The sequence below is a fragment of the Callorhinus ursinus genome, unplaced genomic scaffold (assembly GCF_003265705.2).
Source record: "Callorhinus ursinus isolate GAN/ISIS: 27379988/994484 unplaced genomic scaffold, GSC_fseal_2.0 scaffold14, whole genome shotgun sequence".
Lineage (NCBI taxonomy): Eukaryota > Metazoa > Chordata > Mammalia > Carnivora > Otariidae > Callorhinus > Callorhinus ursinus.
In genome coordinates, this window is record NW_027397076.1 from 35,196,585 (window position 1) to 35,340,763 (window position 144,179).

Below are 144,179 nucleotides of genomic sequence, written 5' to 3' on the forward strand. Positions count from 1 at the left end.
TGACCTGAGCCAAAGTCAAAAGTTGGACGCTTAGCCAACTGAGCCACTCAGGCCCCCAAATTATATAGATTTTAGGACTATGGGCTTAAGATTTTACTTATTTATGAGGGAGGGAGTGGGGGAGAGAGAGAGAGAGAGAGAGAAGCAGACTCCCTTGCTGAGCAGGGAGCCCGCGACTTGGGGCTCGATCCCGGACCCAGAGATTACGACCTGAGCCGAAGGCAGACACTTAACTGACTGAGTCACCCAGGTGCCCCAGACTATGGGTTTAGAAGTCGTTTTTATTTAGGAAGAAAAAAAAACTTTGATTAAAACACCAGTCAGAAAAGTAACTCTGTTATTGTTTATCATTCTATATGTGAAACTATCCACCCCAACTCCCCCTTTCCCAATAAAACAATCTTTTTTTTTTTTGAAAGATTTTATTTATTTAGTTCAGGGGTGGGCAGAGGGAGAGGGAGAGAGTCTTAAGCAGGGGCTCGATCTCACAACCCTGAGACTACCACCTGAGCCGAAACCAAGAGTCAGATGCTTAACTGCACCATGTAGGCACCCCAACAAATACTTTTATAATGTGAAACTTTATATTTATATATCACATTATAAATACATTATAAGCATAATCAGGTGTGTGTGTGTTCAACTCAAGGTTTTTTATACAAGGTACTATCTATAGCAGTACTGATGGGCATAATAAATCACATCTGTGTTCTTACCTTTATTTAGTGCTGTCTTTAGTATTTAAAAATAATTCTGTATGCAAATCAAGTCCTACTTCACCGGCCAATTAACGTCAGCTCATTTATTGCTGCTTGCTGAGGACCCACTGGGTGCCAGGCACTGAGGTGGAGACAGACAGATGCAACAGGAAGCCAATCCCAGCAGATCTGCCCTCATGGAGATTATAGTCCCCTCCTGGAGCTGGGCAATCAGTAGCTTTTTACAGGGAAGTACTGTCACACAGTGTAAAATCACTAGACGGCGTGAAACCCAGTCTGAGAGGTCAGGACATGACATGCTCAGTACAATGGTACGAATGAGAAGAGTGGAGAGGGCTGGGGGTTGTGGAGGGCATCCCAGGCGGAGGGGGCTGCACGGGGAACGTCCCTCCTGATGCGGGGAACAGGTGGCACATTCGATGAGCCACAGGAGGCAGCAAGGGAGGAAGGTAGCTCCCAACGGGCTGGAGAGATGGGCAGAGGCGGATCTGGTAGGGTCCTATAAGCCTCGCTGAGGAGTCTGGGCTTCGTTCTGTGGGAATCAGAAGCCTCTGCCCAGACTTAAGGGGAGGCTTTGATGCCACAAGGAGGCATTGTGGCCAACAGGTGGGAAATGGGTAGCTGAGGGCTGGTCAGGGCACAGTGGATAGCAAAGCAGATGAAGAGCAGAGATGAAGTGGTCAGTGCCCTTCTGAAGCCTAAAGATCACAACCCTATGTGCCTTGAGCAATGGGGGGCTGTGAGCACGGAGCCCTTGGGAAACCTCCCAGGAACCAGTCACTGTCAGCAGCAGGCCTGCCTCCCCCCATCTCTTGCTTTAAACCGCTGCCTTCTTACACTGTTCTGACTCCTTTTCCGAGACTTCTCACCATCTTCAGTTCTTGGCTGAGCTGAGCCTTGCACATTTCCTACCTGTCCCTTAGATAGACCAGTACAGAGCCCTCCAGAGTCACAGGGATCATGTGATGGATTTTATATATTCACAGACATCTGTGGTCTGATGAGGATGTGGTCTTTCCAGCGGCTTTGTGAAGAGGGTCACATGGACCTAGGAAATGCCATCGAATCTGCAGGCTGTCCCTTTGCCAGGGACAATCACCAGGGTGGGTCAATACACTAATCATGGTAATGGTTAATCCATAACCCTCCGTGCTTCCCAAGGGACGTTTTATTCACTTTAAACCCAATAAAAGGCATGAAAAGTGAGGGCAGGACAAACTCTGAAAATACTGTAGTTATAATCCTCTTCTGTTCTCTCCATTATTTTTATTTTTTTAATTTCTTGTATTCGCTTATTTCCATCTCCATCCTTCATACAGAAGGCCCTTCTCAACTGTATGGTTATCCTCAGCTACCTGCTCATATTTAGGGGCTGGTATTTAAGTGCCGAGTGAAGGGGCGCCTGGGTGACTCAGTCAGTTAAGCATCTGCCTTCGGCTTAGGTCATGATCCCAGCCAGGGTTCTGGGATCAAGACCCGCATCAGGCTCCCTGCTCAGCGGGGAGTCTGCCTCTCCCTCTCCCTCTGCCTTATCTTAAAAAATAAAAAGTGCCAAGTGGAAGTTCCGTGAGGGCAGAGTTTGTCAGCTGATGGGACCTTCACTCCAGGAAGAGAACCCACCATCCTCGCTCTGGTGGAATTGTACACTTCATGAGAGAGTCCTAGCTATCTTGTTAGCCACAAAATTCCCTGCATCTGGAACATAGTGGGTGCTCGATAAATATTTGATGTTATTACGAAACCTCTTGGAGCCTTGGTTTTCTCAATTTCTGAAAATTCCCAATTTCTGAAAATTGGGGATAGAAAGTATTTATCTGAAGAGCACCTGGGTGGCTCAGTCAGTTGAGCATCCAATTCTTGATTTCAGCTCAGAGTCCTGGGAACAAAGCCCTTGTGTTGGGCTCCACACTCAGTGGCGAGTCTGTTTCTCTCTCTCCCTCTGCCCCTCCCCGCTGGTCATTCTCTCTCTCTAATAAATAAATCTTGAAAAAAATGTATTTCTGGCAGGTGTTCTGAGAAGAGATGGTAGATGGAAAGCACCTGGCACAGTGCTTAGTATTCAGCAGATTGGTTACAAATAATAACAGGTAGCAATCATTATTCTCGTCAATTCTAGGGGCAACAGGGCAGCGGCTTCATGACCATCTGTGGTCACCAGTAGCCAGGCTAAATATAGAGGCAAAGTACAGTACTTGTTGAGAGGAATGTGGTTATTCAGTTATTACAGTACAAATCAACAAAGCAAAGAGAAGGCTCAAGATAATAGCCTCTGACAGTCAAAGCGTAGAAAGTCCAAGGACGTTCAGTCTTCAGTTGTGACTGAGAAGAAAGGTGGGTAGTGGCCCTGCATCATCAGAGAGCTCTGAAATAGCCATTCTCGTGGAATGCTCTTCTCCTGCTCTGCTTAGGCTGTTAGGAGCAATTGAACAGTAAAGGCACTGGAGGAAGGTGAAGAGTATGCCAAGCCTCCCCTCAAACCCCGGCACTCTATCCATATAGCAGGCAGGCTGATAGATTGTCTCTTTTGGAATAGGTTTAAAATGTAGGTCTATAGTTTAAAAAAGAAAAAACAGTCAGACAGCACAAGAGGGTACTTGCAGAAAGATGGAAAGGTCAGGATTCCTATCACCCCCAAACCTTCAGGCAGATTCCCCAGAGATAATCACTGTTAGGTCTCAGCTATCTTTTTATGCATACACAAGAATATATGCATATTTTTTCACAGATGGGCTCATAAAAAACTTCTGAAACGTGCCTCCCCCCCCTTCATTTATCTTATCTTTGCGTATCAGTATACATAGACTTACCTCCTTATTTTTATCAAATGCTCTATTCACTAAGATAATGTAATAGATACACTCCCTGATCTGGATGGCTTAACAAAAGTGAGGTTTATTTCTCATTTATCTAAATCCAACTGGTGGTGGGGAATGTGTGTGTAGGGAGGCAGGGAAGTGTTCTGATCCTAGCACTTATTCAGGGATCCAGGATAACCAAGGCCCTGCCAACTTCAACATGTGACTTCTACACGGTGGCTTCTAAGGTCACCCTTGGTGTTGATATCCAGCAAGCAGATGGGGAAAAAGAGTGCGCAGGAAGGCAAGGTTTTATATGAGCCAGGCCTAGAAGAGACACGTATCACTTCTGCCCACATTCCACTAGCCAGAATTAGACTCTCTGCCCGAGCCCAGTAGTAGGCCCTGTCCTGGCTGGATAGCTGCTTCCTATGACTGGACACTGTGGAGGAAAAGCACAAACCTTAGGTTGGCAATTAACTGTTCGCTGCCACAGATGCATCCTCATTTATTTAAGCTTCAGGAGGCCGGCTTTTCTCCTCTTTCCTGCTTTTCTACTTGTCTTTTGTCAAAGGCAAATTGTAAACTATGGAAAACTATTAGAAGGATAGGTACACTGGTTCAGATGCAGTGGGGGTAGGGAGGAACACTATCAAGGAAAAGCCTTTAAAAAGATGCATATCTTTGACCCAAGAACACATCTAAAGGACCTGTCCTAGGGAAATTAGTGGATGACTGCTCACACTGCAAGTATGAGGATGATTGTAAGCCAGGTAGGTGCCCGACATTACAGACCTGTATGCACTTACGATGCCTCCATGTAATGGAATACAGGTGGTTATGCAAACACAAAACTATGTGCATAGGTTATGCCAAAAGACTCCTAAACAGTGTTAAGGAAATTTTTAAAAATAAATTGGTTACTTGTGGCAAAAAGGCTAGAGGACATACATTAAAATGTTTACAGTATTTATCCCTGGTAAGAGGACTATTTTCTTCTGTTACACATTTATATAAGGTCTGAATGTTTTATCATTAGAAAAAACAGTGAAGCTATTTTCAGCTTGAAACAAACAAACAAAAAATGTAGATAAAGGCAACCGGAGCTTAGGTGACTGAAAGCAAGTCTGTGAATCAGACCTGGCCTCCCAGACCCTGTCACCCGACACTCAAGTGGCTATCGTGAGCACTTTTCTCTGTCGAAGTGACTGGCTTTTGTCAGGCCGATCCCAGGTTATGACGGGAGAGGAGAATGGGCCTCCGGGCAGTCCGCAGCAGCCCCCGCCCCGGGGCGCTCCATTGGCGAGTCAGTGGGCCGGGACTCACTGTGCCTCCGGCCTCGGCATGGGGAACGCCATCAGGGCCCTGGTGGCCTTCGTCCCCACCGACTGCTGCCAGAGCTACGTAGTCAGAGACCTCCGGGAGATGCCAACGGACAAGATGGTGGACCTGAGTGGGAAGCGGCTCCACCGCTTCCCCGCGCACGTGTGCTCCTTCCAGGAGCTGGTCAAGCTCTACCTGAGTGACAACCACCTCAACAGCCTGCCTCCTGAGCTGGAGCAGCTCCAGAATCTGCAGATCTTGGCCCTGGATTTCAACAACTTCAAGGCTCTGCCTCAGGTGGTGTGTACTTTGAAACAGCTCTGCATCCTCTACCTGGGTAACAACAAACTTTGCGACCTCCCCAGTGAGCTGAGCCTGCTCCAGAATCTCCGGACCCTGTGGGTGGAGGCCAACTGCCTCACCCAGCTGCCAGATGTGGTCTGTGAGCTGAGGCTCCTTAAGACGCTGCACGCCGGCTCCAACGCCCTGCGTCTCCTGCCAGGCCAGCTCCAGCGCCTCCGGGAGCTGCGGACCATCTGGCTCTCAGGCAACCTGCTGACTGACTTCCCTGCTGTGCTGCTGCACATGCCCTTCCTGGAGGTGATCGATGTGGACAGGAACAGCATCCGTTACTTCCCCAGCCTGGCCCACCTGTCAAGTCTGAAGCTGGTCATCTATGACCATAATCCTTGCAGGAATGCACCCAAGGTGGCCAAAGGTGTGCGCCGTGTGGGAAGATGGGCAGAGGAGACGCCAGAGCCCGACCCCAGGAAAGCCAGACGCTATGCCTTGACCCAGGAGGAAAGCCAGGATGGAGAGGCACCTGCTCTGCCTTCTCTACTTCTTCCTCCCAACTCCTGAAAAGCTTCAGCTGTCAGTCAAGGCCAAGGACACAACCCCAGTGTCTTCTGGACACCTCTCCTTTAGAGTGCAAAGGATTGCTCTGGGATATGTGGGGTGCCTCTGCCAGTGGGGGCTGATCAAGTGAGAAGAAATGCCTCAACCACACCAAGAAGAAAAAATTTCTGGCCAACATCTCTCCCAAAGCGAAGCTGTGTGCTCTGGGTAGCATGAGGACTTCTTTGCAAGAAAATCAGCTTCTCCAAACAGCTATTTTGAAACACTGAAGAGTAAGAAGGGCCAGGACATTTTGTCCTTCTCCACTCTCCAGAAGTGGCTGGTCAAGATGCTCATGAACTCCTCAATTAGGGTATTTACTAAAGAATTCGCCTGGCTCCAGCCCTTTGCAGGATATATTGTGTTACTATGAATGACCATAAGTGATATGAAAATACTATTAATTCGGGCCGCTTATAAAAGACATTTTTACCTCCTCAGTCAGACTCACAATTCTGTGCTGTTGCAAAGGCTCAAGATGAAGCTTCTTCCCTCCAGCTCAGTGCATGCTGTGAGAAGACCCGATGGAAAATGCCTCCTGGTGGAGTCCGGCTGCCACTTTACACTTGACAGAGGTTCATGCTGACTTAGCTGGTTTTCCCTAGAGGGTATGACCCAAGATCTGCTCTCAACTGCTTCCTGTTACCACAATGCTAGAAGTCATCTAGAAAGTAGAACCCCTTGTTGGCAATGTGGTCTTATTAAAATCAAGCCCAGTTGTAATCCTGTCTGCCTCTGCAGAGTCCCTGTTTATTCACATTAACGAAGCAGAGCTGAACTGAATCCCTTTCTATTGAGGGAAACATTTCCAGAGCCGTTATTAGGATAAAGGCAGTAGGTGAAAAATGTTTATTTGAACCAAGCATCTGGAAATCTGAGTTGCAGGTTGTGGTATACATAGGACGCTTCTGCCTCTAGCAGCAGCTTCTCAGCCTTTGCTCTGATTTCTGTTGATTTTTGTAGACAGGGTCTTTTGATGGTCAGTGTATAGCTTAGATATTTTGGCCGTTTTTTAAAATGTAAATTGTGACCTTTTCTTCTACACATAAATACATCAACCTCAAAGATACTGCTGTCAGTGGGTGATTTAATATAATATAGTCCTTTATGTTTTTGAACCCTTCCAGCATGGACACAAAGTGTCCTCTTTACTAAAACTTTGTGTTTAGCTTTTGAAAAGTTACTTTTGCCATAAAAGCAACTTTACCCAGCAATGTTTGGTTCTAAAATGACATTGCACAGACTATTTTCAAGTGTTTTCCTACTATAAATATTTCTTGCTAAACCAGAGGAAGAAAATGTTTCATATCACAATCTCTTCCTATTGCTACCTCCCAGTCTGTAGAATATTTGCAACCGATTAGACTGCCAACAGATCCCCTTTAATCATTCAATATAATAGGCTGTCAAATATTTAACTCCTTTAGTAACCAGTCCAGATTTCCACTAGGCAACTAGATCTACAGTTTATTTTCTCATGTCTGACTAAAACGAAACTATATACTCAGTAGATGCTAGAAACGTTATGCCAACAGAACTGCCTTCTGAACTGTCTACAGCCAGCCTTATAGATGGCTCTGATTTCTTTTGACCCTGTCTTCCTCCTCCTAAGATTAATGGGCCCACCTTTTCCACCCCTGTAGGCTACAGCCATAAAACAGAGTGATGCCAACTGACCTGTACAGAGTTCTCGTCTAAAGAGCTAACTGGTCTGAATCAAATGTCAAATTATAAACATTTGGCACTTAGTCCAGTGGTTTTCTTCTAAAATAACATACAACAAACATTTCTCAAACAATATGGTTAAGGGTTCACCACTGCTCCTGCTACCCAAAAATGTTTTCACTACAGGATTTCAATCAATTTTATAAAGCATGTAAATGCATATTAACATTTCTGTAACCCTCCGATGTTTTCTTGAAATTCTGGCATAATTAGAAAGTTAAAAAGGGGAAAATGAAGCACCAAATATAACTTTTTACTCGTAATTTTAAAAGCCCTGAAACCCAAAATGTTATGCATCAGAGAAAAATCTTTTTTAAGAGTACGTGAGTGCACACATGGGGTGGGAGGGGCAGAAGGAGAGCCAATCCTAAGGACCTATTACTAGACAATATTGGGGGTGTGGGGGATCAAGATAGTACTGAGACAGCCAGATAGGAGTGTTAGGAGAAGTCACCACCCATGAGGCTAGATGAACAGTGAACAGCAATGTTACCCTAATCCAGAAAGAGCTAAAAGGCATGAAGAAAGGGGCTACCAGTGAAACTGTAGTTGATAGGTCTCACAGGGATGCAGCTATTTCCAGAGACAAAGAGCAAAAGCCGGAAGAAAATATCAATTCCCTAACCCCATATCTTGCCAGTGCCTCCTGAGTTAAACCACAGGAAGTGGTGAGGCAGTCAGCAAGGAAAGTGGGTGGGCCCATGGCCTCCAAGCAGGCAAAGAATGGATCCTGGCTTGAAGACAGTAAAAGGAGAATAAAGAGTACACATACTACCCTTCAAAGAAAAACCGAAGGCTACTTAGAATAGATTTAAAAATCCTAAGCACTTAAGACAATTTTTCATGTCCTTACTATTAACATACATTCCAAATCTCTATTTCCATGTCACAAAAGTTTTGTGAAAAACTCACTGCTTACGTATTTACTGTTTCTGAGTTATAAGAAACTCCATCCTAAAACTGTTATAGGAATAGCAGGGCCTAGGTTGGTGTTTAAGTTCTGACTGAAAAGACATTAAAATTTGTGAACCTGAGCTAGTCTAGGTCTATGACAACAATGTAAGGTCTTCAAAAATATGAATTCAAAGAGGAAAAGAGGCATGGGTGTATTTTTGGATATAACAATGAAGCTCCCATGTTCCTACCTCTTTTTAGATTAATACTTAACAGGTGTATTCTTTTTAAGACCTCTGGAGAAAACATGCCCAAGTATCCTTTTAAGATCTTACTCCAGGCTATCTAGTACTCTCAGATGTTTAAACCCACTTCTACTGAAACCTCTGTAGGTTTTCTTGGTCATGATATGCTCACCTGTTCCACCCGAGGTATGGAGATGAAAACAGATGTTACGATGTGATAAAGTACTTAAAAAAAAATCAGTACAATTCTCTTTGATAAATCTCAGGAAAAGCTTCTCCTTTATGTGAATGTTGGAGGACATACACTAGGACCACAAAAAAAACACAAGTTTTCCCAATTTTAATAGCTTCTACAAAAGTAAGATTAAAATGTTTAGACAAACTTTTTAGACAAAACCAAAACAGACTGGGGGCGCTTGGCCAGCTCAGTCGGTAGAGCATGTGGCTCGATCTCAGGGTCATGGGTTCAAGCCCCACGTGGAGCCTACTTTAGAAAAACAAACACAATAAAACAGGTTGTTTTATCAGCATTTCTTTGAAAACCCTTTTGCTCCTCTATGGGAATAAAATGTCTCTCCATTAAGGTAGCAGAGATACCCTGTAAAAACTCAACCTACTGCTAGACTTTCACTTCTGCCATACATTGAGGCATTAATAACCTCCACATCTAAATTCACCTTTAAACCATTAACTCAGTACATACCTATCCCTATTCCCACTCTTTCTAGAATCCATTTGCCAAAAACAAAAAATCCTGACTGATCAACAATCAACAATGCCTAAATCTCACCACATCCATCTTTTTTTAAGATATTACCCATTAAAGCATCAAAGGTGCTTGAGAAACAACTTGTAACAAATGACTTTTAAAACAGGACTCTTTCAAACTTGAAGTAACAGAAACCACGATCATTTTGCCCTATGTAAGAGACAGTACTTAGACAACACAAAATTAAACTGAGTACTAAACTTTAAGATACTTTCACTAAATAAAATTAAACAGCTAATAAAGGTTACATATGATTACAAACCAAGAGATTAACCTATGTTTATGTTTATCACATCTGACTTGGACTTGACAAGATTATTTCATAAATGTGTACGGTCAATCATCAGTTAAAGTATAATCATTTGCTCCCATTAGATTAAAAAAAAGTACAAACCACCACTAAGACAGATAAGAACAATTAATTGTTCAAATTTTTATTTTGATGCAGTATGAGAAATGAACTTTTAAATCAACTAAATTTTATGGATAATGAAACAGCAAATAAATTAGACCCATGTTAAAATAGGTCAGTTAAATGTCCAAACTTAAGGATATAAGAGCCACAGATAAACTTCTCGATTCCACAGTCTTCTTTAAAAGGTCAAAGTCTTTCAAACACAACTTTGCTATGAACTAACTGGTCCAGAGCTCAACAGCACATGGGAATGTTTAGCAGGGGTGGTGATCGGGGACACGTTTCCTGCAAGTATTACAAAACAAACACTTAAGAAAACGCAATTGTAAAATTGAAAAGCATGACTATAACCAAGGGTTTATATTAAATACAAACACAGCTGAAATCCTAATTTTATCAAAACCATTATAACCAATTCCTTATAACAAGGATGTTTCTACCTCATTACTAACATCCCTCATTATTATTGTATTAGTAAGAAGACAGTACAAAATCTGTGGAATGTGAAGACCCGTAGGTATTTAGCAATTCTCAACTTCTCATCCAAACAACCTATTTAACAAATAACATATTCTCAAAAAAAAGGTTAATTCAGGTTTTCAACTAATGTGTGAGGGCATTTTACTAACTCAAAGACAAAGACAGTTTACTCGTAACCAGAATTTGTAAAATGATAAGGCTTTGGGGCCTCTAGATGAAAATCTCTGGATCATTATTCTAAATAATGAAAATGAATGCCAGCAGATAGGCTACTGATAGGGTCAGGTAACTCACCAAAGTATGTAAACAGTGCCTTTCAATACATCTTAGATGTTAAACTTTTATTCTCTGGTGAGAAAATAATGAATCTCTCAAGAAGGAGGCAGGGCAGGGCACTAGAGAATTTTTTTACTTAATGCCTATGTAAGCACTGCTTCTAGAGTAGAGCAATCATTCTAGAGAAGCAGAAAAAGTATAAAAACAGAGCCAAAGAGTACAGCATACTGGGGCAATATAAAAAATATAAAGAAAGATCTTCCAACCCTGGAAGCTTATGGGAGTATGATTAAGAATGCTGAAAGATATCAATACAGAAAAATTTCTCCAGCAGGTGTCATGGGGCAACTAATCTGGAAAACGAGTCCCCTGGAGATTAAGTATAAAAAAAATCCCAAGGTTGAGGTAAACACAAATAATTACTCATGTTTCTTTACTACAAATTACTGAGTATGTCTACTAAATTTAATAGACACTTAAACCACTAAAACAGTGGTATCAGATCAAATGAGATATTTTAGTGTATTTCAAATGTGGTTGAGGGTGCCAAGTCACTGCAAAGATTTCTGAGGGTGGGTGTAGTTATGTGACCTTGCCGTCAAGCCAGAAAACTTTACAGACCTGTTTCCTTTTGCTATCATTCTGCTTAAAAAGACAGGAGAAAACAGAACCACACTCAACCATCTTTGCTGGCACAGCTTCCAAGAAACTTTCTCTCAACTCCTCCTTCCCTCACCAAGGCTCCATTCCAAAATAGGACCATTCCTCATTACCCTACCCTAACCAGTACCAGAGAAAGAGAATCTTCAGATTTTTCAGCCCAGTCCCCCTTCCACTACACCACAGATTTAAATACCACTCCCCTTTTCTCTCCACATCCAAATCACTATTTTCTCCTCTTTCCTTCTTCCAATAATAAGAGGATGACAGCTGCCATTTACGGAAGCAAGCCGCTGAAGGGGTGCAACAGGGTTCCACACAAAGAGATTCCTCATAACAGAGTCCACTTGAGGTGCAATCTCCTGACAGTGCTCCTCCTTCCCTCCTGTTCCCAGGGACGAACTCCCTGTGGTCCCCATGCTCCATCTAAAACCAAGCCCTTCTCTCGTTCTCTCATTCCTCCTAACAGCTACTCAGTGGGCTGCTCCCTCTACTGCATCCATCACCCCGCTAGCAGATCACTCCCACGTACAGCACTGACTCTTCACAGCAGAGACCCAGGTCCTCTAGCTCCCATCCCACTTCCCCGCTTCCATTCACAAGAGACTCCCTGAGAAAGCAGTCTATATACACTTCCGTCGAGTCTTCCTTTCCTGGCTCTGTCAAACCTACTTGAGATTTTTGTCCCCTCTACTCCACAAAACTGCTTGTCAAGAATACCAACGGCCTCTGTTGCTAAATCTAATCTTTAAGGTCAATTTTCAGTTTTCATCTTACTGGACCAATGTATTTTATCACTGTGGCAGTTGATCATTCCCCATCCCTAAACACTTTCGTTTAGCTTCTGAGGAAAACCCCATCCCTAGTTTTCCTCCTACCTCAGTGGCACCCAGGCCCCAACCTTCAAAATTTTGTATTATGGAAAATTTCAAATGTACAGAAAAGCAGAGATTAATATAAAGAATCCCCATGTATCCACCACCCAGTTAATAATTACCCTTTACCTATACTTCATGTTCCTTTTTAGTGTCCTCTGCCAGTTGCTCTGAATCTTTCCAAACTTATTACTGGAATTCTCAAGTGACCAGTGCCTAAAACCCCTTCCTTCCTTTAAGCTACATTCCCTCTCTTGGGGACACCACTGGTCTCATGGCTTTAAATACCACATGCAGGCTGACAACTCCTAAACTTACAATTACAGCTCAAGCTTCTCTACTTCAGCTTCAATTACCCAACTGCTTCCTCAATGGAAAGCTCAAATGCCAAAGTTTGACCACCCCACCGTCCTTATCCAAAGTCTTCTGCATCTGAGATAAGAAAAACTCAGTTATCCCAACAGAAACCTCAGCTTATCCTTCATTCCCTTTCCTCTCACACCTTATATCCAAACCATCATCAAATTCTGCTGGCTCTACCTTCAAAACCTTTTACCTACCCCTTCTCACCACCCTTCCCTCTGTCTCCTGGTGCAAGCAATCATCGTCTCCCATCTACCTGAACCACCACCGTAACAGGCAAAATTAACGTTTTAGTAACTACTAATAAGAACAATTAAAATTATTAACTGAATCTTCAAAAGTTAAGATTTTCTGGCTGCTTAACTATTTTTTGTGTGAATGAGTTTCTGTAAGAATTTGACATCTTAGAAAAACTGATGAGGGGCCCCTGGGTGGCACAGCTGGATAAGCATCTGACTCCTGGTTTCAGCTCAGGTCATGATCTCAGGGTTGTGAGATCGAGCCCCACAAAGGACTCCGAGCTCAGCCAGGAGTCTGCTAGAGTTTCTCTTTCCCTCTCCCCTGCCCCTCCCTGCACTCGCGCTCTCTAAAACATATAAATCTTTAAAACAAACAAAACAAAAACTGCTGAAATAGGAACACGTAAGGAACTCTGCACATTATGAGCTTAAGATAATCTATATGAAAAACTGTACAGGACAGAAAATGACTGGAGCAAACTCAGCCTGGTGAAAAGACATTCGTTCTTAACACTACAGCCCTCGCCCCCATATAATCTGGTTCTTCATGGACCCTTCAATCCTGAGAGCTCCCCTGTGTCACCCATACCTCTCTCCCTCTAAGCTTTTCTGATTTAAAGAGTTGTGACTACATATTTTAAATAATGTGCATAATACTTTTTAGCTAAGCAGAAATGCCTTTTTCTATCAACTACAATGACCAAATACACATTTATCTATTTGTTGCTTCCTAAAAAATGTTTAAGTGCTACAATACCTTGGTGCTGCTTTGATAATGTTGTCCACACGTAGAATCACCTCTGCTGCTTCAGCTGCACTCAAAAGAACTTGTCGCTTTACTTGGAAACTTTCTGTTATACCCAGTACTGCCATATCTCCAATGGTACCTTCCTTCATATCTAAAAAGAGAGTATTTACTAAATAAGCAACAATAGTTTTAACTAAATTATCAAAATATCTCTAATGACTTACAAAGTTATAAATCCTGTTATAAAAAATGAGATTACAAGACTCAACTACTCAATTTAGTTAGAGCATTCTCATCAGCCTAATACTCAAGGAAAGCCTTTTAAGAAAATTAAAAGGTCAACTACTGATCATCTGTACTAATGAAGGACAATTAGCTCAGGTAATGGAAAATTTACACAGAACACTCAATCACCTATCTTTATTACATATATAAATGCGTGTCTATATACGTGTACATATATATATATATGTAAAATTACTGCGGAAAATGTGCTTATCACTAATCACCATGGATTCTTAAGAACTGAAAGAATTCAAAAGTCATCTACTTTTCCTCTTGTGAGAATCATACTTCACCTGACAGATCATTATTCATTAGCTCTCTCTTCTCCAGTAACAGGATTATCTACCCTTTATGACTATTCCTGTAATGTCTTGGACAGTTCATTGGGAAATCTTTCAATTTGAATTAAATTTGCCCTTTTGGCTACTTTTATCTATGTAAAGACCTGCACTCAAGAATGCCTCAGAGTAAGTTTCCTGTGAGAGTAGGATTGAATATTTATTATAAGAAATTTAATAAGGTTTATACTTATTTCAGGATATTAGTACTATTTATATATTTAAATCCTACAGTCAACACATAATAAACTAATTACAAGTCTTCTAACTAGTTTTATACCCCTTATGGAAGAACAGTTCTGACAGTGTTGAGAATATGAAGTTAAACATTCTCCTAGGACATATAATGGCTGCAGAGGCAAGCACCACAGAAATCTTCTCTATGGTTATCCTAAGAATTCATCTTAAAAAAAGAGAGAATTTGGTAAAGAGTTACTCTTAATTACTACAGTCATTTTCTTACCCAGTCCAGCAGTTGTAATGCCTTCACTATGGGCAGCTCGGAGCTGTGCCACCAGATCCGCACTGTCATAGCCTGCATTATCAGCTATGATAGTTGGCAACTATAAAGTGAAAAAAACAAATGGTTTAACTATTCTACAATAAGAAGTTGACTTAGTCCTAACTAGGACAGCTTTTTTAAAATTATACATTTAGAAACAATTAAAATTGTTCCTTTTAATTACTGCTCAAAAAAAAGATAAGCTCCAGAATCAAATTTAAGTGGTGTGAACCAGTTCTTTATCTTAAAAGCCAAAAATTAGCAAACGTGTCCAAGAGAGAAAAATGTATTCGTTTAAAAAACCATCAATACTCACAAAATGTGTAAGTTCAGATGTCTTTATCAACTTACCATTCTCAGGGCTTTAGCATAAGACTCCATTGCAACAGCTTCTTTGCCTGGTGTTCTACTGGCAAGCTGTGTCACAGCATGAGCCATCAGCATCTCAGAACAACCTGCAGGTGAAAATGAAATTCCAATAAAATCCAACGTTTAGTTATCTCCAACACACTGACTTACTGATTTCCCTCCAGACACATAAAGCATTTTAAAATTAAGTGCAAACGCATTATATACAAACTTTCTAGAAATCATTAAGGCCAAACCATTACTATACTTTAATAAAACATGTTTAATATTTTTAAAACGCTTACCTCCTCCATAAACTGTTCTAGAATCCTTCACAGTTTGGGCAAGAACACAAAGAGCATCATGCAAAGATCTTTCTGCTTCATCTAAAATTTGTTGAGTGGCACCACGAAGAACAATGGTACAAGCTTCACCTAAAGTTAAAAAATAATATTCTTAGGTCAGTGAATACAAAAAGTAAGAGTTTGCCTTCTATTATTTATGTAGACAGTGGTTATGATTATTATTTGGTTTTAAAAGCTAACATGTCCTCTGCTGTTATACGTTCTTTTTGATAATTATCCATGTTCACAATAGTTCTAAGTTATCGAAGAAACAATCATGTTGAATACATACTGTTCACATCAGCAAGGTTAACGTGAGTTTAACCTCAAAGGAGACTGAAATAAACATGCATCCTATGCTTCTCACTAATTAAGACACATCATACTCTAATAAATAGAGTATTTCTTTTAACTTCAACAGAGCCTATCAAAGATTTAGGAACCTAAATCAGGATCTACATAATCACTCACCAAGGGCCACCCCAGAAAAGTGGATGAGTTTATCTTCTCCAATCATGACTTCCTCAATTAGCTTGCAACTTCCGAGCTTCACTAGTTCTGGGTGGTCAAAGGTAGAAGCAATTTCACCACCTATGAATATAAACATATGTTAATTAAATGCACATGTTTAAAATTTGTTTCCTAACAAGAACTAATGAACAGACATTTTTTAAGTTGACTGCTTACTTATATGCCAAGCCCTCTTTGAAGCACTTCATATAAACTAATCTTTACAATAACCTTCATGAGAGATGCTCTGTTATTATCTGATATAAAACTAATAAAACTGAAGTAAAGAGATACTTAAGAGTTTCTTCCAAGGTTACATAGCTCAAGCAAATAATACGGTGAAGCTGGGATTCAAATCCACGTAGTCTGTCTTTAATGTGCACCCTGTATAATACTATTCCCCAAAGGTTATTTTTTTTTCCCCGAAGGTTAAATTGGGACTTTACCATTTACTTTTAAGTCTGAATTTAAACTCAGATTCTCTTTTGAATCTAGTCTACAAGACCAGTAGCCTTATGATCCAACTTCCCAAAACATGAAAGTATTTGACTAGTTCTGTTATGTTTACAGATGACATTAGAAACTGCTTACAGGACACCTGATACCTGCTAATCATCATGATAACTGAAATCTCAGAATGCCCCTATAAGGCCCAGAAAAAGGGGAAATGTATACTGAGAATTTCCCAGAGCAAACTGAATGAGATATCAAAAAAGTAAATTATTTTGGGGCGCCTGGGTGGCTTAGTTGGTTAAGCATCCAACTCTTGGTTTTGGCTCATATCTCAGGGTCCTGAGACCCAGTGGTGCAGGCTCGCACTCAGCGTGGAGTCGGCTTGTCCCTCTCCCTCCCCCTCTGCTGCTCCCCTCCCATGCACTCTCTCAAATAAATAAAATAGTTTAAAACAAAAAGCAAGTTTATTTTTATATCTTATTCCTATTCCTATTTTCCCTACATCTCCCATGGTGTAAGCTGAAAGATTCAGCCATTTCCTTCCCTGGTTCTTTTTTTTTTTTTTTTTTTTAAAGATTTTATTTATTTATTTGAGAGAGAGAGAATGAGAGATAGAAAGCACAAGAGGAAAGAGGGTCAGAGGGAGAAACAGACTCCCTGCTGAGCAGGAAGCCCGATGTGGGACTCGATCCCGGGACTCCAGGATCATGACCTGAGCCGAAGGCAGTCGCTTAACCAACTGAGCCACCCAGGCGCCCTCCTTCCCTGGTTAATTGTAAAACTTCGGTTTCTATTTTAAAATCCTTTTCTCTAGTTCTTTACTCTCTTTTAATAAAGTAGATTCCCTCCACCATCATCAACCAACCCCTCTTTTCCTACTCCTTACTGTTAAGTCTGAATAATTGATACTTTATTTTACAAAAAAATCTATTAGAACTCTGGTCTTTCCAACTCTACTCATTTATGATTATCTATTTAGCTAACTTTTTGACTTTTGATTGGCCTGAGCCTGAGACTGCTGTGTGTTCTAGGTGTGAGACACAACAGATATTTGGGACACCCCATACCCCCAAAATGAGACTAACTTGGCTTACGAGAATTTCGTTTATCCTAAATTCACTCACTTACCTACATTTGCTGACAAAATATTTCTATAGACATTTACAAGTACCAACTTCACGCATCCTGACACCACATAAGCTAAGGATGGGAGGCACAACAGGGCCAACTTTGCCGTGGGTTGTGCATGGTGCAATCAATATTCTTCTGAGTATATGTGGCAATTTCATGTATCAAGTCCTTAAGATATCAACTTATCCCATGAATGTGCTATCATTCACATTTATTTCTTATGTCATTATCTTTAATTTTATTGCCTTAAAGGAGGAATTACACCATAAATTTTATCACCTTAAGCATCAAGTATGTATGGCTCTTAAAGAACTTTAATTAAAGCAAGTAAACCCACGTCAAAGTAATTAATGAAAGAAAAATCTCTCTTTTTAGGTCAGAAGACCATGCTTCTCAAAATATTAAAAATGGATTAAGAAGTTATTCTGAGATGAAACCAATTATACCCTTACAATAATTAGTACACTTTTATTTTTAATACTCATGGCACTTGAAAACTGAATTCAACATTCCTAGTGGCTTTGTATCTCGAACCCCTCTCTGTAATTCTCATTTCAAGATCTCAAACCAACTTTCCAACCCATTCATTCATTTTCAAGGGCCTGAAAATTAGAGTAAGGGCTGCAAAACTTAGTTTTTCAACAGCTACTTAACAGTTACTTTAAAAACTATTACGGCTACTTAACAGTTACTTTAAAAACTATTACGGGGGGAAAAAAAACTATTGCTACAACAAAGTCAACAAGTTGCAACGCTATGTCATTTTGACGGAGACATTATCTTACTTATAAACATTTCTATTCCACACAACTGGGATTATGAAACTCATACCTCTGTTGAGGGGTATTATAGTATACTAACTTTTCATTATTCATTGCTGGATTGTTTCACATTTATTTCAACATTACTTCCACAATTTTTTTAAAAAGATAAATTTATTTGACAGTGGGGGCGGGGCACAAGCACACAAGAAGGAGTGGCAGGCAAAGGGAGAAGAAGCAGGCTTCCCGCAGAGCAGGGAGCCCGATGCGGGGCTCGATCCCAGGACCCTGGGATCATGACCTGAGCCGAAGGCAGACGCTTAACCAACTGAGCCACCCAGGTGACCCATTACCTCCACAAATTTAAAAAAATTAACAAACACAATGTTTAAAAGCACTTGACCCACTCTCTGACATACAATTAAATGTTCACTAAAGGTTACTATTGTAACCATCACAAAGGACGAAAAGCGAAAGGACGCAAAGCGATCGACTACTAAGCACTAGAAGTAAATGAATAAACTAGATAAAACTCAGTCTTTTTTTTAAATTTTTTTGTTATGTTAATCACCATACATTACATCATTAGTTCTTGATAAAACTCAGTCTTTTTTTAAGCTTTAGTTTCTTTAGAGGAGGAGTAGATTACTGGTTCTGTGGGTTTGTGAGAAAAGATCTAGTATCTTTAAAACAATGTAACAAAGATGGGGCTCCTAGGTGCCTCAGTCCTTGAGCGGCTGCCTTCGGCTGCCTTCGGCTCAGGTCATGATCCCAGGGTCCTGGGATCAAGCCCCGCACTGGGCTCCCTGCTTGGTGGGAAGCCTGCTTCTCCCTCCCCCACCCCCCATGCTTGTGTTCCTGCTCTCACTAGCTATCAAATAAATAAATAAAATCTCTAACAAAACAAAACAAAACATCTATAACCTATGGCAAACATGGCAGATAATTCGGTATATAAGGATGTCAAAAAACTGTAAATCAGATTTCAGAATATTTATATTCTAAGCCCCTTAAGAGTACTTCTTTGCACTCTCAAAAGTTACATTTACTAACATTCAATAAATCCAAGAGTGATTAGTGTTAGAAATTAATGCCTTTTTTCCCATACCTGTGACAAGAGCTAGGCGTTCCACACCTGCAAAATCTGCGTGTTCAATTGCCATAACACCAGCAGCACCAAAGAGCTGTTCAGGATAATTATAAATTAACTGCCTATAAATAAGATAAAAATGTTAAAAACTGCTATTTCACAAGCCTAAAATACATGAGACTAAAAAACATGGAACCATTTTTACCTTACCAATAAAGAAATACAAATTAGAAATACCATATACAAGAATTCATAAATTACACAACTTAGTGCATCCATGCTAGCACTGCAAACAAGTTTTTTATATTGCTATTGATAGGATGAACTGGACCATAACTCTGAAAAGCAATGTAGCAGAAATGCATCAAAAACCATATCAATGTTCAAATGCTTTAATTCCACTCCCGAGGCTCTACAGCAAGAAAATGAATTCAGATATTAGAAATCTTTAATGAAGGTAGGTATAAAAATTTTTAGAGAACAGCAAAACCTGCCAATATCCTCAATGTCCACTACAAGTGTGTTTGTGTACATCACAATTTACCAATTATAAAAACTGTAATGTTAAGTAAAAATTTATATTGTTAGGTTAAAAAAAAGGCAAGATACAAAAGTTTATAGCATGTGTTCACAGCTAAGTGAAAAACAAACTTGAACACCACACACATACACAAGTTGACTTAATGAAAGAATGAATTTCAGGAACGTTAGACCTCAGATTCTGTTCCTTTATACTTTTTTATTTTCCAAAATGAGATGTTATTTTTTTAATAGGAGTAAGAAGGACAGGTTTAAGTTTGGAACTTAAAAAAAGGCCAAAAAATTTTTTTCATTAGGTGTAAGGGACCCCTGCGTGGGCTCAGTCAGTTTAGTTTCCAACTCTGGATTTCGGCTCAGGTTATGATCTCCCGGTCGTAGGATTGAGCCCCACATCAGGCTCTGCCCTGGGCATGCAGCCTGCTTAGGATTCTCTTTGCCCCTCCCCGCAAATATTTGATTTTTCATCAAATATTAACTGTCAAAATTAACCACTGCCATTTCATTGCTAGAAATGTGCTGTTCCTCTTGGTATTTTCACCATTTAAAAAAATCTAAGAGATCTAAGCAGAGGTAAAATTAGACACAAAGGCCCTGAGGTGGGAATGAGCAAACAGTTCAAAGCAGTGGGTTCAAGCCCCCGATCCTGGAGGGGAATAGAGGACTTCTTGCCAGAAACTCTAGCCTGGGCTTCTGGGGCAAAGGGGGACATGGTGAGTATTAAGACTCTTCCACTGCCCACTCTAGACGCTGCTCTGAGCTGGCACACACTACCACTGGATCCTAAATACTTGACCCTATAATATCAGGGTAGAAGCTGGCCAGAGAGCCATGGAAGAAAGCTGTGAGCCCAGAGTGCCTGCCACCTGAACACTGATTCCATGTTATGCTGACTCAGGCCACTGGAGTGGATATAGTCATGACTTTTTATAGAGCCTTTTCTAGCTTTACTGAAAAAAATTTTCCATTGCCTTTGAAAAAAATCCATAAACACCTTAGATACTAAAAATTAAGAAAGAAAATGTGGGAAAAGTTTACACATACTTCTTCATACAGATTAAAGCCCTAAAACTCTATTACTTTTCATTTCTTCATTCTTATTTTATTCCTTTGCTATTAACTTTCTGCTACTTCAAAGTCCCATCATTTAATATAAAACTGAAGCTCTCCACCAAATATATTGATTGCCCAAAATTAAGATGCAACTGCCAGATCAGAAAACTATTATTGTTAATATGAAAAAGTTTATTAGTCAAGTAAATTAACATAAAACATCACCAAAAGGGTGATACATATGCTTTGCTGTAACATTCTATTTGGAAAAAACACCAGTTCCTAAGTAACAAGTCACTAATTCAATATGAAGTATTTGCATACATCTTTGTAGATATAAATCATTAGATTATTACAAATATTGTTAGCAAAACCACATACAGACCTGTTGATAAAGCAATTTATCCCATGCTTAAGAATACGTTCAACTTTCTCCTTCATTTTTTCCTTTTCGGCATGTTCTATTTCGGCAACCTTTGCTGTAGAATCAACTCTTACCCTAGAACCAAATATCTAAGACAAAGGAAAGCATAAAAATAGTAACACTTTCATTGCTCCTGAGTTGCACAGCATAAATATTTTTATGTAAATACACTAAAATTACATATTTGAATACATCTATTATGTATTCTAGGTTTTTTTAGTGCAAGTGATTCCCAGCCTGAATTTATAAAGCAGCTAACAATTAGAATTCTAAGAAATGTAGTTAACATACCTTTATCTTGTCTGTATCCATACCAGTATTTGCAATGAGAATTTTAGCATTTTCAATTCGCTTCGGTTGATTTACTCCAATTTTTTTATCCAACAGAAAGCCTACAACACATTGAGTATTTTAGTAAATACTTAAAAAGCTGTATTGATAAATCTTTATGTCTGCTTTATCAAATTACTTTTTCAAAGAACATGCATTTAAGTCCAACTCACCAAGTTCCTAGAACCTATAAAGCATTTCACTAAAGCAAGTGATCATAAAGTCAATTTAGCAGGTGGAAATCTAAGGACACAGCACAAACCTTAAGAATAAACACAGTATTTTGAAACTTCTGTTTCACATATATACAAAATATGCAGGTGTGGATTGTAATATAAAGCTAGTAAGTCCACTTTCATTAGCTTAAGACCAACGCAAGAGAAAAACTGTGAAGATTCAGGAAAACGAGGTACCGCTAGAGATTACTGAACTTTTTAAAGAACTGAGGCTGGTGATAAAATGAAAAAAACAAAAAAACAAAAAAAACAAAAAACCATGTACAATGGAGTCAAACAAACCTAACCCCAACCATGCTCATGCTGCTTACCGGCTATGTGTGCAACCTTGGACAAATTAACCTTAGCTATTCATCTGTAAAACAAGAGTTAACCACAGTGCTAGTTTCTAGCCTGTGGGCCTGAAATTTGGAACTCTCTCTCCAGGCTTCTTTTAGATGTGTAACTTTTACCTTTTTAAGACATTATCATCTTGGGTTTTCTGCTCTATTCAGATAAACGTAATTCTCAATCACTAGTTCAACATCATGAGGAATAAAAGAGATTTTAAGTAAAATTCCTATTAGAATGCTTGCACAGAACATTCAAGAATGGTAGCTATCCTTGTTTTCATTACCTTTCCCTACCACTAGGCCCTATTAGAAATGCTACACAGCCCTTGCATACCAAATCAACAAAGAATATTTTTAGAATTGTTACTCCTTTGAAATAGAGAGAAATGGGGCGCCTGGGTGGCTGAGTCGGTTAAGCGTCTGCCTCTGGCTCAGATCATAATCCCAGGGTCCTGGGATGGAGCCCTACATTGGGCTCCCTGCTCAGCGGGGGGAGTCTGCTTCTCCTTCTCCCTCTGCCCCTCCCCCCCCGCTTGTGCTCTCTCTTCTCTCTTTTCTCTCAAATAAATAAAATCCTTAAAGAAAAATGGAGAGAAATGACATACAGCAAAACCTGGAATACGAATCACTGGTAAAACACACCCTTGTTCCTGTTTCTCCTCTATAACAGAACGTTTACACATTCCACTCCATAAGCCATTTTGTAAGTACAATATAAAGATGTTTTGAAAATTCATACTCTAAGAACAAAATACATTATTACTAAGGAAAGAGCAGTTGCTAAGACTTATTTACTACTTTTTAAGAACACCAAGAACTATAACCTTAATACCCACCAATTAAATGATACACAAACTCTTCCTGGAAAAAGTGCCATTTGAGAATAGCTGACTTTTACTAAAACTACAATTTCTCTTTATTAGAGACTGCAAGAACTTCAAGGTATAAAGTAAAACCTAGAGATTATCAAAGAAATGCTGGGACGGTGTGAAATGAAGCACACAGTAAGTATAATAAATGGATCAAAAAGACAAAAATGGTTGCAATGATTTCTATTCTTAAATACAAATTTTCTGCCCTTGTAAAGTGTTACCAGTCCTGACTAGCTAAAATCCAGATTCACTATTTAGCCCTCAACGTCTGATCAAAGCTTGTTTTCCCACATTCAACATATTCCTACCTTCGTCTAAATAGGAATCTGCCAGACTTCCTCCTAGCTTCTTGATGACGTGAATTGCCTCCAGATTACCAGAGCCTTTCAGTCTGAGAACAGCTTCTACAGCTAACTGAGTAAAATGGTCTTTGTGATGAGTAAGAAGTTTTGAGGATAATGTTGTTCCCGCAATGTTCATTAAATCTTGACGGAATTTAACTTCGTCAGAACTAAAAAAAACAAAAAACAAAAACACTCATGCCTGTTTTTAAAATGCTTCTTCAAAGGTATCAATCCTATTTTTCTTCTCAAAATTTATCCAAATACTTATCAATAGATAATTTCACCCGTCAGGGCTCTAAGCCATAGCAGAAGAAAGTTCACAGTAACCACGAAATGCAAAATTAAAGGATACTATTTTCCCCACCATTTGGCAAAATACCAAAAGAAACACAACAAAATACCAAATGCTTCAAGAACCTGGATAAACAGGTACTGCTATACAGATATTAAGAGTGAAAATTAATGAAGGTTTTCTAGAGGATTACTTGTAAATAAAAAGGCCTTAAAATACATATGCATTTGGACCCAGCAATTATCCCTCTTCAAACATTTTTTTGGGTTTGTCACAACTACTATTATAAATCTAAAACTTATCAAAACAGATCTCCAACTACAGATAGATAAATTACACTACTATTAAGTTATTGCAGAAAATTGGACGCCTGGGTGGCTCAGTTGTTTGGGCGACTGCCTTCGGCTCAGGTCATGATCCTGGAGTCCCGGGATCGAGTCCCGCATCGGGCTCCCTGCTCAGCAGGGAGTCTGCTTCTCCCTCTCACTCCCCCCCTCTCATGCTCTCTCTCTCTCTCAATAATAAAAATCTTAAAGAAAAAAAAATTATTGCAGAAAATTAAAACTAAAATTATACTATTGCAGAAAATACAGACACCCAAAAATATGCTTTTTAATCAACTAAGTTAGAATGATTACATAATGATTCTATTTGTTTTGTTTTTCTTGATTTTTACATGCAAAAAACTGGAAACCCAAACTACATCTCGAGTGTAATGTGGGGATCTGTTTTGTTATCGGGGCAGGATGAGGCAGTAGGGTCATGTTTGTGTATACTTTTCACTGTTTTCCAGACTTCCTGCATTGAGCCTATTTTGAAAAGAATGTTAAATGTTTCAAACAGTATTATTTTGGTATACCAACCCATGATCAACTGCAGAATTCAACAGAGCCTGTCTTGCCGCCTTTGTGGCTTCTCTCCAACCCGCAATGATGGTCTGTGGGTGAATCTTTTTTGCAATCAAAGATTCTGCTTCCTATTAATAAATAGTGGAAAACATTCTTACATAGAAAACACACAGAAAGGACCTGACTACTTCTGATACAAGAGCAAAAAAAAAATAAATGAGGTTAAAATTGCTCAAATACTTTTACCCTTAGTAATTCTGCTGCTAAGACAGTAACAGAAGTAGTGCCATCGCCAACTTCATCATCTTGAACCCTTGACATATCTAGAAATAAGAAGCTAGTTAGTAACTCATTTGTATTTGATATAAATGCATTCTAAATTACTTCTCCGTTAGCTTACCTAATTCTCCAAACATACCCACAACAAACCTGAATCTCACTTATCTAGGTTTCCTCACCTGACAAACTCTTTGGAACTTCCTTCTCAGTCTGAAACGTTTTATTATTAATAATTGCGTGGCACTCCAGAAGTTTATATTTTAATAATGATAGTAATTGAAAAGGGGACATCAATTAATTGAAAGTAGTCAACAAAGCCTATTTAAAAATGTGTTTCAAAATGTTAATGAAACCTTATCATTTTCAGACTCACCAACTAAAACTTTAGCTGCTGGATTGTCCACACCGATGTTTTTTAGAATAGTTGCACCATCATTGGTTACCATAAGAGAGGCATCTCGTCCACTGCTTAACAGAATTTTATCCTAAAAGGAACATACTTGATTCAAGATATAAATACATCTGAAGAATGCATGGGTCAATCTGTACTCTCATTTACTGCTAATGTGTAAATACTCTGGATGGCAATTTGGCAGTATCCATTCAGTTTTTTTTTTTTTTTTTTAATGCATACACTCCATACGCAAACCCTGGTGTCTGCCCCTAAAAACACTAGAACAGGGAGACATTAACAAAGTTGTTTCAGCACTGTAATAGCGAAAACAATGAATAAATACAAAATATAAATATCTACACTGAAAGAGATTTTAAGACACAACCTACAGAAAAAGTACATACAAATACCTATTATAAAACAAAAAATATATAACACATAATACATAATATGCACATAAATCTACATAAAAACAAGTACCCGGAAAACTTACATCCAAATAGAACTATGGTTGTCACAGAGGACTTTAGCTGTAGGAGTACTGTTTTGATTTTTCAGAAGGAGATCATATCCATGTCTTATGTATACAAGAGTTAACTTTCAAAGTTTAAAAAGCATCCCCCCAAAAGTGAGCTATTAACTAGATTTCCAAAAATGGCTCTAAAGCAGAATCAAAACATAAGGATTCCTTGCTTTTCTTACCATGCCCTTAGGTCCTAACGTGCTCTTTACCAAGTCTCCAATAGCGATGGCACCAATAAAAGAAGACTGGAGTAAAAAACCAAAGATTGAAAGTAAAAATCAATTTTACAGTCTTAAAATTCCTAAAATTACAACTGGATCTTTAAAAGTATGGGAGAACAAGGCTCACCAGCCGAGCAGTCTCTGCTCTCTCTTCATCAGCTCCAGCCTTGAAGATGTTAACAGGTGCGAGGGAAAGGGACGCCTAAAAGGGAAAATCAACAGTTTGGGACACCAATATTAACACGTATACATAGATGCGTTCCACCAGAAATACATGCACATATTTAAGAGAAAATTAATTTACAGCATAGCCTACTTTTTCAAACAAACGACGATCTCCGTCATTGGAGCGGTCATTTACTTAGGGGGAGTGAGGGACTTATACAACCTGTTTAAGCAAGGAGTTTACCTTTGGGGTCTACAAGTGCTCTACGAGTAAAAATTATACACCAAAAAGAATGACTGTTAAATATGGCAAGACTTAAGATGACTTTAAGGATAAAGCAGGCAGGGGCTGCAGGCCACTCGTGGAGGCCGCTCGCGCAACAACCGCCAGGCGGACGAGGCAACGCGGCCGACTCGCCTCCATCTTCACCCTCCAGCCCTTCCAGCCCGGCTGCCCCAGGCTCCGCCCCGAGAGGGAGGGCGGGGCCTGTAGCACCCACCCGCCGGGGCACTAGAAATTTCTTCGCTCGGGTTGACCCCCGGGCCTCGCGTTCCGCGACTATGGAGAGTCAGCACAAAACGCTGGCATGGAGGACCACACCTCCCCGTTAGGTATGGAGGGCTTCGCCGGCGGGCCCGGCGCAAGCCAAACGCCTAGGCCCGCGCCATGTGCTGCGGTCCCCGGGGACAGACATGAGGAGCCCCCGGTCACGGGAGAGCAGAAGAGGTAGCGGGCGGGAGGGCGCGGCGGGACGAGGCAGGGTTTGGGCAGGGCCAGTGGGGCCAGGCTCACCATGGTTCCGAGGAGTTCGGCACACACGCTAATCCCTCAGCTCACACCGGGTACCAGAGGGAAGAGCAGCCGGAAATGACGGCACACGCTCTCCTGCAGGGGGCGGAGCCCCGGCGGGCGCGCAGCTCCGGCCTGGCACCGCCCTCTGGGGAAGGGAGGGTGTGCCGGTTTTGAGTGAAAGACCGCGGTCAGAAAAGCAGCGCGTCACGCTGGGGGGCGGGGCTTTGGCTCGCGCTCCGCCCCCTGCGGCACCACCCGCTCGGGACCGGGGAGGGGAGGATCTGACGTATTGGGTGGAGCCGGGCCGAATGGGAGTAGAACCCCCCACGAACAAAAGGGACGCCGCCACGCGGAGTTGCCATAGCAACGGAGTTCCAGCTCGCGTGTTTAATTTTCCTTAAATTTAATCTTTAAAAAAAATTGCCTTAAAGTATACTAATAACGAAACAACTCACCAACCTCACCACTTCTTTCCCCGGAAGCAAGCACATTCAGCTTTTTCAGTTTGTGGAGCTTTTGGGGATATCATTATCTTACTGAATATTTTTATTGCTATTTTAATTTTAAACGTTATTTATTGAGTTACGAGGAACAGTTACATTCCTTTCATTGAATTTTATTTTTTTTAAAAAGATTTATTTATTTGACAGAGAGACACAGTTGAGAGAGGGAACACAAGCAGGGGGAGTGGGAGAGGGAGAAGCAGGTTCTCCGCGGAGCAGGGAGCCCAAATGCGGGGCTCGATCCCAGGACCCTGGGATCATGACCTGAGCTGAAGGCAGACGCTTAACGACTGAGCCACCCAGGCGTCCCCTTTTCATTGAATTTTAAAAAGCTGTTTTTAATTGGACGTTGACTGTCTAGGACAAAGTCTTGTGAACTCTGATGGAGACATTTACTTTATCTTTGCCCTGCTTGCTCATTTTTCATGTCTCACATTTCACTCGTTCTTTTCCCCTCCACTAGTAGAGATGACTAATACACTTTTACATAATGTGTTAGTAGAGACCAAGATTGATTCCAAATATTTGTTTATAAAAACAAAATTTTCTACTTAACTCTAAGTTGACCGCCTAGGACGGTTACAGTAAAAGGTGCTTTTAAAAAGCCTATTAGTTTTCTGTCATCTACTGATACCCTTTTCTTCCTCTGAGTAATTGATCACTTAGCAAGTGCTTGGACTTACTGGCAATTGTTATTAACATTGGTAGATGTTTTCAATTTTTAACTGTTTTTACCCTTCAGATATTACTTTAAGAGGGTTAGTTTACGTCAGGGGTTTATAAACTATGGGGAGGGAACCAAATCCAACCTCCCACCTATTTTTTTATGGCTAGAGAGTTAAGAATGTGTTTTACATTTTTAAATGATTGAGGCAAAAAAAAAAAGACGACTATTTCGTGATACATTAAAATTATATGGAACTTGCATTTTGGTGTCCATAAAGCTTAGTTGGAACACAAGCATACCCATTTTATTTAATATATATATATATTTTTTTAAGTTTTTTTTGTTTTGTTTTTAGTACTCTCTACACCCAATGTGGGGCTCGAACTCATGATCCTGAGATCAGGAGTCACATGCTCTTCCAACTGAGCCAGCTGGCTGCCGCTACCCATTCATTTTTATACTGTGCAGTGATACAGAATTATACAGTAGCAGAGTGGTTGTGACTGTCTAGCCCATAAAGCTTAAGATAGTTATTATCTGATCCTTTACAGAAAAAATTTGCTGACCCTGGTTTACACTATTCTCAATGTCCATTATGAAAAGGGGTGTTCAGATTAGACAAATTGTTACTTTAAATCTACCAAGATTTTGAAAACTTGCTCTTCTTGCAGGAAATGCACTTTAATGGGCAGATTCCCCAATCACACACTGAGAAGAGTCACAATGAGAAGCTGAGATGCCTGCACGATATTAAAAAGGGCTGTTTCCATTGTGGGCCAAATCACTTACCTGGAAACATTATCTCCTCTGGCAGGCCTGAGACTTACCTAAGCCTGAGACTGGGGGTTCCACTCAACTTCTGGAACCAGGCTGCATGGGTTTGGATTTCAGCTCTTCTATTTACTAGCTTTATAACTTTGGATAGGTTCCATAGGTCTGCCCACCCTGATCTACAGCAATGGGAGAAATAACAGGATTTGGTGCTTTAAGCCACTACGTTTAAGGGTGGTTTGTTGCACAGCAGTAACTAACCTAAATACTCTTTCAACAATGCCTTTGAAGTGGCATTTATCCAGTTTAACTTCCATTTTTATAAGATCCCAAATCAGTCTCCCTGCTTCATTAAAATGTCGCATCCTCCAGCTTTCCTCCATGTTGATGTCAGAGTATCTATTGTTTCTCCAGTGTTTAAAATCCTCCAAATTCTCACCTCATGTAGATTAAAACAAAAATTCCTTTGTGTTCTACACCTCTGTGCTCTCATTTCTTCCTCCTTCTCTATCCCCTACCCTGCCTTTGCAGTCTTTGCTCCAGTCATATGGAACCCCTTGCCATTGAACAATCATGATCTATGTATAGTTATATACAACTGTGCCTTTGTACTTTATTCCTTCTCCCTAAGACAGTCTTTCCTCTCCTCCTCTAAATCTATGAAGACTCTCCTCAAACACCTTAGGGATTACCTCCTCTAGGTTTTTCTCGAAAATCTCCCTTCTTAGACTGAGTTTGATGCCCTTCCTTTGTGTGTGTCTGTATCATACTACTTATATTAAGAATTGGAGTAACATTTTTTTCAGTTCTCCTAAGGTATTACAGCTAGTACCATTCTAGAGGTATCAGAAGAACTTATCATATACAATTTGTCTCAGGGCTTAGTTCCCTGGGAGGGCGGGGCGGGGAAGAAAGGCATTGCCCCCATTAGAAAACTACAAATCCTTTTGAGCACGAGGACTGCTATCTTTATTAGTAGCACAGGACCTAGTTCATGTTCATCCATTAAATAAGAATAACATGTGAATAGCTACTGTCTTCAAAGGACCTCAAAAGTAAGATACAGAAATAATCCAAAGAAGTTTGTAATTTCTGAGAACAAATGCCCAAATTTCCCAAGATGCGGTGTCTGCCACATCTTAACCAATCTATGGGTTCCATGGTGTCTGGCACATAGTAAGCAGCCAATCATATGTGGACTATCCCTTCATTGTTTAAATGATCTCCATCTTGAGCTGTACCCAAATAGGCTTTGCAGTGTCACACTATGACTTAAAAATAGGTTTGGAGTCCCAACGCTGAGAACTACTAGTTGGAATGACCACATAGATAAAACTGTGAGAGAATCTATCAAATATTTATAACTTCATTTCACTTTGATGAAACATGATCTTTAACCCATTCACTATATGATCACTTTGAAAATGGAGGCAATGATATGAGACTAAGAAATAAAACCTCTTATAAAGTTTTAAGAAATGTATGAAATATAAATACAGGAAAACTTTATATAGGTATCCAACCAAACTTTTATTGGGGTTTTATTGCAATCTACTTTCGGCAATAAGGGGAAAGTAACCATAAGAATTCCGATCAGATTTTATTCAACAAAGCAGTTTTTCATGAATGCTTAAGGTCAGTGTATAGTCAGCTCAGCTTCCAGTATCAACTTGAGTACCTCATTATGGAAATTTATGCCAGAATGACAACAGTAAGGCATTGCAAGATCCTAAATCATCTAAGATTAAACCATATTTTACATATAATTTTTAGGACAGTATACTAATACTCTACAATAAATAAGGATTTTAAAAATGTGTTGCTTAGCCCTTGTTGAACTAAATTCAATTATTAGCTTATTCTTTAAGTACTCCAGTTAATAAAGGTTTGATTGTACTCCAAGAACTCTGACTTTTCCAAAGATAAAAAAATTAGTTCTTATTTGCTATGACAGAAATTAAGCTTAAAAGCACATTCACACTTGTCCTTAAAAGCATGTTTACATCATATATGAGATAACTTCTCATGCCTGGAGATACGGTTTATATGGCAAAAAGTCATAAGCAAAGAACGACTAGAGGGCAATCCTCCCAGCTCCACGTCCTCCAAAAAGCCACACTTGGCCTCAGTGTAAAAGTTATATTTTATTGCCATGCTACAAAATGTATGAAGTTGGCACTGATAGGGAGAAACAGAGAACAAAGGGTGGGAAGGGATAGAGGGCAAAAGATGTTGTTACATATACAACAAGGTTTTAATCAACAGTGGTAAATTTTGCCAATATTAAAAATGCAAACCAAAATTTAAAATGCTGATATGAAACAGCATTAATATACAATTTATGCATAGTACAGTATCACTTATGTCTTTTATTAGAGAAATGTGGAATGTTTATAAAAGAAATTAACCATAGGGGATAAAATTCCTATTTCATATACAATTTGGCAATGGTAGTCCCACTGTTAGACAATTTTTTATAAAAGAAAAAATTAAAAATCTAACACGCTACCTTTATACAAAGTTGCTATATTTATGCCTTTATGTAGGAAAAAAACATTTATAATGCAAATTAGGACATACAATAATATTACAGTATTATACAATGTAATGAAAATAAAAACATAACACAAAGTTTTTCCTTTATAAAATGTATATTTTGCATTTACTAATGCAAATGTGGCACACCGGTGACTACTGTACTATTAATACCAGTCCGCTTCCATGCTATTATTGTCCAATTGTCATAGAATTGCAATTGTATTGATGCTACAAAAGAATCGTGTTATACGCCCAAAAAATGAGGAAGTAGGAACGGGGAATAGGGATGTAAAGCACAGGACAGACAGGGTGCTGGTTTGGGCAGAGTATATTGTGGTATGTCATAAAATATCTGTTAGTTTTTCAAGCCAAAAGCATTTTCTATACATTCTATAATTTCGTACCAATGCCTTTATTCAAATTTGGCAAACATCAGGGAAAAGGTAATTAGTACCATAGACCTCACATATCAGAAATATGAATACGATGCCAATATATCAGTTACTTCTGAATGTTGTCTCTGATGGTATGTCTATTTCAAGGGGATATTTTTATATATATATGCATATACACATATACATATATATATTTACACACACACACTACACATTGCACAAAACACTTGGGCATTATGGGTTAGGAACAGCACAGGGGGAAGTGGGAAGTACTTTTTAGCTTGTTAAAACCTTTACCTTGAGGCAAAAATATGGTGGCACATTACTGGGAAATTATGAAAACATAAGGCCCCTGTCCCATTTTTAATAGAACATTATTGAGGTACATTTTTATATGTTGTGCCACAGATTTTTTTGAGGGGGGGGAATAAACAAACACTAGCTTGACCTATAACATTGAACTGTAGGGTCAACATTAATATCTACAAAAACAAAGATTGCTTGGCAAATTTTCATAAGTCCCAAATGTGATCTGTTCTGGATATACTGGGAAGTGAAAAGCTTTTTGCTGAGTCTTCAAGAGTAAAGTGCATATCTCATCACTCCACAGCAGCAGTAAATAAAAGGAACGATTTGCCAATCTTCCTGGAGGGAGGGAAGGCACCATATTTTCATTTTTAAAGGAAGATGAAACTGGGAAAGAAAACACATGAAGAAAAAACACAGGTAATACCCATATCAGTTTCCAACCCCTGATCTGGGATAACAAGCTGCTATCACCTGTATGGATAAAAGAGGACTCTATTGGGGGGGGGGGGAAGCATATGAATGATGATTATATTTCCAAAACCAAAAAGTGGGATCCCATGGTCTATCAACGGAACAGAATATCTAAAATTAGGTCCCTCTCAGAAAATCTGAAACATATGGCCACAATTATATCCCAATAAAATATCTCATTCTAAAATGCACCTAGTGACAGGTACATTCTTCCAGGACAGAGCTTAATGCCCATGACTAGACTACTGCAAAGGACAAGTAGTGTTCTACATTACTTTTTATTAAATAGGAACACAGGTGATTTCCAGAGACATCTAGAAATAAACACCAGTTGTATACATCTTCCTAATACTCAGAGTACCTAAAATCAAATTCGTAGCAGACAAATTGGTCCCATTTTCATTTTTAAAGCACACAGTATTTAAAGCATAAACTGCAATGATTATATTGGAGCTACCTAAAATATATAAAAACTAAGTAGAACCCGGAAGGAAAATGAAAATGATGAGGAAAAGAAAATAAAGTATCCAACCTCCAAAATGAATCAATAGGTCAGCCCTTTCATTTGGAGGTTCTGTCTTGGCTGCTTGTTTTGGAGAAAACCACATGTACTGGTTCCATTATAAGTCTTATTCCACGTTACAAAAACCATCACATAAATTTGGCACGATTAGCAATCTACTCAGAAGAAAGCATAAATGGAACAATATATTAAAAATGGAAACTGCACACCTATATCACTATTCTCTTTTTAGAGAACAGGGAACACTTTAGTAAGCACCAAATTCACAGAAAAAAAAAAAAAAGAAAGAAAATTCTGCTATGCACATAAACCAATGGCACTGAAAATAATAAAGACACCTTTAATAATTTATTTTCTTTATAATGGTCCCACTCTATTATTCTGCTAATCCATCCACTGTCCTATAATTAGGTTATTTACTGATCAGGTTGGGTGCTATATGACTGAAACCTTTTCATGCTAAATTAACCTTAGTTACATCTGGTAGATAGATCCAAATCATGACCTCAAACTTCCTCATATTTAGAGAAAACAGTAACCTAACCTTTCCACTCTACCGTCTCTTGTCTTCTCTAGTGTTTGAGAAACTGGAACATTCTTGATTTTCCAAGAGTTAGACATATGGACTCTCTTCAGTTTATATAAACTTCAATTCATTTTAAATCTTAAATTATGACACAATCTCATTGCTCTAAGACTTCCTCTGTACCTGCTATGCTGGCAACAATCCTAGCATTCGAATTAAATCAAGGGATCATCAAAGCTCCAGCTATGAGTAAAAGGACAGCAGAGCTGAGAAGCACTACTGTGGGCAAAGTACAATTGCAGCTGTGGGACGAGGGAATCACTGCTAAAGTGCTGGGGAGAGTGCCCACAGAGAAAACACAGTACCTTTAGGGAACTTTGCATGTGAAAAGTAGCTTCCTTTTTTCTCGGCTGTTAAAGAGATCACCTATGGACACAAGTGAAGTTTCAAATTGAGCGAATGTTTTTATCAGCTTGAACAGTAAACAGCATATAAATAAATACTGGACAAGGGCAACCCTGTTATAGAATAACAGTAAGTTCCAAATGAACCTTCAAAACCATAATTTGACAAAAAATGCAAACTAAACAACGAACACATAATCCAATTTCAAAACTATATACAGACTCAAACATTTTAAATGGAAAAAAGACATTAAGCAACAAAATAAGCCACCCCAAACGCCAAAGGAAAAAACTGAAGGTAAACGGCAACCCAATGGCACAAACGCCTCCAGAAAACAATGTCACTGTTACTAATCTATAGGAGAGAAACTTCCAAGAGACCGTGGTTCAGATTTCCAAATGTTTTTGGGTAAAGTGACCTGAGACTGATTTCTTGCGTCTAGTGTAATTCTGATGAAGATATGTGGGCATGCCCTTCAAATGACATGAGATGAGTAAACAGAAAATCTTGTCTCCTTCCTGCCTTTCAACACACCAAGAGCAAACCACATTCACGGGCACAGGACTCTTTCTAGTAACGCAGAAGGCAAAGGAACTGACTGGTATATAAGGAGGTGTGGTACTTCTATTTCCTTTACATATGTTTTGGCTCAAGTCAAAAAGCCTACAATTAATGAAATAAAGGATTCCTCATGTTACATGCTGGAGGCCATATACCATGAATAGTGAATCTACAAAGAGTACTTTCAAAGCCTAGAGTTATCTGTTAGCAGTGCACATTATCAAGAGGCTTTATAAAATGTTTTAAATGCCAACCGTGACTTAGACATGAATGATATGCGTCAGTCCAGAATATTGATAAAAATCAACCAGCATGTCACTCACTTCAACTCTCATTTTAAATAGGCACTGTGAAAATGGGAATGCTGCTGTACAGTAATGAGTAGTATATACTGAAATTAGTGTTCTTTAATGAGTACCTGCTCTACTTTAATTCCCTTTAGTTAAAGAAGCACAGGAAATATTCAGAAAAAAATCTTATCTGTCTATAAAAGGAGTTAGTGTTTAGAAATGAAAATGAAGCACTTGCATCTTCATTTTTGAAAACTTCACAAAGGTGCAAACGATGTACCGCTTTCCAGGCTCACATGGGCAGGTCAGTACTATTATGTCTGGTCTTCCTAGAGGTCCCATCATCTCGGGGCAGTGCTTTCTGCAAATTGGACATAGCAGCAGTTCTCTCGATGTCTATCACAGCATACAGCTCTGTGCGCCTCGTAGGGGTTTGCGGAAGGGGAGTGGTAGGCGTTTTCGGAGTCTGAGGGTTGTCAGAGTCACTGCCGCCTTCCAAGTCAACCTGGATGTAATTGAGCTGCCTGTGTTCTAAACTTGGGCGTCTGATATCAAAGTTAAAGACTGTCGGTGTACAGTCCCGACGCCTCGAATAGTCTATCTTGTGAGCACTTGCTGGCACTGTTACATTCTCTGTATTTACATAGTTATGCATTGGATCTAGATTATTATGGTAGCCATTTAGAGATGGGGTCTTTGGTCCTAAATTGTCATCTTCATCCCTACTTAGCTTGCGGGCTTCCCAAACAGGAGGCAAAGCTGGTAAATTTTCATAGTTTAATAATGCAGTTCTTCTCTGAGCTGAGTTGTTGATATTCTGGGTATCTGAGGTACTGCTAGATGTCAGACGACCTCTCCTGACCCCTGAGGCACTAGGGATAGATAGCCCATTTATATTTTCATACACCAGTTTGTTAACAGAGGGTGCATCTCTTCGCTCGTCACTGTCATATCCAGTGTCCCATTCTGTGCTATTGGCACCACTTCCGCTGACTTGGTCTCTTCCAAGTTGCTCCAGTTTCTCTTTTTCCATTAATTGCTTTTGAACAGGGGTTGGTCCTAAGACAAATTTGACTCCTTCGGGCTCAAGAAGAATCTGAGGGTCCCTGTCCTCAATACTACTTGGTTCTTCTTTTGGTGTGTTGCTTTCAGCATTCGAAATCCTCGCCTCCAATGGGACATGCACACTTGTGCGGTTCTTCCGCTCTTCCTGCACTCCTGTAGTGTTGACATAGGTATGTACCTAAAACAAAACAGAGAAGTGGATCAATAACTTGCTTAAAACAAAAGCAAAAAAAGGCTGACCGTATCAGTTAAATTCTGTCGATGAGCCTTCTCCCTATACTCTCCCTTCAAAGCTTCTGTCCTTGTTTTTCACTAATAAAAAGGTGGACAGAGGAGAGGATTGTGGAAATACATTCTTTACTTGATAGAAGAGTAACTACTCTAGAGGGCGCCTGAGTGGCTCAGTCGGTTAAGCGTCTGCCTTCGGCTCAGGTCAGGATCTCAGGGTCCTGGGACCGAGCCCCGTGTCAGGCTCACCGCTCAGCGGGAGTCTGCTTCTCCCTCTCTGTCTCACATAAACAAATAAAAATCTTAAAAAAAAAACAAACAAAAAACAGAATACTACTCTAAAATAGCACATAACATTGTACTTGATAATGAAAAGCATTGTTAAAAAAAAAATCAGGAACAAATTGGGATTACTATTTTGATGTTGTTTTAGAAATTCTCATCAATGCATTAAAACATGATTCAGAAATAAGGAATAACAAGTATTAAAAAAAAGAAATTTATCATGATTTGCAAATAATGTGACCAAATAAAGAGATAAACCCTACTAGATTTAATAAGAGTTCTACAAAATGCATTGATATAAAATAAATACGACCTACTAAGAAATCATCACTATTTAAAGAAAAGGTCAATAGTATTTTCAGGGAACGCTATAAAAATGTTTGGAAGACTAGGAGCACCTGGGTGGCTCAGTCAATTAAGTATCAACTCTTGATTTTGGCTCAGGTCATCATCTCAGTGTGATGGGACTGAGCCCTATATCAGGCTTCGCGCTGGGGGCAGTGGGGGGGCAGAGGGGGGCAGCGTCTGCTTAGGATTCCCTCCCTCTCCCTATGCCCCTCCCCCCCACAAGCGAGCTCGCTCTCTCTCTAAAATAAATCTTAAAAAAAGAGTTTGGAAGACTATACATAAAATTTGAAAAAATTCAAAAATGAAATGTAAAAACTGAGGGAAGTGTAATTATAGTAAATAAGAACTCATTTACTTTGTAAAGAACACAGAGAAACAGATTTTAAAACAGTAAAAATTTCTTAATGATATGTGACCATTTGGTTTACAAAAGATAAGAATAACTAATTAATATATAGACAATGATGAACCAAATACTTCATTCCTCAAATGAAAAACACAATAGTTAGAAACATTAAATAGCTTCATAAAAACATTGACAACAAAATCTACCTTCCTGCTAGTAGTCCACTGATAAAAAAAACAGTATAAATTCCAAATCCATCAGCAGTTATTATAGCAAGAACTGACCATTAGTTATATCTGTTTTTATCTATAGATGTACCTCTCCTGTGAGCCCACTGGCTACTGTAATGCTACGTTTCCCTCCACACGTTTACGTATTTGGCATATGTTAGGAAATATAAGCTGTTTCCTCTGATTCTTCACTACAAAAGTCATAAACAGTGAAAGCTAAAATTCAGACTAAAATTTCCACGTATCAGCGCAGTAATGCTTTAACTCCACACTTTAATCCATTATCCCGTTAGACAGTAGTACATGCTTACTTGCTCCTCAGCCACAAGCAAAGGATGTGTAGATTCTTCACCTACTGAAGGCAGGCGTGCACTTCCCACAGAAGGATGTCTGCTTGAGGGATGGGATGAAGCATCTCCAAATGAGGGATATCGGGGATATCCATTAGGTAAATTCTGAGCAGCAAACCCCGGAGCTGAGTTTTTGTTTATTGGTTTAAGAAGAAAAGCAGAATATCGGGGCAGGACAGAGAGATAAAAGTGAATGAAAATGAAATCTGCACTGAGAAAATTAAGCAAGGTGTTTCTGGCAAGACACAACCGAAACCAGAGCACAAACAACACCCTCCTTCCACTCCAACTTTCCATTCACATTTTAGGTAACATAGAACTCTTAATGTTTTCTTACTTAAAATATTAAAAATGTTTATAATTATAGCTCTAACAGTTTAAACAAAAAAACTGACAACCATTACACTTACGTTAGCCAATGGTGATTTCTAAGGCGTTAGAGACTAAATATCCATAATCCAAAGTTTATAAATGTCTAGTATTCAAAATACAAGAGGGAGCTTTGCACAGTGGCAGTATCACAGCCAATGAGGTTCATCTGAGGCACGATTATGGCTAATTGAAAACTTTTCCCAAAATATAGGAGGGAAAATTGGTACTTACTTGTAGGTGTTCGAGGTGTTCTGGGGACTTCCAATTCTGTCTGATGATTATTCCTTTCTACAACTGGCTCTTCCACCACATTTATACTATTATTTTGCATAATCTCTTGCAACATGTTAAATAATTCTTCTGCACGGGCACACTTAAAGGCAAAGATTCCTACAAATATAAAAGAGAAGGGGAAAATGGTAGCTATAGCTTTAAAAAAGATACAGGAACACCTGTCAAAGAACAAAACTGTAAAGTAAGCATTGTATGACCTGACAGGAAGAAAGGCCCTTTAAATAGATGTCTGATAAATTAATGATATTCTCTGTTTCAAAACATAAACCCAAAAGGAAATTCACAGACTAATTTTCCCATGTCTCAGGGAGAGAGCCCAAAACAAGGCAGACAAAAACAAGATTTGAACACTTGCTTTGGCCTGCTTTTTAACAGCAGGGGGCACCCAAGTCACCATTACCAAGGTGATCCTTTACCATTTGACAGTCCCTTGCTGGATGGTTTACAATCCTTACCTTGTTTGTTTAATTATTACAACAGTTCTATAAAGTAGGGATTAGCATTCCTCTCCGATAGAGAAGAAACCTGATGTTCCACAGAGATCATGTAACTTGCCAAGCAGTAGGTAGCAAAAAAATCAAACCGCGTTCTCTTTGACTAAAGTTTAGGTTCTTTCCCCAAAAAGTTATAACAGTAAAGATACATATAGTAAATTTACTGGAACTAATCATCTACTGAAAATCTTAAATGAGTCAAAACTCTGTACAAAGAGAATGTGCTTAATAAATTCCTGATAAATGAAGACACAGTTTACTGTATCTCTTTTCTTAACAATCCACTTAGTTGGGGAATTTTTTTTCTATCAGGAAAAAAGTAAAGTATTTATTTAAACATTGTAAACAGAATAACTGAAAGAACAATTTTCAAATGTGTTACTGTTTGGGGAACAAAAAAATTAAAGGATCTACCTACCTTGTCCAGTTTGACACCTTCGGCCACTTTCAAAAGAAAAGAGATTTGAATCATAGCCATAGCGCCGCAGGCAGAGGTAGTGCCATTTTACCGAGTCCCGTTTGCGAGTGTATAAAATCAGTTCTGTGTCTGTAAGTTCCATTATGCCAGAACCTAACTCATTCCCATCATCATCCACATTAATGACCTAAAAAAGAACATTTAATTAGTGCCAACCTAATATTGTCACTTGACGGTCATACACGTATTTCACCCGTCTATCACTAAAACGCACTGTTGCTGACTGGTTCACTTATTCGCTCCTTTGTTAGTAGTTCATTCATCAACCAATGTGTGTGCAGGGCATGGACCACGTAGCAGTGAAATATCTGGTTCTATCCACAAGAAGCTCACATGCCCAGTGAGCATAGAAGATGTACAAACATGAAGTCAACACAAAGCTGTATATGAGCAATGGACAAATGGGTGCCAACAGAGGCTGCAAAAGGCAGTAACTGTGGCCTAGGGTGGCTGGGGAAGCCTTCACGTGAGAAGAGGAGGGACTTCGGCTGGGCCTCAGGAGAGAACCAGTGGGTCAGGGGTTGTGAGGCATATCCTAAAGATGCAGTGCTATAGCAGAGACGAAGAAGGTATGTTTCAGGGAGACCAAGACAAGACTGGCACAGAGTTCACGGAATGGGAGGCCTTGCACTGCTCAGTTTCTGGAAATGGCCAGAGACTATGAGGAGTAGGTAACACTGGGAGAAAACTGTCTATATTCCTGGGGCTGGCAGAGCGTTTTCCACATATTTTTTCCATTTAATCCTTATAACAATCCTAAACTGCAGGTAATGCTGTTTTTTCCACTGTACTGTACAAAACTGGAACAAACACACAGTGATAATGTAACCTGCCTAAGGTTACAAAGCAACACGGTTTCGACTCACACCTGGGTCTGTGTGATCCAGAGGCCACGATGTATGACAACCTGAGGTCAGGCTACGGGAGACACTAAATGGCTGTGGAGAGGTAAGAAATGGAGCACCTGTGCTCTAGGTAACAGAACACTAGAAGTTTTAGAATGATGAAAGAGGAAGATTAATATGATGTCAACTGCAGGATGGATCACAAAGGTGACTGACTCAAGGCAGAGTTCTGCTAAGAAATTATCCAGACGTGAAGCAATGACTGGGAGGTGGTGACCAGACTGAAGAGGCACCTATAAAATGGCATTAAAATTGTTTTTTTACTAGAACTGTATGGCTCTAATTGGATATAGAGGACTAAAGGGAAAGTAAAAGAGGATTCCACACTGTCAGTAAGAACATATTGTCATCATCTGTTAAAACAAGAAAAGGCAGAATGGATACAAAGAGAAATAGAAGAGTCCGGAGATAAAAATGAGGAGGTATGATATAGAATGTGAAGAAAAAGAAGAACATCCGAGTAGGCAGAGAGATATAACTCAACCAGTTTTACTAACCTTAAACTTGTTCCGATGGTTATCTGGGACAGTGTCTTTATCTGGACAGCTACAACAGCTACCCATGGCTTCTTCAGAAGACCATGTGAGCACTACATGAAAGATAATTTGGAAAAAAATATTAAATGTAGGATACAAAACTCATAAAACAGAAAAAGACTTTAGAAATCATCTATCACAAGTCCTGCATTATTTTGATGAGGAAATTTAAGCCCAAGAAGGTACAGGGCTGAGCTAGATTTCAAACATTCAGCTGGTAAATTTTGCTCAGTGACAAGGAAAATAATTTTGTGAGGTAGACTTCACAGAAATCTCAAATTGCCAGTTTAATTTGCAAAGGTCTGCCTATTTTAAAATTATCTTTTAAAAAAACAAATAAACCAATTAAGGTCTCATCTCATATGTAACACTTTAAATAAAGTCATTCATGGAATTAGCCCTCAATGGTTTATCAGAAATTTCATGTCCCTCTTTTAATAAAATTCCAAAGGGATGATGGACTTTAAGGTTGGAAGGTATTTTGATTCTTATTACTCACTGTAGTATATCCTTTATGTACCTCACCAGGCAAAAGTTGATTGGTAAATAAGACACAAAAACAAATTTGGAATATTCATTAAGAGAGAAAAATAACCCAACAATCAAGGAGTAACTCAACATAGAGAATTTTGGCAAAACTGACAGAGCATGTCTGTCTAATCCTCCTTTCCCACACAAGGTTAGAGATAATAGGTTATAGGTGACACTAAGTGTTCAAGAAAACTCCAAATGAACAAAGGAAAAATTCAAAACATCACTTAAAAAAAGGGGAAGAATCAGAATGAATGTGACAATATTTGGAAAAGGGGGAGGGAAGAAAGCAGAAGAAGCTATTTAATATTTAAAAACCTAAATTTGATAAAACTGGCTTAAAATTCTTCAGGGGCTCTTCACACTACATTTAGAAAAACATTTGGAGCTTGTCAGCATGACACAAGGTTCTTCACCATCTCGTCCTTGGCTACAGAGCTAGTCTGAACTCCCTTTGTCTCTGCTTCAAGCCCTCCCAAGTCACACTCAGCAGTCGCCCCAGAGCAACTTGTCCTCCCACATCCTTCCATGCTGCTCCTTTCCTTTCTCAAGATCCTACTGTGCAGTTCCTTCAGGGAGCCTTCTCTGATTCCAAGCAACTGGGAGAGTTACACCCCCAAGGCACCCTGGGCTTCCCAGTATCATAGCATTCTTCACATTGCTTACTTAGCAGAAATTGTGATAGATCATCTGTTTACTTAACTATTGCTCCCCCTGCACTGTAAGCTCCTTCCCAAGAACTAATTTGCATTCCCCACGCCTAACACATTACCTAGCCCAGAGTAGTGCTCTAAGTCTCTTGTGAGCTGAATGAACTGCACTGTACTAAACAAAGGTAAAGAATGCTGGCAGGTACAAGTATTAAGCAGATGAAAAAGTGTACCAGTGCACAAACCAAAAGAAGTGATAAGTAAAATAGTAAAGTTAATTAAGACTCATATTTGGTAATTTGCCCTAAGTAATATGCCAGCTAAATAACATGGCATAAAGATGATTAAGTCACAGTATGTACTTCTGAAGAGTCAGGAGTCTAGAGGGAGAGACAGAGATGTAAACAGATAATGCATTATGATTAAATGTTATATGAAAATATGAGAAGAGTTCTGTGGGCACAGAAAAGGGAGCAAGTAACTTTCTGGGTTAGCAGGGCAGGACGCACCATTTGAGCTGGTACTCAAAAGGGTGAACAGAAACAATGCACTGGGCAAAAAACAGAAATAGGTACTTGAGACAGTTAAGAGTACAAAGAATACAAAGACAAAGGTCATGAAAGATCATGAAAGGTGGTACTGCATTCAGAAAAAAGTGAGGTGTCCAAAACGACTGCAGTACAGGGTCGGCCGTAACACAAGCAGGGCCCAAACCGTATAAAGGTCCTGAACAACAGGGTAGGGATCTGGGACTCCAAGTAACTTGAAGCTAGATGGCATTCAGTATCTTCCAAGTCAAATGGATATGACTCTATCATGGCGTTTATCACATTCTATTGTAATGTTTATCTGTCTCAACATTGACTTCACTATGATTTCCCTGAAGATAGGAACCTTCTCTTCTTAATTTTCTAGGGCACTAAACATATCACCTGACATAACCATGTCCTGACGTGGTCCCTAAGTGTTTAATTTAAAAAAATTAGGGGCACCTGGGTGGCTCAGTCTGTTAAGTGCCTGCCTTCAGCTCAGGTCATGATCCCAGGGTCCTGGGATTGAGTCCTGCATCGGGCTCCCTACTCAGTGGGGAGCCTGCTTCTCCCTCTGCCTGCCGCTCCCCCTGCTTGTGCTCTCTCTCTCTGACAAATAAATTAATAAGGTATTTAAAAGAAAAAGATTTGGGACGCCTGGGTGGCTCAGCTGGTTAAGCGTCTGCCTTCAGCTCAGGTCATGATCTCAGGGTCCTGGGATCGAGTCCTGCATCGGGCTCCTTGCTCAGCGGGGAGCCTGCTTCTCCCTCTGCCTGCCACTCTCCCTGCTTGTGCTCTCCACTCTCTCTCTCTGACAAATAAATACATAAAATCTTTAAAAAAAAATTAATACAGGCACACCTTGGAGATACTGCAGGTTTGCTTCCAGACCATGGCAAAAAAGCAATGTCACAATAAAGCGAGTCAAATCAACTTTTGGGTTTCCCAGTGCATATAAAAGTTATGTTTTGCACTATACCACAGTCTATTCATGTGCAATAGCAGTATGTCTAACAAAACAATGTATGTACCTTAATTAAAAAATACTTCATTGCTAAAAATGCTGACCATCATCTAAGCTTTCAGTGAGTCATTATCACTGATCCCAGATCATAACAAATATAATAATGAAAAAGTTTGAGATACTGTGAGAATTACCAAAATATGACACAGAGATACAAAGTGAGCAAATGCTGTTGGAAAAATGGCTTTGATAGACTTGCTCAAAGCAGGGTTGCCACAAACCTTCAATTTGTAAAAATCACAGTATCTGCAAAGCATAATAAAGCAAAGTGTAATAAAACAAGGAATGCCTGAAAACTACTTAATAAATTATGGGATGAGAAAGAGGCAAAAGAATACTAAAAACATTTTTTTTTTCAGTAGAGGGATAAATGACAGAAACAAAGTCTTATCCATCCTCACCACCGACCTGTTCCTGAACATAAAGAGCTAAGAGATTACTACAGTGCGGCTTCTGCCTCAAAAGGTGGTGCCTCAAAGGAATGTTTTTAAACTATTTCTCAAAAGAAGGAGAAAATCATTCTTCTTTTGTTTTTAGTTTTTTTTTATTTAATTTTTTTAAGTAATCTCTATACCCAACGTGGGGTTCAAACTCACAACCCTGAGATCAAGAGCCACATGCTTCACCAACTGAGCCGGCCAGGGACCCCTAGAAAATCATTCTTCTACCTGCCACCTTCACAGGCTACCTGTTAAAGGCAGCACCTCCTGTGTTGTCAAGGATATGTGGGTGGTGGTACAACCTACTTGAAAACTCTATCCACACGAAATGTGTCAATTCAGTACAACAACAATTAATGAAAAGCCTAACATGTGACCCAAAAGCCTTGTATGCCATACTAATAAGGAGAATAGATTTTATCCTACACATGATGGAAAGCCAGTGAAGAATTTGGAGCAGGAAAGTGAGGTTATCCACCTGCAGAATAAATTTAAGTGGCAGTTCAGTTCAGAGAAGAAAAACCAGTTGGAGAATACTGAAAAATGAGATATGCTACAGACCTAACACCAGAGCAGCAATACTAGGAATAAAGACAAAAAAGAGGAATTTTTAAACTATTCAGGGAGACCCGTCAGCAGCATGGAGCAGCTGGCTAGGCAGACAGGAAGGAAGAGACGGTTTCCAGTGTGGCAGATGGTGGGTGCTGGTTCTATTACCTGAGACAGAAAACCACGGTGGTCTTCAAGTGGAAGTGATGGTGGTTAGTTCAGTTTTAGACATGTTAAGTGGAGATTCTAGAGAACAACCAAATGGAGATATGCAACAGAGAGTTAAATACATGAGTATGGATTTGAGGAAGGAGAGAAAATACTGATACACCCATGGTATTTGAAGTCATAAAGCAGAACACACTGCCCAAGGACGGTATAAAGAGGGGTCTACAGTTGGAATTCTGGGGAATTTCAATTCTAATTCTGGGAAATGTTAAAGTATTGAAGGAGAGGGATGAAGTGAAGGAGGAAAAAAAAAAATCAAAACAGTACCAACTGAAAAAAGAAAGTGTCAAGAAGGAGGGTTCCACTCATGGTAGACTGGTAGAGGCAGAAACCAAACTGAAGTGAACAAATGGAAGATAAGGAAGTAGCCCCCCAGGAATGGAAACTGCTCTTTCAAGAACAGGTTCAGAAAGGAAAGGGCAAAGTGCTTCAGTGTAGACAGACATGGTTTCAAAAGAAAATATGTTGCCTGAGTTACTTGTTTTCAGATGACATAGACTGATGCAGGTTTGTGATTAGTAGGTCAAGAAAGGTTAAAATTTTTAGGACAAAAAGCAAAGGAAAAAAATGTGCTACACGATGGATCACGACAAAAGGGGAGACCGGAGAAGAGGAGCTGCAGGACCCAGAATGAGAAGTCTGCCCCTAGAAGTAGGAATGCCTTGCCCTCTGAGGAGAGAGGAAAGTCAATAAGGATGGCTGGAGCATAGGAGAGAAGCTGAAGCAGGTAACATCCATCATCCTGAATGTCCTTTGTGAAACAGAAGGCCAGTCTGCAGGATGAGGGACTTGAGGAGAAGGTAGGATTATTCACAGAGGGGCTGCCCCCCGAAAGGTGGCAGGATGATTAAGCAGGCTGCCCTGAGAGCTCAGCGGAGGCTGGAGAGGAAGATGATGCTGGGTTTGCAGCAGCGCTCAGTAGTTCAGAGGGCAGACCGTTCAGGTAACCCAGGGTCAGAGGGTTAGGAGGACAAGGAAATTAAAGGATATTGGCAATAACAGGGGTTTGAAGTGATGGATCACCAGGTCTGGTCAGGACAGAAGTAAAGAAAGAAGAGGCCTGATGAAATGGGGACAAAATGGAGGCAAACAGGAACAGGAGGCCTTGGTAAGGTTGAATAACAGGCTTAGGAGAAGCGGGAGACTGAAACAGCTCAAACAATGGCAAGTTGTGGTCAATCTTCCAGCACAGAAGGAGACTTTTTAATGTGGAGTCTCATCCACATCTGAGTCCTCCTCCCAAACCACAAACTCCAGGGCGAGGGAAAAGGCATGATCCTAGATATTCTGCATTTATGACCACCAGATTAATATTTGGAGACTACATCTGAGTTGTGTAAGACCTAATAATGTGCATTAATACTGTAAACACTTGATGAGAAGCCATATGATTTCACCATCTTACCCAACCAAATTCATAACTCAGCAAAAACATAACTATGCTCTGAATTATATGTTAAAAAAAAAAAGAAGTTAGCAGGAAGGGAAAAATGAAGGGGGGGAAATCGGAGGGGGAGACGAACCATGACAGACGATGGACTCTGAGAAACAAACTGAGGGTTCTAGAGGGGAGGGGGGTGGGGGGACGGGTTAGCCTGGTGATGGGTATTAAAGAGGGCACGTTCTGCGTGGAGCATTGGGTGTTATGCACAAACAATGAATCGTCGAACACTACATCAAAAACTAATGATGTAACGTATGGTGATTAACATAATAAAATAAAATAAAATAAATAACATTAAAAGAATAAAAAAATAAAAACTGTCCTCAAGGGGGAAAAAAAACATAACTATGCTCTCTCGAGAAAGCAACATGGGAAAGTAACCAAGGGTACATTCAAGAGCAAAAGGTTGCTACCGTTTGGGAAGATCAATACTGCAGCAAGTTGGCTGATTATTTTAAATTCATAAACACTGCCTTAGTTTCATTAAAGCCATTTGTCCCTATTTGTTGGAGGTGACAGCAAGTCAGGAGGCAACATGACTGCATTCAAGAAAACATAACTAAAATCTCTTGTTTAAAAGAATATAATGTGAACTTAACAGTTTTTTCTTTTTTTCCCTACGGTAAACCTCAACTTACCTAGATCTGGCCATTAATATTCTTAGCCTCTTCTGCAGCATCAGGAGTTTAATCATACTTCAAAATACCATGTTTTCTTTGTTTGCTGACTTAATCTAGAAACAGAAAAAAGTCAGGAATTTCTTACTTCTTTTAAAACAATGATTTTCCTTATGAGACTTCTGGTAGCACTGTTAGTTCAATTAATCTATTTCAATAAACTCAAGTATAAAAATATAAGATTTATTTTTAAAATGCAAATGACACGTATAGGTTATCATTCACACAGTCAAGTAAAAACGCTATCGTCTAAGTTCTAGGATGTTTGGATATCAGAAGCTTTAGAAGCCACTGACTCTGATTCTCCACTACAGCTATGACACTGGACAAACCACTTCTCTATAGTCTCCTCGGCCATAAAATGAAAGGTCAGAATAAACCACCTCCGAGGTTCCTTTCCAGTTCTAATTTCACTGAGTGGCAGGCTAATTCTCCACTTCCAGTCACTTTTCTTAAACCTCACCGTCACTCCTCCTAAGAACAGACTCTTTAGAGTCCACCCACTGTACTTTTCTCATCTACAAGAGCTCTCCAGAACCAAATCAGAGGACTCAGTCATCAGGAGACAGTTAATATGAACAAGCATGCCACACAGTCACAGGATCATGATATACCTTATAGCAATAAATTACAATCTAGAGTTTCAAGAGATTGCAATGTGCTTTTGGGAAATTCCTGGTCAATCTAGTCCCTTTTTACAACACAGAAAAAAATCAAACTCAAACATGGGTAACATTTACTGAATAACTACACTGTATCAGGCATTAGGGGTTTTGCAAATAGTCTCATTTTAATCTATATATTAACTAGAGTTAACAATTGATATCCAAAATGAACATTTTCAAATCATGAACCCACATGCAAACAAAATTTTCAATTCTGGACTTCAAACCAATATACAAAATAAGCAGTTTGGTCAGGTGTTTGCTTGTGCCCCTCATAAGCTGCAACACACCATGTTAGAGTGGGCAGCAACCCAGTGCTTCTGCCTTAACACACCCTTCTTTTCTCCAGAAGCTTAATATATATTATGCTTTGTCTTTGGCTTGTAAAATTATCTAGCTAATTCCAACAGAAATCACTTCCCTTATATGAATACATATTGTCTGTTCATCTCTCTCTTCTGGGAGATGTTAGCCAGCCAATTAACTCAGGAAAATCTCTCTTCCTCTTTTTATTCATTGCATTTATAAGCATCTCACAACTCCCATCCTGAAATAAGTTTAATCATAGTAAATATTATTAAAAGAAGTGAGAGTGATCCTTCCATAATCCTAAATCAAGGAAAAGTCTTAAGTTTTGAAATGAAACATATTAAAGAATCAGTGTACCAAACCTACACAGCTCTTGAAAATATTAAAAAGCATCCAACAAAATGTCTGAAAACTGATTCTGTCCCACATTTAGACTTTTTTCTTTCCCTAATTTTCTTTGAGTAAAATACACATAACATAAAATTAACCATCCTACCTATTTTTAAGTGCACAGTTTAGTCATGTTAAATATATTCAATACTGTTGTGTGACCACTATCCAGAACTTCTTCCTCTTACAAAATTGAAACTCTGTACCCATTAAACAGCTCATTTCCCCTCCCAGCTAATCCTGGCAACTACCATTCTACTTTCTGTTTTTATGAGTTTGACTACTCTAGGTACCTCATATAAATGAGATCATACAGTATTTATCTTTTTGTGCCTGCCTTATTTCACTAGGCAAAATGTCCTTAAAGTTCATCCATGTGGTAACAGGTGTCAGAATTTCCTCTTAAAGGTTGAACAATATTCCATTTATACACACACACACCCCAAATTTTGCTTATCCATTCATCTACTGATAGACATTTATCCACCTTTTGGCTACTGTGAATAATGATGCAGCTGTGAACATGAATGTACAAATATCTCTTTGAGACCATGCTTTCAATTCTCTTAATTTAGACCCAGAAGTGATATTGCTGACTACATGGTTATTTTATTTCTTATTTTTTGAGCAACTGCCATACTGTTTTCCACAGCAGCTGCATCATTTACTTTCCCAATGGCAGTAGGCACACGAGTTCCAATTTCTCCACATTCTCACGAACATGTTTTCTGTTTTTGTTTGTTGGTATCAGCCATCATAATGGGTATGAGGTGGTAATCTCAATGTAGTTTTGATTTGTCTTTCCCTAATAATTAATGATCTTGGGCATCTTTTCATGTGCTTAGTAATCATTCATATATCTTCTTTGGAGAAATGTCTATTCAAGTTCTTGGCCTATTTTTGAGTTGGAATGTTCTTTTGTTTTGGACTTTAATAAGTTCTCTATATATTCTGGATATTAAACCCTTATCAAATACATGGTTCGTAAATATTTTCTCCCATTCTATGGGTTGCCATTTTAGTCTGCTGAATAATCGTGAAGTCCAATTTGTCTATTTTTGCTTTTGTTGCCTCTGCTTCTGATGTCATAACCCAAGAAAGCACTGCCAAATCCAATGTCATGAAGCTTTTGTTTAATGTTTTCTTCTAAGAACTGTATTGTTTTATGTGTTATATTTAGGTCTTTGATCCATTTTGAGTTAAACTTTATGTGTGGTGTTAGGTGAAGGTCCAAATTCATTCTTTCACATATGGATATCCAGTTTTCCCAGAATCACTTGTTGAAAAGATTGTCCTTTCACCATTGAATGGTAGTGGCACTTTTGTGAAACTTTAGTTGACCATATATGTGAGGGTTTGTTTCTGGGTTCTCTATGCTATTCCATTGGTCTTGTAAGTCTATTTTTATGCAAGTACCATAGTGTTTTGATTACTGTAGCTCTGTAGTAAGTTTTGAAATCTGGAAGTGTGAGTCATCCAGTTTTGCTATTCCTTTAAAAAAAATGTTTTGGCTATTTGAGGTCCCATGAGATTCTATATAAATTTTAGGATGGGTTTTTCTATGTTGGGGAAAAAAAATCCTTGGAATTCTGATAGGGGTTGCATTGAATCTGCAGATCTCCTTGAATAGCACTGACATTTTAACAATATTACATCCTCTAATCCATGAACATGGGGTGTGTTTAGTTATATATTCTTTAATTTCTTTCAGCAATGTTTTGTAGATTTTATTGTACAAGTCTTTTACCCCTTTGGTTAACTTAATTCCTAAGTATTTTATTCTTTTTAACGGCACTGTTCCAGTAAATGGAACTGTTTTTGTAATTTTCTTTCAGGTTGTTCATTGTTAGTGTAGAAAAGCATAACTAATTTTTGCATATGGACTTTGTATGCTACTACTTTGTCGAATTCGTTTATTAGTCCTAAAATTTTTTTGCGTGAAATCTTTCAATGTTTTGTTATGTCTGTTAGCACTAGTTGGTTATGCCCTCTATTTCCTTACTTATAGTGTATCTATTATTATGAGTAGGGTACTGAAGTCTCCAACTACTATTGTAAAACTGTCTATTTCTGCCTTCAATTCTGTCAGTTTTTACTTTGTGTATTTTGATGGTCTATTAGGTACATAAGTGTTTATAACTGTTATACCTTCTTGCTCTGTTGAATATTTTATTAATATATAATACCCTTTTGTCTCTTATAACTTTGTAATTTCATTATTTTTTAAAGATTTTATTTGACACAGAGAAAGCACATGTAGGGGGAGCGGCAGGCAGAGGAACAGGGAGAAGCAGACTCCCCACTAAGTAGAGAGCCCGATGTGGGGCTCAACCCCAGGACCCTGGGATCATGACCTGAGCAGAAGACAGATGCTTAACCAGACTGAGCCACCCAAGCATCCGTCTTATTACCTTTTTAAATTTAAAGTCTATTTTATCTGATATTAGTATAGCCACTCCTGCCCTCTTTTGGTTACTATTTGCATGTAATATGTTCTTCCACCTTTTTACTTCCAATCTATTTGTCTTTGGATCTCAAGGGAGTCTCTTATAGATAGCATACCGTTGGATCATGTGTTTTTATCCATTCTGCCAATATGTCTTTTGACTGGAGAGCTTAGTGCATTTACAATTAATTACCGATAAGGAGGGACTTCTGTCATTTTGCTATTTGTTTACTATATGCCTTAAGCTTTTTTGTCCCTCATTTCCTATTGCTGTCTTCTTTGGTGTTTAGATGATTGTTTTATAGTGAAATGTTTAAATTCCTTTCTAATTTTCTTCTGTGTGTATATTCTATAGCTATTTTCTTTGTAGTTACCATGGGGATTAGATTTCACATCCTAAGGTTATAATGATCCAATGTGTATTTATCCTAGCTTAACATCAGTAACATATAAAACCTCTGCTCCTTTACAGCTCCATCCCCACTCTCCTTTCAGTTACTGATGTCCCAAACCTATCTTTATATATACATTGTATGCCCAAATACATAAACTAATCATTCTTTTAAAGGTATTAGTCTTTTTTTTTTAAAAAGATTTTATTTATTTATTTGAGAGAAGAGAGAGAGAGAAAGAGCATGAGCTGGGGGGGGGCGGGTAGAGGGAGAGAGAGAGAAGCAGACTCCCAGCTGACCAGGGAGCCTGATGTGGGTCTTGATCCCAGGATCCTGGGATCATGACCTCAGCTGAAGGCAGACACTGTATTAGTCTCTTATATAGAAAACAAAAGAATTATAAGCCAAAATTACAAGACTAGCTTTTTCTCCCCTTTTAAATGTATTAGTTTCGGGTGCCTGGGTGGCTCAGTTGGTTAAGCAACTGCCTTCGGCTCAGGTCATGATCCTGGAGTCCCAGGATCGAGTCCCGCATCGGGCTCCCTCCTCAGCAGGGAGTCTGCTTCTCCCTCTGACCTTCTTCCCTCTCATGCTCTCTCTCTACCATTCTCTCTCTCTCTCGATAAATAAATAAAAATCTTTAAAAAAATGTATTAGTTTCTTAATCATGTAGAAAACAAAAAGTACAGTTATAAATCTTCGTTACAATAGTACTAGCTTTTATAACTCCCCTGTATTTATCTTTAGTGAGATCTTCATTTCTCCATATGGCTTCAAGTTACTGTCTAGTGTCCTTTTTTCACCCTGAAGGACTCCCTTGCACATTTCTTACAGGGCAGATCTAGTGGTAATGAACTCCCTCAGCTTTTGTTTATCTGGGAATGTCTGAATCTCCCCCATCATTTTTGAAGGACAGTTTTGCCAGATACAGAATTCTCAGCTGACAGTTTTTTTCTTTTACCACTTTGAATATATAAGCCCACCGCCACCTGGCCTCCAAAGTTTCCAATGAGCAATTTGCTAATAATCTTATTGACGATCCCTTGTATGTGATGATTTGCTTCTCTCTTGCTGTTTCCAAGATTCTCTGTCTTTGGGGTGTGCCAGGGTGGCTCAGTTGGTTAAGCATCTGCCTTCAGCTCGAGTCATGATCTCAGGGTCCTGAGATCAAGCTCCAGGTTGGGCTCCCTGCTGAGTGGGAGCCTGCTTCTCCCTCTCTCTCTGCCCCTCCCCCCCACTCGTGCTCTGTCTCTCTCTCTCTCAAATAAATAAATGAAATCTTAAAAAAGAAAAGATTCCTTGTCTTTGGTTTTAGGAAGTTTAATTATAATGCATCTTGGATGTGTCTCTTTGAGCTAATCTTATTTAGAGTGCAAAGAGCTCCCTGGATGTTTATATTTGTGTCTTTCATCAAATTTGGGAAGTTTTCAGCCCTTATTTCTTCAAATATTCTCTCCTCCCCTTTCCCTCATCTCCTCTAGTGCTCCCATAATATGTATGTTGCTCCACTTGACTGTGTCCCACAGCTCCGTCAGACTCCATTTATTTTTCTTCGATCCGTTTTCTTTCCATTCCTCAGACTTGATAATTTCCATTGTCCCATCTTCATGTTTGCTGACTTTTTGTTCTGCCTACTCACAGCTGCCTTTGAATCCACTGAATTTTTCATTTTAGTTATTGTAATTTTCAGCTCTAGAATTTCTATTTGATTTCTTTTTGTTTTCTCTTTATTTAAAGGTATTTTTTGTTTTCTACATTTTCCTTTAGTTCTCTGAGCATCTTTAAGACTGTTGTTTTCATCTTCTGTAATATGTCTGTCATCAGGACTTTTTCAGGGACAATTTCTGTTGATTTATTTTTTTCCTTTAGATGGACTATACTTTCTTATTTCTTTGTATGCCTTGTGATTTTTTTGCTGAAAACTGGACATTTTAATCTAAAAATATGGTAATTCTGGAAATCAGATTCTCCCCTTTGCTGTTTTTTGTGATTGTTTTTATTTTATTGATTGTTGTAGGCTGGCCCTGTGCCAACAGTCAGCCTGACATGTGAACTTAAGGTCTTGTCTTCTCAGAATTTTTCTGGGCCTTTATCTGGACACATGAGGTCACCTTCAAATTTTCCCTGTATATGCAGTTGTTTTTGAATGTTGTGGTCTTTAATGTCTGTTTCCCAAAAGGGAAAAAAGAGAAAAATGAATGGGACAAAAGAAGGTACTAGGCCTTTAAAATCCTAGAAGTCACTTTAGCTGGAGGGGAGGGGGTTGCAACAATGGGGGAAGGTGTAACAACAATGGTTGGTTGCCCACTTCTTTGTGTGAACCTCTGTGATCAGAAGCAGCAGTCAGTGACCCAAGCACAGATCTCTGACATTTGGAAAAGAGGATCTTTTCTGCCTATCTTGGCTCTCACAACCTGGGTATAAGCTGCACAGGGCTGGGAGGAAAAGATGGGTAGCTGTGCTAAGAGCTGAAACTGACTGAAATTAATCGCAATTTATGTCCAAGCCTTCTGGCACATGCAAGTCTTCAATAACTTCAGTAACTTGGAAGTACCAAAGCAGCTCTAAAAGATTCTGCCAGTGCAACTGTTGCCTAGGTGGGGAGATAGATTACTGATGCTTCCTGTTCCACCGTACTTTCTATCAATATATATCTAGTTTTATCATTTTATTTCCTTGATTATTAGCACTGCCAAAGTATTGTCAAGTTTTTACTTGCTTTTACTGCTTTTCCAATGCAAATATTCAGCATGTCAGTTGTATCAGGGATTAAAAGACTTTGTGGGCTTCGTTCAAAAGGATACTTTCTATACCAAAACACATTCTGAGTTCCAAATAACTGATATACTACAGCACTCCTGGAATGAACATAACCCAGATGGATCACAGGTGTCCTGCATTGACTCTGAAACATGAATGCTTTGGAGATTATCCATGACTTGTTAACTGTCTTTGGTTTCTTCCCACTAGCAAAAGGCTTAGAACCAAAAGCTGATTTGGAGGTAGTGAGAGGAAAGAGGTAGCTATAGACATTATACGGAGCTATAATCTTGCTGTAACATGGATGTTACTTTGTAAAAAAGGTATATCAGATCAACTATGACTACATACTCAAGAAGAATACAGTGATTTTACACTAAAATTATCAAGAAGCTGAAAATTATACTACATATTATCTATTAACACCTTATTTTTCTATAGCAAACTGATTTTTAAAGCCTTCACTGTATACTAGACATAGATTCACTTGGATTATCTCAGTCTATACAACCACCCTATGAGGTAGGTACTATCATTATATTTGTGTTCCAAATGAGGAAAACCAAGGCTTGAATAAGTTAGGTAGCTTTCCCAAGGTCAACAGTTATTAAGAGAAAGAGCCAAATTAAATCCAAATCTGACTCCAAAGCCCAAGCTCTTATTAATTAATATATATAAAAAGCTTAAACCAGTGCATGGTATATAGCAAGCAATTAGTAAATGCTAACCACTGAAATAATAACAATAACTTATTTTAAAACAATGTTTTAGATGGCAGTCAGTCAACCTTTCTGTGCCTAAATTTCCTCATTTATAAGATTAGGATACCTATTTCACAGAGTTATTGTGAAAACCAAATAACTTCTAGCTATCAAAACATTTAGAAAAATATATAGTGTTTAAAAAGACAAGGAATTATTATATCACCACTACAGGTAAAATCCTGTCTCTTGTATTACAAAGGAGCCTTTTGCACTATAAGCACAGAAGCCTAAAACTTAAGCACTATCCTCATAACAAGAGTTACATTAATAAATTTAGTAAAGCTGTCTTAAATTATTCCAATATGATTCTTGCAGAATGACAAGCAAAGAGAACACTGAACTCTATTCATGAGTGTGATTATAAATTTGGTGCTTAGGAAGGTATATTTGCTCTTTCAGTTCACTAGCACTGAGGGTGAATTTGGCTTATTCTACAGTAGTTCTGTTCAAATGTAGCCAGGACAGAATATCTATAGTTAGAAGCATAGCAATATAACTCTAAATTTGGGGCACAGCTAACCGCCACATTTAATTACATTAAAACAATCAAGAGAATGACATTCAAAAACCGTGTTCTTTATGTCAGTGGTCTGACTGGTTATTGGTATGTATTCATTTCCTGCTTATTCTTAACACTGCTAAGGATTTTTTATTCTTTATATTATTCTTAAGAAGAGTTAAAAAACAAACAAAAAAACAAACAAACAAACAAGCTAAGGGGAGAGATTTCTCAGTATATTCTGCTAGTCACCAAAACCAGAGACATTCTGAGAAAGGTAAGGACACCTGCAAGTTTCCCTGTTAGCTGAAAACTGAAGTACACACAAACACACAAAACCAAAAAAGTACCCAACTGTTTTTTAAGCATCTATCCATGAATATGGTTGTATCTGCATATTCCTAAGTCCATACAAGGAGATTTTTCTTCCTTTAGGTTTTTTATTTTACTAGGGACTATGTTGGTGAACTACTTTGCAATTCATAAACATCTAACCACACCACCCTCCTTTTTAAATTCTTCAAAAAATCAATTACATTACTTACACACTTCAATATCTGGTACTTTATTTTCTGGAAACTCTTTATGTCTAATCTAAATTCCTGGTATTGCAATTTAAACCAGATTCCTCTCATTTCTGTTTTCTCTGTAAGAGATAAGTAAAACCAGCATGATCAAGAAAACTTAAGCACATACTTATGTATATTTAAACTGTTAGCAATTCATTTTCCTGTGGATAAATCTAAAATATTAAAAAAAGTAACATTTCCTTATTTCATATATAGTTGTTTGACTAAAGCTAGCAAAAAATTACTTAGTAGGTTTATAGTAATTTGTAAACAATTATCAATATTAAGGAGAGAATAAAATAAAAAATTGAGCCCATTAATTTTTCCATCTTCACACTGAAGCATTCAACAAGTATTTCCTGAGCACCAATTCTCTTTGCCAGGCACTGAGTTAAATGCTAGAAATAAGATACAGACATATTCCCTGATTTCAAAGAGTTTACTGTTTAGTGAGGGAGACAGACAAGAAAATGAAAACAATGAGTTACAAGCCCATAGGCCAGTGCCATCAGAACATCTCACAGCAGAAGGAAAGACAAGTGACAGGAGGCCTCCTGAGAAAGGTAACCTCTAAGTCAGGTCCTAAAAGATTGGGGGGAGTTTGCTAGGGCAAGGGCAATCCAGACCAAGAAGAGTGCAGGCAAAAGCACAGAAGCATAAAAGGATATGGCCTGCTCCAGACGCAGCAAATAATTCCGTACAGATGGAATGTAGGGTATGCATGGGAAAATATTAAGAGATAGGTAGGAAGACAGGCTCGTGCCATTTCATGAAGGGCCAGCTTGCTCTGCCATAGTTCACATTCTCCCTTATAATCTTAAAGATGCCACTAATGTCTTACCAAAATACTGTCCTATAGAGGCTAAAAATCTAGAGTCTGTACAAGGCGAACTTCTAATTCCTAAGAATTAATTCCTAAGAATACAGTTAATAGTGTTCTACTGTTGTCTATGATGCCCAAAGTCTAACCTACCAATCACAGCATCCATCTATAAACATAAGCATTCTCCCAACAGCATCTAGACCTGCCTACAGTGAATGTTACTGTAGGATGATGACCTAAACCTCGGCTGCTCCTTCAAGACCCTAAAAAAGTTACCCACTTTAACCTCATATTTCACACACTGAATTTGAAAAAGTCATTTTCAATCATACATTCTGACTTTTAAGAATGAAATGGAAGAACCTACAGCTATTATCTTTACCATTTATCTACCTATCAACAATTGTATGTGTACACTTAGCAAATAGTCAGAAAATGGTACTAAAATGGCTTGATAAAAATAAAACGAGAAATATTAAAATGGAAGATGATATAAAACACCACTTTGCCTTTAATTATACTGCTCATAATTCAATCCTGGAGTGATCTATAACCTTGGAATATACTCATCCCTAGAAACACGGCTGATGAAATTTATACAATTAAGTCTGAGCGTCCATAATCTCTGACCTAAGATATAAAAACACAACTACAGATGTGCAAACCCAGCAGATGAGTCACTCTGCCTTAGCTAACTCAATAATGTAATCAGTACCAATGGCAACAATCCCAGCACCTTGAATCATAGGAAAAACTATCATCAACCTTGGGAACTCTCAAAAAACTCTTAGTTTAGTACTTTATGTTGTGACATAAAAATATGTACAAGGAAATCAAATACCATCCTCCAGTAACATCAAAGTGATGAACATTCTATATAACAGATTGCATAGCTCTCTCCACTAAAAATCCACAGATTGCACCACAGAGAGACGACATAATTGTAAGATAGCAGTAAGAAAGTCTAGGCATTCTCCAGAAAAGATTTATCACTAACTCTGAAAATTGGAATAAATATATTTGATCTTACAGAGCTAGTACATTCAATTTTCTCTAAGTACTATATATCAGAATTCCATGTTCATATTCCTCAACTCAGTCATTTCTATATATTAATTCATACAATTGTGTCAAATTAACAAACGATTGCTTAACCCTCATAATAAACCTCTAGTTTATAAATTTCCTAATAGAGAGTAGTCTACTAGCCCGGATTGAACTCTAGCATAATAAATATTTAACCTATGAGGTTTCACTAAACAGAGCAACAGTAAGAGGTAAAACCTAAATATGAATTTTACAGTATTTTCCTTAGCATAGTTCTTAAATAGTTCTTAAAAAGCATCTGGCTTAATTCTGTAAAACAACAAAACACTAAATGCAAGCCACTCTACCTTCAAACTTCATGTTAAATACAAAATTTATTCAGTATCAATCAAGCTGTAAATATCTACAAAATAATAAAAGACATGCAAGAAAATCTCTAAGTATCTTCGCTTTTTCTATTATATGCTTAACCTAGAACTAAATAAACATTAACGAAGGATATCAGAAAAGGAAATAAAGTGATAATTTTCAAAACTGAATATTTAAGTGTATAGGCAGAATATACCATAAATCTGTATTTCCAAACACAGATGGGTATCATGCTAGTACTAGACTCATATTAAAAGGCTAAATATCGGACCATATGACCTAGCAATCCTGCTCTGAAGAACTTATCTAAAAGAAATAAAAATATATTTACAAAAAGACTTGTACAAAAATATTTATAGCAACCTGTAATACTTAATAGCCCCAAACTGAAGCAACCTGAATGCCTCCTAATAGGAGAATGAATAAACAAATTGTGGTATATTAGTACAATGAAGTACTCCTCAAGACAACACGGATGTCAAAAACACTATGTTGAGCAAAATTCAGGTACTAAAGAATACATATTATATGATTCCATTTGTGTGAAATTCAAGAACATGGAAAATTAATCTGTGTACTGGAACTCAGTGGTTGTCTTTGGGGTTGGGTGGGATTGACTGGAACAAGGCATGAAGGAACTGTTTGGGAAAATTTCTGTATTGATTTGGGTGGTGGTTACTTTGTGTATTCAATTATCAAAACCCATCAAACTGTTTACGATCCATTCATTCTATTGTATATAAAATTTAATTCAATTAAAAAAAAAAAGGTCACCAAAAAAAGAAAAAAGGCTAAATATCGGTTTGTGTATATAAAATGTACACATACAATCTGCCTAAAGTAAGGTTAGGCAAATGCCAAGCAACTCTAATAACCTTCAGAACAAACTGCTTCATGAATAGCTCATCATTTTCTGCATTTAACTCAACCTAAAATGCTCTTAAACATATTCTCAAAGGAAAATAAGCTTGATTATTTTCTACTTTTAGAGTAATGTATTCAAAATTACTGTTATAATCTAGCATTAAAATTACCCAATTCAAGTACACCACTAAAAAAAAATGGTTGAGGTGTGTGTGTTTTCTAACACTCCTCAACCTCACAAAATGCCACCCAACACACAAGGTTAACCAGAAATATTTACATCAGAGTACATCTATCCATTTGATCAGCTCTTATGGGGCCATTAACAAGCATTGTTTAAAGAACACTTAAGGACAAAAAAAAAATGTTCATGGTATAAAGTTAAGCAGAAAATAAGAAAAAAACTGTTCTTTTAAAATACAATATGGTATCCCGGATTGGATTCTGGAACAGAAAAAGGACATGAGTGGATAAACTAGGGAAGTCCAAATAAAGTCTGTAGTCCATAGCATTGTGCCAGTGTTAATTTCTTAGTTTTCAAGTATGTACCATAGTTCAGTAAGATTAACATTAGGGAAGGCCAGGTAAAGGGCATATGAGAATTTCTGTACTATCTTTCCAACTTTTCTGTGATTCTAAAATTGTTCTGTAAAAATAAAGTTTATGTTAAAAATTACTTTGTGCCCAGTAGCAAACTTAAGAGGCTTCTCGTTTTAAAAAATAACATTTACACTTATTTTTCTCTCTCCCACCCCTACACACAACACATAAACCCAGAAAAAAAGACTAGACTAAAACACACTAAAATATTAACATTTGTTCACTGGTAGTAGGATGAAAAGCAAATTTTTCTCTTTATATTTTCTACAGTGTATTGCTTTTATAATCAAAAATAAATTATTAACTAAAAAATATACAAATCAATACTTTATTAAAAACTTCTTTTGAAAGAAAAGTTATAAATGTCTAAGCAGAGCCCAAAGGCAGACTGCATACAAAACAGGTTAGGGCAGAGTGTGAAGAATGCAGTGGCCAAGGGAAATTGCCAGGAGTATTTAAGTAGGCATAACCTAATTAGTAAATGCTGGAAACCTGCCAATACACAGAACTTAACATCCACTCTGAGGCTAAAGGTGCTCACAGCCAGCAAAGTTGTGCTCAGAATTCACATGTCTCAGAAGAATGTCCTGAAAGGCTCCCGTAATACTAAGAATCTGTGGAGATACATAGCTTGGGTTTATTTCAAACAAAAATAATGCAATTGGGGATGCCTGGCTAGCTCAGTTGGTGAAGCATGTGACTCTTGATCTCAGGGTTGTGAGTTCCAGCCCCACAATGGGTGCAGAGATTATTTAAACAAATAAAATCTTAAAAAAAATAAATAATAACAGGGCTCCTGGGTGACTCAGTTGGTTAAGTGAATGCCTTATGCTCAGGTCATGATCCTGGAGTCCCACGATCGAGTCCCACATCGGGCTCCCTGTTCAGCAGGGAGTCTGCTTCTCCCTCTGACCCTCCCCCCTTTTCATGCTCTCTCTCTCATTCTCTCTCTCTCAAATAAATAAAATCTTAAAAAAAAAATAACAACAATGCAGTTGGACGTCTGGTGCACAACTGCCCACTGAGAGCTTCTAGAAACATTCTTCAGTACCATTATGTGCTCTTTAGGTATTTCTCCTCTACTTTTTTCCTTCTCTAGTACCTTCCTACAACCTATGTCCAACCCTTAGCCTTAAGGCCTACAAATGTAACTCAAGAATGATCAGGATCTAGAGACCACTGGGATTAAACAATCAAATCCTATTTCAGATGTCTGAAAGGTATCATAAAAGTTATTATTCTGTTACCTTCAAGGCAAAATATGTTCTAGTACTCCATTAAGCAATAAGAGGGGAAACTAAATCAATAACAAATGTTTCCCACTCAAAAATGAAAAAATAAAATACATTTTGTCCCTTAGAGGAAGTGCCAGTAGAATCAAACAGACTGCATTTTGATAGAGTTTCTTCCAAGCTGTAATCAGGCTGATTTACCTGTAGCAGGCTGGCTGTCCCTACTAAACTAGCACTATGTGGCCAGTTCTGGGTTTTTAAAAAGTTTTTTAATTCTTTGTTTATGGTCACCCTCATTCTCAGTTGATAGTACAGCAGGTCCTAGAACTGTCACTTAAACATGCATGTGCATTTTTTTTTTACTCTTGAATCCTTGTGGACTCTATAATCGGATAACTAAGCCTATTAAGAATAGGTGCAAAATACACCCTGTACTCAGAGACAAAGGAATATTTTCTGTTAAAATACATGGTATTTACTTCATGAGCTTTATATAACAATTTTAAGCATTGGAAGCCTTTTTTGCTTACTTTCTAGTCGTAGTTTTGTTTAAGAAAATAGATGTGACCAAAAAAAGATCCTCAGGTATGGAGGCCACAGTAACAAAGTATTACTCCTGTTGTTATTATTTGGAATACCAATGGAGATACATACTGTTTTTCATCAAAGCTGAGACACAACTGAGTTTAAGGCTGATATTTTATACACCACTAAGAAAAAAAGTTGCCAACTGAACTATGACATGCCACTGACTGTAAGAGACACCTAAATTTCTATTAATAAAATTAGAAAAAGTCTCTTAGAATCAATGAATTAGGGGCGCCTGGGTGGCTCAGTCGTTAAGCGTGTGCCCTCGGCTCAGGTCATGATCCCAGGGTCCTGGGATCGAGGCCCGTGTTGGGCTCGCTGCTCCATGGGAAGCCTGCTTCTCCCTCTCCCACTCCCCCTGCTGTGTTCCCTCTCTCTCGCTGTGTCTCTGTCAAATAAATAAATAAAATCTTAAAAAAAAAAAAAGGAATCAATGAAGTATAGGATACAGTCAATGAAAACTATCAACTCATTACAAATGACACTAGGGAAGTACGTTAAAAATCTTTTCTTTGCTCCTTCCCAGATGCTAGAAGATCATTAGAATCAAGTGACAGGATTTCAGAGTGTCCAAAACCCAATGTTCTTTTAAGCCTAGATAAATATTTGTCTAGATTACAATCTTTCAGTGCAGACTGCTAGGTACTCTTTTCTTCATTCTTCAAATGGGGAAATGAAGTGAAAAAAATGAATCCAAATTTTACTAAAAGCCAAATTTAGAATTTTTAGCTTCTCTGTCTACCACTTTGATTAACAAAGACAATATGCACTCTTTCTCTAAAGGTTTCATTGGTTTGTTCTCCTTCAGTTTTACCTTGATCTTAAACTCAGGATATCAATCATCCAAGGTCAAGGTAATTCTGAAGAGCTATCTTCAAAAGTACAGCTAAGATCACTGGGGATATTCCCTTTGAGCACAACTTATGATAAAATATAATTTTAAAGGAATGGTGAGAATATTTCTTTCTTTTTTAAAGGCAAATGTGGAGAAAACAAATGTTTACAGAAAACAGTGAGAATTTCTAAGATGTTTTACTCTGTCTCACTTTCCCAATATTTTTTCACCAGTTCTGGCTGAAAATCTATCACTTTAACTCCTTTTTTAAAAAGAAATCTGTGAACTTAATTAATTCAACGGTTAGCTACAAAGAATATTAGTCTCATATAATTAGGTACATGTAACATTCTTGTCAAAGCCTTAAAAGTTTTCTACATGCAAACTGCAAATGCGAATTTTCTGAAACTATGAACACTGCTAAATAAGGCAGAATGCAGCTAAGGCAAAATTTTAATTCTCATATAATTGATAAATGGCCTAAGACAGCTCTGCTATCTTAATATATTTTAATATACCACATCAGAATCTAAAATAAAAGGCTTTGTTTTTAGCATTCTCAATTCCGCCAGCAGAAGGCAGTATCAATCTCTGATAAGGCCAGCAAGGCAGCATGACAGAAGGAAAATATCCTGGGCTTTAGGGCAACAGAAATCTGAATACTTATCTAACCTCTCTGAATCTATGTTTCCTCATAGGTAAGTTAAAAACACCACCACCACCTACCTCATAAGGTTGTTACAGGTTTGGAGGCTGTTATTACTAATAACAATTGGGGGCAGGGTCTGAATTAGGGTAGTGAACAATGAAAATGGAGAAAGATGGATTAGATCAAAATATAAAAGTTAGCATCAATAACACCTGATGACTGATTAAACTGGGAAGGAAAGCAAGACTCAAGGAATGTACATTCACTGACCTGGGCTGGGGAACACAGGAAAGACAGAAGGTTTGGAGAAGCAGGTAAGTTCAGTTTTGAACACATTGCGATGCCCGTGAGACATCCCAGTGGGAATAGGCAACAGGCAAACAGAAATACAGGTATGGAGGTGGGGAAAAAAGATCTGAGTTGGAGATATAAATCTAGGTCGTCAACTTATGGATGCAAGGCATGGCACAAGATGAGACTGCCCAGTGAGAAGAAAAGACCTACAGAAACTCAGAAATACCAATATTTAAGAGAACTGCAGAGGAAGGGAAGTCCACAAAAGAGATTGGCAGGCACCGTCCAAGAACGCAAGAACGCAAAAGAAAATCCCGAAGAGGGTGCTATCACAAAAGCCTAAGGAACAGAATGATTTGAGGCGAGATGGGATGAGAAGCAGTGTCTCATCGGTAAGACCGCAGAAACCATGGAAAGTTCATGTGAACAAAAGAATATTTAGCAGTAAGGAAAAGCAGAGAAGCAACAGCCAGCTGCCATCAAATTTCTTTCTGCTTCATGGAATAACAGACTTCACTTGCTCCTGAAACAGAAATTGGACCAAAACACAGAAATCTGTGAGAATAAAACAGACTTCATCTTCTAAAAAGAACAGAGTTCCCAGTCACTAGCAAGGTTCAGCAGATTCCACTACTGGTCAAGAAGTTGATGAGATGACTTTGACCTTTTTTTCAACTGAAGTAATTTTCAAGGACTAAAGTAAATCTGAAACACCTGCATTAAAAGGACAAAGGGAAAGATACAACAAAAAAGCTCTTAAGTATTTAGAAATATAAAGTAATGGCTCTATGAAGTTTTAAAAATCATTTTCAATTCTAAGAAAAACACATACAAAAGAGAAAGGCTTTTTTTTTAAGATTTATTTAATTTAGAGAGAGAGAGAGAGAGAGAGTGTGTGTGTGTGTGCACATGAGCACGTAGAAGGGATAGAGGGAGAGGGCGAAAGAGAAACTCAAGCACTCTACTGAGTGCAGAGCCTGACATGGTGCTCCATCTCACAACCCAGAGATCATGACCTAAAGCCGAAATAAAGAGTCAGATGCTTACCCAACTGAGCTGCCCAGGCACCCCAAGAAAGGCATTTTTAACCTTCTGAGTCCAAAATAAAACGTTTAATATGATATATAAACTTGTAGAAAGTCGTCCAAGATGGTGGCATAGGAAGAGCCTGAACTTACTTCCTCCCGTGGACACACCAAATCTACAGTTACATATGAAAAAAATCCCATTAAAAAAGAACTGAAAACTAGCCATCCGAACAGCTCCCTCCAAAACGGATAAAAGGGCCACATCAAGTTAGGTAAGTGCGGCAGAGACATGGTCTCACCAACTATCCTACCTCCTCACCCTCCACCGCAACCACCCACAGTAAGAAGTAATCTCACAGTCTGGAGCCTCTCCCCAAGGAGTGAAAAGTCTGTACACTACTTCAGGCACCCCAACCCTTGGGACCTATACTGGAGAGACAAGTCCCCAAAAACATCTGGCTCTGGAAACCAATAGGGTTTATGTCCAGGGGCCCTGGGGAGCTGTGGGGATCTTGAGATACTCCTTTTGAGGGGCGTGTGTGTGGACTCACTTATCCCTGGATCCCGTGCAAAACCAGCAGTTTGAGAGGTAACTGAATTATATGTGAAGGAGACGTATTTACTAATCTTAAAGTATCTGCTAAAGGAGCAAGAACCAGTTGGGAGTTTTTCTGGGGAGAGAGGTATGAGCAAGTGCCATTTTTGTACTCTCCCTGTACCTTACCATTGCAGGCAGGCACATGCAGACACAGCCTTGCCAAAGCCACGGGCATGCCCCACCCCAAAGTTCTTTCCTTGCCTTGCTAAAACTGCAGGTTTATTCTATCCTTGGCACTCTCTAGCAGTCTCATAAAGCCCATGAGTGAACACAGTCCACACAGGGGATGCCCCTTGACCACCTGGCCCTGGAAGCCAAAGGGCTTGCATTTCTGGACTCCACAGGACTACAAAAATCAGAAAGACAGTTCTAGGCAGGTTATTACACCCAAGGCACTGCACAAACAGCAAACAGAAACATACCCTCAGTACCAGGAGGTACAGGCTTCAGGTGTGCCACACACTTAGAGGTTACAGAGGTGCCATCAGGGAATGTAAGCAGGGAGGCACCATCTGTGTGCCCTCCCTGGGCTGCACCACAGATCACTGGTACTTCCCAGAAACGAGCTTACAGACTCCTCTGAAGCCCAGATTTTTGCAACTATGGCCCAGGGGACACCTCCAGATCTGCTGGTCTGGAAATCAGCAGGGTTTATGAACTGCAGTCCCTCAGTACTGTATACATTTGCATAGTTTAAAAGCCTGAGGATCTGGCTTCCAATTGGCCTGAAACCAGGTACTGATTGAGATCACTCCCTCTGGAACACTGGCAGGTCTTGGCACATCCTCATCAACTAGGACCTGCTGAGAGTAAATCAGGCTACCCAGACAATCACAAAGGTTTGAGAAACAACCAAGAGCTAGAGCAAGGTTGAACAATAGGTTCATCTAGGTTCATCATCTACACAAGGCCACTCCTTCAAGACTGGGAGAGATAGGTGATTTACCTACTACATAGAAACAAATACAGAAAGACAAGCAAAATGAGGAAACAAAGGAATATGTTCCAAATGAAAGAACAAGATAAAACCCCAGGGAAGACCTTAATGAAACAGAGATAAGTTAGATAATTTACCTGATAAAGAGTTCAAAGTAATGGTCATAAAGACTCACCAATCAGGAGAAGAATGAATGAACACAGACAGAACTTCAACAAAGGGATGGAAAATATAAGAAAGTACCACACAGAAGTCACCAACCTGAAGAATACACTATGAACTGAAAAACACACTAGAAGGGTTCACCAGCAGACTAGATGAAGTAGAAGAAAGGATCAGTAACCTGGAAGACAGAGCAGTGGAACTCACCCAAAGAGAGCAGCAATCAATCAATCAATTAAAAGTGAGGAAAGCTTAAGAGACCAATAAGACAAAATCAAGCAAACCAACATTCATATTATAAAGGTCCCAGAAGGAGAGGAGAGAAAGAGAAAGGGGCAGAAAACTTACTTGAGGAAATGATGGCTGAAAGTTTCTCTAGCCTGGAGAAGGAAACAGACATCCAGGTATAGGAGGCACAGAGAGTTCCAAATAAGATGAACCCAAAGGGATCCACACCAAGACACATTATAATTAAAATGTCAAAAGTTAAAGATATGGAATCTTAAAAGCAGTAAGAGAAAAACAACTTGTTACATATAAGGAGAACCCTAATAAGATTGAATATTCAGCAGAAACTCTACAGGCTAGAAGAAAGTGGCATGATATATTCAAAGTGCTGAAGGGAAAAAAGTTCCAACAAAGAATATTCTACCCAGCAAGGTTATCATTCAGAATTGAAGGAGAGATAACAAGTTTTCCAGACAGGCAAAAGCTAAACTGACCTTACAAGAAATGTTAATGGGACTTATTTAAGCTGAAAAGAATAAGAAAAGAATAATAAGAAAACACAAAGTAAAAATCTCACTGGTAAAGGCGAAAATACACAAAAGTAGTAAAATTAATTATAACTATGACAATTTATTAAGGGATACACAAAATAAAAAGATGTAAAATATGACATCAAAAAACTATAGTAGAGCCACAAAAGACAATGAAAAAAAATTTAAACACAACACTAAAAAAAGGCATCAAAACACAAAGGTAGAGAAGAAAGGATGAGAAAAGAACTATAAAGACAGCCAGAAAACAATTAATAAAATGGCAATAAATACATATCTACCAATAATTATTTTAAATGTAAGTAAACTAAATTCTCCAATCATAAGACATAGAATGGATGAACAGATTTTTTTTTTTAAAGACTCATCTATATGTTGCCTACAAGAGACTCACTTCAGATCTAAAGACATACACAGACTAAAAGTGAAGGGATGGAAAAAGACATTCCATGCACATGGAAATAGAAAGAAGGCTGGTGTAGCCATACTCCTATCAGACAAAATAGACCTTAAAAAGTGTAATAAAAGACAAGGTTATTACATAATAATAAAGGGATCAATCCAACAAGAGAGTATAACATTTATAGGTATTTATGCACTAGCATAGTAGCACCTAGAGACAGAAAATATTAACAGGCCTAGAGACAGAAATTGACAGCAATACAATAGCAGGGGATTTTAATATCCCACTGTATCAATGGATAGATCTTTCAGGCAGAAAATAAAGGAAACATTTATTTAAATGACACATTAGACCAGATGAATTTAACAGATACATACAGAACATTCTACCCAAAAGCAGCAGAATACACATTCTTCTCAAGTGTACAGGGAACATTCTCCAGGATAAATCATATCTTGAGCCACAAAATAAATCTTAACAAATTTAAGAGGACTGAGGGGAGCCTGGGTGGCTCAGTGGGTTAAGTGTCTGCCCTCACTCAGGTCATGATCTCAGGGTCCTATTGAGCCTCCCTGCTCAGCAGAGAGTCTGCTTCCCCCTCTCCCTCTACCCCTCCCCCCAGCTTATGTTTTTGCTCTCTCTCTCAAATAAATAAAATTTTTTAAAAAATTTAAGAGGACTGAAATAATATGCATCTTTTTCAACCACAATGGTATGAAACTAGAAATCAGTTAAGAAGGAAATTGCAAAAATCGCGAATGTGTGACAATTAAACAACATGCTACTGAGCAACCAAAGGTCAATGAAGATACCAAAGAGAAAATTTAAAAAATATCTTGAGACAAATGAAAATGGAAACTCAACCATCCAAAATCTATGAGATGAAGCAAAAACAGTTCTAAGAGGCAAATTCACAATGATACAGGCCTACCTGAAGAAACAAGAGAAATACTGATCTAATTTTATACCTAAAGGAACTAGGAAAAAAAAAAAAGAACAAAGTTCAAAGTTAATAGAAGGAAGGAAATAATAAACACCAGAGTGGAAATAAATGAAAGACTAAAAAAACAACAGAAAAGATCAATGAAACTAAAGCTAGTTCTTTGAAAATATAAACAAACCTTTACCTAGACTCACCAAGAAAAAGACTCAATAAAATCAAAAATGAAAGAGAAGTCACAACTGATACCACAGAAATACAAAGGATCAAAAGAGACTACTATGAACAATTATAATCCAACAAACTGGACAAAGAAGAAATGGATAATTTTAGAAACACAACTTCCAAGACTAAATCAAAAAGAAATAGGAAATCTGAATAGACCAAGAAGATTGAGTCAGTAATGGAAAACCTCCCAACAAACCAAAGTACAAGACCAGACTTCATTGGTAAATTCTACCAAACATTCAAAGAAGACATTAATACGTCTCATTTTCAAACTCTTCCAAAAAGCTGAAGAGGAGGGAATGCTTCCAACTCATTTACAAGGCCAGGATTAGGATGTACTAAAACCAAAACCACCACAAAAAAAGGAAGTTAAGGGCCAATATCCATAATGAACATAGATGCAAAAATCCTCAACAAAATATCAGCAAACCGAATTCAACAATACATTAAAAGGATCATGCATCATGATCAAGTGGGATTCATTCCAAGGATGCAACGATGGTTAAAATCTGCAAATCAGTCAATACGATATACCACGATAACACGGTCACAGATGGAAACCAGACTCATGTGGTAACTTTGTGGTGTATACAAATACCAAATTATGCTGTATACCTGAAACTAATATATCCTATACCAATTTTACCGCAATTAAAAAAAAAAAAAACTTTTGGGGCACACCTGGCTGGCTCAGTCGGTGGAGCATGCGACTCTTGATCTTGAGGTTGTGACTTCAAGCCCCATGCTGAGTGTAGAGATTATTTTTAAAAATAAAATCTTAAAAAACAAAAACAACCTTTAAGTCTTAACCAAATTTTATGGTTGATTTTTAGTTGTAATAATCCTGTTTAGTTTAATGTCATTAAAACCTACCCGACTGAGTTTTTCTAACTTCTACTACTAAAAAAGTAACTCTTTCTTTTCTTTTTAAAGCCCATCAGTTTGTTTGCTTACTTGTTTTTATGACAGAACTTAAAAGTTATCTGCAATTCTATTTTCCATTTGACCCTCCAGAGCCACTCTGCTCTGTTCTCTAGAAGCCTGACCTGCATGGAATGCCAACAGACCAGGTTGGCTGCGGCTCCATTCCCCACTAAAGTTTTTCTGATGGCTCCTATCAGGCAACCCCACTCCTGTAAGTATGGCTCTTGCTGGTTCGGGTGCTCATTCGCTCCCCTGTCCCTTTTAGATCTAGAAGTGGTAATAGCTTCCTACTATTGCTAACTAGCCTGGTCATCATTCCTTGCTGGTTTCCTTTAACCTAATTTTGCAAATAATCCCATCATTGAATTCTTTCTATTACACTTGTCACTGTCCTGTTTCCTGCCAGAACCCTGATTGATACAAGTTGCTATTGATGTTTTCAATACAGTAATTATATATTGCCCTCTAACCACTGGAGAAAAACTACCTTATAAGAAAAGAGCCATGGTCACCACCTCTTACATTTCTTATTCAAAACAACAAAATATCTAAGAAAGTAAAATAAAAATTACCAACCTAAAAATAAAAGGGAAAAGGATTTTTTACTAATTTTTAGGGAAAAAAATCTCTCTAACTTTACTAAATTTTATTATGATTAATACCACTAATTCTCTGGCTCAAGTTACCATCATTTGTCTGAATTTTTGCAAAAGGCTTCTAATTAATCTGCCTCTGCTCTTGTCCTGCTCCAGTCTTTTCTCAACAGAGCAACCAGCACATTAATTCTATCAAAAAGTGATACTGAATTTTTTTAATGATAAAAAATCATGACTCATTACACAAAGTAAAATAAATATATGTCCAAGATATTATTTAAGTCATTCATTAATAAGGGAGTCATTAAAATGTTACAACTGGTTGAAAGAAAAATTCCAAGACCCACATACAAACAAAGAATAGGGAATTCTGGTGTGAATTTACAAATAGATGTAAAATGGGTATATTCAAAGGGCAATAATCAACTGTATTCCGCTGGACACAATTAATTTGCACTCCTATGAATGAAAATTGTTTACGATTTTAGCAGTTTTCTGCAGATTACAGAATTGTAAAGTAACTCAAAGAAAATGAGACAGAGATAAACCTGATCGATGAGCAAGATAAAAACCTGCTTATCACTTTTTGCCCATCTCAAAGTTGTTCACAACTTTTCCAGACAAAACCTTGAATGTCTCCTTCTATTCCCCAACGACTTTTTAATGGCCTGGACTACAAGATCCCAAATATTTTAGTATTTGTTTCCTGCCCTTCCTTCCCACTCCACTACTGATCTCATGTACTAATTCTCCCCCTGACCCCAATCTGTTCAACCACACTGGCCTCCTAGCTGTTTCTGAAAGACACTAAGCATGTTCCTACTTCAGGCCTTTGCAACTATTGTCCTATCTGAAACCGTCTTCCTACAGTTATCCTTGCTCCCTCACTTGTTTCTGGTCTTTACTCACAGATCAATTTATGAGAGGACTTTCCTGAGCACCTTATATGAAATAGGTAAACCCCTGTGTCACAGTGGTATTCCCTTTTTTCCCTTATACTGCTATATTATTCTCAAATGACTTCTTATTACCAACTAGCATGCTACATATTGACTCATTTTTGGACTCCCTGTTGCTATCCTTCATAGACACCACAAAATATAAACTCCATGGGAGGGAAAGACTTTGTTTTCTTCACTGCTATATCCCCAGTGTCCAAACAGTGCCAGACACATACTAAATGCTCAGTAAGTTTCAGCTGAATGAATAAATAGGTACTAGGTAATGCTTCACAATCACAACATACTTACTGATAAATTTTGCCCCTGAATTTCTTCAATATGAAAACATATCAATAAAACCACAACCAAATAATCATATATTTTTACTAATTAACATGTTACTTAATCGTTATTTATTAAGATTACATGTTAAAATGGAGCTCAAAATTTATTACTTAGATTGGTCTGAACCCTGACAATTATTTCATGGAAAATGCTTTAAAATTTAGCATATGGTATCACGAAATTTCTCTCAGAAACAGTGTTATCCCTGGGCTGTCAAAGTGAGCAAGTCTACTCACAAGACTTAGGTGGTACCAGATGTCCTCCTTCTCATACTACATAGATTCAAAGACTCATTTGGATTGCAGCTGTAGCAGATGCGATGATACCTGAAGAGTCTAACTGGGCAACTCAATTGCCTCAAAAATCATTATCCAAGCTGTATTATTTCCACCAAGCTATGTCACTCTTTGAAGTTCTACAGTCTTGGCACAGACCTCGGTGAAGATGAACAGACTTCTGACGATTGAGACTACTATTTATGTTGGATTTCTGATCCTAAACCTTTCCCTAAGCTCTTGTAATTTTTAACCTTAAAAGATGTCTAATAAATTAGTATTTTCTTTGAATAACACCTGAATTACCTGCCATATGCAATTTCAATACCAGTATCTTTGGTCTAATTATTTGGTATTTCTTTGGTCTTGTTAATTTGGTAGATATTTCTGCTAAAAGAGGAATACAATTATGTAAGTGGAAAGCATAAGTTTGGAATTTCACAGGCTACTGAAATGATTTAGTTATTAATATTAGTTAGCTTCTTCAAATATTTTCTTTCTTTATACTAGTTGACTCAAAAATCTGCTTAAAAATTCAAAGGACAAAAGAACTCCTTTTTCTTCTTCCATCTACAAATAAGCAAAAGTAAAGCTAACAAAATAAGGCTTTGTTCCTCTTGTCAACACGGTTGCAACTGCTTAAGATTGGGTTTGTTAGCATGCACATTTTCAGTTTTTAATTAAAACGCTACAACTTAATACGTCTATTTTGTCAAAACTAAATATGCTACTAGGGGAAAATATCCAGTACACGCTTCCCCATCCCCACCCCCCCCAACAAGAAAATAGGTGGGTTGGAGGCAATAAATGCTGTTTTCCTGATATATGTCCCCAGTGATACTTAGTAATAAAAAGATAACCAAATCACCATTCAAGTGACTAAGGCAAATCTATTCTGAAAAAGAGAAATTACTATTTGAAACCAGTACTCTCTTTAAATTATTAAAAATGTGTTAAGATCAAACTAATGTAACATTGTGTATTAACTACACTCAAATAAAAAAACTAATTAAAAATCTGGTAAGATTGAGACACCTGGGCAGCTCAGTTGGTTAGGTGACAGACTCTTGATTTCGGTTCAAGTCATGATCTCAGGGTCAAGGGATGGAGCCCTGCATAGGGCTCTGCACTCAGCAGAAAATCTGCTTGAGATTCTCTCCCTCTCCCTCCACCTCTGCCCCCCACCTCCAGCTCCTGCACGCCCGTGGGCACACTCTCTCTCAAATAAATAAATCTTTACCAAAAAAATATGGTTAAGATTATATCAAAGAATAAGAAAGGGCTTTTAAGTAACAAATTATACATTCAAAGGTATGGTCCATATTTTTTAATAAAAATTTTGTTGATTCGAAGATAAAAAATTTAAAGGACTTAAGATCAATAAATACAACTTTCTACCATTTGTGAGTAGGCCAAAAGCTGGCATCAAATACAACATAATAAATGTTGGGCCTGTTTATAAGAATCAATTATGCAACACCCTCAAGCAAATTGCTCTTTTACTAGACTTTTAAAAACTTGGGTTGCTCCAGGAGTAATATGTATTTAAGAGTGGAATATGAGCAAAAATCTGGTATAAGTTGTTAAGTACATGATTTCTGGATTTAAAAACATACTTAAGGGACTCAGTGTTTTTTTTAAATAAACTTTATTTTTAAAACAGTTTCAGATTTAGAGAAAAAATGAGACTATAGTACAGAATTCCCAAAGACTGACTCCACAGCTGGTGTTACATGTTAATAACATCTTACATTAGTATGGTACATTTGCTACAATTAATAAACTAATATAGATATAAACTGTTAACTAAAATCCACACTTTATTCAAATTCCCTTAGTTTTCCCATAATGTTTTTGTTGCAGGATCCTATTCAGGATACCATATTATATTTAGTTATATCCCCTTAGGCTCCTTTTGGCTACAGTTTCTCAGATTTTCCTTGTTTCTGATGACCTTGACAGTTTTGGGGAATACTGGTCAAGTATTTTGCAGAATGTCCCTCTATTGTTGATTTCTCTGGTGTTTTACTTACGAATAGACTGGGGTCATGGGTTTTGGGGAGGAAGACCACGGAGGTAAAGTGCCATTTTCTTTTTTTTTTTTTTTTTTTGGTAAAGTGCCATTTTCATCACAGCATATCCTTTGGAACAAACTATCAATAGGACTTATCACTATTGACCTGGCTAAGGTAGTGTTTATCAGATTTCTCCACTGTAAAGTTACTCCTCCCAATCTCCTTTCATTAGTGTACTCTTTAACAGGATAGTCACTATGCACAGCCCATGCTCAAGGAGTGAGGAGTTATGCTCTACCTTGTTGAAGATGGAGTATCAACATATATTATTTGGAGTTCTTTTGCACAGGAGATTTGTCTCTTCACCATTCATTTATTTATTCAACAACTTATTTAAACCATATGGAGCCATGGGTATTTATTTTATAATTGGGTTATAATCCAGTAGTACCTTACACTTATTTTCTTGCTCAAATTTGTCCACCTTTCACCACTAGGAGTTCTTTCAGTTGGCTCCTACATCCCTCTGACATAGTCTCATCATTATGAGTTTAAGCACTTTCTTACTTTTTGGCACTACAAGATGCTCTATGCTGATCTTACATATTGCTTGCCCCAGTCCTTGATTCAGCCATTTCTCCAAGGAGCCCTGGTTTCTTTTCATAGAGAGCTGTATTAGAAGCCAAGATCTGGGAAGCAGGTGTGCTCTTGCTACTGGGATGTCACTGCTTCCTGGAGGGCCTGTTTTTAATTGAATTTTATGTTATTTTGGGATAACTTGCATAACAAGATATAGAAATACTTTCATGCATAGACTGTACTAGACCTACAGAGTTTTAAAATCAGTTAATGCAATTATAGATGCATTTAACATCATTTTACAGATTTATTTTGAAAATAAGCTGAAAACCATAAAGGAGACTGAATTTTTTTTAAATATAAAATTGGGACATGTCCTTTTTTTTTTTTGAAAAAGGAAAGAGGGACAAATGCATAATGTCAGAAATACAAATGAAATGTCATTATGATTTCTGTAGGTCAGCAAGCAGTTCATCAACTTTTTGGTCTCAGGACCCCTTTACACTTTTAAAAAATTATTTGAGAGAGGTTTTACCTGAGTTATTATCTATTGATATTTACCAAATTAGAAGTTAAATGTGAGAAATGCTTAAAATATTTATTAATTTATTTAAAAGGATAAGCTTATGATGTGTTAATATAAATTACATCTATATGGAAAAAAACTGTTTAAAAAAAACTTATTTTCCAAAAAACTTGATTAAGATAAGCGACACTATATTTCTGTAAATATCTGTAATTTCTGGCTTTCTAGAGGACAGCTAGATTCTTAAGACTGATTCTGCAATATGCTGTTTTGGTTAAAGTATATAAGCATATGAAGAAAATCTAGCCTCACAACAGATATACAGTTGGGAAAGAGAATATTTTAATAATTATTTCAAATAACTGTTGATATTCTTGAAACTACACCTGAACTCAACAAATGGTATTTTCCTGAAGGCTACACTGTGGATTCTAAAACTGTACCAATGAACTTTTCATGTTCTATTACATTAAAATCCACTGATTTATCTTGCACTTAGAATGGATCTTTTACCCATATGTGATTTAGTATCATTACACATTGGTCATCTGGAAAATACTAATTCACTGAGTTATGCAGGTGATCCAAATTGACACAATTCAGAATATAATATGAAGAAAAAGAAAATCACATTCTTTAATATCATTACCCACTTCACAAGAAAAGCCTTTAAGTATCTGGGAAGCTGTCAAGCTCACAGTATTAGGTAAAAGTTCCAAAATTCTAAATCTTACTTGAAAAAAAAATTTTTTTAAGATCGGCTACAAATACAACTGTTTTTCTTGAAGTGTTAGGCCCACTTAGTTCACTTTTGAGAAAAACAAATGTCAAATACATAAGTTCAAATAATTGAAGTTTGCCTATCCTGTTTATTCAAGGGGGAAAAAAGGAGGTGTTACAGAAAAAAGCAGCTAGTTCAGCTCACATCTCAGTTGAGCAAGCACTTTTTCTGAAGATGATGATCATGCTTCAGTACACAGGACGAGTACTCAAAGTCAGGATCTAATGAAATTAATATTTTTGGGCGCCTGGGTAGCTCAGTCCACTAAGTGTCTGCCTTCGGCTCACGTCATAATCCTGGGGTCCTGGGATCGAGTCCCACATTGGACTCCCTGCTCCGCAGGGACTCTGTTAATCCCTTTACCCCTCCCTCGTGCCTGTGATCTCTCTCTCTCTCTCACCTTCCCTCTCTCTCAAATAAAATCTTAAAAAAAGAAATTAATATTTGTATTACTTCATCAAGGACATTCTTTTCTTTTTTAAAGCAGGGGAGGGGCAGCGGGAAAGGCTGAGCAGGGAGTCCAATGAAGGACTCGATCCCTGGGCTCTGGGATCATGACCTGAGCTGAAGGCAGACACTTAACTGACTGAGCCACCCAGGCGCCCCACATCAGGCCATTCTTAATTAAAACTGGATTTAAAAAAAAAAAAAAAAACTATGAATGCATGGCAATGAAAAATATAATACATCAGTTTGGTGCCACTGCCTTAATTTGTGTTAAGGTGTTAGCAGTTTTATTCACCATTGCTTTTAGAGCATCACTGCAAATGTCAACAGAGTAGAAAAGAAAAAAAAATCTTTATTATGAAAATAGTTTTGACCTCCCAGACCACCTGATCTCGGGGACCCACATAGGTCCACAGAACAGTTTGAAAACTGCTCAAAATTACATATTCCAAGGATAAGATTACAATAATATCATACCAAAAAATTAAGAGATTTTAGATGAAATAGATAAATTCCTAGAAAAAATTAACTTGCCTAATCTAATTCAAGAGGAAGCAAAAATATGAATAGCCTTAAAATCTTAAAATAATCAGGAGTCAAAAATTCCTCCCATAAAGAAATTCTAGGCCTAGATGGCTTCACAGATGAATTCACAATTAAGAAATAATTTTACACAACATATTCCAGAAAATAAAGATACCCTCTCTAACTCATTTTGAGACTTGTATAACCTTGATTCCAAGCACAGCACAACAAAAGAAAATTAGAGGCTGACGTCCTTCATGAACACTTGTACAAAAATACTAGCAAACAACGTCAAAGGTTGGTTTAACATTAGAAAAACCAAAATAATTCTCCATATTAATAAACAAAAGAAAAAAGTATCAATATTAATAGTTTCAGAGAAGATAAATCTTTTCAGAGCCTTCTCTCAACAGAAAAGTAAGCTTTAAGGCTGCTTTGGGAGATCCAAGTAGCCAAAAAGGACTAGCTTCCTGGCCTCAAGGAAAAAATGAAGCTGCAGTACTCTCAGAAAGAGGAAGCCTCTGCAAGAATAAGGGGCTACCAGGATCACTTTTTCTAAAAGAAAAAAATGAGGGTCAAAATCCTAAGCAAGATTTTCTTTTATGTTTCATATTAAATGTGGTCATGCTTGGTGTGCCCTCACACATCCGTTCCAACAGTCTAACAAACGTCTTGTAACAATCAATTTGTAAGACAAAGATGGCCTATAATGTTGCCCCCAACTTACTACGAGTCATCTGCACTAAAGGGGAGATGAATGGTACAACTGTTCTTTCACTAGTTCAGAATACCTGGGTATACTCCCCTTTTCCCCTATCTTATTGCTACTCACACAAGGGCTCCCTACCTAAAGGAAGTAGTACTCTTTCCACTGCCACAGATACTAAGCAAGTTCAGGAAAACCCATCTTGTCCAATTTAAAACAGACCTTAAGTTGGTTAAATCAGAAAATTAAGTGTGTGTGTGTGTGTGTGTGTGTGTGTGTGTACCTTACACACAAAAAAAGGAATGAATTATCCAAACTTATAGAATTAGGAGCCTTATTTAATGGATGCCTGCTGGTGGGAATTCTGCGCCATATTTATTACATAAATCTTACCTAAATGTACGTTTATTTGAAATGGATCAAGGATTTCCATTTCTGGCAACATGGTAGGTTAGATACCCAGACTGGATCTATTGCCTAAATCTAGAATGCTGTATAAATATTTCTTTAGTATTTTTAAATTTCCTAATTTGGCACAAATGCACACAGAAGCTCTGGAAGGTGGCTCTTGACTTTCAGGTCACCTCACAACACTACTTTGAAAACTACAGTGCTGGTGCTGGAGGCAGGCTGTATACCCTGAGACTCTCCAATAGGGGAATGTAATCAAAGAACTTTGCGTGTAGCTGAAAATCCAAAAGGCTACACCTGCAAAGTAGAGCTGAATGAACGGTAAACCTACTTAGCAGAAGCTGAGAACAAGCACACTTGCCTCCTTGACCTTGGTGCTGGCAGAAGGATGAAAAATATCTCCTGTAAGAATTTATAACTACAAGCAAGGCTTAAATGAATTTGTAGAAAAGGAAAAAGATGAAAAGGGGGAAGAAACATGGAAAATAGATTAAGAAGGCCTAATATATGTCATCAGAATTATAGAGCCCTTGTTTCCAAGATGACCATGAAAGGAAGGTACAATGGTTGTGTCAAAAAGGGCTGCAGCCATATACAGCCTACTTGCTACATTAACTGCATCCAAGGCTTGCAAAGGACAAGGTCATTAAGAAGTTCATCATTGGGGACGCCTGGGTGGTTTAGTCGGTTAAGCGTCTGCCTTAAGCTCAGGTCATGATCCCGAAGTTTTTTTAATGAAAAAAAACAAAAATACTGTATATCAAAACTTGTAGGAAGGAGGCTCAAATGACACTTAGAGGCAAATTTAAACACTAAAAATCCAAATTCAAGTCCTTGTAAAAGGACAGAAAAAAACAAAAACCTAAAAAGTTCTGAGAAAGTAGAAAGAAATAATAAATAGCAGGACCTAAAAGGACATAAAATATTTACAAGATGATAAACTAGAAGTTCATTCTCTGAAAGAGTAATTAAAATAATAAACCTCTGGAAAAACTAATTGGGAAAAAGAAAAACTAAAAAAAAAAAAGGAAGGAAACATGATTACAGATGTTACAGAGATTAAGCTGATAAGAGGATACTGTGGACAATTTTATGGCAACAAATTTGAAAGTTTGGAAAGATCTTTTAAAAGTTTTTAGAAAATACAATCTATTAAAAATGAATCAAAAAGATTTAGAACTCACACTTTCCAATTTTGAAACTTACCATAAAGCTACTGTCATCAAGCATCAAATCACCAAGAGTGGTACTGGCTAGAAGAGAAATATAGATCAAATGAAACAGAATTGAGAAACCAAAAATAAATCCATATATTTATAGTCAAAAAGGGAGCCTAGATAATTTGATGTGAGAATGGTCTCTTCAACACATGATGCTGGGACAACTAGATTTCCAATTGCAAAATAATAAATTGGAACCTCTACTTTATACTATAAATAAAAATTAACTCAAAATGGATCAAAGACCTAAATGTAAGAGCTAAAACCATAAAACTCTTAGCACACAAATCTTCATGACCTTTAGGCAAAAGTTTCTTTGATATGATACCAAAATCACAAACAACAAAAGAAAAAACAGATAAACTGGACTTCATCAAAATAAAAAACTTTTGTGCTTCAAAGGACACAGTGAAATAAAATGAAAAGACAATCCAAAGAGCTGGAGAAAGCATCTGGAAACCATATATCTGAAGAGTCTAGTATCCAGAATATATACAGAACTTTTACAACTCAACAATAAAAAGACAACTCAATTTTAAAATGGACAAAAGCTTTAAGTATATATTTTTCCAAAGAAGTTATACAAATGGCCAATAAGCACAGGAAAAGATACTCAACATCACTAGTCATTAGGAAAATGCACATCAAAACCACAGATTCCACTTCACACCCGCTAGGACGGCTATAATCAAAAAGACAGACAATAACAAGCGTTGGCCAGGATATGGAGACACTAGAACCCTCACACACTGGTTTGTGGGACTGTAAAATGGTGCAACTGCTTTGGAAAACAGTTTGGCAGATGCTAAAAAGGTTAAATATGGCGTTACCATATGAGCCCAGCAATTCTATTCCTAGATACATGACCAAAATAACTGAAAAATCTGTGCACGCAAAAACTTGTATTTGGAGATTCATAGCAGTATTCATAATAGTCAAAAAATAGAAACAGTCCAAATGTGTGTCAACTGATTAATGGATAAACAAAATGTGGTATATGCACACAATGTAATAATATTCTGACAAAAAAGGAAAGATGTACTGATATTGGCTACAATGTGAATAAACTTTGAAAACATTACACTAAGTGAAAGATCCTAGACAAAAAAGGCCACATATTATATATTTCTATTTATAGGAAATGCCCAGAATAGGCAAATCTATAAAGAAAGTAGATAACTGGTTGTCAGGGATGGGGTAAGGGAGAAGAGAGAGTGACTGCTAATGGGTACAGGGCTTCTTCTGACGATGATGAAATGTTCTAGAATCAGATATTGGAGATGGTTATACAATTTTGGAAATATTAAAAATAACCTGAATTTTACATTTTAAAGGGGTGAATTTTATATGTGAATTATATATCAGTTTTTAAAGGGCAAATAAATCAACTGAGCATTTAAAAATAAGAAAAAGAGAATCTAAACAGAAAAATAATTATTAAAAAAAATCAAACAGTGGGGCGCCTGGGTGGCTCAATAGGTTAAATGTCTGCCTTTGGCTCAGATCATGATCCCCGCATCGAGAACCGCTTTCTCCCTCTCTTCCCCGCTCATGCTCTCTCTCTTGCTCTCTCTCTCAAAAAAAAAAACCCTAAAAAAAAAAAAAAAAAAAAAAAAAAAAAAACAGTTACAGTTTAAAATCTTTCCACTAAAAAAATCATCAAACCCAGATAGTTTTACAGGTAAGTCCCACTAAATGGTGGAGGAAAAACAAACTTAAAAAAATTTAAAAATTACAATTTTAAACAAATTCTTCTAGAGAATAGTAAAAAAGAAAAACATGTTCTAATTCATATCAAAATCCAACCAGGATAAAGGATGCCAACACCATTCAATGGAGGAAAAGACCATGGTTTCAACAAATGGTGCTGAGATAACGAGATATCCACATGCAAAAGAATGAACTTGGACCCTTACCTTACAGTTTATTCAAAAATTAACTCAAAATAAAGTCCTAAATATAAGACCTAAAAGTATAATACTCTCAGAAAAAAGCTAGGGGTAAAGATTCATGATACTGGATTTGAAAATAATTTCTTGGCTATGATACTAAAACCAGAGGCAACAAAAGTAAAAACAGATAAATTGAACTACATCAAAATTAAAAACTTGGGTGCATCAAAGGAAATAATTAACAGCCTGAAAAGGCAACCTATGACATAGGAGAAAATATTTACAAATCATATATCTGATAAGGGTGTTAATATCCAGAATATATAAAGAATTCCTACAACTCAGCAACAACAGTAACAACTACACAAGTAACCTGATTAATGGGCAAAGGACTTGAACAGACATTTCTCCAGAGAAAATACACAAATGGCCAACCATTATAGGGAAAGATCCTCAACAACACTAGTTACTAAGGAAATGCAAATCAAAACTACAATGAGGTACTACTTAACAACCATTAGAATGGCTACTATCAAAAAAACAGAAAATGGGGGTGCCTGGGCAGCTTCAGTCGGTTCAGCATCTGACTCCTGATTTCGGCTCAGGTCCTGATCTCAGGGTCCTGAGATGGCGCCCCAAGCCCCACAGCAGGCTCTGCTCCCAGCAGGGGGCCTGTTTCTCTCCCTATCCCTCTGCCCTCCCCCTGCTTGTGTGCACACACACGCACACTCTTTTTCTCAAATAAATAAATCTTTAAAAAAAAAAAAGAACGGGGGCGCCTGGGTGGCTCAGTTGGTTAAGCGACTGCCTTCGGCTCAGGTCATGATCCTGGAGTCCCGGGATCAAGTCCCGCATCGGGCTCCCTGCTCGGCGAGGAGCCTGCTTCTCCCTCTGACCCTCTCCCCTCTCATGTACTCTCTCTCTCATTCTCGCTCTCTCAAATAAATAAGTCTTTAAAAAAAAATAATAAAATAAAAAGATAAAAAAATAAAATAAAAAAAAGAACGGAAATAAGTGTTGACAAGTATATGGAGAAATTGGAACCCTTCTGTACTGCTGGTGGGAACATAAATGGTGTAGCTGCTATGAAAAACAGGACTGCAGTTCCTTAAAAAATTAAAAATAGAATTACCACATTATCAGCAATACCAATTCTGGGTCTATATCCAAAAGAATTTAAAGAAGCATGTAGAAGAGATATTTGTACATATGTGTTCATAGCAGCATTATTCACAATAGCCAGAAGGTGGAAGCAACATACTTGTCCACTAACAGATGAGCGGATAACAAAATGTTTATACATACAATGGTATATTATTCAGCCTTAAAAAGGAAATTTTGGTACATGCTACAACATTATGCTAAGTGAAAAGCCAGACACAAAGATAAATACGGTATGATTTCATTTCTAGGAGGTATCTACAGTAATCAAACTCATAAAAATAGAAAGAATGGTGGTTGCCAGGGTAATGGGCAGGAGGAGATGAAGAGTGTTTAATGGGTACAGAGTTTCAGTTTTGCAAGATGAAAAAGTTCTAGAGATTAGCTTCACAACCAATGTGAATATACTTAACACTACACTAAACCATACACTTAAAAATGGGTAAGATGGTAAACTTTATAATAGGTATATTTTAACACAACTAACATTTAAAAAGGTATGTTAAAAACCTGATCTGGAAAATATAAGAATGGAAAATTAAAAGCCAATTGGACTCATGAACTCTAATATAAAAATCCTAAACAAAATGTAAGCAAACTAGATCCAATAATTTATAAAAAAGATAATCCATACATGACTAAATTGAGTTTATCCCAGCAATGCTGAGTTAACCGAATCTGAAAATCAATGTAACTGACTACATCAACAAATTAAGGGGAAAACATTTTAATCATTGCTGAAGTTATACAAAAGCCTTTCAATATAGTTCAACATCTATTCATGATTTAAAATGAAGAGATAAAAGTCCTAGCCAGGTAAGAATAGAATGAAACTTCTTTAATTTGGTAAAGGCCATCATTTAAAAAAATGACAAGTATCATTTTAAATGGTGAAATTTGAAAGCATTTTTTTGAGGTCATGAACAAGACAAGAAACAGAACTGAGTATGTGAGATATCTAAGATAGTACAGTAATGATTCAGAGCTAAACAAAATCAGTGGTACAGAAATAAAACTACCTATATATGAAAACTTGATTTATGACAGGAAATTTCACATATCAGGGAAGAAATGAAGAACAATTTTAATAAACAGATGGAAAGAGTGAATTCATAACCCATACCTGTAACAAAAACCAACTACTAGGAGATTTGAGAATTAAATGTGAAAGGCAAAACCATAAAGCATTTAGTTGATAGAGAACGCCATCAAAAGTTTATCAAGGTATACCATGAGAATAACCAACCGAATTCAATATTGAAATTACTTTAATCTTTTAATTTCCCTCCATATTTTATAAAGTAATCAATTCAACAGCAATTTTATCAAAGCAAGTAGACTATCTGATTAAGAATATGATGTTAATGTAATACAGAGCTGCCAATGTCCAATGACTTCACATCTTAAAGATATTGCACATTTATGCTCTCATTTAAGTTCAATGTGTTACTGTCAGGATTTGTTAGCAAGGGTAAAAAAACAAAAAGCCTCACGGTTCATTCAGTAAGTGTCTATACCAATGTATGTGGCTATATCTCATTTCAAATATTAGCAATGATGTCCATGGTAAAATCTAAATAGTGTTTCAGGTAAATGGCCTTGTTAGTTGGAGGACACTTCCCACTGTTCCTTGAACCAGAGATCCAAAGGCTGGTCTTTCCAATTTGGCATTTTTACTAAATGCCAAACCTATCTTGGGATGCTTCAGGGAAGAAACACAATGTATTAAGATAAGATCTCCCTTGGGAAGAGTAAGAACTATACAAAAAAAAAAAAAAAAAAAAAAGGGGTGGGGAGGAAAAAAAAAAAAAAAAAAAAAAAAAAAAAAAAAAAGGGTGTGGAGGGCAGAAATGGACCAAATAGATAACATATTCTTAGGACTTTCAAATAATTTTGAAACTAAAAGTGCCCAAGATATAATTACAAGGAACACATCATTCACTTGGGGAACTAATAACACTGTATATATGACTGAAAAGGATGAGTTGGAAAGAACACTTATCCCAAGATAATTTTTGTTTTACAAATAGAAAGTATGTGTCCAACATACCAAATAAATTCATTCCCAACATATCTACCATCAAACACCCTCCCCTTCATCCAAAACACACAACACACATACATACAAGGTAGATGTTTTCAATCTAAACTGTAAGCCTCTGGCTCACATGAAAACAAAACGATTTTAACCACACACAAGCTCTAGCACTCAGATTTGTAGTTTCTACATGCTGCCCACACAGCACTTTGTGAGCATGTGATTAGGAGGAATGATGCACAATCACACCACATTCCTTCCCTCAGCTCACACATCAAGAACTTGCCCTCTCAGCTGCATTCTTCTCCAAACAGCCATGGTCACCTTAGCAACCCAATGCTCCTAATATGGACAGCTGGTCCATTTAAAGTCAGCCCTTCTTGGCAGGAAAAATGCTTGTTCTTCAAACTGGGAGAGAGAGGAGAGGTTTTCCTTTCAATACACATTACAGGGGTTGATTTAACTTGATCAGCACTTTTGTTCTGTGGCAGCAATTTGTGTCAAGTTTCAACCTATTCTGAGTTTTTGGTTTTTTGGTTTTGTTTTTCTTTTTTAAATCTGAAAGCAAGCAGTTAAAAAAAAAAAAAAAAGGCAGCTCATATGGAATTCTAAAGACTGGAACCTGAAACAAAAAAGGTATCTGAAATAACTGTATTCTTTCATAAAAAGATAAAGTTATCCACATTTTTTAAAGTTCAAATTTACTTAAATTACATTTGAAGTCTTAATATACAGTAAGAAATCAGAGTCAGAAGACCTGTCTTTTTAACACCATAGCCTATTTTTGAATAACAATAACACTGCTAAACTTCAAAGTCCTATAACTCCAATCTACTCAATAGACTATGAGTCAATCTGTGTTCCTTTATCCCACCACCTACATGTGAAATCTCTCACAATCTTTCCACAGGATCAAATGTCAACGAGGTATTGAAACCAAATGGTTAGTATATCCAAAGGCACTCCAGACCTAGAATGCCCCAGGATAAAACTGGATTACTCAAAACCAAACTTGATCTGTACTTATACCACTAAAGCTGGGCCTGAACCAAATTAAGTCACTCAGGAGAAAAGATACAGGTTTATAACACACTTTTCCTGATTTTCATACTACAAACAAATGATCTGGGGGGAAGGGATTACCATATTCTGAAATATGTGAGATCAAATTGCTCGTTCCATTCCCACAAACTGGGAATTCTAATTCTCCCATCCATCAAAACTAGACACCTAATCCTTAAGTAAACAGGCATATTCTAAACTTAAAAAAATTAAATTTATGGCATTTGTTATAAGTTGGAAATTTTTTTTAAGATTTTATTTATTTGAGAGGGAGCGCTCAAGTGCATGAGTGGGGGTGGGTAGCAGAGGGAGAAGGACAAGCAGATTCCTCGCTGAGTGGAGAGGCCCACGTGGGGCTGGATCCCAGGATCCTGAGATCATGACCTAAGCTGAAGGCAGATGCTTAACAGACTGAGCCACCCAGGTGCCCCAAATTGGAATGATTTTTGAAATAATGTTCTATATAACAGTAGAGGACAAAATTCAAGTTAGTTTATTAAAGCTATTTTAATGAACCTTAAGGTTAAGTGACTCTCAGTAATTATTCGTTGGCTAGATTTTTGTTGGTATATGTGTGTTTTTAAAACTTTTTAGGCTACGAGGTTCTTCCAGGTTAGAAACATTTTTTATGTTAAAACTAGTAATTAAATATTCTATATCGAGAAAATATCAGTTGACAGGGTGGCAGTACAGATTAGTAAAAAGAACCTAAAGCTCACTCCGCTCCTAGTTTCATCATTTGTAAAATGAAAATACTGTTTTATTTATGCCATCTCTTAAGATAACAAAGTGAGAATAATGAAATTACTATGCCGTATAAAATACTCAGAAACTAATGAAACTAGAAAAAGGGACTATGTTACCTGATGTCTAATTCTCTGAACTGTTGTGTGGGGAGTATTCAACAATGCATGGGATACTAACTCAATAACAACTTGCAGAGTTGCTGGTCTTCCCATCAAAGATCTTATAAATACTTAGGTGTTGATATATAAATAAATAAATAAACCTCAACATTGGCTTCACTTTTAGCAAACATGAATTCTCTTACCCCTTTTCCATTCCATTACTGAATCAGTAACACATTTTCTCTTAGCCCCCAGAACTAAGTGCCCCTAAGATCCTCCTCCCACACAAACTGCTCCCCACAAGGTACCTTTAGATTTTTCTATCTGTTGGATAGAAAAATGATCCAATCACAGCTATCATTATCCTTCTTCTAAAGTCAGGGATCACCCTCTCCTCTCATAGGAGTGTTCCTCTCTCTTTCCTCTTCATTGCTGCAAGACATACCATCACCATGGACCTGGAGCTTCTAAAGTTCCCACTCTCTGGTAGTTTCTAGTTAGGGGATCCAAGAGAAGTTGCTTTTGCTGATAATGTGCTACTACAGATGAAATTACATTTCTGCATACCAAATTTAGAAACCGGCATTTGTACTCTTCTTACTCTGTATTAGATTCAGTGATGAGAATTCACAGAACATAGTTATGCCTCAAAGAAATAGAAGAAAAAAAAAGATGAATGTTCAAATATAATACAATGTAGAAATTAAAAAGTAATAGGTAATGCAGAAGTTCCAAAATATTACTGCTATCTTTCAACTATTAAGTTTTTGTGGCTAATACTGGAGATTCGAGCATTTTAACACACTGTTTCTAGAAGAAAAATACATGTTTTTGTTAGGCCCCACAATTCTTTCCTTTGATTGTTCTAACAGACTCTTAGCCTTTGGAACGGATGTTTATATTTCCTCTTATCTTCCACAGCATCTAATTCCATTCTTCAGATTCAATTCTGATATAAAAAAAATGACCACAAATTGGGACTTTTCTTAAATGCTCATTTAATGTTCCTCATACACTTAAGGAAATTTACATTAACAGTTTCATTTTAATAAATAACCTAAAGCACAATGTACCAGTTAGACAAAACAAATTAGATGAGCACTCAGCAACGTGGCCTAATCTTAGAAATAAAGAGGGAGGTAGGTGAAGGGGACTACAAGAATTCGACTAAGATCTAATGTATAATTTAAAATACATGAAATAATAAAACCTTTTATAAGACATAAAGGGATACATATCAAATATATTAAAAGGTCACTTATATGGGGACTAGTTATAAAGGAAAACAGAAAAACAGTCCTTTAATGAACCAATGATGATGGGTATGACACAAACTGAGGAATATCATTAACTCAATACTCCTGTACTTGAGGTTAAAAACTGATACTTGAAACATAACCATCCTCTTTCATAGTAAACAGAGTTGCTCAAAAATTTAAACAAATTTTTAAATTGTGGTAAAGCATATGTAACATAAAATTTATCATTTCAACTATTTGCTAGTGTACAGTGAACAGTAATTTTTATTAAAGTTGTCATTGTCCTTTTAATACCTCTGACTGTGTAGGAGGATGATACTATATAGATATGAATAATCTTGCCTTGAGTATCTTCTACTCTGAAAAAGCTATGGGGACACCTGGGTGGCTCAGTCAGTTGGGCGTCTGCCTTTGGCTCGGGACATGGTCCCAGGGTCCTGGAATCGAGTCCCACATCAGGCTCCTTGCTCAGCGGGGAGCCTGCTTCTCCCTCTGCCTGCCGCTCCCCCTGCTTGTGCTCTCTCTCTCCCTGACAAATAAATAAATAAAATCTTAAAAAAAAAAGCTATGAAAGAATCTCGGCTTTTATAAAAATAAATATTTACCCAACACTTACAGGAGAGGCCTAAGGGTACCAGATAGTAGTACGATCCACCATCACTGTATCATAGACTGTATTAATGTTTAAGAATTCAAACTTCATTTGCCCAAAGAACAGGGACAGAATGTAACAGATCAAGTTCACTATGATTAAATCTTCTGAAATTTCTCTTTTCACTTTAAGCACAATGGTCCAGGAAAAGAACGATCTGGATTTCTCCTGAAGTACTGCCTTTGAGTAGTGCCCTGGAGGATCAGATAGTGCTACACACAGGTTCCACAACTCCCTCCCTTTACCCTCTAGAGACAGAAGAAGAATATAGGGGAAAAGCTTCACAAGAAACTTGGAAGTGAAAACTAATGATGCTTTGCTCACCCATTCTCTCCTCAGCAGCCAACGGGTCTCTTTATTTTAACCCTTTGTTTTCAGTTATCAGGATAAAAACTGACCTGATTAAACCTGTAGCAATTTCAAAAATAGGTGGGAAAGATGTGTTTGAGAGTGCATGTTCCCCTCAGCACAAAGGACAATAAATGAGAAAGAGTTACTGATCTGAATAATTCACTTTATAAGCATTTTCCAGTTGACAGATTAAATTCATCTGCAGTGATCACTACTACCTGTACCAAAGAGTTCCTGAGAAAATTTAAACAATGTAACTTCTTACAGCCAAGCAACTGATTTTAAGCACACCAATAGGTGATTTTACTATCTACTCATTTGAACATTTCATCCTTCAGAAGTCTAAAAAGTATAACAATCTAAATCAATGTTGATTTAAAATTCATTGTAAAGATGATCAGATTTTTTTAATACTAAATGTGACTAAATATTTTATTATCTACCTAGTAGAAAGCATTCCACTTTTTAAACTAAATGTAGGAGTTCTGTAATTTTCATTGGTGGAAACATAGGTAAATAATCTCCCTTAACTTAAAGTCCCTAAAAGAGCTTCTAGGACTCCTCTACCACCCCAAGTCATTTAGGTAATGTCCACTGAGGTAAAAGTTGAATGGGCCCCAAGGGAAGAAGAAAACTTTTTTCCTAAAATGGACAAACCCAATCCTAAGGATGCTAAGTTCCTTAATAATGCTAAGAATAAGGATGCCATGAAAAGCAGTACTTGAGTTCCAAAGGTGACTACTTTTATCACACCCTTTTAATCTTAACTTCAAATAAGATGAGGTGCACCTTGTTTGCAAATTCTGAGGTAGTAAAGGAGGAGCTAATAAATTTGTGATAATCTTGTAATAATCTAATAATAATTCTAATAATCAAGAAATATGAAATAAATATAAGGGAAAGGATTAAAAAAATCAAGAGCAATTAAGCCTATATTCAACTATATTTGTTTTATTACTATATTAACAATTTCTTACCTTGTGGAATTCTCTTCTGAGAAAAACAGATACAATTCTGTTCCTAAAAAAATTTCAGGTAGAAAAGTTGAAATGTTAGTTTCAAAACAGGAAGCCTCTTAAAAATAAAAAGTTAGCAAAATGGTGATGGAGTACATTCAGAATACCATGACATTTGGTATTACCAAAACTTAAGAGACAATAAGTCTCTAATAATAAAAGTATTTTAATATTTTTATTAAAGTATTTATAAAAGTTATTATTTTTATTACAAAAACAGTATTCTATCAGATCATTTCTTCTAGGTACATCGTAATGTCTCAGCACATTTTCATATTCTAAAACATCAGTACTCAATTGGGTTTTACTCTTACCAAGATTTAGTATCCTGAAGGGTAGTTTTTAGGTATAATCCATATGTCATAAAATTCACCCCTTTAAAGTGTAAAATTTAGTGGTTTTTTACTATATTCACAAAGTTGTATAACCATCACCGCCATATTATTCCAGAACATTTTCATTACCCCAGTAAGAAACCCTGTACTGAAGAGTACATTTTTATTTGCAGGGAGAAACATCTGAAACAAATTTAATTTTAAAAGATATAAAAGAAACATAATCTTCACAACACTATGATCAAAATGATGTTTTTTTTTTTTTAATGTATAGAACAGAGACTGGGAAGGAAAACAAATATCCAAACATTTTAAAAGTAGCTGTATTCGGACAGTGGTATTATGGTGACTCTTTTTAATATATTTCCTCTAAAGCTATGATTTTATAATATTACCTTTATGGTTCTTAAAAAGGTACATAAGATGAGGTGTACCTTGTTTGCAAATTCTGAGGTAGTAAAGGAGGAGTTAATAAATTTGTGATAATCTTGTAATAATCAAGAAAAGATATGAAATAAATATAGGGAAAAGGATTTAAAAAATCAAGAGCAATTAAGCCTATATTCAACTGTATTTGTTTTATTACAACACAGACATACATTTTCTAGAGCTACATGCTCTAATTTGTACTACAAACCAAAGTAAAAACAGAAATACAATCCAAAGTAAAAACAGAAATACAAGTTGACACTTAAGTCCACTATACTCTTTATTCAATGCTTTTCAAAGTAGATAAAATAAGTATAAAGTTTAAAAAAATTTTGGCCACACTTACTAATCTGGTTGAAAAGCCACAGCTGCATCTTACTTTATGACAAATTGACTGTTTCATCACTTTTGTATCTGGGCATCTACTTCTTAATGGTCATTTCTGAAATAAAGATGTAGTCATTAAGAATATATTATAACAAAAACATCAAATCTTTAAGGACAATCTTCTAAATTTTAGTGTCTATCAATTTTTTGATAAAAATTTCTTGAGCAACCTTCTAATAAAAAACATTAACAGGGCTGAGGATGAGGTGAGAGAGAGTGAGAGAGATGGAATATATGCTATCATCCCACAGGACCAGAATTATACAGTTAGGTTACACATACTGAGTATAAAGATCTATAAATTCTTCAGTCCTCAATGCCTTCCAAACACCAGGGTCTTGAAATTCCTAAGAATACCATTTACAGACTGGAAAAAGAAAAAAGGAAGATGTAGAAGGGGAGCCCTAAAACTCTACATTTGAAAACAATAAATTAGCTGATGATGCGTGTTTGTCTCTTTCCCCCTCACACCTATAGAAAGGAAGCTCCAGAGGAGATTTTTATTGGCTTTATTTACTGATATCTTTTGAGCACTTAAGACAATGACTGTCACGCAGTAAGTGCTCAGTAAATATTTATTGAAAGAATAAACTGATGAGTGATGTAATTTTAATTGATGAGATATTTAACCTGGGACTATTTCAAAATGGCAAATTCTCAAAACGCCATTTCTTCCATGCATACACCAATGATATCAATGCCAACTAACATCATCGTTACTGTTTTCTCCTCAGTAAACAAAGCCATAGGTACAAGCCAGAACAGAGGCACATATCACTTTGTAATTTTGTTATTGCAATCTTTGGGGAAAACTTCTAAAAGGGGAATTGCTACATATATAATTTTGCTAAATATTGCTAAATGTTGCAAGTAGGCTTTTTTTTTTAACATGTATGTTCTTTAGCTGCTTGTTGTGGAGATAGCTAAGAATATAAGAAACTCTTTTACATGGAATAAAAAGTTGACAAGTTTCAAGAATAACCCTCAACGAGACCAGTAGTTCCCTACTTCCCATGCTATACCTGAATTAGTATTACACACAATGCTATTCTTTTTGTAAAAAGAAAAGAAAAGAAAGGAAAAAATGGGAAGACTACAAATATTAATATAGACTTGAGGTTTTTTTCTTTCAAAAGGAAAAAAGCACTGGAAGGATAAACCAAAATCATTTTTAAATGATTATCTACGGAAAAAAGAGAAAGCAGGATGGAAGGGACAGGGATGGAAGTCAGACTTCTCAGACCTTGTTTTACAGTTTTTACATTGGAGACATATTTTAAGATCAAATGAACATCAAATGATAATGACATTTTGAACATCAAAATGGTAATGACTACCATTGAAACATTAAATAATTTTTTTCTTTTAAAGATTTATTTATTTATTTGAGAAAGAGAACGCACGTGAGCGGAGGAAGGGGCAGAGGGAGAGAATATCCAAGCAGACTTCCACTGAGCATGGAGCCCAACGTGGGGCTCCATCCCATGACTCATGAGATCAGGACCTGAGCGAAACACCAAGAGTCAGATGCTAGACTGACTGAGCCACCCAGGAGCCCCCGAAACATTTATATTTTTAAAAAATCATGGTCATCTTTAGAGGCTGCTACAGCACTAACTTATTATTCTGAAAGTTGATAAAGGGAAAGAATCAAGCACTTATCCTGGCTTTCTTATATGAAAAATACCTTAGGGTAACCAAGTAGCCAATAAGTGAAAGCTCTTTTTTATAGGATTCCAAATTATAAATGTAGAAGGAAGATTAGAAAATCATCATTTTGTAACACAATGAAAAAACGGATCTAAAAAATGATCAATGGTTGCTAAAACCATTAGGTAAAAGACTAATGGGAAACTTTATAATGGATAAATCAAGTAGACAAAATTTGAATCCAGCAATAACATCATTTAAAAATGGGTCAAACAGTATGTGCAGAAATATTCATCGCTACGCATTAAGTGTTCATCCTGGGAGCTCCAGTTTCAAAAGACATCCATAATGTTACACTTTTATCACTTCCATTCTGGCCACCATGGTCCATGCCACCTTAGTTCTATCTGCATTACTCTAATAGTTCCCTATCTGATCTCCCAGCCTCTCCCTTTGCTCACCTCAATAAGTCAGTCAGATTCATCCTTTTCAAAAGAAAGTCAGATCATGTCATTCTTCTGCTCAAACCCTCTAATTGAGTCCATCTCACTACTCTAAAAGCCAAAATCGCTAACAAAGGCCTTAAGGACCATGATCTGATATTTCCCTTCCCCATCTCTCAGACATCATCTCCTACCACTTTCCCCCTTGTTCACTCCATTCCAGCCACACTGGCCCCTTGCCTTTCCTTAAACACTTCAAGCACCTTCTCCCTTCAGGGCCTCAGGACTTGTCTTTCCCTCTGCCTGGAACACCAGGTATCTCTCTGTCTTATTCCTTCTCCACTTCCTCTAGGACTTGGTTTTTACAAGTGATCTCATCAAGAGATAGGTCCTGGTACCCTAGGCAAAATATCTGCCTCAGATTTTCTTATCTGGCAGAGAATATGTAAGGAGAAGTATTTTGGAGATGATAATAAAGTCACCAACTACCATATCTTTGTGTCTAAATATCTGGAGAACTATACTGTCCCTTTTAAAAGATTCTCATGGTCCCAACTTTGAAGAATTAATGAAGATATAGCATGATAAAGAAGCACAATAGTGTGGGTTTGTTTTTTGTTTTTTGTTTTTGGGTTGTTGTTTCGTTTTTAAATCATCTGTATTGTAACTCTAGGAAGGAGTGGTAAATGATGTGAATTAAATGCATCCCATTAAAGGGGCACCTGGGTGACTCAGTCGGTTAAGCATCTGCCTTCAGCTCGAGTCACGATCCCAGGGTCCTGGGATCAAGCCCCGCATCGGGCTCCCTGCTCAGCAGGGAGTCTGCTTCTCCCCCCTGCTCATGTTCTCGCTCTCTCAAATAAATAAATAAAATCTTTAAAAATAAATAAATAAATGAGTCCCATTAAAAAACAACAACTAGCAAAATAAATGGCCCTTTCCTCCCACTCCTTCAGGGACTTCTCTTTGGGATTACATTATAAAGTTCCAAGTAATCTCGGGAAAAGTTTAAACTACTTTCAAATTTGTTACCTTTAGGCACCATGACCACCAGAAAGAATCAAAAGAACTCACTAACTCTAACATGACTAGACTAGCTATGACATGGTAGGGATGTTTGAACTTATTTTTCTTTAAATAAACAAACTCCCCTGGGCTAAAGCCTACTCTGCCTTTTAAACATCCTTTGGCTGGCAAGCTTCAAAATCTTAAGAGAGATAGCCAGGGGACAGAGAAAACAGCAAGTATGACTCAGTGATCACATTTAATAGTCTCCGAAGACCAAAACAAAGATACCAGTTCTGGCAAGAGATCTCTAGAATAGCCCCAAAACTGACTTATCCACATACCTTTCATCTGAACAATCTATTTTCACTTAGTTTAAGGTTCACAAAGCACTTGTTATGTGTCTATCAGACCTTAGGTACAAAAAGAAACCAAGAGTACAAGAAAACAATCAGCAGTTTAATGTTAAAATCTGCTTTGTTTGGGGAGGGGGGTGAAGAGAAGTCTTGAGTATTTTTGTGCAGAAATACCCCCCCTCATTTAGAAATCAGACTTCAGCAAGATCAACCATGTCAAAGAAGGCTTGTGATATTAAAGTAACCCTTCTTGAGCAACTCTTTTTTTTTTTTTTTTTTTTTAGAGAGAGAGAGAGAGTGCATGTGCACACAGAAGGGGGGGGCAGGGACAAGGAGAGAGAATCTCAAGCAGGCTCCACGCCCAGCACAGAGCCCCAAGGAGGGCTTGATCTCATGACCCTGAGATCATGACCTGAGCCGAAATCAAGAGTCAGACGCTCAACCGACTGAGACACCCAGGTGCCCCCGTCTTGAGCAACTTCTGTGTGCCAATTATTTACATTAGCTCACTTAATTCTCAGAACTTCTCTATGGAAAAGGTATTAACAGAGCACACAGAGTGGTTAAATAACTTGTCCAAACCAGAAAGAAACAGCTCCAGGATGTAAAATCTGTTTTCTTTTCACTATTATAATCTGCAGCAAACTGGAATGAAATTATTAGTCACAAATACAACATATGCCCTATAGGAGTAACATGTAAATCCAGGTGGCTCGTATAAGAAATGTTCCATTCTTCCAAAGCTGCTTTAGGTAAGAGGACAAGGGGAGGGCTGCCTGGGTGGCTCAGTCGTTAAGCGTCTGCCTTTGGCTCAGGTCATGATCCCAGGGTCCTGGGATCGAGTCCTACATCAGATTCCCTGCTCAGCGGGAAGCCTGCTTCTCCCTTTCCCACTCCCCCTGCTTGTGTTCCCTCTCTCGCTCGCTCTCTGTCAAATAAATAAATAAAATCTTTTAAAAAAATAAAAATTTTTAAAAAAGAGGACAAGGGGGAAGGTTCACTGTTATATATTAATAGGAAACTTATGGCATTAAGAGATGAATCAGAAAAATATGCAACACTGAGGTCTAAGGGAGTCACACCACAGCTCACTAACTAGTATTCTTTCACAATGATTAACCTGTATCACCTCTAAGTCACTGATGGCTATTCCATACACTCAGAGAAGTCTGGGAAGAAACATTAAGATTTAATAGACGGGGTACACAGGTGTTTATCAAAACAGTTTCTGTACTTTTCCGGATGTTTGAAATATTTCTTTCACTCTTGATATATAGATATGTAGATATATACAAATACATACATTAAAGTATCCCATTAACTTCTTAAAATTTACAACAAAATTAGTAGAGTTAAGATTCCTAATTTTCCTGGGGCGCCTGGGTGGCTCAGTCGTTAAGTGCCTGCCTTCGGCTCAGGTCAAGATCCCAGAGTCCTGGGATCGAGCCCCCGCATCGGGCTCCCCGCTCAGCGGGAAGCCTGCTTCTCCCTCCCCCACCTCCCCTGCTTGTGTTCCCTCTCTCGCTGTGTCTGTCAAATAAATAAATAAAAAATCTTTAAAAAAGAAAAAAAGAAAAAGAAGATTCCTAATTTTCCTTTTTTGAAAACTTTCTCACGTGGAACACCTTAGTTCCTGACTCCACGGGATGACACTTACTGGCCTCAGTTCTTTATACTCAACAGAATCTAATGAGTCATCAATCAGAAAATATTTTGTAGAAATAATTTTTCAGAAAATGTAAATCTGATAATTATTAGTTGCACCCACTGCCTATGACACAATAAAATAAATAAACATAACATACGTATTGTAAAATAAAAAGGTAATTACAATCAGGACACATCACCGAGGAAAGGTAGTCTTACTTCACTAATGTCCTTAGTTATGTGAAGAAAATGAAAATTCCTTGGAACGAATTATCCCCATTGACTAAAAAACACGCCATTTAAACAATGGACTCCTTTACAGAGAAGAGACTCAACAGACTGATGATTTAAAGTTTCCAAAGGCCTAAATACATATGCTGTTCTTCTAAATACTTGATTGTGTCCTGGGAATTGTCAGCATAAATTAACACTTAAAAAAAATCTCTCTCAATTTTAATTCATTGCACTGATGGTTAGGAATGATGAAGGGGAGGACATACTCTCCCCCAGAACACCAATTATGAATAATACAACCTATTTAAAAAAAAACAAACAGGATTTTAGTGTTTCTTTCTCAATGACAAAATACTTTGTGTGCAGGGCGCCTGGGTGGCTCAGTTGGTTAAGCGACTGCCTTCGGCTCAGGTCATGATCCTGGAGTCCCGGGATCGAGTCCCACATCGGGCTCCCTGCTCGGCAGGGAGTCTGCTTCTCCCTCTGACCCTCCTCCCTCTCATGCTCTCTATCTCTCATTGTCTCTGTCTCAAATAAATAAATAAAATCTTTAAAAAAAAAAAAAATACTTTGTGTGCAGACCTACTATTAAGACTAAATAAAGATAATAGGATAGCCTGCATGGTTTTGAAGTCAATGTTGGAGGCATCACCTACAGCATTTGCTATTTTGGTTTATATTTTAACAAAATGGAAGTGCATAGCATACAGAGTATTGTTTCTTAGAACTTTATCACACATACAATCTCTCCCTACAATTAATGTTTGTCTCTTTCTCTCTCTCCTTCCTTTCCTTCTCCTGGCACTCACACACACAGCATGAGTAACTATTATTTTTAAAAACTTCTGTTTTGAATACAAACATGCTAGGCAAATGCTGGCCATGATATAAAATGTACTTCTTAGTAAGAAACAATAGGCTATCTTAACATGCGATTCTATGTAGAACATCAAGGTAAATATTTCCAGAGTTAATTTTCTTCTATATCTTCAACATTATATATAACAAGGAGATTTATACCAATCTAAGTATCAGAGTCTGTGGCTTTATTGTTTTTCATGAATTTTAATACTATACACAATAAAATAGTCACTATGGAGAGTGGCTTGATATTAAAGTAGGTTTACCTTTCTTTCAGGGAGCTGAGTTACTTAAATACCAAAAGACTTCAGTATGTGACACCCTCCTCTTGAAGATACTGTCATCACAAGTATGTGTCCCAGGAATTGTCACCTAACTCCATGAATGTCCTCAAAAGTGGAAACAATTTTTATAATGCTCACTTCAGCCCTTTTCTTTTCTAGGTGGTAACCCATAACTTCAAAAATAGAAATCAACCAAGAAGGAGTTACAATTTTTTTCTACATTCCTCCTTTATCTGTTAGGAGGAAAATACCACCTTCATTCTTTAGTAGTTCTGTAGTAGTTCTGGGCTCTAAATATTGTTCAGCAATATATTAGAGACATTTTTTTCTACAACCGAACTCTTTTAAGATAATTTCTCAAGAATGGGTACTGTACAAGGGACAAAAGAAAGAAGGAATGACAAATGTCTTCAACTAGTTTCCAGCGAATTAAAAAGCAGAATTCATGTCACATGAAAAGACCTTCAATAAATCCATGTCCTGAAACACTCAATACAAGCTATACCTGTTTTCTTTGAACTACAGCTATTAAATACCATTTCTCCTAAAAATCCACAGAACTTTTCGGTACAGCCATCAGCTAATTCAAAGGAATTCAGTGGCCCTACATAACTTGTCCCTCCTTCATGATATTCTATTTTTAAATGCCATGTAGGGGGGGAAAATGCTAGGAAGGAGGGTGAGAAAGACAAGCCTTATGAATTGGCCATATTAGAAATAACAGAACAGATTTTGAGAGTAGCAGAGAAAAAAAAACTGTGAAATCAATTTATATTTTACAGGTGAAGAAACTGAAACAGCTTATGAGCAAAGACAGAACTGAAGTTCACATTATAAATGGTATTTTCCCCCAGAGCTACCCATTCCAACAAATCTATAATAAGTATTTTAGCTTAATGCATATATAACATAATCAGAATGGAGTGCCATGCTGAAGAGTTTAAAAGAATGCATGAAAACTGAGTACAGTACGTAAGTTAAGGGAAATTAGAAATGGTCTATGTGTCCTTTAGGAATGACAGAATTCCAATAAGTAACCTGTTTCCTTACTGCAGCTCTTTAGGACAGTCTGGGTTGGATGGATCACTGCTCTGGCCCAGCAGAACATCTCTTAAAAGATGACTAATTACATTCACCATTAGCTAATGTCCATAAAGAGAAGAAACTTGTCTATATGCCAGTATCATATTTTCAACCTGGTAGCTTAATAAAAGGACTATGCCCATTTGAGGATTGCTGGCCTGCTAAAATGTTAATAAAAGAGGCATCAATCTCAAAGTAAAGTAGCAGAATAGCCGAGTAAATAACATCAATTGCATTTATACAAAATTCCTTTGTATACAGCCAACACTGGACAAAACAAGAAATTCACAGAAAAATAAGAGTTCTCAAATTAAAATGTACATCTTAAGAAAGATCACACCAAGGTAAGGACAAAAAACATAGTATATTCAATATTAAAAATGTAATATGTAAAGACAACAAAAATCACTTTTAATTTCATGGACATTTACCTTACATCAAGTATTTCTCTAGCACCGAACCCACATTTAGACTGCCTACAAGAGTATGTGTGTGGAAGGGCACTTGACCTACTCACTTTCACAAAAATTATAGCTGCCCATTTAGTCCCAAAGGCACAAGTGAATAAAATAACAGTATTATAAAGCTCTATTTTGGTAGCATAGAAAAATCTGCAGGACAGACAGACTTGTGCTAAAGCAATAATTAACAAGAGTTGTGGTTTATGAAGAAATACTCTAACTTGGCTGACATCATAGTAACTATGGGAGTTTCTCTTTATGAGTCCTCCCCCCAAAACCAAGTTGGATACATCCCAAGTTAAATAACAGCTCCTGTTTATTACTCCTAGATATCACATATTTTTTTTAGTTTTAAAATAGAAGTACATAAGTCAATTTAAAATGCATTCTGTTACAGAGGCTTAAAACTTACTGTTTACTCTAGAGAAAGCACTGATTCCAACTTAAAAAAAAAAAAAAAAAAGGCCTCAATGACTTTCCTAAAGCAGAGGAGGGGGAGTTCCACTGTGTTTCAAGCTGCCATTACAAATAACAAAGGACACAAAGAATGATGCTGCTTGTAGGATAACATGTGTGTCGTGTGCCCCCCCCCATTCCTTCCACATGTTATTTGTCTGTGTCTCCCTGGGGGGGGCGGTGTATGTATGTGTGTGATGTTTCTCCCTTCCTGCCTCAGTCTTGGTCATGTCTATGTCCCCCCTCCTTCTTGTCCATCTGTCTCCCCTTACACTCAGTAACTGGCTTCCAAGCACTGATATGCCAAAAGAAAGCACCATATCAGGCTGTAGCCTGTGGCAAAGTCACAAAATGTGAAATTACAGTTCACAAAATGAGAAAAAGAATCAGAAATTAGTCAGTTGAAAATAGAGAAAATTAAAACCACAAATTTTCAACTTCCTTTAAAATGCCTAAATACATATATATGCCATACATAAGATTTTAATAAATTGAGTGGTCAATCTAACAGATTTATTTATAAGATTTTGAGATAAATGTATAGGGGGGATTTTTTAAAGAATCAGTTTAATACAGAGGTTATAAGCACAGGCTTTGGAATCATAGCTCTGAGTTTGTGTTTCAGCTCTGAACTGACTGAACTCTCTTAGCCAATTATTTCATGTCTAATGCTGTGAGGATGGTCTGCGATAGGGCTTGTAAAACACTTTTAGCACGGTGACTATCACACAGTGAGGACTCAACACATATTACATATAAAACATCAGATGCAGTCAATGTTTATCTTTTTTTTTTTTTTTTTTTTTTTTTTTTTGGTCTGCTTCGCATCTGAACTTTCCCTTAAGTTTGGGAAGTTCCCCACCTTATGATTTCAGAAGGTCAAATAGTTTTCCCGCATCTTAAATTTGACAATCCACCCCCCCAATTTTATGGTTTCAAAAGATTAAACACTTTCCCACATGTATACATGTAGGACATGGGCTCTGCCAAATACACATGCCTAGCCTAGACTACAAATGGGCAACAGTGAGCAGGCAAAATAGAGACCAAAAGGAACTCTCTCCCACATTAACGGTGGAGTAATTGCAGCAAGGTCAAGTTCAGGGCAGAGGTGGCAGCATTTAGAGTCATCCAGAGCTAGCCGTGTCACTGGGGCAGGCTGTGGCGTCTGTCAGTCTGTCTCTAGATGCTACTAGCATCCTCATGGGAATCATTGTGTAATGTGATTTTGGGCATTGTTTCTGGCTGCTTAGCCCTGAATACTGGTTCTCTAACCCTGGAGCAACAATTTGATGAGCCCCTGAGCTCTACTCAGTATCCCTTTAAAATACGCGATATGCTTGAATTGGTTTTTACTGCCACCAGGAATTCTTACTGACAAATCAGGTAAGGGTAACATCCATTTTCACTTGCCCCACCCCCACATGGGAAAAAAGACTCTACTTTAAATCTCTCCAGAGACACAAAAGTATTGTTCACTTTCAACCAACTGCTTTATCCTGTAAGGTCTTAGAAATCTTATTCTTACACATTTTAGATAATCATTTTCCTAAGAAAAATGATTGAATTAAAATGAGAAATAACTCATCAATTTTAGATTTATTTCAAAGGAATACAGTCAATAATAAGCAATGACACAAGAAAATAACTAAATGCAAGGAGTGACCATCATTGAGGTAACAGAAATTAACCTAACATGTCTAAAACCACCTTGTATCTATTCTCAACAGCTTTCTTCCCGGCAGGAGCTATTTACTTGAGGTTCTACAACCAAGGGGCTCCTCTGCCTCTTAAGGGTCATTGTAAGGTCAAAATTTTTAAAAATTTTATCAAGGGCGCCTGGGTGGCTCAGTCGTTAAGCGTCTGCCTTCGGCTCAGGTCATGATCCCAGAGTCCTGGGATCGAGTCCCACATCGGGCTCCCTGCTCAGCAGGAAGCCTGCTTCTCCCTCTCCCACTCCCCCTGCTTGTGTTCCTGCTCTCGCTGTCTCTCTCTGTCCAATAAATAAATAAAAAATCTTTAAAAAAAAAAATAAATAAAAAATAAAAAATAAAAAATAAAAATTTTATCAAAAAGCCTTAAATAGTCCTCTTTTGTTTTAACAAACAACTCGGTAAAATATCTATATTTAACAAAACTATTCAATTCTCTGTTAAAACGGGGTGCAGAGCAAGTAAGTGCCTGATTGCCACAGGCTGATTTTCTCAATATATAAAACACACTCCTCTTCCTCTGCCAGATTTCTCTGCAGGGCTATTTTACAGTTCAGTAATGCTTTTTCCACTGTTTAGAATGTTACAGCTCAAATATGTTAATTTTATTACTTGTCAATATAAATGTGATACAAGGTTTGTGGGGAGGGTGAAACTGGGGGACTAAATGTGTTTTGTTTTGGATCTCAGGAGCCAGTTACCATACAGAGTTAAAACTATGCTTTAATGACTAGAAGAACAATCTGAGGGTCACCTGGGTGGCTCAGTTGGTTAAGCGACTGCCTTCGGCTCAGAGGTCATGATCCTGGAGTCCCGGGATCGAGTCCCACATTGGGCTCCCTGCTCAGTAGGGAGTCTGCTTCTCCCTCCAACCCTCTCATGCTCTATCTCATTCTCTCTCTCAAATAAATAAAATCTTTAAAAAAAAAAAAAAAAGAAAAATCTGAACAAAATCAAATATAGCCTTAAAAAAAACCTGATACTCTTTTCAGATTAAAATTTAGAAAAAATAATCAAGCATTTGACATCTAATATATACCTAACGTATTAAAAATTCGGTAGAAAAAAAACTGAATTTTGGCAGAGATTTGTGGGGGAAGAAAAAAGGCCACAGATGTTTAGGGTTCATGACAATCATGCATTAGATGTCCTAAATTATGTTATAGGACAGAAGTAGCTGAGGCCATGAGAGTTAAACACATCTTACCCAAGGAACCTATCTTATGATTTCTAGCTCAGTAGTATCACTAAAACATCTTCAGCCTGTCCTTCAAATTGAGTCAAAATAAAGTTAATTTAACACCATATGGTTTTAATTCCTGGATTTAAAAATAACAAAAAAATATTAAAACCAAGGCAAGTGATTTCAAAATCCAACTGTTAATATTCTTTTTAATATAAATAAAGGTCTGATTTATGATACTTTATAAATACCCTGGACTTATCAATGTAGAAAAAGTCATCGAGAAAAGTAAAGACCTTTATAGTGCCCATAACTTCATTTCTATATAACTTCCAAGATGTGTTATAAAGCGAAATCATGGGGTCCCTGGGTGGCTCAGTCGTTAAGCGTCTGCCTTCAACTCAGGTCATGGTCCCAGGGTCCTGGGATGGAATCCAGCCTCGGGCTCCCTGCTCTGCGAGAAGCCTGCTTCTCTCTCTCCCACTTCCCCTGCTTCTGTTCCCTCTCTCGCTGTCTCTCTCTCTGTCAAATAAATAAATAAAATATTTTTAAAAATAAAAAAAGTGAAATCATTTTTGCCCATGTGCTAAGGGATATTTCATTAATCACCAGTTATAATTTATTGGTTGTAGTTTACTGCATGAATTATACCTAAACAACATAAATCAAACTTATGGTATTTAACAACGACAACGACAAAATTTTTCTGGTTATAATCCACCTGCCCTAAAAAAGACCATAATCCCTTACAGAAAATTTCCTTTGCATTCGTTTAAAGCTAAACGTATCTTTCTACTTAGGGAGTAAAAAGAAAAAGTTCACACAGAATCTAACTCTTCTTTAAATGAGACATGTTCAAAAAAAATAAAATAAATGAGGCGTGTTCAAGTCAGGCTTACAAGCTAACTATGTTTGGGTTTCATGAGAGGCTAGAAGACACAAGACTAAAGAGGACTTAAGGCTATTTCTGGATTACTACTCTATAATGAGGAGTAATTTATGCTATCAAACAACAGTAACAATCAAAACGCTTTAAAAAGGAGGCAGATGAGAGCTAACAAGTTCCTATCAAAATAAGGTACAAGAACAAAAAATACCTGAAAACCCAAAGAGAAATGGGAGTAACTATGTGTATAAAGAGACAAAGTTTAAAGCAAGGATAGCAAACCCAAGGTGACATACAGTACTGCTACTTCCCCTCCTTCAAAAAACTGGCCGAAACAGGTAACAGGTGACACCTCTATGGAGCTTGGCAGAAGCCTCGGAAACCTCTAGATGGTTATTACAAAGCAATGGGAGGTGTCAGACCAAACCAAACGCTGCCATTCCTGGTTTAGACTGAGTGGAGGAAGATTTTAAAAGAAAAACCATTAAGGAGGGAATGAGGGTAAGGAAAAACAGTAACGTGAAGAGCCCCAAATATCTACTGAGGTTTTGTTGTTTTTTTTTTTAGGTTACACACAGTGTTTCATTTAATCCTCACAACAAACTTTAACACAGATCATGGGATTCAACAACAGACCTAAACTTCTATCCATCCTCACACATAGTTTGACCAGAACAGATTTTTTAATACAATTTTAATTATTTAATAATCATTTTTTAATTGAAAGCCTGGAAAATATAATGGATGTACCAAAATTCATATCTTTTTTCTGCTTTTATAATTATTTTAATGAACACCTTGTATATATGTTTCTGTGCACATTTTTATTCCGTTTATAAAGTATTATAAATGGAATTCTGGGTCAAAGAGTGTGAGTACATTCTGCCAGAACATCTGATTTTAATATTACTGAAATGATGAAGGGATGATGGTTCCTTGAGGAAAACAAATACGCCTCCTTCTTGCTTTGCATCCACAACACTCAAATGCATAAGCAAGTTTTCTATAACTGCTGACTGAATGGAGGGTTCTCTTCTCTCAGCACACAGTCTCAGAGGGAGATGTTAGAAGACAGCAAGCATGCCAATTATCAAAATCATCAATGAGCTGCCTAAAACTCTTCTTAGGAAGAAAAGAGCGTGAATATTGACACTGCTATCTAATACATTTCTGTTGAAAAGAATCTGGGGGCTCAGTTGTTAAGCGTCTACCTTCGGCTCAGGTCATGATCCCAGGGTCCTGGGATCAAGCCCTGCATCGGGCTCCCTGCTCAGCGGGAAGCCTGCTTCTCCCTCTCCCACTCCCCCTGCTTGTGTTAACCTCTCTCGCTGTGTCTCTCTCTGTCAAATAAATAAATAAAATCTTTAAAAAAAAAAAAAGAATTTGGGGATCTTAGATTGTATTTAAAAAATATAGAACTTTAACAGGTACACAACACATGGAGGACACTATTTCTCTCAGTTAAAATTATCTAGATGCCATAATCTGTTATTGTCCATGGAGACCATTTCAGAACATGTTCATATTCAAAATTCAAAGAACTAAATATTTTAATAGTAGCTAGATTTGTCATTTTACTTTGATTTTCTATCAAAAATCATCATCTATTATCATCAGATTCTAATGATATTATAGGAGGCCATCTCCCCATAAAGATGAAAAAGAGCTTCACTATAAAACAATGTGCCAGGCATTGATCTAGCACTGCAGAAGTATTAATTTAATCCTCACAACATTACATGGTAGATATGATCTCTATTTCACAGGTTAAAAAAACCTAAAGCACAGACAGGTTAAAAAACTTGCTTATTTATCTGAACCCAGGCATTCTCACCACACCTCTATTCTCCACACAGAACTGACCTCTAGTAACAAGCAAAAAGCACTTAACAGTTTCTGGCATAGCGTTCAGTGGACACTGGTGATAAAGGGCATGATGACAATATACTTGCCAGAAAACAGGAAATTCAATCAATCCAGGTGGATTATTTTTTCATTTAGTAAATAATTATTCATTACTCATTATGGACCAAAAGCTGTATTAGAATGTGGGAGTACTCTCCACACCTTGTGAAACACTAGGTCTAAGAAAGAAAGGAGACAGATCATATAATGTAGTTATCTAGTGTAGACAGATCTAATGTAGTTAGAATAAAATAAAACTGACAGGTGTCATGGCCCAGAAGGAGAAATTAATCTGTCAAGGACACTCAAGAGAAGTGGCACAGAGGAGGAAATAACCTCAACTACACTTTGGAATAACAGACTTCTACAGAAATTTCTAGGTAACAGTCTATCTCCCAAAATCACTCCCTACGGAAGGGCCAGGCTCTCACTGCTGCAGCAGCAGAGAATATGTCTTAGCACAGTGGGCCCCATCTTGGGTTTGCTAGGGAGAGAGAAGAGGAGGTGGTAATAGGTCTGAGGAATCAAAACCACCTAACACAATAGGAACCAGGGATAAAGAAGGAGCACATCTACACATCCTAATTTGACAGCCAACATAACTATAAAACTGCCTTTATTTGTCTGGCACACCTGTATCTAAATTCCTAATTTAAAAAAACTGGGGTGCCTAGGTGGCTCAGTTGGTTAAGCATCTGACTCTTGATCTCAGCTCAGGTCTTGAACTCAGGGTCATGCGTTTAAGCCTCATGTTGGGCTTTAAATAAATAAATAAATAAATAAATGGGCGCCTGGGTGGCTCAGTAGGTTAAGCATCTGCCTTTGGCTCAGGTCATGATCTCAGGGTCCTGGGATCAAGCCCCACATCACGCTCCTTAGCTCAGCAGGGAGTCTGCTTCTCCCTCTCCCCTGCCCCTGCTCATGCTCTCTCTCACTCTCTCAAATAAATAAATATTTAAAAAAAATTTTTTTAAATGATAAATGAAGAATATAGGGGGGAGAGCAGACCTTCAGTTAAGCAAGACTGACTTTGACTCCTTCCTGAAACCTCACCTTAAAAGATTAGAATTTTTAGAAGTATAAAACTCATAAGAATAAAGAAAATGAAGAAAGATACATCAGCAAATGAGAGAAGTCAACAATACTGTGGAAGCTAGAAAGGGAGAAAAGTGGTAAGTAAATTAACAAGAGCAAGAAAGCTGAAACCTAAACCGAAGAAGCCATCGAGAAGCAAGCTGGTGAAGACACAGGGAGTTAAGAGTTTGGTAGGTACAGTTTCAGTTTGGGCTGATGTAAAAATTCTGAAGATTGATGGACAGTGGTGATTGTTACAGAACAATGTGAATGTACCTAATACCACTGAATTGTACACTTTAAAATGGTTACAATGGAAAATTTTAGGTTATGTATATTTTATCATATTACCACAATAAAAAAGAGAAGTAAGTGGATTCATGCTGGAGAAATTCAGATATTGTAAGCATGATGAAGACAAAAATGCAGCAGGGGGCTAGAAACGAGATGACAGATTGAAACTTCATTTAAGTGGCCGCCTCCCAAAAACCAATCTTCTCCTCATCACTGATGAAAGAAAGTCTAGAGATGCATCTCTGGGGAGGATGGAGCAGAGACCCTGATCTCAGTAACACAAGCCACAACTGAAAGCAAGACGAAATTCCTTACTGAAAACCAGGAAGAATTATGTGAAAGTCTGCATTCTACATAGAATACAAAAGGCAGTCTCCAAGAAGAAAATGAGGCTGAGAGATTGCCTGATATGTCCAGCTATATTGAAAGCATCTTAGAGTTGTCAGAGAATTGCAAATGGATTAATAGGCACAAAGTACATAAAATTTCAAACTCAGATAATTATCTGAGAAAACAATTAAGTTGGACAATAAAGGAAATGCAATCCCAGTGAATCTATGACTCAGCTGAGAAAAATACTTGCATAGTCATAATAATTTAAATACTAAATAAAGAATTTACCCCAAAAAATCCAATATCCTATAAAAGGAACATGACAGAAAAGGAAGTTTATGTAAATGTTTGCAGGCAGTGGATTAATTACGATGACTAATCCTCATTTTTCTTAGAAGGAAATCAAAATGAACTACTACTAAAATGAACTACTGTCTAAAATGAAAAGCCAACACAAAGCAGAACTGACTTAGAAAAATAAAGGCAAGTATCAGCACAAATAGCTAAAGAACTGAAACTAACTGCCTCTAAAGACTGTGAATTAGCGGTAAAAAGAGAGAATAACTGCTGTTTTTATAAGCTTTGAAATATTACTCGACTTTTAAAACTACATATATACAAATATCACTTTAATTTTTAAATAAAAATTTAAAGAGGTAAAGCAGATTCTGTCATGTTAAAAAGATCTAAAATTGTCTCAATTGAGTATACATCATTTTTTTCAAACTATCATGTTGATTTCTGTTAATTCTACTGAATTTTCAGTAGTATTGAGGTCCAGTGTACTAAATACCTTTCTTATAACACAATTCATGAACTGATACAGTGTGCAATTCACTGGAGAAATACTTTGGGCATGTAGCAATTCTAAAGCCTAACTGTTTAAAACTACTCCATAAACACAGTGTTTTATTTATTCCTTTCGCCCTAAGAATATATATTTGGATATATTTATACAAAAGCTTATATTATTTGTAATTCTTGGGTCAAATCCAAATTTTGACATTTTCAATGGCTAGCATTTGTAAGCACCAGGGATGGTAGTGTTTAATTTACCTTTAAGTCTGAATGTCAAACAATACATGTGGATAAACTGAAAGGCTACCTCATGGAAAAATCAACAAAGTACTAAATATGCAAAAGAAAACAGGAAACAATCTTATCTGCAAGAACTGTAGCAACGTGCAACTTTTTAAAAGTCACATTCTTGTGGGTACAAATTCACCAACTAAATATAATCTAATTAACATATTTCTTCTACACAGTCAAAACCAACAACCTCATTCCAGAAAAAGAAAACGCTTCAAAGCACAAGATTAAAACCATGAACAACTACATCAGAATCTATTAATTTTTTTAAATTAATGAAGTTCTTTTCATATAAAGATAAAAACCATGAGACCTGGTTTCCCTTCCCAGTAGTACTAATGGACTATGCTGATTTACAGCATATAACTGCTCAACTTCACGTACTAACTACATATTTCCAAATATAAACAACTTCTACAAAGGCTTAAGAGCCTTAAAATCATATACAGTAATCCTTCTCCCCTTGCCCATGTGTTTCAGTTACCCACAACCAATTGCAGCCTAGAAGCAGATGATCCTCCTTCTGACAGAGTGTCAGAAGATCAGTAGTAGCCTAATGCTACGTCACAATGCCTACGTCATTCACTTTGCTTCATCTCACCACGTAGTCATTTTATCATCTCCCATCATCACAGGAAGGGTGAGTACAGTACAATAAGATATTTTGAAAGAAGCTACATTCACATAACTTTTATTACAATATATTATTGTAGTTGTTCTATTTTATTATTGTTAATCTCTTACTGTGTCTATTTTATAAATTAAACTTTATCATAGGTAGTACGGATAGGAAAAAACATAGTGCATAATAGGGTTTGGTACTATCTGCACTGTCAGGCACCCTTGGATGTATCCCCTGCAGATGAGGGAGAACTATTACATGTTATATTATTTACACTTAACACCCAGATACTGAAACAAGAAAGAGTGAGAGATACAGGGACCAAAGAAAACCTAAGTATCTATCAATGAGTGCCCACATGTTAGGAAACATGAAAGGGAAAGATGCATATGAGACAAGACTCTTGCACTCAAGGAGTTTGAAATTTAGCAATGCAGAAGAGGTGTGAAGTGTGTGTGGTGAGGCTTGCCAAGACTAAGACATGAAAGCAATTTGTGAACAATATAAAAGAGTGAAACTGCTGAGTATTAAACTATGAAACAAATGATAATTATAAATTTAGAGAAGAGGGCACGTACTGAATGGAGCACTGGGTGTTATACGCAAACAATGAATCATGGAACACTACATCCAAAACTAATGATGTGATGTATGGTGATTAACATAACATAATTTAAAAAAAAGAAAAAGAAAGAAAAGGGCCTATATAAGTACCACAGTGAAACAGAAAATAAAATAAAATAAAATAAAGTAAGAGCTGCCTTGAAAATGAAAATGGGCCTTGAACTGGGTCCCAAGTAGAAAAGCATTTGAAGAAACTTGGAAAGATCAATGCCGCTCTTTCTAGATTTTGCTGTATACTTCAATTTTTTCATAATGAAATACTGAAGGCAAATGTATGCAAAATTTTTAAAAAGTAATCTGAAAGACAATGACCCAGAAAAAGGAAAATAAATGAAGCAGTAAACAGAAGGAAAATTACCCACGAACAAAAAATAAAACTTAATCAACCACATATACTGTGTATCAATAAATGTTCACATTATTTTGATTAGTCTCATTCCATTATTTGAGGAAGAGTAAGAGTATTATAATCACACTTCCATAAAGAGACTAACAAAGTTTTGTTTAGCAACAAAACTGTGTAAGGACAGCTGAGATTTCCTGATTTCCAGTCCTATAATCTATCCATTATCCTGCATAGAACTTTACATGTTAAGTTTTTTACACTGGAATGACTTCATTATCAACCTCAATCTCCTACAACATCCAAAAGTATTGGAATGCTACAGCCACTGTAAAAAAGAAATAACATCCATTTTTGAGTAAGTATTATATAATACATGCTAGCCAAATGGGTCTTACCATCAAACTTTTATGATCAGAACCACAGTCTTTCCAATAAATTGAAATATGCTACCATTCCAGTGTGTCCTCTAGACAACAGGACATTCTAATGGTCAGAGAAAGGGAGGATGATGCTCAGGTAGCAAATTTCCAGAGCTAAAGTCATTGTTTCAAGAATTCATATACAGAATTTTTTCAATGTTTTATCTAAATTATTTTGGTTGTAAACAGACAGCAACATAAATAGGGATTAAAAATCAAAGAAGGGGCACGTGGCTGGCTCAGTCATAGAGCATGCAGCTCAATTTTGGGGTCATGAGTTCTAGCCCCACATTGGGTATAGAGATTACTTAAAAAATAAATAAATAAATAAACTTTAAAAAAGAAAAATGTTTAGTATACATAAATGAAACACTGTAAAATAATCACATTCATGAAATGCACAAGTTATTGTGCCATATAGTTATCAGTCACAAACTTATTACAAGCTTTCTCAGAAATTATATTACTTGTTATACCCAAATTTTTCCCTTCTTTAAGTTAATAAGGTATACATCTACAAATGGTATCCATTCTTACTAGTGTAAGTAGATTAATGTTCATCACAGGGGCGCCTGGGTGGCTCAGTCAGTTGATCATCCCGACTCTTGGTTTTGGCTCAGGTCATGATCTCAGCGTTGTGAGGTCAAGCCTCACGTCAGGCTCTGCATGGAGCTGAGAGTCTGCTTGTCCCTCTCTTTCCTTCTCTTTTCCTCCCACTGCTTGTGCTGGTGCACGTTCTCTCGCTCTCTCCCCCCTCTGCCTTAAATCAATCAATCAATCAATCAATCAATCTTAAAAAAATATATTCATCACAAACTGAAAAACACTCATTGGTCTAGCAGGTAGGAGTCATAGTCCCTTATAGTCTCTCTCACTTCCTTCTGTTTCCGCATAGGCAAAAGCAGAAGACTCTCATGCTTCCACATTACACTTCCACTGAAACACCCCTGAGCAATAGCCAGGTGCTTCCTCCTGCTTCCACAGAAAGCCACCACTGAATTAATTGATCCCATTTACTTAGTATACAAAGGGTGTAATTAAGTTTCCTTCCAATATTTTATGCGTGTATATGTGTGATTGGGAGGAGCAGGGAAAAGAAGTCTTGAATAGAGGCACAAAATAACCAAGGACAACCTTCAGCCATCTAAAGCAGCCGTGGCATAATACAAAGGCAACGTACCTGGAGTGGAAGACCAGAGTCTTAATCCCAGATCTGCCACTTTCCTACTTCTTAGTTGAGTGACCTCCTTCTAGCATTTCAACTTGCCATGTTTAGCCTCCAGTGGCACATCTTGAAAACTACCTTAACTTAGCAGAGTCTTTAATGATGACGATGATGATGATGATGATGATGCAGATGCAGAAAAAGGAGACGTAGCAGAAGCAGCAGCAACAGGAAGTAAAAGAAATAGAAATACAGAAATAGAAATAGAGAAGTGGAGCTGATGGTGGTAGCAGTAAGCCTTAGGAATTGGTAACCATTTGAAGGCTGCAATATGAAGAGACTGCAGGATCCTACGATTCTGGTAAATGACTAAAAAAGCGCAAGAATTATCCTGTAAACTGTAATTTAAAATCTTATTTAACGAACATTTATATAGTGCTTATTATGTGTATCACTATTCTAAGCACTTTACAATTTATTTAGTCTTCATAATAACCTTATGACACAGGTACCAGTATCCCCATTTTACAGATGAAGAAACTGAAGCACAGAGATATTAAATCGCTTACCCAAGTCATCCAGCTAAGTGGTGGAGCCCGGATTCAAATTCAAGTAATCTGACCCTAAAATCCATTAACTTTTTAGGGATGCCCAGGTGGCGCAGTCAGTTAAGCATCCCACTCTTGGTTTGGGCTTTGGTTGTGACGTCAAGGTCATGCGATCAGCCCGTGAAGTGGGGCTCCGTGCTCAGCCAGGAGTCTGCTTAAGACTTTCCCTCTCCCTCTGCCCTACCCACCCCCCATCCACCCTCATGCACGCTGGCTCTCAAATAAATAAATAAATCTTAAAAAAAAAAACCTTAACATTTTATTATCTGTATCCTATCAATAGGAAATAACTGTAGTGGGTATCAAGAACAAACCAGAAACTGAGATCTGAGTGTCTTCTCAATCATATTCACAAACTCAATAAGGAATAGTAAAAATCACTAAAGTACTACATTAGTCTTTCAGGAATTTATTATTTTTAATGTTTTGAAAATATATCAGTTCATGTGCCATGCACACAAACACATAGAATATGGACTATTATGTATTAAATTATTAGTCTGTTTCAATGATCATGTATTAGACGAATTAAATATTTGACCAACAAAATATACCCTAATGGACACAGTTAGACACCATTTCACTTTAGTTACATTTCACTGATAACTATATATAAAAAACTCTATACAAACTTCCATATCTTACTAAAAATTACATCATACAATTTTTAATTGTTGCCACCACAAAGTTTTATCTAATAGCTGAGTATAATAGTAACATTTATTAAAGTCTCATTAATAGTAATATATCTTATTCAAATAATTTCCCCAAAAGAATACATATCGGCACTTCCCAAATTTATCAGCACAATTATATTTGTAGTACCATTCTAAAACACTGGATAAACTAGAAAGAGGACTAAAAGTTAATTTTAATTTTATGAAGGATCTGGGATCAAACCAAATGTTATACAACCCAATTAAAACAACAAAATCAAATATATTCTTTGGAATATAGGACCAAAAACCAGACTTCTGGAAGTCTTATTAACATTAAGACAATAAACTAAATTTTGAAACAATTCCCAGAAGTGTTAATGCTACAAATGACTCTTCTCCATGAGGAGAAATTTATGCAAAATAAGCATGTCTTAAAAGCCAACTCAAACAGTATTAGGGTGAAAATAAAAGACATCTGAAGATAACTTTACTGAACACTAGGAGAAAATTTTAGGTTAAAGTAGTATAAAAACAGTAATTGAAGAATATGTGAAGAGAAGAGAAAAAATAAAGAAACAGAAGTGGGGGTTCTAATTAACCAAAGACGAAAATAACAGAAAACAAAGAAACAAACAAGGAATTCATATGCAGGAACATTTTTTGGAATTCGCATTGAAAATCAATGGTACAGAGTAATCATCAGAAAATATGAGGTCCCATCTAAAGCATAAAGAGCATATATCACATTTTTCCATGCATACTCAATGAAGACTTTCCCTCCCGTCTCAGGGGATCTAAATACACAAAAGGTTTTTGTTGGTACGATTTACTTGCCTATTCTCAGCCGTAGGATATTTTTGTACCCAATCTCAAATTGGAATTGGGATGCTATCTGTCCTCAAAATGTCGAGTTACTGACAGAACATAGCTCCATGTCTAATAAAACTTTTATGTTCCACTACAAGTCTTTTAAGTGGTATTCTTGTTTATTTGTAACTAAGACCACCTGTGTATTTTAAAATATAAATCAAAACTTATGGGACATACTGTTCACTGACTCAACAGATCTGAATTTTTCCCTAATATGAGAATACAATCTTAGTTATTAGCACCTATCATTAAACCCTACTGTTAAAGAGATTAATTCATAGTATGTGTATCCTTCATTTTATGAAATTAGTTTCCCAAGGTTAGTACACAGTAAATCCTACTTTCCCACCACTAAAAAGCAGAGACATGTGCCCACAGAAATATATACTCAACACATAAGCCAGAAATCGTCTACTACAAAGGAAGGTTGACATTTCCTTTGCTTCCATTTCCTCATTGTTAATGTCAGGTCCCATATGACATGCAGTACTCCTTAGGAATGGAAAGTGGAAACGTGTTAAGAATTAGAAGATTTCTACAACCAGAGGCACAATTGTGACCAACTTAGGAAGCATGGAATTAGAACTGGTTGTCCATTTACTCACGTCAGACTCTGACTACTTTGATGATGAAGGAAAAGTTTAGTGTGTGTTTTTAAAGTTTTATTAATATGCATTAAACAGAAAAGACATTATTACATTATAAGAATTTTTCTACCTGAAAAAATATATTTTGTAATGGGATGCAATTGCTAATATAGTAGACAAGTTATTTTCCTCTATAAACTATACTTTGTTTCATCAGTTTTCCTAAATGAACTCTCATTTCAGTCTCCCAAATAAACTCTCAGCTCAGTCTCCCAGATCTATGCTTTAAATTCCTTTAAAAGCTCTGTCTACTAAAAAATCTGTAAAGGAGCGCCTGGGTGGCTCAGGAGGTTAACTGTCTGACTCCTGATTTCAGCTCAGGTCATGATCTCAGGGTCATGAGACTGAGCCCTGTGCCGGGCTCGCCCGGGCTCAGTGCTCAGCACAGAATCGGCTTGTGATTCTCTCATTCCCTCTTCCTCTGTCCCACTCCCCCCACCCACCCTGCTCACACTCTCCCTCTCAAATAAATAAATAAAATCTTAAAAAACCTGTAAAAATACAATTTTCCTTTTGGGGGCGGGGCAAAAAACCCTTGGTGATCTCATTTCTATGAACCAGCTAAACTCTGAGCCCCAGGGGTGAAGCAGGCCTTGAAAACCTACCCTTCTACTCTGCTCTCTCTCCTGAGCCACCATTCCCCATCTCATTCCCAGCACTGACGAGGAAAATGGAGAAACACTGCTCCACCACTCTGGCTACTCACTACGAACAACTTCTGATGAAACTCCTCTTAGGAGCCCAAGGGAAATCCATTACTATCACTGTAGAAGCTTGTGATATCTAATAAATATACTGAGGAGAGCTGCTGATGGTCCTCTTCACACACAGCAGTGGCAACTGTAATACTTATTGGCAGCCATGCAACAGAGACCATCTGTGGTATGCAGAATTGTAAGATCCAAGATCTCTGCTTCCCAGGGCACATACCCGGCACAGTCCATGGGACTGTGAATATGATAGATTTCATTCGCATGATCATGCTGACTTTTAAAAAGTTGGCTTTAAGAAAAAGTGATTATCCAGGTGGGCCTGAGCTAACCACATAAACCCTTTAAATCTAGGTCTAGAAATAAGACAGAGAAGCAGGGAGATTGGAGGGTGAGACAGATTAGACATGACGGATATTCTCCATAGCTGGCTTTGAAAATGGAAAGGGCCATGTGGCAAACAATACAGGCAGTATCTATGAGCTAAGTGTGGCTCCTACTTTAACAACCAGCAAGGAAATGGGATCTCAGTCACACAACTGCAAAGAAGTGAGTCCTGCTAACAACCTGAGCTTTGGAAGTAAGCTTCGGAAGACCCTCTAGACCAGAACTCGGCCCATATGACAATTTGATTTCAGCTTTGTGATACCCTGAGTAGACAACCCAGCCACACTGCACCCAGACTTCTGACACATAGAACCATGAACTAATAAATGTGTGTTGTTTTAAGCCACTGAGTTTGTGGCAATTTGTTACACAGCAACAGAAAATGAATACAAGGACTCCTCAAGGGAAAGGGTATAGGCTGCTACTGCGGCAGGTTTCCTTTTACCAATAGCAACACCACAACAGGAAGGCCTGACACAGAGCATAAATTTGCCTGAAAACTAAAGAAGGGTCAACAAAATGAAGAACATGCTTGGAAACTGGAAACTGCCCTGCTTTCATTTCCTTCGTATTTATCATTACCAAGCCATACATATTCATTTGTTCGCTGCTTCTTTCATTCACTGGAATGAAAGCTCCACAGGACAGGGACACATCTCTTATTCTCTGCTGTATACCCAGCACCTTAAAAAATGCCTGGCACACAGGCAGGCAATAAGTATTTCCTGAAAGAGTAGTCCACAACCAAAATTCACAGTAAATTGTGTTATATAGGAGGTTTCTTAGAATAAGAAACTGAAATAACTACATTATCAATTGGACATGCTGCACCCAGCAAAGTCCATCTTAATAAATAATTTCCCTTTAATACAAAACAGATACGTGTTTCTCCATACATAGTTGTTTCACAGATGCTCTTATAGATGCCTAAACCAATGCAATCCATTAAAGAATGTTTGCAGCCTGGTAAAAATATCAATAATAATAGAATGGCATTTTAGTAAACAATATGATAATGAAATCCCAACATAAAACTACTGAGGAATTTACTTTCAGTTGATGGGGCCAGTTCAAGTTCTTGCCTCTTTCCACACTCTGCAGAGCCAGAGTTGAAAAATCCTAATATGCTTGAAGAAACTCAGAACCAGAAAAATCTCCAGAAGAGCAGTAGAGGATATTTCTACATAGTGGATCACATTTCCATCTGGTTTCTTTGTTGTAACAAATAGGATGTTGCTCAAAATAAGTTTAAAGGCCCTAATACAATGTAAAAGAAATATCGTAATAATCATACTTCCACTAGATACAGACTTCAGACTCGGGCACTTTCCAGAGCATATAATGGCAAAAGAGATACCCAATTCTCTTTTAACACATTTCTTTTCTGCCAGAATCAATTACTTCTACAGCACTTCCCAACTTAAACACAGTACATTCCAAAAAATGATTTCTTGGTTGGTTGCTTGGGAGTCATGAATGTCTTTTTCCCCACAGAATCACTGTTATAAGTGGTGGTTAGGTGATGCAGTACTACACTTCAGGATGGTTATAGGTTTTAGGGGCCTGGCAACTGCCACTATGTATTTTGTCTACTTATATTTCACCTCATTCTTTAAAAGGGGGCAAGGGACTAAGGCTGAATCATCATATGTATCAATTTAATGAATTTTCTCAAGTACTGCATATTCCTATATAAGTCTTTTTTTTACATCTAAAAAGGTTAATCTTAAATCAGGACCACCTAAATTCAGCTTGAAAAAGGTGTAGAAAGCACATATTCTACTTAGATATTCTTGAAAATAAATTGTATAATGTAGAAAACAACAAAGTACTATTATGGGTAATTCACAGAATGATTTTAGCATTATAAACTCAATGAGCTTCCAAAATTCATTCAGAGTTCAAGGACAAATTTTCATTTTAAGGACAACAAAAATAAAAGTAAAGTGTTAATACACTAATTTCACCAACCCACCAAAAGTAAAAAGAACTTCACATCTGTCTGTGACCAGTGTTGGTTCATGCCCTGGAGTATGACTCAGAGACAAAAACTCTGCATATTAACTATTCCTCAAAATTTTTCACTATTCCTATGAAGATATACAATCAAATTTCCTCAAAATAGGATCCAAAGAGGGGGGAAGAATTCTTCTTCAGGGAAACCGTAACTGTGTGCATGCATATGTGTGCACAGGTGTGTGTGTTATGTATTCGTCCATATATATGGCAACCTAATTCATCTTTACGCCTGGATCTACAAATTTCATCTACCGAATCATTACTACTGAAGTAACTAGTCCTGCTAAGATCTCTGTCGTAAGCATAACATAACCAAAATAATGTTCTAACAGTTACTCAAAGCCATGAATGTATTTTCCTCATAATTGTCTTGTTCCTTCTCCACATTTTTCTTCACTATTTATATATACCCCAGATAAAACTTGCTAACACACCAAGAAAGTATTTTATCAATCTCTACATGTTTGCCGATGGGAACTGGCTGAATCCAAATATATGAGAATAACCGGAATGCAGAAACTTCTTGGTGTGCATTAAATAGACAACACCACATCTTGATACGCAAGTTATCAAAAACCTTTCCTTGATTTTTCAACAGCATCACACATACCTTTTTGGAACTCCCTAAGACTTCTAGGACATCATCGTTCTCTCCTAGTTCTCATTCGTCTGACCACGAGCTGCCTCTGTCTCCACAGCAGATTCCTTGCCCTCTGCCACAGCTCAGCATTTCCCAAAGCATGGGATATATACCACAGTACGTGGCACATATATAATAATAAATCATTTCATGAGAAAGTTATTAGCTTGTCAAACCCTTGGGCCGTCTAATTACAAAGTCTTACTGTTTTTTCATTTCATTTGGTTTTTTATTGAATAGACTTAAACTCAGAGGATTTAACAGGTAATGGTATCTAGCTAAAATTTAATACCATTATATTTGGTGTCACCACTTTCATTTTTCCATTGCCAACTGTTTAAAACAAGTTACATGTGTTTGCCATTTTAGTACCAATATAATGTTTCCCTTCAAAATAAATGTATTTAAGTAAAAGAGTCACTCAAAGAACAATAGTAAAGAAAAAATTGCATTTTGGAGTGGTCCTCAAAACCTGGTGCATCAGAAACACTGCTCTGACCAGAACTGTGGCTATTTCTAAACTCAACTCTTCCTCCACATTTTCTCACTGTGATCACCTCAAACACTCAGCTAAGCTCCAGATTTCAATTTCAGATATTGTGCCAGCACATCTGATTCAATACCTTCAAATAAAACCCATTCTCTTCTGGGTCACTCTATCATACCAACACTTCCAACTTCACCATCAAAAGCTAGCCAAATTCCCTTTTACCACTACTCACACACTCTCAAAACCTAGGCATTATCTTAGTCTTTTCACTGAATTCCAGCAGTTACTAAATTCATTCATTCCACAAACATGTGTTGGGTTCCTGTTGCATATGAATTAAAATTATGTCATCTTAGAAAACCATTTTCTTTAAAAACTTCATAATCTATGAGAAGAGAGTCTGGCCTTGTAGACTCTCTCCAAAATCTGGGGTGGGGGGTGCACTCAGGAGGACATAAGATGAAAGAGAACTAAAAAGGAATGCCTGAGAATATTAAAGTGGTTATATTTCTAAATGATAGAAATAAAAATAGGTACCATCTTCTCCACATTTTTCTGCATTCTATACATTTACTGTATTTTTATAATCAAGAAAAAATATATTCTATAAAATGTTCCCATCCAGACTCATTTCTCCATTCCTATTCAAGCATCCTAGCTCAGACTCACATTACGTCCTCTTGCCTAGCCTCTAAATTGACCTTTGTGAAGGTTGCTGCCCAGTACGTTATACATACAGTTATGAGAATAATATTCCTGAAAAGTTATCTTTACTAAATTACTCTTTTATTCAACAACCTTTGATGGCTCTCTATTGCCTGTAATAATAAGAGTTGTCTGCTCTACTAACTTTTCGGATTACCTACTATAATCTAGCCCCAAACCCGCCAATATAAAATAAAGGAGAAAAACAGTATTATCACAAGTCAAATATTAATGCTTTATCAAACAGTTAAATGTAAGTTAAAACTATCTAAGATTCCAAATCTGGCATGCTATTAATAATTCTGGAGGTACTATTTTCTCAATATTCCTAAAATTCAGGTCTTTATTATATACTCAATTTTTGAAAGAATCCATTTTAGAAAACTACACCAACAACCTCAATTGAGTTTAGCATGCAAACTACAGTCCAGTCAATCAAAGGCATTAATGGGTGTATCCATACAACAAGGGTATACTTATATTGAAGCAGAGATATGAGAAAATAATTAATGGAATTTCTAATGGTATAAAATCAACACTAGTAAGGGCACCTGGGTGGCTCAGTCGTTAAGCGTCTGCCTTCTGCTCAGGTCATGATCCCGGGAGCCCCGCATCGGCGGGTTCCCTGCTCAGTGGGAAGCCTGCTTCTTCCTCTACCACTCCCCCTGCTTGTGTTCCCTCTCTCACTGTGTATCTTAAAAAAAATAAATAAATAAATAAATTAAATTAAAATAAAATAAAATCAACACTAGCAAGAAAGTACTAGGCCACCAAGCAGAAAGTAAATTAAGCTGAATATATTCAATAGTTTTTGCTCTACATTTATTTATATTTATATATATAATATAAATATATAAAAATATATTTATATCCATTTGCTCTTCATTTATTTGAAGCAATTGGTATCTTTGTTCTGTAACATATCACCTAGGGGTTATAAACTCTATAATATTTAGAAGGAATTTACTTAGCACGTTTTTATGCCATTTCTTTTTTTATTATTATATTCAGTTAGCCAACATATAGAACATCATTAGTTTCTGATGTAGTGTTCAACGATTCATTAGTTCTGTATAACACCATGCTCATCATTTCTTATTAGTCACTTTTGCCCAAGAATATGTGTTCTAGGATGGGAGACAAAAGATGCAAAAAACTCCTCTCATACTATTCTTCAGCTCCCAAGGAACATCTAAATGCTTAGGGGTTTTTTAGTTCTCATATCATTACCAGATAATATTGAATCAAAACCTAGAAGCCAAAGGGCTGGTGTGGGAGAACTTTCTCAGATGTGAGAATTAAATGCCACTTTGAAAATCCTTAAATTTTGTGCCTTAGGTGCCCCGTTGCTTCACCCTAGTCCTGGCCTAGGGCAGAGCCAGGGGTACTGCTAAACATCCTTCAATGCACAAGACAATCTTTCACAACAAAGAATTACTGCCCAAATGTCCACAGTGTTAAGAGTTAAGAAATCCTGGTATAAATGAAAAAACAGTTAGATTCCCAACTCTACAACTTATTAGCTAAGTGACCTTCAGCAAATTATATAACCTCTCTAAGACAGTTTCCTCATGTTTAAAATGGATATCATCCTTATGCCAAAGGATTTAGGAGGATAAACTGACACAGAACCCTTTAGACACCTAAAAATGTTAGCTTCCATTCCTCAGAGAGTACAAAAACTTTTCTCAGAGGTAGAGCTCTGGCCCTCTCAAATATAACTTCAAAATATGAATGACACATGGAACTATAATTGATTTATTTTCTGAATCTCTTATCAAAAGTCTAAGCAACTTGAAGGCAGAGTCCTTACCTTTGTATCCTCAGCCTCTAGAACAAAGTAAGCTTTGGGTAAATATCTATTAAATGGCCAAACAGGCAAATAAGTTCTAAGCATCTACCCACAACAAGGCATTCATTGCACTGCATTGTGGGAACTACCAAAGAATATATGAAAACATAATTCTTATACTGGAGAAATTTAAAAATAGTAAGAGACACCTAACAAAATAAAATATACAGATAGATTTAACACAGAATAAGCACTCAAAAAAAGCTCATGGATTGGTGGGCAAAATTTACATAAATACTGAGGCCACAAATGAATACTAATGGCATGCACATAAAAGTTAGAATTAAAGAGATTTAATCAGGGAAAGGCCTATTTTTAATTAGTATAATCCTTCAGGGTACCTGCAGCTAATCTCTTCCAAAGGCAATGAAACAGTACACTTAAAGACCAAACAAGTGCTAGCATTTGTCATTTTAGCAATACTCAGCTAAATTTCATAATTCATATGATGGCAGCATATTTTAACATATTCAAAGGCCACTTTAAGCAATTTTTAAACCACATTAGATTTTAATGGAAGCTTATCAAATTCCTAACATCCACAATCCATCTTAATTATCTTAAATGGTCTGAGACAGAGTAAGACCAAAAGGGCTGATGCCCAAATGTCTGAGTACTTTGCTGAAAAGGCTGAGCTCCAGCATACCCAAAGTGTGTTAAAAGCAACTTTTAAAATGCACAAATGTAACAATTATTTTTAAACCAACAATTTTAGAAAAATAGCAGTTCCTATCTAAAGCTTATATAAATATAAGACATTGGGTTTGCAAATGTCAGCAGAGTTTTAAGATCCCTTTCTAAAGTAATAGTCTCCTGTTTTGCGTGGTATCTTAATTTGCCTTTAGTTTCAAAACCAAGCTTGCCAACACTATTCCTCTCAAAACCTCAGGAATTCCATTACTAGTTTTAAGCTAAATTAAAGGAAAATAGACGCATTCAAGCCATGGCAGAAGTATGCACAAAGTGTTTGTTGATGCTCATAAATAGGCTGAGAAATTTAGACATGTCTGAAGGACAGCGGCTGAAGTCAGCTCTGTTTTGCTCCACCATGGAACCAAATAGAGAATTATTGCTACCACTTCAAGTGAGACCAGCCCAGATACCTTTAAACCAACTGGGATATAATAGAACACTCTCTTTAAGTCAGAGCCTTTGTGTATGTCTCCTCTTCAAGGAAGAAAGGTTAGAGTGCCCTTTAAAAAAAAAAAAAAAACCACATGAAGCCAAGATGTCACTGTCCTCTCCCCCCAAAACAATGCTTAAAATGCCCTCAACACTACTCACCCACTTGCCTCCAAAAAAATATAAAAGATTAAAAAAGAGAGAGAGCTATAAATGCTTTACAGATGGTTCTTTGTCTTATCACTAGAAATCTTTTCTATTCTACTTCCCTATCCTCAGCCTCTATAAACCTTCTGACATTTACAGACATTTCCACTCTTCATCCCTCTCCATCACCTCTGTCAAGCCTTAATTCATCTCAACTCACCTGAATCCCAGGTATCAGGATCTCCTGAATGGGACTAATAAAAGAGGAAAGTTACTAAGAAGGAAAAGGAAGGAAAATCCTATCTTTCTCACTTCCCTGCTCCCTCCCTTACCCTGTCCCAGCACAGCCAGGTAGCAACAAAAGGAAGGAATAAACCACCTTAAGTTCACTCTTTTACCTCCAACTCATTTCACTGCCCCCTCCAGGCATTCTGCTCCTCAGGCATCACCTTATCTAACCCCTAGTCTCCAGCCCCAGGTAATGGAAATCACAACCCAGCTCCCTAAGGTAGGGATGCAGCAGGATGAATGAATTTCCACCAGTGTTATAAAGGGTATTTTGAATATTGTGATATAAAGGGTCACATCATTTTTTATGGCCTGACCTAGTAAGCTAAACACCATTTTTATAGGACTAATTAGAAAAATAGGCTCCTAATTCCAAATCCCTTTTTTTCAACTCCCCATTTCCCCTACATCCAGCCCCTAGCCAAAATCCTTTTTCAACAATTCGTTTACAAGATAGAGGCTACCTATGTAAACGCGTAAAATTATAATGACTGCTAGTAATTAAAACAATACATTTTGACAAAGTAAACAAGTGAATGTAACTTGTGCAATGTGAGCAATCCATTTGCAACTACCTTATAATAAAAATAAGGAAAATAAATCTAGCTATAAACACATAACCAATTAGTGATCATACTTTTGCAAACACTCCTTATAAAACTAATATTCTAACTTTAGAAAGAATACACCAAGAACAATTTGTCAGTATCTATCAAAAATTTTAATGCATATGTATAGTATCGGCAAAGAAATTACACTTCTAAAATTTAAAGTACTGATATGTTTGCACAGGAGTGAAATGCATACAATACTCACTACCACATTATTTATAAGAGATGGGAAACAAACTTAATGTCCACCAAAAAGGGAATTTATAGTATATTCAACACAAGGGATACAACACAGCTAATAGTGGATATGGTTTAAATGTAGAAAACTTGCTACAAATAGCAACTGTCTCAAAGGACGGGACCTACAAAACAGGGAAGTAGGAGACTTGCTTTTCACAATAAACCCTTTTTGTACCTTTAAATTTTGAACCATGTACACATACTGCCCTTTTTGTTAAAAATGAGTAAGTTAACAGGCACCTGGGTGGCTCAGCTGGTTAAGTGTTTGACTTTTTTTTTTTTAAAGATTTTTATTTATTTATTTGACAGAGAGAGACACAGCGAGAGAGGGAACACAAGCAGGGGGAGTGGGAGAGGGAGAAGCAGGCTTCCCACTGAGCGGGGAGCCCGATGTGAGGCCCGATCCCAGGACCCTGGGACCATGACCTGAGCCCAAGGCAGACGCTTAACGACTGAACCACCCAGGTGCCCTTGTCCGACTCTTGATTTCAGCTCAGGTCACGATCTCAGGGTCATGAGATGGAGCCTTGTGATGGGCTCCACACTCAGTGGGAAGAGTACTTGAGATTCTCTCTCTCCCTCTTCCTCTGACCCTTTCCTGCTCTCTCTCTCTCCACTCTCTCTGTCTCTAAAATAACTAAAGAACTCTCTTTTTAAATAATGAATAAGTTAAAAATTTGTTAAGGAATTTAGACAATTCTCCCTGATCTTCTGATGCATAAATAGTTCTACTTCCTGATCTGCAGGCAATGTTAACTACGACTGAGAATCTAAGCTACTAGAGGTTACCCAACAACCAACGTACCAGAGTAGAAGGCTCATCTCCTCCTTAGAGAGAAGACCTATAACTATGGCAACTCTGCATCACTCAAAACAAAGTATAATAGATGAATAGGTGAAGAAATTTATCTCACTCAAAGCAACCTTGATTACAGAAATAAAACTGGATGCAACATAATCCTGTCAGCACTCCCAAAACTGCTTTACCAAAAGGAGAAAAAAAAAAAACTATCTTGCTGGAATTCCCGGTTAGGGTCTAAATCTCAAATGGCTACATGCACCAGAAATATTTAGTAAAGAATCTAAGTGCCAAAATCATTGAATCCAAAAGGCAGTTAAAAACGGGGGGCGGGGGGGGAAGGGGAAGGACAAAGTCATGGACAGTAAGTTTCACATGGCAAAATAACAAACTTTTGAGATACCATTTTTCTAACGGTATTTTTCTCTTTTCCAAGTAATATTGAACACAGTAGTCCCTCAACTAAAACTCAAGAAATTAAAAGAAGCAGTTCAAACTCTAAAGCTGATTTTTAAATGTTGCTACTTAATATGATTTTTGGTTTTGCTACTAGATGAAAAGAACAGATAATAGAGCTGCTAATACTAATCTAATGCCCTCCTTCTATGCTTCAAAAGTTTATTACAATCTGACTGTTCAATTATAAAACCAGAAAACTAGGGGAAAAAATCTTGAAGGGGGTGGAGTATATAACATGGTAATATTTAGGGAGAGGATCACATTTATTTTTTGTAAAATAAGAAATCCTTTTATTGGGTCTCTCGTTAACAACACTGACTTACATCTAAGCACACAGCTATATTGCTATGTACAATTCTAAATTTACAGACTTAATGATCTGTTTAAAACAAAACAGAAAATCAAACTAAATAGCACAAAGGTTTGTTGTCAGAACCAATTAGTCTAATAAGGTCTAGAATATATCTAGTAAATGAAAGGTGCTAGCTGGCATATCAAAAAATCCACACATTCCTTGGCCGGATTCAAATATTCAGACTAATGCAAACAACAAACAAACTCATGAAATAAAGATATACTTAAGAAAACAGGAGGTAAAAAGTGCCTCAGCATTATTATACAAAGTTTACGTATCTTGACATTTACAAAGAAAAAGGACAAGAATGTTATCAACTGACAATTTTCATTTTTATTCTATATTTATTACTAAACTATTCATTATGTTCAAGAGTGTCTGAGGTACTTGAAACACTCAATTAAAGAGTACTGCTTTAAAAAAAAGTACTGCTAATCGTAATACTAATTATAATCAAATCAAAGTCAGGGATTAACAACTATACAAATGAATATTTAAATTCCTATCACTGGTTCCAATCCTGAGTCAAGGACTACCTAAGGGAAAACTGAGAGTTCCTTAAGCTATTTTCAAGATTTAAAAATAGCCTAATAGTCTCATATACTATCTGAAATACAGCTTCCTATGCTAACTAAAATAATTAAATTTCTTTTTGGAGGGCTGGAATTAGAAAACTCAATGTGGTAACATACCAATTATCTCATAGTGATCAGAAGCCCTGGTTGTAGTGATAAAAATAGAAAACCCAATGAATTATTGTGTAATACATGTATTTTATTTTATGGCAAACTTTTTTGGATTCTAACATCTGGAAATTAATGGAAACGGTATTTTAGGTTTTTCTTTTTTCTTTTTTTTTCTTTTACTGTTCTAAAAAAGCAAAATGCAAACTAAAAATACATACCAGACTCTAAAAGGTGACAAAACATTTTCAAGAAAAGGTTTATGTGTTCTGGGTGAGCACAGAAAGACACCTATGAATTATAAGAAAATATCCTTTTCTTTAAATCCTAATGGCTCCACTGATGCTTCAGGAAATAACAAGTAATGACATGGATAAAGATGACTGGTCTGATCCCAAACTATGAAGGAAATTTAATAGGAGGAAGAGCAAAGTTTATGTCTGTGTTCTCCACTCCATTTTTCCCCTTTAAGTTTTTTAGTTCACAATTTCCTCAGCAGTTACAACACTGCAAGATTTTAGCCATATTTCTCACATATAACACATCCAATATAAAATAAAACAAATGATGATAAGCCTAACTTTCACCCGGGTATGCGCTCTTGTTTTTTTTACAGAGTTAGTACAAAACAAATACTAAAGTGCTAAATAAAACTAGGACCCGAGATGTGGAGTAACTACAAAAACACCATCCCCAAGCATGACCTGAAGACCACTCAAGTGTACTCACTGAACTGGCTAAATCAGACGACCTGAAAGGCATCAAGCACCTGCACAGCAGGTGTGAGGACATGCTGTATCTGAACCTATACATATGTCAGGTACAAACCCTGGACTCTATCGCTTATTATCTGTCTGACCTCGGGCATGTTACTCAACTCCCTGAGGCCTCAGCTTTCTCATCTATAAAATGGAAGTAAGAATAATAGTTCAGTAGAAACTCTTTTAACAGGCCTCTATTTCATCGTAACTTAAACAAATAAAGCTCTCCAATCCCTCCATAAATCGCTCCCGGATGCCCACCATGGGCTGACCACTTGCACCTGTAAAGTCTTCTAAGTAGACCACTTTCCTAGTATGTCTCCACCCTTCCGCTCTCACCAAATGAGCTGGACACTTAACAAGAGCCAGCTGTTTCTGACAGATTATGGGTGTGAAAGGGGTTGTTTTCTCTGAAAATTATGTTGAAAAGTTCAAAAAGATTCAAAGGCTAATTATTTTTTAAAAAGTTATTATGGAATTAGATGTATATAAAACAGCTTTAGAAGAATAAGGAAAAAGGCATAAAACCACAGAAAGATTTCATAGAACACATTGAAAAATACCTTACATTCTCTCTCTGTAGGAAAGGGATACCGTTAGGATATCCAACAGATAATGCCTCCTGGGTGCAGATTATGCTAAAAAGACAATCCAGATTATTTTTTCAAAGATTTATTTATGTATTTTAGAGAAAGAGAGAGAGCGAGTGGGTGTAAGGGGGAGGGGGGAGAGAGGGAAACTTAAGCGGACTCCACACTGAGTGCAGAGCACAACATGGGGCTTGATCTCAGGACCCCGAGATCATGACCTGAGTCAAATCCAAGAGTCAGACGCTTAACCAACTACGCCACCCAGGTACTCCTAGACAATCTAGATTTCTAATCAAAGGACCCATCCACAAAGAAAAACACTGACGCTGTACAGGAAAAAAAAAAAAAAAACGGTGAAGGAATGTAGTGTATATTCAAGGTAATATCAAAAATAATGTATCTTTTTTTATGATTCCCTACTAACCAATTTTCTCAATTATCTACTCCACATCACATATGAGATCTTCATATCTAGCTACCCCCAAAAAAATTTATGGGAAAATTGTGAAGACTAAATAAAGTACTTGCACAGTGCATGGCACTTAGTAACATTCAACAAAAACTTCTGCTTTACTTTAAGGGTTTTGTTATTACCCTGATGGTCTACTGCTCTAAGAATATAATATTGCTGTCTTCTAAAACATCCAGAAAAATAAAAGGTGTACAACTTCCTTGTATCATGATTTTTTATATTCATGCACATTACATATACCCCATACATTATTGGCCATATTAACTTCTGTGGTGGCCATCAAAAAAGTGAAGACATTTAACACTAATGAATGCCCCACGAGACTGTACAGAGCCCCCAGGATTATACTTAACCACAAGGATAACATCACAATAATGCATTAACATGTCTGCATGACTGTGCACTTAAAGCTGACAAGAACATAGGGAAAATGAATGAGGTGTCAGTGTGGTACCATTGGAGGGGGCAGCCATTCTCTGATGAGGGAACAGATGGGGGAAAGGTCAAGGATCCAGACTGAGGATAGTAACTAAGAAATAATGGCAGAGACCAAAGAGAAGCATGCAGAAACTGGCAATCATTTGGCAGGTAACAAACTTGCCAACTAAGGAGGCTACAGTTAAGGTAAAGAGAAAGATCTGGTGATTCAACCTCTTGCTCAGAACTGTTGAACACTAACAGAGATATTAAAATGCTTTTCTAAATTACTTAAAAGCAAAATCACATTTTTAAAGGTTCATGTCATTCTGACATTACAATCAATTTTCCTCTTCAAGGAAAAAAAATGTTACATAAAGAACTGCACTCTAAAATTAGAACAATGAAGTACCTTTTTTACCTTATTCAGTTGGGGGGGAGGGTCAGGGAAGTAACACTAATATCCAATCTAAGAAGGATACAGTGAAACAGTACTAGTAATACTATCCTCTTGAGAAGCAATTTGACCAAATGTTTCAAGACTAATAAACCTTCATATCCTTTGGCCCAATATCACACATCTGGGAATCTGCCCTAAGGAAATAACTAAAAATATGAAGAAATCTATACGCTCAAAGGTGTTTTCTGCAACATTTCTTATAATAGTGAAAATTAAGTATGATGATAACAGAAAATATTTAATATAACATCAAGTTAAAAAAAGCAAACAAAATTGAGCATATACTAAAAACATGACATAAAACATCGTATGAAAGAGGCTGAAAAAAACTCCAAAATGATGACTATTAGAATAGTGGTTTCAAAATTTTTTTCCATTGTCTAACATTTCTGAAATGTTATTTTACTTTTAGAGTTAAAACAAATTATATATTTTTTAAAGATTTTATTTATTTGAGAGAGAGAGAATGAGAGAGAGCACGAGAGGGAAGAGGGTCAGAGGGAGAAGCAGACTCCCCGCTGAGCAGGGAGCCCGATGTGGAACTCGATCCCGGGACTCCAGGATCATGACCTGAGCCGAAGGCAGTTGCTTAACCAACTGAGCCACCCAGGCGCCCTAAAACAAATTATATTTTTAAAATATGTACCTCAAAAGATTACATACTGTATTATTTCATTCACACATTATTCTCATAATGGCAAAACTAGTGTTGGGTAGGGTTGTGAATACACAGAGGTAGCACTGGGGAATTCTTCTGTGGTGATGGAACAGTTCTGAATCTTGATTATGGTAGTTACACAAAACTATACATGGGCTAAAACTGTACAGAACTATACACATACACAGAAATGCAGATTTTCAAAAAATGGTGAGATCTGTATATGGTCTGTAGTCTAGTTAACAGTAATGTATCAATTTCAACTTCCTGGTTTTCATACTGTATGACAGCTACATAAGATGTCACCATTGGGGAAAGTGAGTGAGGAATATATAGGACACTACTATTTTTGCAACTTCCTATGAATCTCTACCTCAAAATAAAAGTTTAAAAAAAAAAACACATGTGCTTGCAAATATATTATGCTTTTTTTGAGGGGGTGGGAGATAGAGGAATGTAAAATGAACCATGAGATACAGAACTTCCAAGACACTACTACATACTAACTATGCACAAAACCACATATGAGGCAAATAGCAGTCTTTAGATTGAACCATAACTTACTTAGGTCAGGCTTTAATAAAAGGCTTCAATTTAAATGAAAGTATCAGTCAATTTTCAGAATATGCTTAACTGAATAGCTCTGAATCTCAAACTTTATACTTACATATTCCATTAAGCAATAGTCTTCAGAATCCTCTCTTGCCAGAAAAGTCTAAAGATATAAATATGATTGTCTTACATACATTCAATTTAAATATATAAATGACTAATACAGACAAAGGATATAATAGTTCATGACCTCTAGTTTGTGCTACATGACAGCAACCACATCCATCTTAATCCTCCATTTTAACCTCAATGCCTAGCATGGTTCTTGATACCTACTGGGCTCCCAAGAGCTATTTACTGACTCAGTCAGTGAATGAATTCATGTTCTAGCCAAGATTCAATGCCCAAGTCCCTCCAGCTTTAACCAAGAATGGGAGATAAAAAGTAAGAGGAAAGAGTAAAAAGGCATGAATTTGGCTAGGGCCCAGCTTCTACCAATTCACCAGGTCAAAAGATTACAGTAACCAACACTTCATCCTAGTTTATCATACAAAAAGTGACCTTAGGAAAACCTTGAATCATTTCCTCTGATCACCTAAGTCTTAAAAGAATTGTTTAATAATTAGAAAAAGAATTGAACTAATATCAGAAAATCCACCTCACTAATCTTTATCACCTTTTTGGTGATACAGGATACTGTTTTCAAGGAAACCAAATTTTCTTTCCTATAGGCAAATACATCAATTTTTTATCTGAAAAATCTTAGCTAGAGTTATGCGAAGCATCAAAAACCCCTTCCACACAAGCTCTAAGCTCTCAATGATTATATGTACATAATTATACATTATATATATATCTACATGTATATATAAACATAAAATACATAAATAACACAATTACAATAGAACTACTACCTTATAAAACACCTGTCAGACAGCAACTCATGTCTATGTTGTTGGGTTTTTTAAAAAGATTTTATTTATTTATTTGACAGAGAGAGAGAGCACAAGCAGGGGGGAGAGGCAGGCAGAGGAAGAGGGAGAAGCAGGCTCCCCACTGAGCAGGGAGCCTGACATGGGGCTTGATCCCAGGACCCTGGGGTCATGACCTGAGCCAAAGGCAGACGCTTAACCAACTGAGCCACCCAGGCACCTCTATGTTATATTTCTTCATTCAAAAGTCCAAGGTACTGACAGTGTACAGACCATGTCCTTGGATTACAGTCTATCTAGTAACCTAAAAGGCAAGCATAGCTTGTAAAAAGAATCCTAAGAAAACCGGGTTTGAATTCCAATGCCACCTCTTATTAGCTATGTCTCTTGAGGCTTTATTTCCAGAACTTTAAAATAAAATCATAAAATATAAAAATGTTTGGCAAACTAGAAGGCCCTATACAAATGTAAGGTATATTACTGTACTAGTTTTCCATCAAGAAAAAATAAAACACTAGGATACCTCCCTACGGGTTATTAGTTGTAAGGGGAAAAAAAGTAACTATACAGTAAATAAACCAGATAACATCTTGAGCAAAATTTAAGAAAACAGGATACTAACCTCCAGGGGTTTATTTATAAGCTCTAACTTATACAATTTTAAAGTACTATTAAAAACCACTCTGCAAAATTAATACAGCAAAACAAACAGCAGAATCATATCTGCAAAGACTTCAACTATTGGAATTATCAGAGACAAAGTATAAAATAAGTATATTTAATAGGTTTTTAAGAAATAAAAGATAGCTTGACAACACGAACAAGAAAAAAGTATAAGACTACCAAAAAACAGTAAGAATAAAGCAGTCTTAAAAAGGAACTACATGAAACTTCTAAAAATGAAAACAGTAAATAAAATTTTTAAAAACTCAATGAACATGCTACAGCATGGATGAACCCTGAAGACATTATGCTAAGTGAAATAAGCCAGACACAGAAGGACAAAGAGTATATAATCCACTTACAATGAGGTACCTAGAATAGTCAAATTCATAGAAAAAGAATGTAACATAGTTCTTGCCAGGGGCTGGGTGGAGGGGACAATGGGAAATTATTGTTTAATGGGCAGAGATTTCAGTTCGTGGAGAAAAAAAAAAGTTCTGGGGATGGACAGCGGTGATAGTGAATGTACTTAACGTCACTGAACTGAACACTTTCAAGTGGTTTAAAGTGGTAAATTCTACTTATGTATATTTTACTATAAAAATGAATGTAATAGTTAAAACAAAGTTGAAAAAATTTTTTAAATTCAATAAACTAGTTGAACACAGCTGAAGCAAGAATTAGCTGAGGGGCGCCTGGGTGGCTTGGTCGGTTAAGTGTCTGCCTTCGGCTCAGGTCATGATCCCGGGGTCCTGGGATGGAGCCCTGCGTCACACTCCCTGCTCAGCGGGAAGACTGCTTCTCCCTCTCCCACTCCCCCTGCTTGTGTGCCCTCTCTAGCTGTGTCTCTCTCTGTCAAATAAATAAATAAAACCTTAAAAAAAAAAAAAAAGAATTAGCTAACTGGAGGAAAGGACCTAATTATCCAGAACACAACACAGAAAGATAAAAAAATGGAAAATATGAAGACAGGTTAAGAGGCATGGAGGGTAGAGTAAGAAGACCTACTTCAAATACAAGTTCCAGATAAAAAATATAGAAGGTAAAATTTGAGGAGAAAATGGCCAAAAGTTCTCCAAAATTGTTGAAAGACACCAATCATCAGATTCCATGGCCTAGTGAATTCCAAGCATGATAAATAAAAAGAAATCAGCTTCTAGACATATCAAAATGAAAGTGTGGAAAACAGATTCTAAATATTCTAAATATAGTTATAATAAAAGAATGACAATTAGACAGATTACAGAGTTTTCAACAGCAATAAAAGCCAGAAGAGAATGGAATAAGACCTATAATGAACAAAGGAAAAAAATAACTGCTAACATAGAATGCATACTCAGAAAAACCTATCTTCAGGAATGAGACTTAAAGACATTTTCAAACAAATGAAAAGTTTTCCAACAACAGACCCCCACTAAAGAAAATTCTAAAGGATATATTTCAGGCAGAGAGAAAATGATCTTAGATCCCAAACAAGAGGTCTGAGATGCAAATGAAAATGATGAGCAAAGACACTTGTAAATGCAGAGGCAAATTAAAGCAACAGTGTTTAAAACGGTAATAATATCTAATTTGTTGGGACTGAGGGAAAACAAAAATAAAGGAAAACTACATAAAGTTTAACTTCCAAACTGGAAGAGAGAAGGAAATGAAATTTTCTTTAATTCGTGAAAATTAAAAGGAAAAGGGAATGATTAACAACAAAATTTAGATGGTGGTTTCTTAAGAAGCATGTCAGAGAATGAACACAAGTGGTAAGGAGCATAAACTGACTTCAAAGATACTGGCAATGTTCTAGATTTCAAGCTAGTTGGTGGTAATTCATTTTACAATTGTTTAAATTGTACATTCAGGATACTGTATGCTTTTGTAATAAAAGTAAAATTTTAAAATCAACACAAGAAAAAAATCAAATAGTAATCACTCTCTAAAAATCTAGAATACTTCACAAACTTTGGTCTTAAAAATGGAAACAATAGGGGCGCCTAGGTGGAGTGGTCAGTTACACCTCTGACTCTTGGTTTTGGCTCAGTGTGGTGAGATCAAGCCTCGCGTGGGGCTGCACAAGCGTGGAGTCTGTTTAGAGTTTCTCTCTCCCTCTCCCTTTGCCCCCCTCCCCCAAACACGTGCACACCAGCCCACACACGCGTGTGCTCTCTCTCTCGAATAAGTAAATAAATATTTTTTAAAAATTGAAACAATAAAAATATTATTTCATTTAAGAAATACTTACCAAGGGCCTAATTTTGCCTATAACTGAGCTGAGGGGTGGCATGAAGATTTCTAACCTCCCTTCTCCGTGTCTTCCTAACCCTTGAGAGCAGCACCGTCTAGTACAGTACAGTACTCACTGACCATAAGTGGGACTATTCAAATTTAAATTAATTAAAACCAAATAAAATTTCAAATTTAGTTCCTCTGTAACACCAGACACATTTTAAGTGCTCAGCAGCCCTATGAGGGCCACTAGATTGAATAGCACAAATATAGAACATTTCCATTATTACAGAAAGTTCAATTAGACACTGCTGCTATATATTTTATAACACTAGAAATATATTGATAACTGAATAATCTTAAATACAAAAGAACACCTTAAAATTTATTAAATCTCCTTTTAAAGGCATTTTATTTCCATGAAACTGTAGCTCCTTGGTAGTATTCAAAACAGTTTGCTGTTTGTTAAAAACATATAAAAGTGTCAATAATTGTCCACCATCCCATGTCCCACCAAAAACCATCAGAACACAGCATTTTTTTTAAATGAGCCAAAATTAAACAGTTAAGCACAGTGCCACTGAACTGTAATACAAGCCATGTCACAGAAATACGAAAATCCACAGGATGAACGTATCACCCCTTCTTGGGGGCACCAATTTTAGTTGACTTTAAAACACTGTTTTACATCTACATAAAATAGCAAAACATGAAATTCATGTGATTTTTTAAAATAAAACCCTATAGGAATCATGAAATTTTCTACTTATAGCAGGACACTTTGGGCTACCTCTCCAGATTTATGAGCATACCATTCATTTCTGCCAATAGGAGTATTTTGGAGGAAAAATGTAAGCATTGTTAAAATAAATAAATTCTATATGATTCTTTTATTTACCAGAAACAATGATATACAACGAAACTCTATAAAACAATAACATCCTTAATATCTAAAGCAGCAAACCTCCAGTCGCCTTTAAAATTAAAAGACAGAGGGCCTAAACTACTTCAGCCTAACCTGAAATTTTGCTTTAGGCATTCTAACACATATTCAGTATTTCTATAGCACTCCCAATTTTTAAAATTACCTAACCAAAAACACTAAAAGGAAACAAATGTTAAGCCTTACTTTAACAGTCATTTAGGCTAGGTCTGCACCTTAAATTTTCTGCACCCCCCCCCAACGCTGCTAAGTGAACGAGGGAGTCAAAATACTTCTCATCTAGACAACTGAATGCAATTTCAATAGCGCTTATGCTAATAATTGGTTTATGTCCCCAGGAGGACTTCTGTGGCTCCACTTACATAACCCATTATGCAAAGTGCTGAACTATTCTTTCTCTAGAAAGCATTTTGAATACTGATATTTGTACAAGGTTTACTTGCTTTATTAAATAAAAAAGCTTTTCTTGCTCTAGCTTCAAAGATCTTCCCTGCAGAAGAGGTGAAAAGGAAAGCCAATTTCTACTACTTCACTATGGCAAAGGCCAGTTATTTATCTTGTTGGCTAATCAACAGAGTAATGACTTACAGCAGCACCCCCAGGCAGCCCTCCCCAACAGTTCACCAGTTTCCTCTTGGGACTCTGGTTGAGAAATACAGCCTTAAATAATTTGAAGCAACTTGTTTGTACTGAAAATAATCTGAACTGCTCCTTGAAAGTCTTAATGTAAAACATGACAACATTAAATTAATTCAGTGGTGGTGAGAATCAAAATACAGTTCCTATAGGGTAACAGAAGGGTAGAATGTACCCTCAAACTTCACTTGACTATGTATATGAGATGAGTAATCTCCCCCAATTCTCTGGTTCTGTTTAAGCCAAGATTTTCAGATTTCACAGAACCATAATCTTAAAAACAAAACTGGGGGACCAGCATAGAGTTGCCAACTTTTATTTTGCCAAGAACATTTAAAAAGAAAATAACTACCAATTACCACCACCATTATTTCATAAAATAACTAATACGCTTACATCAAAAATGGTAAAAGACAATTTTAGAAAAAAATATTATCTTTTTAAATTCAACAGAGTTAGCCTTATGAAAAGCTAACTCATTCTCATTTCAGACAAGTGAAAACTCTGTCATGGACTGACACCTCTCCACAGTCCAGCATTGGGGAACCACAGGTCTAAGCAGCTAAACTCCCACTTGGAAAAAGAAAACAACAGTAGGACATGCCCAAACCAAATATTAACCTATTCAATAATGAGGAAGTAGAGGCTTGAAGAGGTTTAGGGACTCTCCCAACATCGCGGACAAAGAAGTTTGACACAGGTCTGTCTAATTCCAGAGTCAGAATTACTAACCATTATAAGTTTCCTCTAATATTCTTTCAGTGGTATAAAGATCCACCCTAATCCAGTCACCTTTGTGACCAATGACAACCGAGGAATTTCCAAGACAGCTGGCTAGAGGTGTACTTCCCTGGCCATCACTCAGACCGAAGCTAAATGGAACTCCTGACCTTTGCCTCATTAATACCAGGCTCACTGCAACTAAGCCAACCAGCCCAGACAAAGCACACACAAAACCCCCTGCCTCCAACAAGACTGACGCAGGACTCTCAGGACATTCCCATGAGCCTGTGATATAGTAAAAAACATATTTCTCAGAAACAAAAGGAATGTATTAATTCTCAAGAAGGAAATAAACACTTCCCTGGTAACTCAGTCTAAAAATAATAAACTTGGCCTCAAAAAGTTACAACTCTAAGCCTCATTCCGCAAACTATTACAATCTTTTACACATTAATACACAGTTTCCCCATATTCAAATGTCAAACAGAAAACTACATGAAATTCCATAAGTCTTTAGTCCTTAGTTTCCAAATAAAAATACATAGTTTTTATATATGTATCATTACATGATGGAAAAAAGTAGCTTATCATTCCATCCCTCTAGGATAATCAGAACATTAAAGACAAAACTACCTGTGTTAATCAAAAGTACTTATAAAAGAGAGTTGGAAGACAAGTATGTAATTAAATACCATTTTCCATGAAAGGCACTGTTAGCAGCCAGTAGGAATAGGAGAGACAAAAATTATATTTGAATATTCAAAGGCTTTTGATATTAAAACCAAAATTCAAAGTCATAAATATGAATAAATAGAATACCTATCAGAGATCTGCTTCCAAATCCTCACATATCACTTGCCAACAAATGCCCAAAAGAAACGACTAAACAGCTCTTAAGTAACTAAAGCCTAACACTCTGGAACCAGTGAGTCTGAAATAGTTCATCCTCCATGAAATGGGGTAATGATAGCATAATATCCTTGCTTGCAAAGGCAAGAAAATTTTATTTCCCAACTGGATTTTCAATGATCAGATTCTTTGTACTCCATCTGAATCTGCGATGGGAGGGAGCAGAATACAGTACAGACTATCTCTTCCTTCCGTTTTAAACAGATGCCATCTAAAATAAAGGTTCATTTTTCTCTTTCCTTGTAAACTCCCTCTCAGCTCTTTCATCTCTTTATACAGATTCAACCAGTACATCCATTTTTATCATTCTCTACATCCATGTTTAATATATGCCTAGCACTGACCTCTCTCATGGACTACAAACCCATATTTCCAAAAGCCTCTGGGCAATTCCAGTGTTTTGCAAGTATATAAAAAACTCAACATATTCAAAACTGATCTTATTATGCACCTCCTTGCCTATATTTCTAGTAATAGTACTACCATCACCATCACCTACACTTAAAATGAATATAATTTTCAACTTCCAGTTTCTCCAAACCTTTCCCAACAATCCCTCCTCCACCCACTCTATCTCAATGCCACTGCCCTTGCCCTGTGTGGATACTATACTGAAAGCTGGCTTTCTACAACAAATCATTTCACATACTACACTATTAGACCTAGTTGTTTCTCAATACCTCCTAAATGTTGAACTCCTAAATACAGCATTTAAACATGCTCCTCAATCCAGACCCACTTAAAATTTCAGACCTCATCTCTTATTTCCAAAAATGAACCCTATATTCTAAGAAACCTGTCCACTAACATTTTTGTGTATACAATGAACTTTCCCACCTCCACCATTGTGCTTACATCACTCTCTTTATTTGAAAAGCCTTCATCCACCTACTCCCGACCCCTAAATTCTTGTTTTAGAAAAGTCTTACCCTCTGCAATGTGAAACTCAGGCTACCAGTTTATTGAGAGGTAGCATGATATAGTGGAAAAGCACAGGCTTTGGCACCAGGTGGACCTGGATTCAAACTGAGGCTCAGCTACTTAATATACTTGAGCATTGTCCTCCTTATTTATTAAGAAAGATGCTTATATGGGTTTTTTTTAATTTTTTTTTAAATTTTTTTTTTAGATTTTATTTATTTATTTGACAGAGAGAGAGAGACAGCAAGAGGGGGAACACAAGCCGAGGGAGAAGCAGGCTTCCCGCAGAGCAGGGAGCCCGATGCGGGACTCGATCCCGGGACTCCAGGATCATGACCTGAGCCGAAGGCAGTCGCTTAACCAACTGAGCCACCCAGGCGCCCAGATGCTTATATGTTGTTGTGAAGCTTAGAAAATGTATGGAAAGCAACTAGCACAGAGCATGATGCTAAGTGCTCAACAGCTTCAGAGTATTTTTTACCTCCACCACCCACCTTCCACTTTTAAGCTGATTACTCCAGTTAATAATGAACCCATTTTCCTTTCATATAACTCCAAACTTTAGGTCAAACCACTCACACAGTAAGTATTTACATATTTTTATGTAAATATCTTACATCCCCTTCTAGATTTCAAATTCCTAAAGACCAAATACTTAATCTTTGTACCCTATAATGCCTAACAGTGCTTTTCATGAAACACACAACGCCCGCCTACAATTAAAAAACTTTGCAATATGCCTAAGCAATACAATTTACCTCTTCATGATTTCTGATACACCTTAGAAAATTATTGCCAAAACATGAATTTTTATTGCTCCTACACGGTTGCCCAATATAGCTTGATGCCTAACACAGCAAAAATTCAGTACCCATTGACTTGAATAATACAATAAAATTTACAATGCAAATATTCAGTATCTATTGAATGGACTTGAACATAATAAAACTTACAGTGCCTAAGAGTACCTGAAATTCCCCGATTACCTTTTTCTGCTCTTATAATTCTTAAAATATTTCCCTTCAAAACACATTAGCTATCATACTCTCACTATGTATGGATCCATAATCATATCTAACTGGACTCCTTTTGCAGATATTCCAATCATAAGCTCTAAACAATTAAGTACTTCAAACAGCTAAGAATCTACAGTTTCCATCTAAATCTAAAAGTTGGGCAACTAATCTTCCCTCCACAATTTTTTCCAGGGACTTTAAAAATCAACCACCCTTTGACCACAGTCAGTAAAGGAATAAAAGAAACAGAATTTTTAAGAAGCCATCCACCCTTTGCCTGCTAAAAATCAACAACACTGAAATAAATTTTCTTTTGCACAGGAGAGCTCACTTACCACTGAACTTAACACTTCAGTGTATTTTCCCTAATGCATGACATTACCTCCCCTTCCAGTAGTGGGAGGAGATAGAATGAGATAAGTACCCAAAAAACTACAGTGTAAGTTCTAATATAAGCACAGGCTGAGAAATGCAGTTAAGTGCCACTGGTTTCACAAAGGTGGTTTGTATATACGACAGTCACAACCTGCAGTAACCGCATTCTCTTGTGATCGTAATTTAAAAATCACTATTAAATGTGGAAAACTCTTATCGCCTACAAACCTTCCAGCCGTCTACTACCTATAATCTGTTCACTAAAAAAACTACCTACATCACTTTCTCCTCTAGGAAGTTCTCAATTTATCCGAGGTAAACACTTCTAAAATATAGGTTCACACACACACACACACACACACACACACCACCTCTGTCCACCTGTGTGAACCTCTGCATTGCAGCACAACTCTAACAGTATGGGGAAACTCTAAGGAGTTACTGTGAAAAGTTTTTCTTTAAAAGTTAAGGAAAATGACAGGTCCAAATATGAAGGTATACAAACTTCGGGGAAGAGGGGGTACAAATAATTCTCCAACCCTCTGTAATCAATTCGTGCAATAACCGCAGAATGAACTAGCCATTCAACTGTGACTTCAGATGGCCACCAGAATTAGGAGTGCATATTAAGAGAATAGCATCCTTTTTTTTAAGTCTGCAAGAAAATAAGGGAACTTAACTACTGATTTTCCTCAAGCAAACTGTTTTTCTAAATGACTTCAGCAACAGCTTGAGCAAGCTTTCCAGTGAGTAAAGATCATGGGAGGCACGCCGGTGCCACACTGATCTACGTATCCAAACCGGTCCTGAGAGCAGTCCAAATCGATCCCCGGGCAACCCCTAGGCGGGTGTGGATGAAAAGCTTTGCAAAAGACCCCCGGCATCTACACATGCATCGCCCAGCCCTGGGACTGAGGAGACGACACCCCTGGGACCCGGGCTAATTACTGACCCGAGGACAGACCCGGAGGACGCTAAAGTCGGGAACTGGAGCCCAAGATTGAGTCTGGTGTCCATGTTCCCAGCCCCGGGTCGACAGAGAAAACCAAATCCGGGAGGCAACGGGAAGATTTGGGGGAGCAGAAATGAGGAGCTCGGATGGACCGAGGCCCAGCCCATCCCCACTCTCAAGTCCCAACGGCTACAACAGCTCCAAGAACCCCCTCCCCGGCTCCGCCCCGCCCACCCCAAGGCCCCGCCGCCTGCTCCTTCCCGCCCGGCGGACTCGGCGAGGACGTCGGCGGTCGACAAGCCCCTTCCCCGCACCCCGACAGCGGAGCCCGCAGCGTAGAGCGGGCAGCGGGGGCCCGAGAGCACAAGCCCTGACGCGGCCCGCGGCCGTCCGGGTGTGCTCCCCCGGCCACTCACCGTCGGCCTGGGCGCTGGGAGGAGGCAGGCGCGGGTCGGCGGCCGCGGACCCCCGGGCTCCCACCCGGGCAGGAGCCCCTACTCGGAGCCGATCGAGGCTCAGCAGCTGTGCCTACAAGGCCTCTCTCCGGCCCGAACCTTGGAAAAGCACTTCCGGGGAAGCGGGGGAGGGAAGAGTTTTGGCACCGGAACTGCTAGCGGGCTGGAGCTGCCAGGGCCTCCCAGGCGGGGCGGGGCGGGGCGGGGCGGGGCGGGGCGGGGCCTCTCCCGCTGAGCGCCGTAAAGCCGCCCCCAGACTCGTCACTAACCCTTTCTGCCCCGAGGCCTCTCGGATCTCCAGGCAACGGCTGCGTCCCTTACTGCTCTTCCAGTTAGTCCACTCCTGCCACCTAATTTTACGGACCAGGAAACCGAGGATCGGAGAATTTGGGTGCAGGGGTCCGGCGTATACAGCCGGACTCCCGACTCTCCAGTATGCTCTCCACTCCAGTCCGCCTCCTTTAAAAATAGAGATAGTTGACATTTACTGAACGCTTACTGCGCTACAGGCACTGTATTACGCGCTTCGGATGCTTAACTCGGTCAATCATCCCCATGCCCCTTGAGGTTGTTGTTCTTATCTGTATCTTGCAGAGGAGGAAGCCGGTCAAAGATACCAAACCCAATACCACAAACAGTGGCTCTCGATTTTAACTTGTGTTGTGTGTATAAACCTCATCCACCCCTAACAAGATTTTTAAGCTCTTTAAGGGCAGGAGGCAAATTATATTCCTATACTTGGAATTTGAGCAGAAGCCAAGAGCCAGGAGACTCTGGAATCTTATTGCCTGCATCCTGTTATGTACTTTTACTTTTTCACCTTGAGCAAGTTGCTTGACTTCTTTAAGCCTCGGTTTCCTCATTTGCGTGTGTGCGTATGCATATACATATACGGATAATCATCTCTGGATTGTGTAGGAATTCAAAATGAACATGCATGATAAACCCTTCAGTGTACTTAGTACCAAGTAGGACTGGATAAAAGTCAACAATTCTCCGTCACCATCAATAGGAACAATTTCTCCTCCTGTGGATCACTCTAGTAAGGGGCAGTTTGGAAAACTGTGGGTTAGCAATAGGCGATAGAAAAGGTTAAGGAAATAAAGAGTAGAGGGTTTTGCAATAGGAAAAATGAAGGTAGGTAAGCCAAAGAATGTCCTGGGGCCAGCCTGGATACTTGTGACACTGGGAGCTAGGACAGTCTGAGGACCCACAGGGTCAGATGCCAAGCAGGAAAAGAAGGGGGGGCGGTGAGGAAGGAATTCCTCAGCCACAGAATCAGGAAAGCACCAAACATCTGAGGCAGATTCTGTATCTGAGGCCAGATATGGGAGGGAGGATGGGGGGATCCTCTTAACATGCATACTGTCTGCAAAACAAATTTACAAGCAGCTCTTAAAACTGTGGGGGAGGAAGGTTTTTAAAAATTTTCTAGCAAGAAAGGCAGGAAAATGGAAATGGTTCAAAACCCATTATTATGAATTTAAGATATAAACAGTGCCTTTGCCATTGGCTTTATTTACAGCGCTGTCTTGTTTATTTTATTTTTGTGTTTGCAGAAGTGTTTGTAAATACTTCCCTAATACCCAGATTTAAGCAGCCTTTCGCGCCTCACAGTGTGAAGAAGTGAAAAACAGAGCCTGGATTGGCAGGACTCACTAACTTTTCTTTCCACAGAGAAGCTTAGAAGGATAGTGAGAAGGAATCCTGACCTTGTCAGCCTCCCGCTGGACTCAAATATGCTAGAGGTCTATCACCGAACTGATCTAACTAGTAAATGGCACAGTCGGGATTTGAACGTGTGTCTGTCTCCTCAGATGATTTTCATCACTATGCCAGTGGTTTTCAAACTGGTAAGTGCATCAGAATTACCCAGACGTCTTGTTAAAACACAGATTGCTGGGCCCCACCCCCGAATTTCACGTACCCATGCTAGTGCTTCTCTGAGCTATCCTCCCTGGACTAGCAACATCAACATCGTCTGTAAACTTGTTAAAAATGCAAATTATTAGGCCCCACTCCAGACCTCATGAATCAGAAACTCCAGGGTGGAGCCCAGCAATCTGTGTTTAAACAGGCCTTGCAGGTGACTCTGATACATTCTCAAGTTTTAGAAACACTGCACTCTACTATCTTGTCTTCCACATAACTCTTTTTTTCTAATTATCCCCAACAGGAATAACTCCACCGAAGCAAAAGTTCGCCCGTTGAATTAAATGATGTGTGGAAGCATTTCTATTCATGTTTTGCTCTCAGTGGGAGATGAGGCTTGAAAAAAAAAAATGAGTATTCACGGAGGATTCTTTTTTGATTACTTTAAATCTGTACTGAAATTTAACCAGATAATACTGGGTTAGGGGTGGAACTAATCTTATTTGGGAACTGCTCTGTGGCAGGGCTTTACATGCATTTTCTAAATTAATCTTCACTACACTAGTATGAGGTTTATGGTCTTAATTTTACAGAAGAGAAAAACTGAGACCTAGGTGAAATAATTGACTTAAGGCCACATTCTTATTGAAAGGGCAGAACTCTGGGTTGTTCAAACAAAGATTTCTCTAATTCCAAAACTCAGGATCTCTCCACTTCGTGGCAGGAGCTTGGAGAACCAAATTCCAGTGTGGGCTCCACCACCCAAACTATGCAACATTGAGTAAGCAACTTAATCTCTATTTCAATTTCTCCATCTATAAATAATGTTATCATAAATCTTCCCCTCCCACACTGGAATGTTAGAACAAATGAGGAAATAAAAGTATAAGCACTTTGAGCTTTTTGAAGAAAAACAGTAAAAAGGCAAGTTATTACAGTATTGTATATTTAACCAAGTGAGCCTGAGCATCGAATCTTTCCTGGTTATCTGCTGATTCATACATAAAAGGCTCAAAGGCTATACTTGAAGCCAAAGAGTAAGTTGTTTGACTTCATTTGTCAGTGTCTCCTAGAAGTTAAAGAAGACGACAGAGGATTTTATGCGACTCTTAAAAATTACAGGGACGCTCTCACCAGGTTCATGGGCTCCAGGTTGTTGCCAAATCGCTGGCCCACCCTCATCCTAGAGATCTTTCCTCCAAAACCTTTTCCTTCTCACCATCACGGACACCCCTCCACCCTCCTGCCTCCACCCACTAGGCAAAGATTTAAAATTCCTCTTTATTATGTAGAAGGATTTAGCTCAATCCTCCTCTCAGGCCAGACTCCAGGCCTATCTTTGTTGACAGAATCGCCAGGTTGCACAAATCCAGGGGGTACCATTCATAAAGAATACAACCTGAATGGTGCTCAAGGGGGTGCCAATTGTACAAGCCACAATAGGAATGGTCCCCCTGGAACCGTGCAAGGCTTGGCCCTGTCCATGCATAGCTTCCACCCCAAAAATCCATTAAGGTGTTTTGTGAAACAAAAGAGCCATCTACTTGGGTGTCCACCGTTTGCCAAACTTTCAAATAATAGGCTTCTTTGTTTTTTGTCTGTTTTAACGTAGGCCTGATCAAATGCTTAACTCACCAGGCTTAAGTCCTGGGTTCCACACTCTGCTATAGCATTTTTCACTCTCTTCTGTGACATTATTGCCTATTTCCCCGTTAGACTTGTGAGTTTTGTGAAGATTTTTGTCATATTTTGTCTTCCCCACCTTTTATTCATGCCTTAGCACAAGGGCTTGGAAAGCATTTGCTGATCTGACTAACAGCACAGTGTACTTGTACGTACGTGCTAGTATAACTGGCCGGTATTTCACAATAAATGGCCCTCAAATGTGTTGTTTGACCCACAGACTTTTGTACTAAGAAACAAATTTGAGAGGTAAAAATTAAAAAAAATAGAAGAAATAAATAGAGTCAAAAATTTTTAAGTGAGAAATATCATGTAAAGTAAAAATCCCAATTTCTGGCATCTCTTGAAAATGTAGACGCTCTGGCCGACTGGATGTGCATCCCCCACGGCATCAGTGTCTTTAGCTCAGATGCAGCTCCTTATTCAGGTAGTGCAAGAAGTCAGCCGCACTCACATGTGAAATCTTCGTGGTGGGCACTGAGTTTGGAGCCTCTGACTGGTGTGTGGGATCGTATGGATGTTTTGAAGAAACAAGTATAGAAGAGTGTAGATTTCACAGGTGCTCATAACTGATTATTGCAATGTATTTTAGGGTAATTTTAAATTGTTTTTCCGGGGTAGACAATTGTGGGATACCACGTTGTACCATTTCTAAACAAGCCAGGCAAATGGAGACATCAAATGATAAATACTACCACCAACATTTTAAAGGCATTGTAGCTAACGTTATTTGCCAACAGCCTTGAAAATCGAAAAGACAAATAATAGCAAATACCTGAATAAATTTCATGATAACTAATGTAATGGAGTATGAGCCTTTCCTCTGCCCGACCCCCTCATGCCAGCTGGAGAGACACAAACACCACTAGTTCTAGTAAGTAATGGAGCCAGGACTGGAACCCAGGCGATCTGTCTCCACAGACGTGATCTTAACCACAAAATTAATATTTACTGAGACTTTCCCATGTGCTAGAGCCATGACTGCCTCTCAACTGAAACTACCAGATTTATGGAAGAGTGCATGCTATCTCTTCCCGGTTTTTAACAGGTGCTGTAATAAACCTACACAGAACCTTCTCATCTCTCTCTTTCCCTCCCACCCCAGGTCATGTTGATATGTTTATAATCTTCAGTTTTGAAGTGTATAAATCTAAAACTGAGTGCCAGAAATCTATGACTTCCTTTAATTCCAATATAATTATTGCACAAAATTTGTTTTTTTGCAAGTTATCATGAACAGCCCTATGCATGTGACAAACAAAAGATATCTTTTTAAAACAATGGAAGCAATTTGAAGCAATATAATATTGACACTAGAAACCAATATCCGTAGTTAAATTGTGCTTGTGTGGAGAAATGGGAGATAACAAGTTTGAATTCAAGCAAAAATGTCACATTGACATAAATGCAGTAAAAGTTCAAAAATGAAAAAAAAAGTTCAAAAATGGAGGATCTGGGATGCCTGGGTGGCTCAGTCAGATAACCGTCTGCGTTTGGCTCAGGTCCTGATACGGGGGTCCTGGGATCAAGTCCCGCATCGGGCTCCTTGCTCAGCTAGGAGCCTGCTTCTCCCTCTGCCTGCCTTTCCCCCCTCCTCATGCGCCCCCTCTGACAAATAAATAAAAAACAAAATCTTCAAAAATGGAGGATGTAAAAGGGAATGGTCACCAATTTTTACCATATTTTACATTTAATTTTTAAGTAAATATGAGAAAAAAATATTAGAACTCCCTTTAAAAGGTTTCAAGAATTAAACTTCTGTTGTTGTCCAGATTGGGCTGTTCAGTGAGTCTCCAGACCTTAAGAGGTCGCATTCCACCCTCATTGTTTCTCATGCAACTGTGGCCCAGTTCACTCTGCCTCAATT

The 144,179-nt window shown here is 37.6% G+C and overlaps 3 protein-coding genes, 1 long non-coding RNA gene and 1 pseudogene across 6 annotated transcripts; 3 read left to right on the forward strand and 2 right to left on the reverse strand.

The window, feature by feature from the left end:
- Positions 1 to 4,769: 4,769 nt before the first annotated feature.
- On the forward strand, positions 4,770 to 6,799 carry LRRC10 (leucine rich repeat containing 10). Its single transcript, XM_025882662.2, has one exon. It carries the CDS (start codon positions 4,859 to 4,861, stop codon positions 5,696 to 5,698), a length of 840 nt encoding a protein of 279 aa, XP_025738447.1. The 5' UTR covers positions 4,770 to 4,858; the 3' UTR covers positions 5,699 to 6,799.
- A 2,986-nt stretch (positions 6,800 to 9,785) lies between these two features.
- Positions 9,786 to 26,982, reverse strand: CCT2 (chaperonin containing TCP1 subunit 2). The gene is made up of 16 exons (XM_025883234.2): positions 26,829 to 26,982; positions 25,998 to 26,072; positions 25,829 to 25,894; positions 25,106 to 25,217; positions 24,700 to 24,776; positions 24,469 to 24,581; positions 23,278 to 23,480; positions 21,491 to 21,591; positions 21,161 to 21,288; positions 19,204 to 19,307; positions 15,712 to 15,831; positions 15,202 to 15,330; positions 14,900 to 15,003; positions 14,510 to 14,609; positions 13,433 to 13,574; positions 9,786 to 10,067 (listed from the first exon to the last, which is right to left on the reverse strand). Exons 1-16 carry the CDS (start codon positions 26,829 to 26,831, stop codon positions 10,037 to 10,039), a joined length of 1,608 nt encoding a protein of 535 aa, XP_025739019.1. The 5' UTR covers positions 26,832 to 26,982; the 3' UTR covers positions 9,786 to 10,036.
- A 5,270-nt stretch (positions 26,983 to 32,252) lies between these two features.
- On the reverse strand, positions 32,253 to 88,517 carry FRS2 (fibroblast growth factor receptor substrate 2). 3 transcript variants are annotated; one of them, XR_012380709.1, is made up of 8 exons: positions 55,562 to 55,603; positions 46,753 to 46,847; positions 40,680 to 40,771; positions 39,218 to 39,404; positions 38,243 to 38,401; positions 37,601 to 37,764; positions 35,026 to 36,030; positions 32,253 to 33,957 (listed from the first exon to the last, which is right to left on the reverse strand). XR_012380709.1 is itself a non-coding variant. In XM_025882989.2 (7 exons), exons 3-7 carry the CDS (start codon positions 40,743 to 40,745, stop codon positions 35,080 to 35,082), a joined length of 1,527 nt encoding a protein of 508 aa, XP_025738774.1. In that variant the 5' UTR covers positions 40,746 to 40,771; positions 46,753 to 46,847; positions 88,493 to 88,517; the 3' UTR covers positions 34,895 to 35,079. The 3 variants fall into 3 exon arrangements, 2 of the variants coding, with proteins under 2 accessions (XP_025738774.1, XP_025738775.1); XM_025882989.2 differs by lacking the exons at positions 32,253 to 33,957; positions 55,562 to 55,603 and adding an exon at positions 88,493 to 88,517 and having other exon boundaries at positions 34,895 to 36,030; XM_025882990.2 differs by lacking the exon at positions 32,253 to 33,957 and having other exon boundaries at positions 34,895 to 36,030.
- Positions 38,138 to 38,251, forward strand: LOC112832740 (U4 spliceosomal RNA; annotated as a pseudogene).
- LOC141374114 (uncharacterized) lies at positions 62,427 to 96,648 on the forward strand. Its single transcript, XR_012380710.1, has 3 exons — positions 62,427 to 62,641; positions 96,156 to 96,227; positions 96,322 to 96,648. It is a non-coding gene; the product is annotated as an uncharacterized lncRNA (long non-coding RNA).
- Positions 96,649 to 144,179: the final 47,531 nt, after the last annotated feature.

Excerpts from the sequence above, each read along its gene's own strand:
- LRRC10 (XM_025882662.2), top strand. The coding sequence starts at position 4,859 with ATGGGGAACGCCATCAGGGCCCTGGTGGCCTTCGTCCCCACCGACTGC.
- CCT2 (XM_025883234.2), bottom strand. Across the intron at positions 23,481-24,468 it reads AATTCTGCAGTTGATCATGG|TTCTGACGAAGTTAAATTCC; the intron begins GTTGGTATACCA and ends TGTTTTTTTTAG. Across the intron at positions 19,308-21,160 it reads ATAAATTGCTTTATCAACAG|GCAGTTAATTTATAATTATC; the intron begins GTCTGTATGTGG and ends TCTTATTTATAG.
- FRS2 (XM_025882989.2), bottom strand. The coding sequence starts at position 40,745 with ATGGGTAGCTGTTGTAGCTGTCCAGATAAAGACACTGTCCCAGATAAC. Across the intron at positions 38,402-39,217 it reads AAGGTGTCAAACTGGACAAG|GAATCTTTGCCTTTAAGTGT; the intron begins GTAGGTAGATCC and ends TTATATTTGTAG. Across the intron at positions 36,031-37,600 it reads TGCTTGTGGCTGAGGAGCAA|GTACATACCTATGTCAACAC; the intron begins GTAAGCATGTAC and ends GTTTTGTTTTAG.